This window comes from Thrips palmi, unplaced genomic scaffold, assembly GCF_012932325.1.
Source record: "Thrips palmi isolate BJ-2018 unplaced genomic scaffold, TpBJ-2018v1 HiC_scaffold_2, whole genome shotgun sequence".
Taxonomy (NCBI): domain Eukaryota; kingdom Metazoa; phylum Arthropoda; class Insecta; order Thysanoptera; family Thripidae; genus Thrips; species Thrips palmi.
In genome coordinates, this window is record NW_023144629.1 from 556720 (window position 1) to 686698 (window position 129979).

Below are 129979 nucleotides of genomic sequence, written 5' to 3' on the forward strand. Positions count from 1 at the left end.
TGGGCCGCCCTTGGGCCCGCCCGGACGCGCCGTCCCCCGCGGGGCCCACCAATGGCAAGAGGGGCCCACCAGTGGGCCCACCGCCCCGGACCGGGCCACCCCGCGGGCACGCCGCGCCCCGCCGCGCCCTCTGCGGTGTCAAGTGGTACATTTCAATAAGGCCGGTCCGGTCCGATCGGCCCCGGGCTGCCCCAGGCTCCCGCGGCGGCCAGTGCCTGCGGGAGTGCGGGGGAAGGGGGAAGGGCTAGACTGGCTTATTGTCCTGGATCGAGTTACCGCCTCCTGACCTACATTCCAGGATGCCAGTTGCCAGTGCAGGGATGGACGCACGCGCCTGCCGCCGCCACCCCCAGTGCACCCCTCTTCGGTTTCGGACTCGGCCAGCTTGTCGCAGAGCGGTCGTCCAAAGAGTTGGCAAAAACGCGGTACTAGCGGCAGCCCGCGCCGTGGCGTGCCGTGCCGCTGTCGTGTCGCCTCCCTTCCGCTGCGCTGCGCTGCCTGCCTCATCGCCGAGCTTGTCGTCTTCATCGTCCCGGCGCCAAAAGATTAGCCGATTCGAACCATTAATCAGCCCGTGCCGCCAGGTAGCGGCAGCGGCGGCTACCCCTTCCTGCTGGCACTGCTGCGGTAGGTCGCCGCGCTGCCACCGCGCCGCCGCGCCGCGCGCCCTTTACCCAGCCAGGCCGGAAGGCCGCTCGATTCGCCACACGACGCGCCACTCGACTAGAGCCCCTTTCGTCAGTGCAATTTCTCTTCCCGCCTTCCGCCAGGCACGGCGCGGCGGGCCCTGCCAGCCCCGCCGCCACCACGACGACAACAAGCTAATTTAATTTGTGTTTGTTTTTGAGGGGGCCCGCCAGCCCGCCAGGCCGCCCGCGTGTGCGCCCCGCCCCCCCCCGCCCGCCCCGCCCCGCCCCGCCCTTGCCGGCCTTGCCTCGGGTGCACCACACTCGGCAGCCCTTTGTCTCTCCCTTCAGCCTCATTGCGTTGATGCGGTCCTCGTCGTCTTCGTTGGCGGCGCCGTGCCGTGTCACTTGAGTGCAGTGCTTGCCGGCGTGTGTGAGTGTGTGTGTGGGGGGGGGGGCGTGTGTGGCTACTGTGTGGTCCCAGGTGCCGAACCTGCCCGATTTAGCCCCTTAGTCCCTTCGAGGCCGCGAGGTTCACTTTGGGTACTCATGGGTACTCCTCGTGGAGGTCCGGTTAGGTTCGCGACTAACGTCCGATCCCATTGCGCAGTGTATGGCTCGGTTTGACTCCTATCAATGCCTAGGTTAGGTTAGACCAATGTCCGGGCCTCTCAACAGTTTCCCATACACTCGTGCTGTAAATCAGTGTGCTTGGTGCTGCACTGGTTGGGTGTTAGGTCAGGCCCTTATCGTGCCGGGCATCGGCTGCACTATACTGTCTCCGCGTAATCCGGTCCTGCGCGCTCGTTCCGAACCGACGCACTCCGTCTCTCTCGCACTCACGGGGCGTCTCGCAGGGCACAGTGGGCCAGAAGACCGGTGGAGGCGGCCAAAACTCGAGACGCGTTTTGAGCTCCAGAGTCGCTAAATGGGACTCGAACCGAACGTGTGACCCCACCAATGGGTTGCTCTCCGGACGAGGAATCCCTTGGTGGGGTCACACGCTCGATTCGAGTCCTGTTTAGCGACTCTGGAGCTCAAAGCGCGTCTCGAGTTTTGGCCACCCCCACCGGTCTTCTGGCCCACTGTGCAGGGGTGCGAGAGAGACGGGGCGACGAGAGGTCGGCGCGGATTCAGACCGCAGGCTCCCCGAAATAAATTTCCGGGGGGCGGGAACAAGACCCACAGGCCAACGGGCCAACGGGTACGGAGAGGCGCTATCGAGACTATCGAATCGAACATCGCCACTTGGGGGCCATCGACGACGTGTCGATAAAAAAGAACAACAGCAGAAAAACGATCGACAAACACCGGAAGCGGCCATGCGGCCTGGCGTTGCGCACACTGCTGAGCACTTACACGAAGGACGAAGGGCCTCCAGATTACTTGAAAGGGTCACAGGCTACCGTACCGACCGTACCGCACGGCCAATGCACGACGCCCAGCGCTCGGCCCGTGTGAAGGGCGGAGGGGCGGTGAGATGGGAGGATATGGGAACCTGGGAAAGTCTGAGAGGCAGACAGCAACACCGTGAGAAGGGGTGGCTGCTGGCAGTGCCGGCGCCAAGGCCAAGGACCCCAGCGCCACCGCGACCCGGATCGACGGACAGCGAACCGATACAACCGGGTTTCGCGTTGAGTAGGGTCAGGGTTGCCTGCGAACGAAACTTTTCTCAGGCCAGACAGCGCAGCGCGGCGCACAGTAAGGTGAAAGGCTGCACCAACATAATATGGTAGAGATTTTCTCCATAATACCAACGAAATTCGTCAAAATCTCTAGTGAATTCTGAATGGTATGTTACAGTCAGCGGCACCACCGTAATATGGAACATTTTCACCATAATATGGAGAATCTTTACTGAACAACATTTAGAGTGCGCGAGGAAAGGTCGTAGAGCCCGTTCTCGAATCGGAATCGGACACACTGCTGATTCTAGGAGCCGTTTCTGTCGCTCTGCGTCTCTTTCCGTGCGAGAGACAGTGCGACTCTCGGAACGAGTCCGCTTCTTTCTGCTCCGCGGCTCCGCTCCGGTCACGCAGGGCCCGCGAGGCCGACCGTCGCCAAACCCCCAATTTGGGGCAAAGTGCAGAAAAACGCTGCTAACCGGCGGCCGTTCGTCATCTGGAGAGCCGCACGTGCAGAATGCCGAGAAAGACGTGGCGTTCTCCGGGGAGATGAAGCAGGCCGTGACCTAACCTAACCTAACCTAACCCGGCAGGGTCGCTAATCGCTTCAACCACTGTTTGCTTTTGGCGGCGCCACAGGTGCTGCAGGGGGGAAAAGGGGGGGGGGGGCACAGTGGGCCAGAAGACCGGCGGAGGCGGCCAAAACTCTCGACGCGTTTTGAGCTCCAGAGTCGCTAAATGAGACTCGAACTGAACGTGTGACCCCACCAATGGATTCCTCGTTCGAAGAGCAATCCATTGGTGGGGTCACACGTCCGGTTCGAGTCCCATTTAGCGACTCTGGAGCTCAAAACGCGTCGAGAGTTTTGGCCGCCTCCGCCGGTCTTCTGGCCCACTGTGGGAGGGGGGGCTCTCGGTAAAACAAATAATAGACCTACTTATCGATGAGCTCGTCGAGCCCATCGGGGCCCCCGGACCGACTCATTACCCGGCTAAACACCTTCGGGGTGCCGAAGTCCACACCACTGCAGGATGGGGGCGTGGCCATGGCCGTGGCCCGGAAGTACAGTCGCGCACTCGACCGCTGTCGGAATAAACAGTGTATAGGCTTGGCAGTGTTACACTATGTGGTGATTACGAAAGAGGCTATAAGGGAAGACATAGCTGTACTGTGTGGGTTTTGCATTGACATTCCACTGGCAGAATTGAAAAGCATACGCCTTTCTTCTAGCCTCGTGGTTGCTACTCCCGCCCGCTCTTTCTCCCGCCTACCTAAATGCATATGGGAGAATTTCCTTAGTTCGCTTCTCTGCAAGTGCGAGAGAGACTGCTCACTGCCAGTGTGTGTGTGTGCGTTGTGTGCGTGCGTCGCGCCGCCCTGGTTATCCTTTCCACACCGCCTTGCTCTTGCTGCCGCGCTGCCCCAATTTGCGCGCCACCTGATTGTGTGTTTAGCGATTCTGCCGACACTATTTTCGCAGAAATGAAAGGGAAGCGCCGTAAATTGCGCTCCGGCGTCTCTAGGAGGGCGTGGCGAGGCGTGGCGTGACGAGGCGTGGCGTGGCGTGGCGGCCGATCGAAAGCCGAACGCCGCACGGTCGCACCTAATCGGACGGTTACTCCCCCCGAAATTGCTCAATCGCCAGCCGGACCGGGACGGGGCGCCATCAGGCAGCCAGTGTGCAAAGGCAAGCAAGGCACCCCGGGAAACTCTAGCCTTTTCGCACAACACGACCCACGCGACGCCTATGTCCCTCTCTCTCTCTCTCTCTCTCTCTCTCTCTCTCTCTCTCTCTCTCACACACACACACACACACACACACACACACACCTGTAGCCCTATGGAGCGCCCCCGTGAGAGCGAGAGAGACAGAGCGACGGAAGCATCACACCGTCCGGAGTCACCCTTGCTGGCGAAACCGGGCCTCATCGAGTGGAAACGGATTCAGTGTCCGCGAAAGGTTATGGCGCCACACCACGCGTCGTCCTAACACGCTTTCAGAAGTGTATAGTGTTGTCGGGTGGCAAAACAACGCAAAAAATCCACCCGACAAGTTCTTTCTTCTGTTTTCATCATTGTTTCGACCTACCTGGAGTTGTCTACGACGTCCAAACTCTGTCGGTATTGGCAGCACATTGCGAGGTTAGGTTACGTTCCTGAATCCCTGAATTTGGAGTTGCTCGGTCCGGTCCCCTGGGGTCGAGCGGAGCGCGGCGGAGCGTTCCCATGGCTCTTGCAGTGGAATGCAGAGGCCAAGGCCGGCCCCCCTGCGCCACGCCGATTCAGCGTCAATCACCAAACACTGCGAGGCTCTGAAAAGGCGGCAGCGATGCTCATAACGAGATAGGGGCGCGGCTCTGTCTCTCTCGCACTCACGGCGCGTCCTCACGGGGGGTGCGAGAGAGACAGCGCGACGGGGGCAGTACATAACTAACAGGCGTTACCGGATTCCTTTCACGGGGCGAGAAAATTGAAATTCATTTGGCCAGGGCGGTCGGGGGGGGGGGGGGGGGGGGGGGCGGCCAGCCCGGCCGGCTACCTGGCTGACCGCAAGCCGCTCCCTCTCTGACCGCCCCGCCCCGCCCCGCCCCGCCCCGCCCGCCCCGCCCCGCCCCGCCCCGCCCCGCCCCGCCCCGCCCGCCCCGCCCGCCCCGCCCGACTGCAGGGTGCTGCAGGGACTCAGCCCGGCGCCAATGCGGTCCGCGCGGCCAAATCACCATCATTTGAGGCGCGTGTGTACAAACGCCGTAAACGTGCAGGACCGAGTTCCTCAACAATGAGCCGTCGATGTCGATACACTATAGAGGAGCCATCGGCGATTATTTTATTTACGGCCTCGGCTACACTGCCAAAATCACCTCAAACTTTCTAAACTTTTGTCGTATTATTCACCCATTTTCTCATGTGAAGAGCGTAAACCGGCGTAAACTGTTCACCTCGCACACGCGAAACGCAACGCCGCCGACCGGAAACAAGCGAAATGACTCAAGGGGTGAATGGGGCCGGTTTCACGCCTTCCTACCCGGAGGCGCGGTGGGTGGTTCGAGGTGGCGGTGGGAACAAATCAACGTGTGAAATTGCCTCGCAGTGCCTCGCAGCCGGTAAGGTCCCCGCCTCGGTCTAGGCCTCGGCCCTCGGCCTCTGCGCCGCGATATGTGTGCCGGATCAAGGAAGCGGCGGGAAATTGGTCTGGCTTGCCTGGGCAGGGCGCCGGGGGCGGATCTCGTCCGGGTCGCAGACAGTCCCAGAGGCACCCCTTCCGGGGGCAGCCTACCTCCGGATGCGTTTGGCAACCCCTGCCACGTACAAAATGGTACGAAGGCAGTTACTTCGCAGTCGATACTAACCGTCCCCAGCATAAGGATTTGGTTGTAGGTTAGGTTAGGTTGAGTTGAGGCTCGGCTCGAACTGAAGAACTACACTCTAAATATGGAGTGCCCAGAAACTGGGCGCCTTTGTAGCCTGCCCCACTTTGGGGTGCCAAATGTCGCCCAGTTTCTGGGCACCTTTGTTGCCAAGTCTCGGGGTGGACAAACCATTAAGGACCCTGCCTTCACCCATGGCTCAGCAGCACCCAAGGTGTCAAAGCTGCCTAGAATCTGGACACCTTAGTCGCCAGCACCCAAGGTGTCAAAGCTTCCTAGAATCTGGACACCTTAGTCGCCCAGGAACTAGACACCTGTGCATACTCTACCATAGGAGAGGGCCAGTTACTGTATGATTTGTGCACCCGGAGACTAGGCGACAAAGGTGCCCAGAAACTGGGCGACATTGGGCACCCCGAAAAGTGCGGCGGGCGACAAAGGCGCCCAGTTTCTGGGCACTCCACGTTTAGAGTGTACGTACACCCCATTTTTGAAGTTGGACAGAAGCTGCAGTGAGAATCGAAAGTATTGGAGAGGCAAGCAGCGGGGATAGGATCAGAGGATCGATGCAGCAGCCAGATGGCCGAGAGAGGTAAAGGGGTAGCAGAGGCAGGGCGAGGCGGCCAAAGGGCGGCCGCGGCGGCCGAGGGCACGGAGGTGCCAAGGACCGCCCATAAGACGTGTCATCGTTTTTTTGTCTCGCACTGCCACGGCTGCTTTTTTACCAGGGTAAAATAGGGTTATTATTTCTCGACCCCGCGCCATTAGTGACAGCCAGGCAGGCTTTCGTCACGCGCAGTTGTATGGTCCATTCAGTGAATCCTGTCCTCGCGGCGACCCTTTGCTATGCAGGCCTTTTCTTGGTGCCATCATGAGTGTGGCAAACAGCCTCGAAACAACGAGCAAAACAAAAGATCGAACCCTTATAACGCACCGGAACAGCACTCGGACAATGAGGCCCCCAGTGGGGCTGTGGCTGTTTAACTTCCCTTTGAGCGCGGCGAGGACAGGGTTCACTGAATGCACCATACGTTGTACAGTGTGGTGCCTGCGGGGCGGATGACGTCACGCCGGCGGCGACTTGCCGATCTCACCAGAGGTGGCAGCAGTGAAACAAAAGACAGTCGGTCCACACAACAAACAGACGACAAACATGCACAAAATGGCCTCTTTAACGGTCATTTGTGCGCGTTTGTCGTCTGTTTGTTGTGGACCGACTGTCTTTTGTTTCACTGCTGTCGGTGAAATCGGCCATTCAAACAGCAAAGTGGTGCACGGGTGCGGCGCCTGGAGATGGCGTTTTCCAAATTTCGTCCGCGCTTCCACCGCCTTCCCGATGCTCATTACGACATCAAACCGGCGGGCAACCCTTCACAAGGCCGTGACGGCCGGCCGACGGCCAGCACGCCCCTCCGACACCTAACTGACAGGGGTGCCAACGGGCTGATGTCTTGCCCAACTCCGCGCGCCGTGACACGTTCTTCTGTTTTTTGTTTTTCGGAACGTTGCCGTCCTGTAATCAGAAAGCGCGCCGCAGACGATTCTGTTTCCGGGGCAACGGCAAGTGTGGTGGTAGCGGCACCGCGGCGTATAGCGGTTCCGTGGAGGTGTTATGTGGGCGGGTGGTCCCAGCCCCAGCATTTCCCGGGCAGTCTTCCAGGCGGTTGCGTTGCTTTTGTTTTCGTTTGACATTTGCAATCGGCCAGTCGTCGACCTTGCCGGCCGCCGGAAAGCGCGCGTCCGAGGCGACGACGGCGGCGGCGACCGGCCGGTTTCGAGTTGCAGGTCCCGAAATGCCGTCAAAAGGGACGCAGAACGGCCGCGACACTGCGAATGAACTCCAAGTCCATCGGCCCTTTTTTCTGCCTCGATTCACTTTCGCCTTCACGGTGGGCAGGCATCCATGTTCGCTACCGTTGTGCGCCTGTGTGTGTGTGTGTGTGTGTGTGTGTGTGTGTGTGTGTGTGTGTTGTGTGTGTTGTGTGTGTGTGTGTGTGTGTGTGTGTGTGTGTGTGTGTGTGCGTGCGACGCCTCGCCAGATTGGTATCGGTAGCTGTTTTGGGCCGTGTCAGAGCGAGCCGCGTCGCATGCTTTGGGGCGTCTCGGCGTGCGTGCGCGGCGTGCGGACACGCCAAGGGACACGCATAGCGTCGAGGGCTCCGGTGACGCCACGCCCTGTACGGCCACTTGGTGGTCACGCCACGCCCAAGGCCAAGACGTCGTCGCTTAGCACGTTGCGCGTGCAAATAAAAATCAAATCGGCGGGGTAAAAACAAAGGAGACAACAAAGTCCTGCATCGGTGGAGGAGGAGGAGGAAGGGGTGGACCCGCAGGGCGGCCGGTTACCGCATTGGCTTACGTGCGTGCGGGAGTTGTCACTCGCTTTGTGTGTGTGTGTGTGTGTGTGTGTGTGTGAGTGAGTGTGAGTGAGTGAATGTGCGAAAGACTTTTCGGGGGTTTGGGCGAGGACCCGCGAAACCCGAACCCGAGCCTCCCGGGTGGCAGCGCGGTGAGGGTTTGCGAACCTTCGCGCCGCTACTGCCCGGCCGCTGGCCGCTGCTTCGCGAAAATTACGTCCTCCCCCCCCCCCTCGCGTGAGTCATCACCCTGCCCTGCCCATCATCTTCGCAGCATCATTTGAAAAGCGCCACGAGCAGTCAAATGGGCCAGAGAGAGAAAGACGCGCGCTGCAGCCCTTCGAGCGGCCCCCCCTCCCCCTCCCCCTTCGAGTCGCGTGCCGTGGGGGTGGGGCGGCGGGGGGCGGCGCGCCTACCAACTGTCCATGCGTGATGAGGGCGGGGGGGGGGCACAGATGGCGCATCCCGCTCTTCCTCTCTTCCACCTCCTTCCGATTCGAAGTGGCTGATCCGGCCCGGCCTGTGCCCGCCACAGTGTGCCCGGCCCACGTGTGCGTTGTCGAGTGTCGAGGCTGTGAGGCCCCGTCCCGGCCCCGTGGCCGCCAAGTCAGCCGAGCCGCCTTTTGTCTGCCAAACAGAGAGGCGCCCAGAGGGGCTCCACTCGGACATCAGCCAAAAGTTGGTTTCTTGACTGAGACAGCGGGTTACTTGCAGCATGGGAAGTTACGTAAATGTTTCAAGTAAATTTTCTTCCTGCGGGAAATTGTCTTGGTTCAATTAACACCTTAGCATTTCCGAGTGAAATGGATCCCCGTGAGGCCTTTCGAACGACGCACGCGCCGACTCTCTGAACGACACCCACACTCTGAGACTGCCCCCTCTTGGTCATCTCCCTACACCGTGGTCATCCCACATCGCGTCAGGCCAGCCAAGCAGGGCAGCCAACCCACCGGACGACGGCGGATCCGGAACAATTGTCTCGACGGTTAAGGAGCATCGCAAGTCGGAGGGGTGGACCGGACCGCTCGAACAACGTACTTGATGTTTCTTCAATAAGGCGAGGCCGGGCCGCCCGCCCCGCCCAAGTAGCAGGCAGGGCGGGGCGGGGCGGGGCGGGGCGGGCGGGGCGGGGCGGGGCGGGGCGGCGGGCGGGCGGGGGTGCGGGGGCGGTCGGGTGGCTCTGTCTACCACCTGTGCGGCCGAGGCGAGCCCTGGCTGCCCTGGCTGGGCACACGTGCAGCGGCCAGCACGTCAGTTGGCCCGCCGACTGCACCCCCCCCCTCCCCCCCGAGGGCGCGCGCGCGAGCCACCCCCACGGCGCAGCCAGCGAGCGCAGGCGCAAGCGCTCGACGAGGACTGCCCCAACAAGCTCGGACGCGTCCCAATCTTCGAATCTAATCCCATAACTTACGCAGATGAGGCGTGGTGACGTCGTGGTCCCCGAGGCCGGGCCGGGCCGGGCTGGGGCCACCGGCAGTGGCAGGGACACGCGCCCCGCACGAGGCGCCAGGCACAGCCACCACGCCGCGTGGAAGTGAAGGTCCTGGGTTCAATTACCATCTCGCAAAAAAAATAATTTAAAAACATTATTTTGAGAATGTGAGACGACTTTTGACTTTTTTTCCTAGTCGTTTTCCGCCGGCCGAGCCGGTGGTTGCCACCTCCACCACCTCGTGCCACGTAAATTTTTGAACGCGGCCCTCCCCTCCCCAACGGAGGGCCCTCCCTTATCACAGATGAATAGCAATGGGCTTCGGAGGGCCTAATTTGGTCGTTGCACAAAGCCGGCGGCCACGGTCAGCCCTTCGTGCCCGGCAGTGTGCCCTGCAGTGCCCCCGCAGCGCCCCCGCAGCCCTTTGCTAGTTAGTGGCTACTGCCCGGGGCCGACAGGCCGACGGGCCGACACAGGACCTTGACAGGGCCTGTCAGCGCCCGCACTAATCACCAATCAATCCCGGATCGATCACAAAGGGCTAACGGTAAGGGCTGGAAGGGCTGCACGCCCCATGGGGCCCTGCGGCCCTGCGGCCCTGCACGCCCTAGACACCAACAACGGCATTTGCATGGACCAAGCCAACGAGGTGTGAAGAAGCCCCGGTCGGGGCGGGGCGGGGGAGGGGCGGGCCCGGGGGGCGGGGGGTGTGCACTCGGCCGGAGACTGACTCGCCGTATGAAACTGGAGACTGCATTCGGAGCGGGACCCTGTACAAATTGGCCGGCTGCTACACTGCCCCGCAAGTCGCGTTGCTGATTGCAATTGCAATGCCGTCTTTCGATTTAATTTTCTAATTTTGTTTTGGGAGCGTTGACTTAACAGCTAGCGATGTTACTTTCCATTCGGCTGGTATAAGCACATATGAGTACCGGAAAATTACAAACCCGGTGGCTGCCTCCTAAGCAACTTCTCTCGTCCGAGGGGTGAATCACTAGTGTACTCATGTGTACAAATTACAAATTTTCCCGTACTCAGTGTACTCACAAGTTTTAACTGGGCGAAATTCACTAGGTTTTCGACCGATCTGGCGTTGAGTGCCGTTAAAAACGCTAAATGAAGCCTCAAAATGTTTACAAATGTGAAATTTATGAGAAAAGCAAGGTGTACTCACCCGTACTCGTGTACTCATGTGTACACCAGAACGCAGAGTGATTCACCCCTCGCTCTCGTCACAGACCCCAAAACCCTCAACATTTTAAAATTTTAACTGCAACAATGTCACGCATTTTGAATGGTTAGTCCAGAAAACGGCCCTGTTTCCTGACAGACTGCGCAGCCAGTGCACCACCAGGGCCCCACGGCAGTGCAGGGCCAGCCCCGGCCGCAGGGCCCCGGCCGGCATAACCCAATCCCTAAATGACGCTGCCTGCCGCTGGCCCCGTCTACAGTTTCGTTTTTGGCGGATGGCTGGATCGGCTAAGACTCAGACGGGCGAGGTAAGGCCCTGGGCCCCCTGGCCCTCCCCCCTCTTTTCATGGAACCCGTGAGGCGGCCGGATTGAGGCTTATTCAAATATCACCGCTAATATCCCGGCCGGAGACAAAAAGACCCCCCCCCCCTCCTCGCTCCTGCCCGCCCGGCGCGACAAACCCCGCGTGTATCCTGCTTACGTTGGCCCAGCATTCATTCACACATTAACAAAAACAAAACCGGCGCTTTTCGGTATTCGAACCCGGGTCCGGATGTTGCCTCGCTGTAGCTGGCCCGGGCCACAGGTAGCCCTGCAGTCCGGCCGCCGGGACTCAATGACTTGATCGGGTTGGGCCGGCCGCGGCGTGGCTTGCTTGGCTAGCCATAAATATTTCCAATATTGCGAGGCGGGTCCATCCCGCCCCTCGGGGAGCCGTTCCGCCCCGCCCCGCCCCCGCCCCGCCCCGCCCCGCCCCGCCCCGCCCCGCCCGCCCGCCCCGCCAGCCGGGCCGGGCCGGCCAGGCCACCCACTGCATCGGACTCGCATGCACGCAGGGATGCATATCGGAGCAGCCCCGGGCACCACGGGCACCAGGGTGCCGACAGTGCCAAGGGTGCCCTGCACGATAAACCATGCGTCACCATACGGGGCCTCTGCAGGGCGTGCGGGGCGGTGGACCACGTCATGCTGGCCCTGCTGGCCTAGTCCCCCGACCCAGTGAACCCATGCAGCCCCGACTAGGGCCGAATATAATCACGGTCAAGGGGTTGGGGACGCGGTGGGCGACCACCTCGACGGCGACATGGAAAGCACTTGGAGAACAGTGGACTCGAACCCACAACGCGCGCGCCAAGTTAGGTTATGTTAGGTTAGGTTGGTGTTCCCGGTGTCCCCGCGGCCGCACGCGTCCGCCCTCCACGTCAGCCTGCGAGCCCCACACCGTCAGCGCGGCGGGGTGCTCCCTCCATCCCGGACAAATTGCCGGTGGATACGGAAGTAATCTTTTTGCAAGACCAAGAGAATTAAATCCCGCAGGGCGTCCTTCTCTCTCGCTCTTGGCCGCGTGGCTCCCAGGCCCCTTTGTCGGCCTCCCTGGGGGATCCGGGACCATCCAGGGCCATCCAGGACCCGTGTGGGGGATCCGTTCCGTGCCGCCAAAACGCCACTACACCGCCGACTTGTTGAACCGGCCGCCTAGACAAATGCGGTGCGGTAGTGGACTTGCAGTCAAACGGTGCTTCGGCAGGGCCAGGCAGTGCAGGGCTGCCAACCGCGCGGCTGGCTCCGAACAGTGCGGTCGTCCATCACTCCGTCTCTCTCGCGCCCCAACGGAACGCCCCACGAGTGCGAGAGAGACAGAGAGACGGGCTTCTGGCTGCAAAGGGGCGCGCCGCCGCACCCCCAGCCGGGGCCACCAGGGGGCCCCGCGGGGGGCATTTGTTTAATGCGGGCCGACCAACCGGCCGGCCGGCGGGCTGTGGGGCTGTGGGGTCGCGGGGGGCACCAAGAGAAACGAGGAAGTGATAAGTGCCAAAGCCAGCCCGCCGGCATTTCGGAAAATATGTCGTGTTTTTTCAACGGCGGAGAGCGAGCGGGTTGAAAGAAGGAACCGCCGCCAACCCTACGACAACAAAGTCCTGCAGCGATCCTTCCCCCTCGGACTCGAAGACGCGGGACGCGCTGTTGGCACCGCGAGGGACAACATGACTTGGTGGGGCACACGCCTTTTGTCGAGTGTGTGTGAGTGTGTGCGTGCGTGTGTGTGTGTGCGCGCCCCGCCGCTGGGGCTGCGCAGGGGCTTAGCCACGCCTGAGTGCGTGTGGACCCCCCTGTAGGCCCCGAAGGTGGACCAAAAGTGGCCGCGCCGCGCCGCGCCGCCACCCACGGGCCGCCCGGCCGCTCTATGGCCAGGGCGGGTCAGGGCGGCACACACACACACACACACACACATACTTATTCAAGGAGAATTTCACGGGGCGCTGTGGGTGCCGAATCGCAGTGTTGGGATTCCAACAAAGCGCTTTTCGCCCGTGAGAATAGAAGGAAAAACACACCTCGGGCTGATCGTCCAAATGAATGTTGCAAGAGCAGAGAATCGAACCAGATCCGCAGCAGCGGCGGCACCCCAAGCGACACACCTCATGGTTTTCGGTCGTCAATTGTTTGTCAGTTTCCAACTTCTTGAACAGTGTGCTGCGGCCGCCACCCTGCCACCGATGTGATCCCATTACCGGCAGTGAGTCTGGGTGTCCACCATTGTCGGCGCCTGTGTGTTTGCCCGGGACAGATCAGCAGATAAACATATCGTTTGCTGCCGTGGCGGGACGCTCCTCCTTCAGATTAAGCGGCCAGACTTTTGGTATTGTGGACGACGTTTTGTCATTTGACGGCTGTGTGTCCACTCTGAAAAAGAAAGAGTCAAATGGGGATTGGTGAGTTTTAATTTTGAACAGTTTCTTTTGTCCGTGTCGCCTGTCGAAACACGAATGCAGGAAAAGGATTGCGAATAATAGGAAGAACGTCCCGAGGAAGTTGTAGTAATTGATTCGGCAAGGAAAGCCGAAAACGAACCGCCAATTGGGAGAGAAATGACAGTCCGACTGTTGAATGGCTTCCGTGCCAGACGTCCTGATGGTCTCGCGTGGACGAAGTCGACGACGTCCCACAGTGGGCCAGAAGACCGGTGGAGGCGGCCAAAACTCTAGACGCGTTTTGAGCTCCAGAGTCGCTAAACAGGCTTCGAACCGAACGTTCGGAGAGCAATCCATTGGTGGGGTCACACGTTCGGTTCGAGTCCCATTTGGCGACTCTGGAGCTCAAAACGCGTCTAGAGTTATGGCCGCCTCCACCGGTCTTCTGGCCCACTGTGCGTCCCAGCCCGTGCGAGGGGGCGTGCCGCATAGTGCCGCGAGAATCCCAACGAAGAAACGAAATCCGGAAGGCAAATGCCCGCTTTCGAGATGATGTCGGAATATTTTGCCAATGCAAAATGCTACGATGCAACTTTGGGAAGAAGCAAGGGAAGAAGCGTAACAACTTCTGGAAAGATCAGTTGATCCACGAAGCGGAAGAAGGGGTTAAGTCGAGTTGAATCCGTGCACTTCTGAAAGGCCTGAACCTTGCAGGTGGAAGTACAGGTGGGGAATGCCATCTACAAATAGATGCAAGAGGATGGGACTTGTCTCACCACACTTATTTTTGGACCAAATTTTCGCTCACGTTTACTTGACAGACTGATAAGAGGTCACTGAATCAACTCGACTTAACCCCTTCTTCCGCTTCGTGGATCAGTTGATGAAAGCATTCGTCCGTCGGCACGATGACACAGTGGACAGTTCTGGATCACTTCAGTGACGGAAAAAAAACATAATGAGGAATGGTGGGGCTGGCGGCGCAACCAGACGCGACTAATATGTGGCTTCCGTGGCCGCTCTAGCGTGATGGGCACGTGTGCTGTTGTAGCCTCCATAAAGCACGTGTCATTTGTACCTGTTGTTGTTGTTGCTGTTGTTGCTGCGCGTTTTTGTTTTAATTCCCCCGCCGGTGATTTACTCCGCGCGATACATATGGGAAGATGATTTGGGAAGTGGCGGATTCGGCACGGTGTGGCATATCGCCCATATAGGGCCAATTAATTTACGCGATTTAGGGCGTGCCGGGCCGCCCCCGGTTTTTGTCTCATTTGGAGGCGGCGGCACCGCCTTGGCACCGCCCCCGGGCTGGCTGGGGGCCGTCCGCAAAGCGGCTCAAACAAAGGCAAGAAGGCGGAAAATGTCCCAAATGTCGCGTCGTGTCTGCACTTTCGTGGCGCCGACGGCTTTGACCTCGTCTGCTCGATGTGCTCCGATAAACAGCGGCCAGACGGCGAGGAGCTGACGAACCGACGGGCGCACGGACGGACGGACGGACAGACAGACGCGAGCGCCATGCAGCAGGTCTGCGATACGGTTAGAAGGCGGTGCCTTTGAGGCGGCCTTGCCTGGCCTTGCCCTCCGCGGCTCTCTGGCCGGTAGCCTTTGCTCCCTGGACCTGCCTGCCCTGCCCTGCCCTGCCCTGCCCTGCCCTGCCCTGCCCTGCCCTGCCCTGCCCTGCCCTGCCCTGCCCTGCCCTGCCCTGCCCTGGCCCTGCCCTGCCCTGCCCTGCCCTGCCCTGCTGCCCTGCCCTGCCTGCCTGCCCTGCCCTGCCCTGCCCTGGCCCTGCCTGCCTGCCCTGCCCTGCCCTGCCCTGCCCTGCCCTGCCCTGCCCTGCTGCCCTGCCCTGCCCTGCCCTGCCCTGCCCTGCCCTGCCCTGCCCTGCCCTGCCCTGCCCTGCCCTGCCCTGCCCTGCCCTGCCCTGCCCTGCCCTGCCCTGCCCTGCCCTGCCATGCCCTGCCATGCGTGCCCCGCCGGCCCGCCCCCGCGGCTACCTGTGCAAGCCGTGCGACCCAGCCCAGACTCCACTAAGGTCCAGAGGTTCAAAGGTCCAGAATGGCTTCCCTGGGGCACCCTGCCTGGCCTGCGGGGCCCCGGCGAGGGCACAGGGCACCTCGCCGACCGGGGGCTCCACCCACACTCTCACACCCACACACACGCAACCTGCAGCCGAAACTTTCGACTAAAATCGGACGTTTAGGATGCCTCTCTGATGCCTCTCTGATGCCTCTCTGATGCCTCTCTGATGCCTCTCTGCCTCTCTGATGCCTCTTGGCGTCCTGAGACGCGATTTCGGACCTCTGTGATGCCTGACTAACGACCTGTGACTCGATTTTAAATCTCTGCGATAATGCCATTTTACCAGGGCCCACGATTTCGTTGATAGTTTCCCACCGTGGGTTGCTTATCATTTCAGGTGTTTTGTAGGTGGCCAGTGCACCCTTAAAAACCACCAGTTGCACTTTCGTGCTCTTCCATCACGCGCAGAAACAGCTGAAAAACTTCTACTTCGCGCTGCTGCAGTGCTGTATCTCCCGGCGTAGCGACGCGTTCCCGAGAACATTATCAGACACAACAAAACAAGGAGCTAAATGATCCCAAATGACCCATCCTCCCTTCGCTCTTCTGTGCTCTGCTGTTCTGCAGTTGTTGAGCGACTCCGAAGAGTTGTTTAGTCTCTCTCGCACTCACGGGGCGTTCGTAACACATGAAACGACTTTTCGGAGTCCGACTGCTGGGCGGTGAGATTGATGGCGTTGCCGAAATTCCTGGCCAAAGATACTACGCCATAAAGTTGCGGCCCGCGCGAGGCGAGGCGAAGGTGTGAGCACCTCACCGCCCATTTCCTATCGCCCCTTTTTCTTCGATTGGTCGTAAACCACGGACCCTTTATCTATCGCTGAAATTAGTCGTGCTGCTTCTCGCGGCGATAGAGTCATCAATGATCCACGCCGCCCACCCCTTTCGGCCAAATCGGCCTTCTTTACGGCGCAGTCCAAGAGGGGGGAGGCTTGCAGACCCATAATCCTGGAAATTTATTTGGAAGGCACGGCAACAGTAAAGGTTTTCGTAAACTCCCGCGCGGGGGCAAAATTACCCCCTCCCTTTTAACCACTCGGTCCATGCCGGTCCATGCACTTTTGGAGAAGGCCGACTTTTCCCCGTTTCAAGAGGGAAAGGGAGATTTGGCGGGTGTGTGTGTGTGTGCACCTGTGAGTGAGTGGGAGCTCGAGCGCGAGTGAGTGTGTGCGCGTGAGCTGTTACACCGTGTCGGACCCGACCGTGTGTGGTGCCGGAAACGCACTACCACACCCACACCCGCACGCTCCCCCAACGCAACACGCCCCCAACGCACGCACACACACGTGCTCACACACACACACACACTCACACACACACCCACACACTGAGATGGACGTGACACGGCCTTGTCAGTCGGAGCGGGCCGAGCGCGCACCGTACCGATTCGGGGGCTGTGTTTACATTCAATCACCTTGTCTGGCGGCGCTGCCCAGGCTCTGGCCAGGCGCTGCCCGGTCGGGCCCTAAGTGTAGCTTATTCACAGCCCCGGCCACGTATTCACACGACGGATCACGGATCCTGGCCGGAAAGGGCCGCCCCACTGTCTGAGAATGTGTCAAGTGGCGCCTGCGCTGTAATTGAATCAGAGGAGACTTAAACGCACGTCGGGGGCCGAGTGCCCGAAACAGTGAAACACCCCCGCTAGACGGAGCCTCCACGGTCACAGCTTGTGAGCTCCTGATAGCGTGGTTGTTCAGCAGCCGCTGATAGCACACTGAACCACCCCAAAGAACACGAAACACTCACAAAGAAGTCAAAGGACGTCAAAATAATGTCAAAATTAAGCTTTTCTTTGGTCGAAATTTTGACTAAAATTTGTCATAATGACGTCAAAATGACGTCACTGTGAGTGTTTCGTGTTCTTTGGGACGAGCCGTGGTAGGTCAGGGGGCCTTATGATGCGCAGCAGCAGGCCTGCACACGAGCTTTGTGCCGGAAATAGGAAGGGAGTTTAATTTGTTGAAGGCGCTGTTCGTTCCGTTAGGCGTTACGCTACCTGCCGCCCCACCCTCGGTAACTCATCCAGAGCCAAATTGGCGGCCGGAATCAACGCGCCCTAAATCATTCCTCCTCCCAATCACACACTCACTATATCTCCGGGGAGACAGTTATACGCCTCAATGAGCGAGGAGCAACACACTGCTGCGCCAGCAGCGCCAGCAGAGCCGGCCCGGGCCTAACCTTCAAATACAACACGGCGCCGGAAAGCGCGCCAAAAAGGTACCGCCACTTTTGACCCAATTCTCGCTGCAACGGATCAAGAGGGCAAGCACCCACACCGTAATCAGTTTTTTTTTTAAACCGGAACCAACTGCACGGCAAACACGTCTAACGGTGACGGTGCCCGCATTTTTGCGGGGTCCTTTGTGGGTTTTCAGTTTGCTCGATCATCATCCACCCCCACACAAACGAATACAACAACCTGAGAGGTTTGAAAAAAAAAAACGTGCGGCCGGCGCGCGCGCGCCCAGTGTGTCCGAAAGACAAAGAAGAATGTATCAACTAGGGGTGTGTAAAATCATTCGGCTCATCACAAAGAAATAAAACACGGACAGCCTGAGCTTTGGGGCTTTGGCACATGGGCCATAAACAGGAATGGCGCCAACACGCCTCAACACCCTCCCAGCCTGTCCCAGCCTCACACCTGAAGCGTGAGCCAAAAGTGTGACCCGGTGCGTGCTTTATGGCCGAGGCAGACACGTGCCGTCTCTCTCGCACTCGAGGCGCGTCCCGAGGGGGTGCGACAGAGACGGAGTGACTGTTGCCGTCCCGCATTACGGCCGATCAGCGCCACCTAATGAGGCACCGCCCCCTCTAACGCGCAGCGCGCGCCTTACTTCGCGTCAAAACCACCGCCTTCCAGGAAAGCGCGCGCGGCTCTACCTGCGGCGCCGGACTGCGGCGCTGCACAACGGCGTCGGACGCGTGGCGGTTTCAAGGCAAAACGCTAAAACAAACAAGGCGGAGCGGGCTAACGAGGGGCGCCGAGTCTCTCTGTCTCTCTCGGGACGCCCCACGGGTGCGAGAGAGACAGAGCGAGCTGCTGGGACACCGGTGGTTTACGGCAGGGTGCCTCTATTGGCCCATCACGAGGTACTCACGGACCAATCGGCCAATCAGACGGCGCTGGCCTGGACTCATGTTCATCTTTCCAGTTCCAGCGTCCCCCCTTCGGTCGAGCGTCTCCTATTGACAGACTGCTAGGTTAGGTTGCCTGCCGCCCCACTGGCGTGGCGGGCAGCGGGCTCGCGTGTGCCCTGTCGTCCCACTTCATTCACGCGGAGCCCTGGCTGAGCATGGCGCACAGTGGGCCAGAAGACCGGTGGAGGCGGACAAATCTTTAGACGCGCTTTGAGCTCCAGAGTCGCTAAAACATACCTTGAAACGAACGTGTGACCCCACCAATGGATTCCTCGTTCGGAGAGCGATCCATTGGTGGGGTCACCCATTCGGTTCGAGTCCCATTTAGCGACTCTGGAGCTCAAAACGCGTCTGGAGTTTTGTCCGCCTCCACCGGTCTTCTGGCCCACTGTGCGGAGCCATCCTTCGGGATGCCTAATCGTCGCCACGAGGTGTCTGGATGTGTCGCCCCAGCGGCCCAGCGGCCCGCCCTATTGGCCCCACGGGCGTGGCCCCGAGCGGACACGAAAGACACGAAAGACACGAAACCCAAACCAGACCGCCGCGCTGCCGCCGTCGCCGCGTCCCGCCCGTCCGGCGGTGTCAAGCCGCTTTGTGTGTCGCGGATCACACCGCGTCGCGCCCTCCCCCTTTTGTGTCGCCGATTCATAGACCCTAATTATGTTTTAATAAAACGGGGGCCCGGCCTGCTGGGCGTGGCGCGACTCGTTAGCCGCCTTTGGTTCGTGTCACGCGAAACGGAACGCGTCGCCGCCACACAGTGGGCCAGAAGGCCGGTGGAGGCGGCCAAAACTCTAGACGCGTTTTGAGCTCCAGAGTCGCCAACCAGGACTCGAACCGAGCGTGTGACCCCACCAATGGATTGCTCTCCGAACGAGGAATCCATTGGTGGGGTCACACGTTCCGTTCGAGTCCTGTTTAGCGACTGGCCGCCTCCACCGGTCTTCTGGCCCACTGTGCGCCAGTAGCGCCTCCGAGGGCGGGGCGGGCGGAGGGGAGGTTAGGCCAACGCGCTCCGGGTTAGGTCAGGTTAGGCGGAAGGGACTTCGCGCCACTCACCACCCCTTCGTCGTGCTGAGGCGCTCCGGAACACTGGCACGCACCCCTTCACCTGTTGCGCCCTCCGACATAACTCATTTTTTTCCCGCGCGCCCCCGACCGCGCGGCGTTCTGGTTGCCTCGGTGACACGGCACCTGCCGACGACAACCACACCGCGCTTGTCCTGCCGCAGGCTCGAGTACAGCAGCGCAACGTCGGCTGAGTCCAGACCGCGTCGCTGTCTCTCTCGCACCCCTACGGCCCGCCCCGTCGTCGCGAGAGAGACAGAGTGACGAAAGCAGTGTTCTGAACCATCCCCCCCGAGACCAGCCTAGAGACCAGCAAGCGCCTCCTGCACATATTTTGTCCGCTGTCACAGCACGGTCTAATAAAAGGGGAGCGTTCGAGGCGTCGCGTCGCGTCGCCGGCGCCCCGCCCACCTCGGGCACCCCAAGCCGTGGGCCACTGCTTCGTCGCTCTGTCTCTCTCGCACCCCTACGGACCGCCCCATGAGTGCGAGAGAGACAGAGCGACGAGAGCAGTGCTCGGAATCAGACGGCTGCGGCGGCCCTCGGACGCGGCCCGGAGATGTCCCCGCGCAGATAGGGGGCAGCCACTGCAGCAGGCCGACGGTAGGTGGCCGATAGGCTGCGGATTGGTGGCGCCTGCCGGTGCTGTGTCCCACACAGTGTCCCCGCCAGACGACCGAGCCGCCCCCGCCAGCCCCTTCGCCCCTTTTGGGTGTCGCCAGCCGTGTAATGCGGCCCGATAGGAGTCATAAAAATTTGGAACAAATAAAGGGTCGGCTTCTGATGCGGGGGACTGGAGGACAGGGGACACGACATGGTGGGGACACGCGGGCAGAGAGGGTCGTCGTCGGGGCCGGTCGGGGGCCTCACCGGCACCCCGCGGCGGGGGTGTCCTCGCCGGGGCATCTTCGCGACCCTTTCGCAAAAGACACACACACACACACACACACACACACACACTCACACACACACTCACACATACATACACACATACATACATACATACATACATACATACACACACACACACATTACACACGGGCGTAGTACAGGGCCGCGCCCGCCGCGCCACGAATCGTGCGTCGGTGCGGATGAGAATTGTGCACACAATTGCCCCGGGCGAGGCAGCAGAAAAGGCCGCCAATAATTATCCACTTTGGGCTTTTGTTCGACTCGGCGGCCGAAGCGGTGCGGCCGAGGCGGCCACTGCGGCGGCAAAGTCCCGGCCGTCCGCTCGCCGTCCGCTCACCGTCCGGGACGTCAGCCCGGATCGGCTTATTCGGCTCGTAGGGGGTTACCCTGGACGCTCTGGAAGGGGTGCGGGGGCGGGGGGCGGTCTGGCTTCTTGCACAGGTGGCTCGGCGCTCTGGGGCTTTGCCTGCTTTGCCCGGCGATCTTGCCTGATCACCCAGAACAGAATCGCACTACCGTCTGACTGACTGTCGGTGGCACGTGGCCCCTGGAAAAGTGTGCGTGTGTGCGTGTGAGGGGGGGGCGTCTTTGCTATGCGTCCGGGTGCCCTTGATGATGATGGCCTCGGCTTGCTGGCTCTGCGCGCTCTGCGCGGCCCGCAGAGGGGGTTGGCGGCGGCCCCGGCGGGCTGGTGGCTGCGGGCTGGGGGCGGGTCTGCGATGGGCTTGCGAGTGATACCTTTGGTCCCCCTGTTGGCACCGCCCGGCCCGGCCCCAGCCACGCTTAGCCCCCGCCAAAGCCTACGAGTATTCACGAATCCAGACTTCCAGACAGGCAGGCCTCTGCCCGCATGATAGACACACGGCCTGTCATTAAGGCATCTTTCGCCAACCCCGCCTCGTCCAGCCCGCCGCCCTGACCACCCCTTGCGCTGCCCCTTTCTCGCAGACGCGCTGCCACCCGACTTTTCGAGTTGAAGTCATTAATTTCGGGGGAAGGGAAGGACAACCCGCGGAGCGGCCGGCCAGTTTGCAGAAGAAGATTGCACTGTTCCCGCCCAAAAATGCCCACGATGCGCAGTGCCGAAAGGGTTGCCAACCCCAGCCTGCCTGCCAGGCAATCGCTGGGCTTTGCTATTGAGGGGTTGCCTAGCAGACAGGCTGAAGTTGGCAGTCTGAGCTTCGTCGGTTGTCTGTTTCGTGCCCTCTGTGCCGTACATTCGAACCCTTTGCCAACAAGTTTTAGTTTTGTAATTACCGGAGGGGAAGATGCATCCCGCGCGAACAAAAGACACGTTCCGCCCACTTTTCTTCTTCTCCTCCTTCTTCTTCTTTCTGGCCGTTCTCCGTACGCAGTGTCCCGCCCCACCCATTCGTCCAGAAGCCTGCAATTCGCCTGATTGACAGCGGATCAGCCCCACTGGAGCCGCTGGAACCGTACGCGTTTGGCCGGCCGGCCAGGCGCCTGGGCCGTACCGCGGCTGGGCCCTGCCCGCCCTGCCTGACTATGGCCTCTGACACCCTGGGCCTGGGCACGGCTAAAAAGAATGCGCCAAACCGGGTGGGGCTTCAAATTATTTTGTTTAAAAAATTTGTTTTGTACTTGTGATTTTGTGTAGTTTTGTTTTATGCATGCGACAGCCGTGTATGATGTAAACGTGTGCATTGCATTTCTTTCATAAATTTCGAATTTTCTTTCTCTTTTTGCCGTTTATTATCTGGTGCTTATACTAGCTTGGAAACTTCAAAACGGTTTAACTCTGAAAAATTTTCGTATTTGGCATTTTTTGGCATTTTTTTTTTTCAAATCTCTTTTGACTCTTTAATAGGTTCGGGTGGTGGTGAAACAAAGCACAAAGGGTTAGGTATAATTGTGTCTTTTATTTCATACTGACTAAAAACCTGGTGGTCAACATTGCCAAGGGCATCGATAAAATTAATAAATATTCAAAATAACTCTGACACACTATATAATACACAAGGCTAGGCGATACAAAGACGCTTGGACCAATAACACAAGACGAAATGGACAGAATATCAAGAATTATTTAGCTAAGCGTATTTCGCATCTCCATTCAGCACAATCTCACAACCCCTCATAAGGACACGGTAATTATCACAGACTGGTAAAAGAAAAGTTCATCCACTTTGTCAATTAGTTTTCAAATGAAAATCGACTTCAGTACACTAACAAAACAGGAGCACTTGAGCAAATTGGTAAAACTTAATACCCTCCTACGTAATACGGCACAATCGCCCCAACAACACTAAAACAACAGTCTCACTCTCTCTTTTTATGGAACACAAAAAAATGGAAGACTAACAAAGTTACTGGCTTCCCGCACTGGGAAAATAAAAAATCGCCACTCACGTTCACTGCGAAAAAAAGCGCTAAAACAAGGCACCACTCTAAATTTTCACTGTTTCACACACTGGCACAGGGTTCCAGGACGATGGCGCGGGCGGCGTCGCGGAGGCGTCGCGGAGGCCTCAGTGCAGCAGGTCGACGAGGGCGTTGATGTACGTCTGGGCCATCTGCAGCGTCTCGTACTTGGACAGCTGGCGGTCGCTGCCCAGCGAGGGGAGGTGCGTCCGCAGGCGGTCGAAGGCCGTGTTGAGGTTGAGCATGCGACGCCGCTCGCGGGCGTTGGCGGCGAGGCGCCGCTTCTTCACGACCACGGGGCTCAGCGCCTTGCCGCCCTGGCGCCGCTTGGCGACCTCGCTCTTGTCGTCCTCCTCGTCCTCGTCGTCGTCGTCCTCGTCGTCGAGCGCCATGGCGGCGTCCTGGCGCGGCTGCTGCACCTGCTCGTGGAAGGCGGCGAGGTGCTGGAGGTGGCGCTGCTGCACGGTGTGCTGCACGGTGTGCTGCACGGCGTCCCTGGGGTTGGGGCTCAGGGACCGGTCGCTGAGGCCGGGCGAGTGGCAGCCGTCCGAGCCGATGGGCTGCAGGGCCTGCATGCCCTGCACGGTGTGGCCGGGCACGGACTCCATGACGTGCATGTCCGTCATGCCGGGCAGCCCCCAGGACTGCAGGCTGGGCGGCGGCGACGGCGGCAGCACGCCCTGGTGGTGGTGAAGGTGGTGGTGATGGTGGTAGGACGACGTGGACGGGCCGACGCCGCCGAGCGGCCCAGCCAGGTACAAGTAGGTGGCCATGGTGGGGGAGCAGCTCGCGAACGCACGCACGCACGGCCTGCAGCACGCTGCTCGGAGCGACACGGAGCGACACGGACACAAGGGCGGTGGAGGCGGGCGAGGCTGGGCGGGGCGCTCTGACCGGGACGGCGGTCGCAACAGATCTGAGGGCTGGGGCACGCACCCACCTGTTTTATCACGTCGGCTCCGGCAGAGCCCGCAGAGCCGCCCTGCGTCCCCTCCGCCCCGCCCTGCGCCCTCGGGGACGGGGAGGGGCGGGGCGGCTGGGGTGCTCCACACGTGCTGTGGGGCGGGGTGGGGCGGGGTAGGGAGCGGTAATCGGGCCGGAGGTGGAGGTGGGGGACATCCCTTGATCCCTACCCTCTAAGACTGGGACGTGATCTCGATGCCGCGTTCAGAGACGTTTAACACATGCGACAGTCAAATTACATCTCTGGCATCGATATTCAAGTACATTATTGACAACTCTTTTCTTCCAGATACCAAGGTGCAGCCAAGGATGCTTTAGGTCCGACCTGGGGCCCAACCATGGCCCAACCCAAACTCGGTTTGGCCCCAGAGCTTAGTTGAACTCTAGTCGGGGTTAGGTTTGATTGGGGTTCACGCTGGGCCTCAGATCATTGGCCTCCAAACGAGACGGGGCTCATGTCGTGTACGCCCTTGCAACCCCTTTGCGCCAGCCTTTCACGTTCGACGGTGTACCGCCCGGCACTCTGGCTTATCGGGCCGGCTTATCTCACGGCTGCTTCACGCTCCAGTTGGAAAATCGAGGGCTGGGACGTAGCGCCGTGGGGTAGGCAACCCAACAAACACCCCCTTAATAAGTGGCGTACGTTGGGTTGCATATCCCCCCGGCGCACTACGCAGGCCGACCAGTAAATGACAAACGAGTTAATTAGGGATTTTTTTTAGAGTCCTTCTGAATTATTTTTATACTATTTTTATATTTATATGAATATGTCCGCTTGATTCCACCTCGTCGTTTCTTTTAAAATATTCAGTTGGTTTCGATGGAATAATTTTATGTGGTCATGTTGGCAGCAGTGGCACTATTGGCAGGGCAGCAGCACAGCAGACGACGAGACCGCTTCCTCGTTTACAGAGGTGGTTATGTTCATGTGTAGATTTGTTGTTTGTTCACCTCTGTGAGTATGTTGCGGCAAGGAACAACTTTCCTAAAGAAATCTGTCGTTGCCACTGGCATCGACTTGATTCCGCAACAAAATGCCATCTGCATCCAGCAAGCGAGGGGCTTGCGACCGAGAAAGCCAGCGTACTCAGGCATTGCAAAGACAAAGCTGTTTCGCATTCCCAAAGTTCCTGTTTATCCACCAGATGAAAAAGCTGAGATAGTAAGGCTTGGTAATCAGTACCGCACGTTTATGAAGTCTATACGGTAAGTAAATGTTATTATAATTTTTTTTAAAGTGTCAATGTTTAAAGCGGTGATGCATTTCCATACCAAGGCTGGTATTGTATATCTGTTGTCATTTTTTCACTCTTTTACTTCTTTAGCAACCACTTTAAGTTAGAAAACCAAACCCACGCAGCAGGAAGTGCTGAGGCTGCACAAGGAATAGAGGCAGAGGAGGCTGAATGGCAGGAAAGTCTGCTTCGACTAAAACAATGGAATGAGGAAGTTGCTCTTAAACGGAATGAAAGATTACTGTCTGAGCAGGCAGCCAAGAAGTTAGAAATTGAGACGAGGATACAGGAAGAAGCAGAAAGACAAGCACAACGTTTGAAAGAAATCGATGAAATTATCCGCAAAGAGAAGGTAGGTTATCTGTGCATTATAATACCTAGTAAATTGAAGCATGATGATAGTTTATTATTGATGTGTCTTTTCTATCACTTTCAGGAATTGTCAAAATCCTACATCACTCCTGAGAATATTGACCAAGCCATTGCTAAGGCTCTTGATGATAAACTAGATTATAACTATGCAATCGACGTGCGAGGAAACAAGTATGTTGGACGTTTTGTCAATGACTCTGGTGAGGAAGAATTACCACAATCAGAAGAAACGGATGAAACTTCCCTGCCTCCTCTCTTCCAATCTTCCCCAATTTCATCTGGTGCAAGCAAGTAGATAATTGTTTTGTGAATTAGTCACCATTGAGCTGTTTAAAACTCTTTCATCAATGGGAGAAAGGCTTTTAACTATTTACTAGCCTGCTGCAGTGATGTCTAGAGTCTACATAGAGGGAGTAAGAAATGTATGTTCACTCTATATAACATGTCTCTTTATGTTCTGTTAAATAAATGTAAGACCTTCTTTTTAGCTCTTATTTATTCTTCAAGCTTCGTACCCTAAATACTGTGTAAGTTTTGTGACATTGAAAGTTTTAACATTTACATAACATCCAATAAAAAATTGAGAGATAACAAATGATACTTGAAAAATGCTATTTCATATTTCAATATAACATAATGGGTTACAAATTAAAAGCACAGCCAAATTTTAGAATGCCAGCAAGAGATAGCTCCTGTGTTTTATTGATGACCTTTTTTTCAAGGCAGGAACAATACTTCTTCTATAGAAAATTATTGATTTGCATTGTTAACTGTTTTATTACATAAGGAATGTCATGGAAAATATGTTCCACAAACTATATACATGAATGTGATAAATGAAACAAAAAAAAAACAATCCACCTTCAGATTATCTGGACAAAAAACTGACAGAATATAGTAGAGAATGGACGCTACTTTTTCTCTTCCTTTTGCAATGCTGTTTTCTCCTGCTCTTCTTTAAATTCTTTACGGGCAGCACGATTTGATTCAAGGAGGTCCATTAATTTTGCATGAATTATGTCGTTCTGCTCCTCCAGCACATCGAGAGCAGAGTTGAGCTGATCCATTTGGCTGTTGAGTGCCTCGAACTCTGCAAACACGAGACCAATCATAAAAGAAATGAGCTGTTGACAGTTTCAAGCAATTTTTAATAAAGTGTTTAGAAAACAAAAAGACAACTGATTTCTGATTTGAGACTCGTGTCAACCACAAGTGAGCTAAAGGTTATGATGAAGTGAGAACAATGCCTAACAGCCACTAAGAAGAAGTTGTAGTGCTTGCATGTAGATATTAAGAATGACGTCATTAAGGTAACACAAAATTACGAGCACAATTTGGAAGAAAGACAAGCAAAAAGCAAAGCACCTTCCCTAGTGCTGTAGAAGCCCCATTCCCAAACACCAAGCAGAGCTTGTCACACGAAACACACCTTCTGGTGAAACATCGTCATCGTCTGGGTCGTCCGTTAATTCATGCTCCTGCCCATTTTCATCGCCATTCGCTGAGTCGCCGTTAAGATTTAAATCATCTACAGCTTTCGTCATGTTGTGACTGCCTTTCTCGTCGTCTGCCATCAGTGCCGCTCATGTGACAGTGTGGTAGTTCCTACGGTGGCCACCACGGTGAGGGCAGCGCCACTATGTGAAGGGGGAAGGGGGAGGGGAAGGAAAGAGAGAGAGGGCTGCCTTTGTGACAGTGCCGTAGACCAGCAATGTTTTGGTTTTTCAGTTGCTTGTTTTGCTTAAATTTTTAAGTTGGCGAGTTTTGATTCCTCTCGCAGACATGCATTCGGCCTTTTAGCATTTATTCTATGTAACCTTTTCCCCTTTGGTGGACACCATGTCAACTAATTCAACTCAAGCAATGTCGTCTGGAGATGAGGCCTTTGACTTCTTGTTCAAAATTGTCCTAATTGGTGACTGTGGTACTGGGAAAACTTGTATAGTGCAGAGGTTTAAATCTGGTACATTCGTCGAGAGACATGGTAACACGATCGGTGTGGACTTTTCCATGAAAACTGTCGTCGTTGATGGGAAAAGGGTTAAGGTTAGTTATTGACGTAGGTTAGGTCTCCTAAGAATGTTTTTAACCATGTATTATTATGTTCCATTTTTCTGTGTTGTAAACATTTTTATATGGTATCTTACTATTATTGCTGGCATGAATTGAAATGATATACATTGATTTTTGTGTTTGATAATAGCTTCAAATCTGGGACACCGCAGGACAGGAAAGATTCCGAACCATTACTCAAAGTTATTACAGGTCAGCGAATGGCATCATCATAGGCAAGTATCTAGATTCTTTAAAGTCTTTGTCAGTTTTACCATTATCTTGAATTTGTCAATACTCCCTAGTTGTCTTTGATATTGCAAACTATAAAATACAGAGCCATAAGACTTGTCTTGGTCTTGGTTTTGATGAGAGTAATGCTTCCTAACTTAACTGTTAGTAAGTTAATTGACCTCCATCAATTTGGATACAGGAAGGAACATGGCTTAATAAATAAGTTGACTGTCTCATTTTTCCATGTGCAGTTTATGACGTTACCAAGAGATCATCATTTCTCAGCCTCGAGAGGTGGATAGAAGAAGTTCGCCGGTACACAGCATCTAATGTCATGCTGGTTTTGATTGGTAAGTAAACATGTTTAGGAACATTGAATTGAACTTGATTGTAATAAGATACATTGACCTCAGTAGCTGAAATTTATTCATGTGTTTCCTTTGATTTCAGGGAACAAGTGCGATGCAGAGTCAAGTCGGGAGGTTACATTCAATGAAGCTACTGCTATGAGTGAATACTTACCTGAAATCATGCTTGTTCTTGAAACATCAGCAAAGGAGAACACAAATGTTGAAGATGCTTTTATGTTCTTGGCCACAGAGCTTAAGGTAATGAAAAGGATTTTTTGTTGTTGTTGTAAACTTTTGCAATTTGTTTGTAAAAGAAATGTAGCTCGTATAGCTTAGTTTTAACTTGCAAATCTTTTTTCAGCGGAGGCATGATTGCAGTGCTTTTGGAGATTCATCTGACTCTGGAACCGTCCAGTTAGGTGAAGGGAAATCAGTTCGTAGCTGTGGTGGATGCTCTTCGTAAGAAGAACTTCCACTGTACAAAATTGGGCTGTTACTGCTAACTGAGATCTGTAGTTAATTTTTCTATAATTGTTATATTGGAAGAATAGTGATCTATTATAATTTTGACATTTATAAAAGATTTGAACTTTGAGGCTCATCATTAAAAACTTAGGTTGCTCTAGCATAATAAGAATCTTCAATGAAGAACATATTTGTATATGAATCTGTATCTGAGCTTGATTGAAACCATTGAAAGTATGTGCAGTGTTAAGAAGGCCATTGGTAAACCCTGTCAATGATTTTTGTTAATGAAATTTTTAGTGCAGTGCTCTAATACATTGTGGGTGCAGCACTGTGTCAGGATATTTAAGATGCACTCTCTTTTTTAGTAGCATAATGCTGTCTTCAGTGCTTCAATTAATGTCTTGTACTGCTGCTTGGTCACTGCTTTGTTTTTCCTCATGTTTCATTATGGACTAAGTTTTAATGATTTTTTGTTGTTGTTAGCTATGATTAGCTATGTGTTCTTGCCACATGAAATTGTTACCTTCACTTGTGTTTATGCTTTGTTGTTACTGTATTTATATGCATATAACCAATTCTTGTGTTTTGCTTTTGACTATCCAAAATTCTCTGTGTTATATGCAAATAAATACAGTAGTTTGTTGCCTTTTGTTGTAGTTGAATCTTAATGTATTAAATTCCTTAAGAGTTAGGAGTATGTTTAGAACAGCAGAGTTGATATACCTGCAGACATCTTTGAAGTATTATTAGAAAGATACAGGCAAGATTGTCCTTAGAGTAATCTTGCTTAGGTAAGTCTATTTGTCTTCAAGATTCAGTTTCAACTATGTACTGTATAGCTGCCTGAATTAACTCCTATCTTGACAATGATTGAACCAATGCTTTTAATTTAATAGATTTATATTTTGCATTTTGAACTTTTTTTGTTCAAGGAAGTTTGTAGCTAACTACTCTTAAGCTGATAGGCATTGTCTGTTAGGTTGTGAGACAGTTGTTGGACGGTTTGTTTACTGAGCTTTTACACATTGGGACCATTCCTAAAAGTGGAAAAATAATGGACAATACAGGAATCGTTCTAATTTATTGTTCCATTAGGAAAAGAAAAGGGTAATTTTGTTCTTCCAATTTGATGAAATGTTACTTATCACAAGTTGTTAGCAGGTGATGATATTTGCTTTGGGCACATTTTCTTCTAGTATGCATCCTAGTTTTGCATATGCACGGTACAGATTTTACTCACACAATTGTTTGCACCAGATGCAAAAGTAATATGTTTATTGTGCTATGCTCCTTAATTTAGCATTTATGTTTTAATCTCCTCTCCTCAACTCTCCCATTACTGTATCAGATTTGCATAGTTTTGTGCCATATTGCAAGGCAGAGCTATTACCTTTGTGCTCCTATGTTCAGGTGCAGTGTTTTTGGAATGGAAGGGTCTGTAGAGTCACACCTGATCAGCTCAACTTATTGAATCGCCTGTCTCAAATTGTTTGCCATCTGTTCAAGAAGCTTCAATTTTTAATTGTAAACAAATTCAGATTCCTCAGTGACTTAAAATGAAAACCTTGTAAAAATGTAGTAATATGAATTTTGAAATGTGTCATTTCGTTGATTATTATTGGTTACTAGATCATGCTCATGTATATGGTTTCTGAAAATTTATTGAGAGACAAGCATAGAGTGTATCTTGTCTTTTCAAAAATCATATGATTTTGTATATATTTGAAAACTTAACTATTATCATAAACCGCATTATGAGTAGAAACTGAACCTCAGTCCCAAATGTTTTTTGCTAGGGACTAACACTAATTTCGTCCAGTAATAGTATATTTGTTGTTGGTAAACCAAACAACTTACTGTGATGTTTTTAAATAATTATTTAATATTTATTAAATGGTGTTTGTCCACATTGTTGGTTTTTGCATTAGCTGTAGAATTTGTGTTATGAAGTTGCCTTTTTTTTTCTTTGTATAGGTAGTATGCTATGAATTTTTTAAATGTTTACATGTAACATATCCCACCAACTCCTCTGATGTGATAAAATTCAATGCATGATCCATGACAAACTGATAGCTTCATTTAAGTGGTGTTTTGTAATGTTGATTTTTCTTTGATAGTTATAGAGAGTCTCTGAAACTTGGTCTTTTAATTAACACGCAGAGACAGAGCAAGGCCCCACACCACTCACTAACTCGCCTGCCCAGTGTCCACTTGTGTTGTTTTACTTTATTTTTTATTGTTCATTGAAGATTTGACGACTTGGTCGATCCTGCATTTTAACATCCCGTTTAGAAGCCACAATAAAAATTTTGAAACACGATTTTTATTTGTTTGTTTCCACTCCACCCGCCCCAAGACCCTTCCGTGGGTCTCTGTCGCACCAACACACAGTGGGCCAGAAGACCAGTGGAGGCGGCCAAAACTCTAAACGCGTTTTGAGCTCCAGAGTCGCTAACAGGACTCGAAGCGGGCGTGTGACCCCACCAATGGATTCCTCGTTCGGAGAGCAATCCATTGGTGGGGTCACACGTTCGGTTCGAGTCTCATTTAGCGACTCTGGAGCTCAAAACGCATCTAGAGTTTTGGCCGCCTCCACTGGTCTTCTGACCCACTGTGCTCCACAGGACGCCCCATGAGTGCGAGAGAGACAGCGACGAGCCTGCGACCTGGAATAAGCCGTCATAGTCACATCGGGAATCTGCATACAGCCCGCGCGCCACGCGGAGGGAGGCCGGGGCCGCGCCGGGCCGCGCCGGGGCCGCCGCGCCGCGCATTCAGAACCCTGCCAGAGCCGACAATGGCCGCGGCTTGGGCCGCAGCACCGCAGCGGCAGCAGAAAAGCAGAAACAAATCCGTTTTGAAAGTCAATACTCCTCACCTTTGTTTCGCGTCGGCCGGGGCGGCCGGGGCCTCGGGGGCCCACAATGGCCCCCGGTCTACGTACACCCGGGACTACCCGGGACGGGACGGGCGGCGCCGAGGACCGCGTCGACGAGGAGAGGACCACGCGGGGGAAGGGGGAGGGGGGCGGGGAGGAAGAGGCAGGATGGGGCAGAAAAAGGGAAGAACAGGTAGCGTCCAGAACCGGCAGGTTGCAAGTCGCTGGTAACGGGTATCACCGCCAGGGTGGTGGGGGCGTGGCGGGGCGTGGTCGGAACCGCGTGCGACAGGTGGGGCCGGTGGGGCGGTTGGGGAGGAGAGAGGGGGGGGAGGGGGCTGCCCTGGACGCACTCCTGACCCGCTGCCCAACAGAGCGACCAGGCAGCAAAGCAGCCGGCCAGCAGTCCAGTCACATGTGTCCGAGGTCCTGAAACGTGTCGTGGCGGGCCGGCCAGCGCAGCGCAGTGCAGTGCCGCGGGGTAGTGCCGTAGCTCGTGTCTCCCTTCGTCGGCTCGAACATTGAATCGCGCTGCTTGCCAACAACCAGTGTGTCGTCTGTCAGTGCCGCCGGTGGCAGTGCATGGCAGTGCGCTGGGGCGTCGCCAACACCGCCACCGCCGCCAACGAGTGCATCATTGTGCCGCCGGCTGGCCGGTAGCTGCAGTCTGCAGTCACTCCACCGACAACTACCCTCGGCCGCCAGTTCCAGACCCCCTGCGCGGCGCGCTGCGAGGCGCGGGCTGTGGCCCCTGGACTTCCCTGGGGACTTCACTGCGGACTGCCCTGGACTTCCCTGGACTTCCCTGGACTTCCCTCCGCCTCGCGCGGCCAGGTCGGTGCATCGCGAGGCGTCGCAGGGATGTTATCGGGTCCCGTCGCCGTGACTGCGACACGGCTCGGGCTCCAGGCGGTGCATTAAAAACAATTCTCACGGGGACGCGCCAGAAGACTCATTCCGAGAGTCCTTGACGTCGCTCTGTCTCTCTCGCTCCCGAACGGGGCGCCCTGTGTGCCTGTGTGTGAGGGAGACGGCTCGACGAAAACGACTCCCGGAATGAGTCTGTGCAGTGCCACCCGTATGCACGCGGCCCTCCTTGTTGGATGTGGAGTAACGAGGCCTCCCGTGCCAATTACATGCAATTGTATGCGCCAACTTTCGCACTTTGTTCCCCGTCGGTGCGGCGGGGCGGGGCGGGGCGGGGCCCGCAAGGCACGTTCTACGAACGAGGCACCACCGCCGACGTCTCGTAGCCCCACCCCGCCCTAGAGAACACTGTCTCCTAGATTTACTTTTTTCTCCGCGCGTCTGAAAGTTTTCGCGTGTCGCCTCGAAACGAAGGGTATTCATGAGCCGCACCAATGTGTCGATCTGTGTGTCAATCGAATGTGTGTCAAAGCCATCCAATGTGTGTTGCCGTCGGTGCGAATCCCCCCTGTGCGTGTGAGTGCGTGACTGCGTGTGTATGTGTGTGTGTGAGTGTTTGAAGGGACATTCCGCGCGCATCGCCGTGTTTTCGACTGACTGAGACTGAACTGGGTGTCCAGCAGTCCGGCCCGACGAACTGTCATTATCAAACAAGTCCAGGCGGCAGATGAAACCAGTCATGTAACTGGACTGGACAGCGCGCCGGACAGACGGGCGTACAAACAGACGGACAGACAGACAGACGCTCGGAGATTCCCCGCGCCAAACCGGTGACCCAGACATATTATTCGTGTAAGCTCGTCCCCCGCGGTCCCCCGGCTACCTCGGCCCGGTCCGCGCGGACCGTTCGCGAATGTGAATACGAATATGAGTGCCGGGTTGTCCGCTCCCGATTGGCGGCTCGGCGAGTCGAAGCCAAAGCGAGGTGCAGAGAAGGCAAATGATATAATGAGTCGAAATGACGACGAGCCGGCCGGCCGGACGACTTTTTCGTCACTGCGCGTCTCTCTCGCACTCGCGGGGCACGGCCGGGCACGGCGTGTCGGTGCGAGAGAGACAGAGCGACGCTGGGTGAGTCTGCTGGTCCGGCCGGTGGTGGGATTAAAGGTTGCGCCGGTTTCGCGCGTCTCTGCGTGTCTCCGTCATGCCAGCGCCACACCCCGAGCGCCGTTTTGCCGTTTTCGACGCGCTGCTTCGCCTGCTTCGCTGCTTGCCCGTCCCGATTGGCCTGGTCAACCACCTCGAAAAGTTTCCAGCTAGTGTCGCCGCGCTGGCATGCGTCCACGTCGCGTGACGGAGGGAGTGCGACCGGCATGGCGGCCGATGGCGGCGCGGGCAGCGAGCTCTAGGCTGGTCTAGGCCATCCACGCGCTCCAAGCGCTCCAGGGCGACGTCTGGCCGCCTGAGCAAACACACTCATCAACCCCCGAGGGCGCGTCGCGTGGCTCGACGCACGTGCGCCAGTGCAGCAGCGTGCTGCCCATCAGATGAGCACGGCTGGAAGTCGCAGACTCACGCCGATAATGAGTTCCATCTCTGAGTTACCTCTGAGGATGCACTGGGAGGACCCCGCCGGTCGCCTGATTCCGAGCTGAGATCGGTTTCCGTCGCCCCATCCCTCTCGCACTGATGGGGCGATACTTAAGGATGAGACTTCGGTCTGCCGCCGTCGCCCCTCGGCCCCTGGCTGCCTACGTCCGCGGCGTAGCACAGTGGCCAGAAGACCGGTGGAGGCGGCCAAAACTCTAGACGCGTTTTGAGCTCCAGAGTCGCTAAACAGGACTCGAACCGAACGTGTGACCCCACCAATGGATTCCTCGTTCGGAGAGCAATCCGTTGGTGGGGTCACACGTTCGGTTCGAGTCCCATTTCAGCGACTCTGGAGTTCAAAACGCGTCTAAAGTTTTGGCCGCCTCCACCGGTCTTCTGGCCCACTGTGCGTAGGCGTAGCGGCGCGGCGGCGGCGTCGCCCGCGGAAGCGTCCGTCGCGACGCCACCGCCGCGCATACCGATGAGGCCGAGTGTGTGAGTGTCATGACAGGCCGCCGCTACTGTCATACTAGCACATCTCGCCTGTCTGGAAAATCGGCTAAATTAGCATCTCGTCTGTGGGGGCGTGACGTTGGTGGCGGTGGCGGCGCAGGGCAGGGGAGCAAGGCCGTCTATCCGGTTAGCGCACCGGGAAGGGGGGGGGGGGCTGCCGGCGGATCGGCTGCAGTGAGGGCAACGGCAGCGAGATCAGGATCAGGATGAGGGCCTGTTGACCCAGACGAGCAGGCAGGCAGCCAGGCAGGCAGGCAGGCAGGCAGGCAGGCAGGCAGGCAGGCAGGCAGGCAGCCAGGCAGGCAGCCAGGCAGGCAGCCAGGCAGGCAGCCAGGCAGGCAGGCAGGCAGCCAGGCAGGCAGGCAGGCAGGCAGCCGCGCGGCGTCGCGTCACCGGGCCAAAGGCGGCCAAAGGCAGCAAAGGCATCCGATGGAAGAAGGAAGCAGAGGCTTGCCGAAGAATTTCAGTGCGCCGCGCTGCCAAAGACCGTCCCGTTTCAGGATCAGTCGTAAACCGGAGGGGGCGGGGGTTGCGGCGCCCCCATGGCTGCAACCGCCGCTTGATCGGCTGTCTCTCTCGCACCCCTGCGGTACGCGCCGCGAGTGCGAGAGAGACAGGCAACGCACAGTGGGCCAGAAGCCGGTGGAGGCGGTCAAAACTCTAAACGCGTTTTGAGCTCCAGAGTCGCTAAACGGGGCTCGAACCGAACGTGTGACCCCACCTATGGATTGCTCTCCGAACGGGGAATCCATTGGTGGGGTCACACGTTCGGTTCGAGTCCCATTTAGCGACTCTGGAGCTCAAAACGCGGACAGAGTTTTGGCCGCCTCCACCGGTCTTCTGGCCCACTGTGCAACGCCCATTGATGCGCGGACGGGAGCCGCGGTGTAAAGTCCCCGCCGGCCTGATGATGGTGTTTGAGCCAGCCAGCACAGCCGACCAAGTCTGCAGTCCGCGCTTGCGGCAAGGCGGCAAGATCTGCCCTAGCCACCTGCCTAGCGTCGCTCTGTCTCCCTCGCACCGCCAAGGGACGCGCCGTGAGTGCGACAGAGACGGCGACTATTCGGAATGGGACCGCCGGGCCTCTCCGCACGCGACGGCCGCGACAGCGGGCGCACGTCTCACGATGCAAACCCTGCAAAAGGAGAGGAGAGAAGTCATCGGAAATTTTTCACTCCCTTCCGCAAAAAAATCATACTTTTTGTTCCCGTTTCCGGGATCAAACCCAGGTGCAGCGCAGCTGGCCCGGCAGTGCGGCCAGGACGACGGCGTGCTGCTGCTGCTGGAGCTGGAACTCATCGGCAGTCGGGGCAGTGTGTTGCATCCATATTGATAGTGGACTGCTCTTCCGAATCCCCGTTCCCTTTCCGTTACAGCACCGCCCCGCCCGGCCTAGCCACCTGCCGGGCCCTCGGCCGGGCCGCAGACTCATTCCGAGCGTCGCTTTCGTCGCTCTGTCTCTCTCGCACTCGCGGGCCGCTCCGTCGGGGTGCGAGACAGACAGAGCGACGTAAACGACCTTCGGAATCAGACTGCAGCCTGCATGCAGGTCCGCTGGAGGCGTGGAAGCCGACACACTTCCGGGCTTCAAGTCTCCGGCGGGCCGCCTGGAGGGTAGGCAGACCCGCCGCGGCCGCGCTCGACGGGACGGCCCGCCCTGCACGGCGCTCTGCGACTATCGCTGTTGCTATCGCTGTAGCTATCGCTGTAGCTATCGCTGTAGCTATCGCTGTTGCTATCGCTGTAGCTATCGCTGTAGCTATCGCTGTAGCTATCGCTGTAGCTATCGCTGTAGCTATCGCTGTAGCTATCGCTATTGATATCGCTGTTGCTATCGCTAGTGCTATCGCTGTTGCTATCGCTGTTGCTATCGCTATTGCTATCGCTATTGCTATGGCTATTGCTATCGCCATCGCTATCGCCATCGCTATTGCTATTGCTGTTGACGGCTGGGCCACGGATCGTCTGCCTTTCGGGCACGACCCGCCACGAGAGGTGTGAAACGAGGAACTGTTCCGTGCTGTGCTGGCCGTGCTGGTCCTCGTTTCAGACGGCGCACTTTTGGTGGGTCACCGCCAGGGCCAGGACTCCGCCAGGACCACGCCGCGGCTGTCAAGCGGCAGCGGCACCCGGCGCCCGCGCGCCGTCCGGCCAACCTGCGCCGCCGCGCGCCGCGCCGACATCAAGACCAGTTTCAAGGCTGATTCAGACCTTGGCCTTGTAATTGGGTCACAAACCTCTGCAGAGCCCTGGGCCCGGCTGGCCTGGGCGCCCTGGCCTGGCCGGGCTGGACGCCCTGCCGGCCGGTCCAGTTGGGAGTGGACCGAGTGGACCGAGTGGACGGAGACGCGGCGGAACGGGTTCGGAGGAGGAACAACCTGGACTGGCAAATACCTAAAAAAAGAAGAACAGGAAGGCGCGCCTGCCTGCCGGCCGGGCCGGCCGAGCGTGCCTACGTGCGTGCGTGCATGCATGCGGGTGTGCACCGCCGTGGGGGGATTCCCGGGTTCGACTCCCGGCGCCGGCCGATTGGGCACACGGGTATAGTTTCTTCCGGTGTCGCCGCCAAAAGCGACGACGACGGCGACGCGCATCCTAGTTGGCGACAATGCGGCGCTGGCTCGGCTCGCTGTCCCGCTCCCTGCCTGCGTCTGGCCGTGCCGCCGCTGCGCCGGTAGGCCAGTCGCCGCCTAGCTGCGCCGCGACCTGCTTCGACACGCGGGGAATGTCGCCGGTATGGCTCGGGGGGCCGATCTGCGCGGCGCGGCGCGGTGCGGCCCGGGCCATCGAAAGGCCGAGACAATGGGCACGGCCGGCACGGCCGGCGCAGGGCCTCGACGGCGACGTGCCGCGTGACACGTGACGACGGCGACGTGACCGTCACGCCGGCCAGTGTGCCAGCCGGCCAGGGCGAATGGAAAGCCAGCTCCTTTTGGCAGGATCGCTTTTTCATATTTGGTGGCCCTGCCGCCCGCACCCCGACCCCTGCAGTCGTTAATTCAACACCTTCCCTCTCTCCCTCGCACACTCTCTCACCTCAGCCTGCGGGGTTATAGGGCAGTATATTATCTTTACGGCGGCTCGTATAGTCCGGATGAAGCATTAGTCTGCAGTAAATTGAAACAATAACCGTCGGCGAGTGTGTTTTGTGTTTTGAGCGGTCGGGCTTGATTTACTCCGCCTCCGTCGTGGGTGGGGCATTGTTCCAGTGGCCTGCATGCTGGACCCCCCGGTCGCCGGTCCAAAGCGGGGGGACAAGTGCAAGGGGGGCCGGGGGGGCACTGTAGGAAACGTCAACCGACATGACGCGGAGGGACACGTCAAGGCTATACGCACTACTACTCCACTTCGGCACCCCGCCCCGCCCCGCCCCGCCCCCTGGGGGACACTCCCGACACTCCCGTTACCCGTGTCGCAGAAATCCCTCCCCCCTCCCCTTCCCGCCCCACGCATCCCTGGTCCCGATCCTGCTGGCCCCCCAGCTGCAGCCCGCAGTCCCAAAGTTATGTGATAGAGCATTAGGGTAGGTTAGGTCGCTGCCGCGCCTTCGCGCCAGCAGTCACGACAACTGACTTTTATTTATTTTCTAATATTTTTTTTACTTTTTACTTTTTTTGCAGAAACCGGCAGCTGAATATTTCCCGACCAGTCCGAGGAGGCGGGGACGCCGGCACCGCTCCATGGATTGCCAGAGAGTGACGCCCGCCAATTGAGGTGAGCTGCTTTGAGCCCCGCCTGCTGTCACCGATGAATCAGTGCATCGGGTGTCGATACCCGGGTTCAATACCCGCCATTTCCATTCATTTTATTTCAACTTGTTGTTGTTGTGGGTGCTGGTGTTGTTGTCGTTGGGGTAGTGCATAAGGCAAGGTGCTCTTCGTGCGCGTGACTGCCGGTACAGGTGGTTGGAGCTGCTTCCGAACAAGCTTATCTGTCTGGGAATGAATGTCGGGGGGAGGGGGGAGGGGGAAGGGCGCCTCGAGGTGCACGCGCCGCGCGGGACAGCTCAGGACACGGTATCGCAAGGCGTAAGTGCAAAGTACTGGACGGGGGAGAAAAAAAAAATTCAGAAACGGTATTCGAACCCACGTTATTCGCAAAGCAAATGTGTTTTTGATTATATTTTTTTCTCTAATCCGCTCGACGTACATTAATGAGGCGTGTGACGCAGTCCGCGCACGGCCAGCTCGGCCAGGCCCTCCATCACGATGTACTAGTGTGTCACCAGCGCCAGCCGCGCCAGCCAGCGTCGCCTAGGAATTAGTCCAGCTGCTGCCAGCCAGCCAGGGGGTCACACACAGTCACACAGTCGCAGTCACACGGCGGGGCTGCCAAGCACTGCCAAGCCAACAACGAGACGGACCACACGCGCTCGCACACACGTACAAGCGGGCGCTCTCTCACACACACGCACGCACATACACACACACACACACACACACACCAATACACACACACTAACACACACACACACACACACACACACACACACACACACTAACACGCGCGCGCATGCTATAACCTACAAACGAAGGCGCGCGACGACTGCGACGCTACCGTAGCGGGATACAGATACTTACAAACGAGGGACGAAAACGGCGGCGCCGCCGTGTGACTGTGTGACCGTCTCATCGCGTCTCATCGCGTCGCAGCGCTGCGCGGGACCGGCCCGTTTCTGGAACTCGACTTTTATGCGTTGATATTAATATTGGAGCGAAAAGGCTCGGCGTCGCGGCGGCTCCTGGCAACGACACCCCGTCACGGCCACAACCGTTATCATCGCCGACGTCGGGGAGCAAACTCGCCTTCGGCCGCGGATTCGGCGCGTCGTCGCCGGACTCTGGGTCTCGGTCTTGACCTCGCGGACAAGCGCGGACAAGCCCCCGCGCGTGGCGACGCGAGGCGACGGGTCGTTTCTTTGATAGCACACCGGCGAACACGGGAAGGCTTCTGTGGGCTCGGCGGGGCTCGGCGGCAAGACGCTTGGGGCCCGTGACGGATGGCCCAGGCGGCAGCTCAGCCGCGCAGCCAGTCGCCGTCCTGGAGTACAGTCGGAAGCTTGACATCTCACAGGTGTGCATTGCGAGGAACGCACGTGGAACGCCCGTGGAACGCCCGAGGAACGCCCGTGGAACGCCCACCGATCGCCTGTGGAACGCCCCACTCGGCGCGCTGATATGTCCACGGATGCGGCCCGACCGGTTCAGATCCTCCACCGACTGTGCGGCCCGATGGCGTGCAATGCCAGTGCAGTGGTGCTAGATGGACTGCCCTGTCCGCGCGGCCCGGGGCCTGGCCCTGCCGCAGGCCTGTGGTACCTGCAATAAGTTATCTCGCACCACTAGGTCCACGACGTACTCGCTGGCCGCGCACGCGACACGCCGCGACCCCCACCCCCTGGACCCTGGACGACGGAGTGCCCACTGTCCACGGCGAGGCGCGGCCGCCTGCGAGGTAGGCCGCGGCCGAGGGAGCGGCGCGCCGGAGCTGGGCGGGCGGCCTACCCCGGCGTTGGCAGGCGCCTCGCCCGTCAGGCCCGTCAGCCACAGACCACAGGGCGATTGAGGAGGCCGACGAATGGCGGCAGGGCGCGCGAGCCGCGGCCACGCCCCCGCCCCCACCCCCGCCCCCACCTCGCCGACGACGCGACGACGACGCGCAGCACGCGAACGCGACGCCCGCGCCCGCCGTTCCCACTTCCCTTATGGCCGCGAATTCCTCGCCGACGACGACGCGATGGCGGTGACCGCGGAGACCACACCGAAACAAACTCACTGCCGATGCCGAGCGTGCGGCGACATTGTAAGAAACGCGTGTCTTCACAGTCGGCCTCGGTCGCGAGGAGCGCATTTCGAATGCCGGATTGGAGTGTGAATCAGTAATGAATGTAACGGTTGCCCTGCCCGACGGCCTGCTCGATGGCCAGCCCCACGGCCAGCCCAGTGGCCTGACAGGCTGGCCTGCAGACTGATGCCAGTCGCTCTGTCTCTCTCGCACCTGTACGGGACGCCCCATGTGTGCGAGAGAGACGGAGCGACGCTAGGAAACTCGGAGTCGGTCTGCCGACGGGCGCGACGGGCCGGCCTGCTGTCCGGCACACCGGAAGGACGACGCGGACGCCGGGCCCTCGGACAGTGGGCGCGCGGACAGAGGCGGGAAGGGCCCCCGCGCCCCAGGGCTCGCCGCCACAGTGGCGTAGCCGCGTAGCTGCAGACTGATTCAGAGAGTCGCCTAGTCTCTCTCGCACTCATGGGGCGTCCCGTGCAGGTGCGAGGGAGACAGAGTGACGCAAACGGCTCACTGAATCAGTCTGCTGCGTAGCTGCGCGGGAACCGCCGCGGAGAGTTACATCGGCGTGCTGCCGCGCCGCCGCAGCGGTGCCCCTCTGGCCGCTGGCTCGCCGCCAGGCCAAACCCTGGAACTGGACAGTGGACGCGCGACGCGCGCGCACCCACGGGGCACAGTGGGCCAGAAGATCGGCGCAGCCGGCCAAAACTCTAGACGCGTTTTGAGCTCCAGAGTCGCTAAAAAGGACTCGAACCGAACGTGTGACCCCACCAATGGATTCCTCGTTCGGAGAGCAATCCATTGGTGGGGTCACACGTTCAGTTCGAGCCCCATTTAGCGACTTTAGAGCTCAAAACGCGTCTAGAGTTTTGTCCGCCGCGCTGGCCTTCTGGCCCACTGTGCGGGGCTTGGCTTTGGGCTTGCCCGGCCCGTCCCGGCCCGCGCCGTCCCGCAGGCCTCCGAGCCCTGTCGCCCTGTCGGCATCGGCGACGCTGTTAGCTGCTGGCCTCCGTGCGCCAAATCCCGCCGGGAAAACACGGCGGCTTGCGAACCAAACGTCGAGACGAGGATCGAGAAACGAGGTGCGACCGATCGGCGGGGCAATTTGTCCAACCATGACGCCCCCCTCGGCGGCCCTCGGCGGCCCTCGGCCCTCGCAGTCCGGGGAGTCCGGGCAGCCCGGGAGTCGGGTCAGGTTTGCGCGCGTTCTGCATTTCATTTCGCCCGCCGGTCCGGTTGACGGCCTCGCCGGCCGCCCTGGCGGGGCTGGCAACCCGTCCAGGCACCCGGCCAATGCCCGCCAATGTCAATGTCTCTGTCGATGCCTCCGCCGTGAACTTGACGCCTGAGTCCCGGCGTCCAGGACGTCCGGGCCCTTGGACTTGGCGACGATTAGGCGGCCACGATAAATGGGTCAGCCTGTGCATAGCGCCTCGCCCCTAACGATCCCGCGCCAAACAACAACAACAACAACAACAACAAGCAGCAACAATAGCAACAACAACAATGCCGCGTGCGTCACTAAGTACCCGTACCAGTACCCGCCACACAGCCTCCAGCGCGGTGGCGCGCGCGCGGTGCGGCCCGGGAGGGAAGCCGACGGCAACAGCCGGCCGGCTCGGCTACACCGCCAACAGTTTGCCCGCAAGTTTACGGCGTGACGGAGCGACGCGACGCGACGCGACGCGAGGATTAGTAATTTTACGATAACGGAGTTCGAGACAGAGAGAGAAAGAGCAAGGGGACATGTCGATAAAGTAAACTGTACGCCATTCTGGAGGAGATTCGAGGTAGTAACCGAGTAAGCCTGCCTGCCCTGGCTGCCCCTCCCTGCCGGTGCCGGAACAGGGCTGTAAAACGAAGGAGTGCATTCAATCGGCGGGCGGGGTGTCGCGTAGCGGGCCGGAGCGATGTAGTCTTGTTTACAGCCCTGATAAAAATTAACTTTTCGGCGAGTCTTGAAGTTGGAGCGAGAGGTTCGAGGGAGCTGTCCGAACGAAACTAAATAGTTCGGCTGGCCCGATTAATCACAGCCGTGTGCCGTGTCTGCCGTTCCAGAGCCCCCGGGCCCAGCATGCCCCGGACGTGGCTGGGAGGTCCTCGCCTCGGCTCGCCGCTGCTGCCGCTGCTGCTGCTCGGCGCGCTCGCGGCGTGCGTCGGCGACGGACTCCCCCCGGACGGCGCGCCCAGCCCGAGGACCGGCACGCCCAGCGCGGCCGCGGACGGCGCGCCCCGCTCCCGCCAGAAGCGCCTGCTGTGGGTCACCAACGACGGGCGCCTCGCCCTGCCGCCCGGCACGGCGCTCACCATCACCCCCACCATCAGCATGCCCTTCGTGCGCTACCCGCCCGACGGCTTCCTCTCCAACATGTCCATCAGCTTGCCCTTCACGAGTAAGCGCCGCCCCTCGCACAGTGGGCCAGAAGACCGGTGGAGGCGGCCAAAACTCTAGACGCGTTTTGAGCTCCAGAGTCGCTGAATGGGACTCGAACCCAACGTGTGACCCCACCAATGGATTGCTCTCCGAACGAGGAATCCATTGGTGGGGTCACACGTTCGGTTCGAGGCCTGTTTAGCGACTCTGGAGCTCAAAACGCGTCTAGAGTTTTGGCCGCCTCCACCGGTCTTCTGGCCCACTGTGGCTCGCACTTACAGAGGGAAAGAGTCAAACGGGCCACCACGACTGAGCCATTCTTGTACACGCCAGCCGGCACGAGATTTTCGGGCTGTGTTAACGTGGCGCATTGGTTCTTTTCCAGTCGTGTTCGACAAGCTGGGCCTGACGGACAACGAGAACCCCTACGGCGTGCTGCCGGCCATCCTGGGGCGGTCGCTGTCCCGGACGGCGGGGGAGGCGGTGGCGGACTACATCGGGGAGCTGCTGTCGCACCGGAGGAGGACGAGGGAGGCGGGCACGCCGCTGCCCATCCCGACGCGGCCCTCCGGCGTCAACCTGCACGGCGGCGAAAGGTGCGGGTTCGAGTCCCCACTCCGGGGCACAGTGGGCCAGAAGACCGGTGAAGGCGGCCAAAACTCTAGACGCGTTCTGAGCTCCAGAGTCGCTAAATGGGCCTCGAACCGAACGTGTGACCCCACCAATGGATTGCTCTCCGAACGAGGAATCCATTGGTGGGGTCACACGTTCGATTCGAGTCCTGCTTAGCGACTCTGGAGCTCAAAACGCGTGTAGAGTTTTGGCCGCCTCCGCCGGTCTTCTGGCCCACTGTGCGGGGTTTGGTTTTGGTTCGACTGCTGACGCTGCCGTGTCCGCAGGGCGCTGCTGTACACCATCGTCGAGGACCTGCTGGACAACTTCGGCATGGACGGCAAGGCGTGCCTGCTCAGGGCCATCTGCGAGGTCCACGGCCGCTCCGCCGAGTCCATGCGCAGCCTGGGCGTCATCGGGGAGATGCTCCAGCTGTTCCTCACGTACGTCAAACGCCAAAACGACCCATTTCTTCGACAAAACAAAGACCCCTTTGAAAAACGCAGCCGATTGATGCCGATTTTGCGATGCTCCTTGTAGGGCGAGCAAGTCGCCGTACTCGGGCCAGATCTCCGAGTACGTCGAGGCGGAGCGGGCGGGCGCGGGGGACGGCGAGTGCTGGCCCTACTTCCGGGACTGCCCCAAGTCTATCTTCCTGCCGCCGAGGAAGAGCATGTATGCCCCACCGTAAGTACTACTGCAACCGCGCGGATTTGTCGTTCCGACGCTGCGGACGGATTCCCGGGTCTCTCTCGCACCTGCGCGGGACGCCCCATGAGTGCGACAGCGCGACGAAAACGACTCTCGGAATCAGTCTGCTATATGGCTTTATGGGTCAGCCGGCGAGCCGAGGCGCGCGTCGGGTTGCCTAGCCTGCACTCGGTGGGCGGGGGCGCCGCTCGGACAGCTCGGAGCAGCGCGTCAGTGGGCAGCGTGGCACAGTGGGCCAGAAGACCGGTGGAGGCGGCCAAAACTCGAAATGCGTTTTGAGCTCCAGAGTCGCTAAATGGGACTCGAACCGAACATGTGACCCCACCAATAGATTGCTCTCCGAAAGAGGAATCCATTGGTGGGGTCACACGTTCGATTCGAGTCCCATTTAGCGACTCAGGAGCTCAAAACGCGTCTAGAGTTTTGGCCGCCTCCACCGGTCTTCTGGCCCACTGTGCGTGGAAGAGGGAAGGCACCTGACGGGGCCGTTTGTGTGTTGCAGGGACGACCCCGCCGCCACCCCCTCGGCCGAAGAGCGGACCCAGCCGGGCGCGGAGGCCACGGAGGCCCTGCTGCACGGGAACGTCGTCATGTGATCGACGCTCTGCTCCGCTCCGCGGGACGGGCCTCGCGCCTCGCACCGCCCCCGCGGACCCCTCCGGGACGCGCCTAGTCCCTAGTCCACGGACGATAGTCTAGTCAGCAGTCTGCACTAGAGAGCCTTTCTAGTGCCCCCCCCCCCTTTTTCCAGTCGCGAAGGTCAAGACGAGTCGCGGTCCAGCCCCAACCGCCCCTCCGTACTTCCCTGAAAGACATCCGACGACCCCCTGGCCTCTGGCAAGGCCTCTGGCCACCGACCCGCCCCCGACTGCTTTTTCTCTGTAGCGTAGTTGTTGTGAACGCAGCGCGTCACCCCAGGCGAGACCATTAGGCTAGATCGAGCGTCATCGTCATTGTCATTGCGAGGTTCTGTTTGCAGCCACAGCCATGATAGCCATGCGGTGCTGCGAGGAACAGTCAGGCTGCAATCGGCCTCTTTCTCCAGCATCCCTCTTAGCTTTATCTCCCGCTCCGGCGGCCAATCATGTTGTATATTTTCTTAGGTAAACTATTTATGTAATTTTTAAAAAAGATCAGTTTGTGTGGAAGGCATATTTTTTAAGCAATAAAAATACGACTGATGTGACACTTGTTTTACTTTTTTTAAATGCCTCTTAACTGGTAAAGCAAAGATGTGCTGGCACAATGTCGTAGACAATTTACAGATTTTTTTTTTAAATTAAAAGATAATCTATTGAGGAACAAAACTGGAATGATAAAGGATTGGAAAATTATCAAATTGATACAAATTAACATAGCACTGGACTATTAGGGGGCAAATTTCTCACTCTCAATTCTACCAATTGTGATACATTCAGCCAACAAAATGTAAATACAGAACACAATCCTTGCTTAGTTGACTGCACTAAGCAAAAGTTTCCATGAAGCATATGTGAGGCAAAATGGGGTTGAATGAACTAAATGAAATGAACTTTATGACTAGAAATACAAAATGTACAAATTTTAAGAGATAAAATTGTCATTTCAAGCTGAATAGATGCTGATTGGCAAGTCTATAAATTTAATTGTCCAATATGGAGTCATACATCTTTCAAAATTTTACTAGAGATGAAAGTTAGACCATATGGGTCATATCACAATGCAGGCAAGCCCCTTAGTGGTTCCAGCGTCTCAGCAACATTCGGTAATAACGCATAACAGTTGGACTGTTGGATATCCCAACAGCACTTAAAAGTAGCACATAGCCCAACATAAGGGTGAGAAGTTTGTGTTTACTGAACCAGCCCATCATTGAATCATCAGCATTTTTTCGGCTGTTGACAGAATAGAACAAGAAAATTAGTCCATTGAATTATGTGAAGTAAAGACTTCTAAACAAAATCTGCCTTACCAGGTCATAGGGTGAGGATTTCTTCCATCAACCATTAAATACCTAATTTTTACTAAGTCACTGTTTTTAACCAAAATATATTTTTGTGGCACAGGTCCAAATTGACTATCTTCTGCGGCTTTGCTTGTGACTGCATCTGAGAAGGGACAGCAAGATCAGTCAGGTGATACCTAACAAAGTACAGTGCATCAGTGAAATTTAATTCAATGAGAGCAGCATACCTTGTTTTTCATAGATGACATCAGGATGTTCAACTATTTCACAGAGGACCATACAACTTAATCCACTGCCAATGAGAGAACCACCCCAGCCACTGCCACTTTGACTGTAGAGGAGGGCTGTATTATAGTCGCTAGCAAGGTAAGAGCCAGTACCATAAATATCACGCTGAATCAAAAGAGATATGGGATAAGTTAAATTAATTATTTTTTTAATGGAAAGAGAAATAGCTTTGTCAACTAAAAATAGGTTTAACTCTTACTTTGGACAAGGTAGAAAGAAGACCGTGGCATAGGATGGAATAGAAGTTCTCTAATCGGGATCCATGGTATCCCCAAAATGTTTTATGGCCTTTGGACAGTTCAAGAAATCTTTTGTTTTTTTCATTAGTGCTTTTGTGGTCGACAGCAAAAATAAAATGAGGTCTTGTGACTTTCCCTCCTGGCGCTTTTGAAATAACCTCATCAATCTGTAAATATTAAGCATATTAAATATATTCAAGATGCTAGTAGATAAATGTAAATTTGACACAACTATACATACCTCTTCTTTGGACAAGGTCCTGAATCCAGGATCATCTTGAATGATGAGAGCCCAATAAAGTAATTCAATAAGGGATTCCCGATTCCTTGAATCCACTGTCGGATTCTCCAGAAGAGAGAGTAAGGTGGGAAAGGCTACCATCTGAGTCATGACGTCTCGCTGCAACAAAAACCAGCCATCACACTGCCGACAAACACCACCACACAAGGAAGCACAAAAGACGAGAGAGTAAACATATACGTACAAGTCTATCAATTTCTTTGACATCGCCACAGACAAAGTGTGGGGGGAACGGCCTCAGAATTGTATCGTACTTGTAGCTCTGGGCGGCAGCCACAAACAGGCTCCATCGAACGTCAGCCGCGTGCATGTCGCTGCGAATGCATTTGCAGAGTGCCTGTCTCTTCTCTTGCAGCGACACTGTGGGAAGCGAGTCCCCGTCCATGGTGGCCTCGGTGCAGTGTCACTCCACTGTGTCGGCGGCCGAGTGGCAGTCAGTCGGCATACAGAGTTGCGGGTTATGGGCGGCACCAACTTTCACGCGCAAGCACCCACTGTTCAGCGACAGAGTAGACCGCCAGGACAGCATTCAGAATCGCAGTCAGTCAATCATTTTTGGGACGTTCCATGGGATCGGAAAACGCAGAACGGGGGTTTGTTGACAAGTTACTTGTGATGTTTCGTTTCGGGCTGTCGGCGCAGACTTGTCCGAAAGTAGTCCTAGAAACGCCACCCTGAACAAAAACAAGAGATTTTTGTTTTGTTTTTGTGATTTGAGAGTTTAGTTGTGATTTCTTTTAAAAACTACAGACGGGAGCTCGCCCAGCCTCGTTTACCACATAAATTTCCAACCGGAGCAAATAAATACAAGGCAACTCCGAGGGCGAAGCTGGGCGCAGCTCTAGCAGACAAAAGGGAAGGCGAAGCAGACAGTTTTCTGGAGCTGAGCGGAGGTTAGGCTTCGCTACTACAAACGGCTGCTCGAGCTAATCACAGCATGTCAGTTGCTTCAATGGTCGAGCGCGGCCTCAGATAGAGACCTTCTAATTTTAATCGGCTGTCGATCAGCCGTAATGCCTTTCTATACCCTACACTGTTTCCGAAAACACGCACTACTTGCTGCGGCGGCGCTATCCGCCGGTGCCCGGATGCGGGAAGGCACTAGAAACAAAAGACGACCGCCAATTGTAGTCGACCTGGGGGCAGTCCAGTTAGCCAGCGCAGGGCGAGTCCCGTAGCCAAACAGGCCCTCATGCGGCCGTGTGCCGTGTGCGCGGCTCCCCCGGGCCGTGTGTTGTCGTCAAGAAGATCTCAGCTGGCCCTCGCCGAAACAGCCCCATCCTTTTCGTCCTTGCACCCAAATATCCGAAAAGAAAGAGCCCCTCATCAATGGAAATGGTTTGGGGAACGCACTGGTCGCGTGAAATCGACATGCGAAACCCCGGTGATGCTCTCTAGCTCACTATACGGTCTAAACTAGGTTATATATTCGTCACGGACTGTCGTTTTTAAGTTGACGTTTTCTCGTCTGTTCCTTTCGAGAGGCCTAGCTCTGGTCGGTGACTTTTCTAGTGTGCCCTCCCGAAAGTCCAAGCGAGTTCTGCCCTCTTAGCGTATAAATTCTGGGCTTAAATCTCAAAGTGCTCGAAGTGCGACCCGTCCAGCCTGCGAGAATGCTGTGTATTTGTAAATCGTCTATTGTCATCATTCATGCGTCAAAGATTATGAATGATCGGGGAGCATATCACCGTGGTCCAACGTATTCTTACAGTATTCTGAAGTACTAGAAGATAATGGCTGTTCTCAGATAGCAGTGATATAACCTAAGTGTAGCAGACGGCTTCCCCCTCCTCTTTCTGTAACCCCCTCCCCCTTCTCCTCCCTCCCCTCCCCCCTCCCCGTGTGTTTCTCTCTCTTTCCCTGGCCTCATGATTCAAAAGACCATGGATGTAAACAGTGCGGCGAGGGCTTTCAAGCCAGTAGCATCTAGCTGGTCTCTAGTCATGGCTCGTGTTCCACATGTCGATGTTTATGTGGAGCAGGCCACGCTCTATGATGGAGCGGCAGAAGTTATTGCTTCTATCAGGCCAAGCTGGAAGCTGAGTGAAGTAAAGTACAAGGTGAGGCGCTCTTCAATTTTTCAGAAATCAACGTTTGAATTTATCATAGGGTTTGCAATTCTTTTACCAAATTTTATTTACTATAGTCAACAGCAAATTATTTTATTTTGTTCTAATATCAAATTTTATTTTGATTTATTATCCAAACAAAAGAGAGACTTCCCTGTAAGAGGGGCGTATACCTATCCCTCTTGACTATTATTATCTCAGAATAAAAGAATTGTTGGTTCTGACATCTCTCTTCTCACAGATGGCTTAAAAATGTGTGAAAGTTGTAATATGATAAGAACATTGACTTTCTTGGGTGTTGCTGACTGATAATCTCACAGAAGCATTGCCCCATGACATGGGCTATCAGTGGGTTCGCTGGCACGGTTACTGGCCCTTTCTCACATCAAGTCCTGTTATTCTTTATTCTTGCATGTTTTTTTTCTCAATCGCCCAGCCTCAGTTCGGGAAGTTATCTCTGCAGCCAATCTTTTGCCTTGTCAGCAAGACTGGCAGTTTCTGTTGTTTTAGTTTAAGTAATAAATGTGCGAAGATGAGCCTAGCTCCAAGACGCGCGCACAGTGGAGGTCGAGCATTGAACTGGCCGATGCGAGGGAAGTCCAGATCCGCGACGGGTTGCCTCGCACGCCCCTGGGGAAGTCCATGGGGATGTTGCCCGCTCCACTTAGTTTGATCGCCGTGTAGATGTGGCAGAGAGCCAACTAAAACCAGTGCTCCCTCCCTCTCCGTCTCTCCAAATCTGTCTCTCTTTCTAAGAAGAAAAACTGATTTCCTGTTGTTATCAGTCGGCTACCTTTGCTCTGCGCTGCAGCGCGCTGCCCGTCAAAGTCCCAGCTGTCAAGAGTCCTTGGCCCGGTGGTGGCAGTGGGTCTGGGACACTGGGACAGGACAGATGGCTTGCGGAAGCGATTAAAGAGGGAGTGAGAGGGAGACACTCGCTGGGAACGGTCGCCTCGTCTCCTGGGGTTTTACAGTGCACCGTAGTGTACAGTGCGGTCGGCTCTCCTTGTTTTCGTTTTCCATTCTAGTGACACGATTCCACCGTGTCCGTGGCTTCGGCTGCTTCGGCTTGCAGTGGCGTGTCGGACAGGTCGCGCGCCACCTGTTGTCCTTGGCGTTCCCGCCTGCTCCTGCCTCTGCCTCCCGCGGCTCGGCGTGGCGTGGCATAACGTGACGTGACGTTTGTCGGAACGTGCCTGACGTGTGTCAAATGGCGACAGAAAAAAGGAGGGGCGGGGGTCCTCCAAATCTCTTCCAAACGAGGGGCATCCGGGGGGTCCTAGATCATGCAGCAATTTAATAATGCGATCATTGGTCTCCCCCTCACACCTACATTTTTGATTTGACCCGAATACTCGACCCTCGAGGACAGGATGGCCTGCTCGCGTCGTTCTTGACGGCCTTTCGAATCGTGTCACACCCGCCTCTGTGGTAAACAGGACGCCCAAATGTTTCAATAAATTTTTGTTTTTATTTCTTTCCAGCTCTTTACGGATGGCATCACAAACAAGCTGGTGCACTGCTCGGTGCCAGACGACGTGCTGCTCATTCGGATCTACGGCCACAACACGGACCTCCTCATCGACAGGCAGGCAGAGGTACATAAAAAAAAAAATTAAAAAAAAACACCAGAGGAAATTATTCTTTTTTTTATCACCAATGATTCCTATTTTGGTTTTCACTGACAATGTAGGTGCGCAACATCAAGTTGCTGCAGCGCGCAGGATTCGCGCCCCAGCTGTACGCCACGTTCAACAACGGCCTGGCGTACGAGTTCGCCCCGGGGTGCACCCTGGACGCCGCCCTGGTCCGCGACCCCGTAGTGTACCCGCTGGTGGCGCGCCGCGTGGCCCAGCTCCACGCGCAGAACGTCGACGACCTGCTGCAGGACCCGGGGCAGCAGCAGCCCCGACCCATCCTGTGGGACATCATGAACAAGTACATCACCCTGCTCAAGGGTGCCTTTACGGACCCGGACAAAAAAGCCAGGTCTGTGCATACGGCCCTAGTATCTAGTTTTCTTTTTTGCTGTTTTATGTCTTTTTCATAATTTCTCTCTGTTCTAATTTGCAGGTTTGAGAAAAAATTTGGTGGGGTGCAATGCCTTCAAACGGAGATGGAAGATTTACAACAACACCTGTCAAACCTAGGCAGTCCAGTTGTCATGTGTCACAATGATTTGCTGCTGGCAAACGTCATACTGGACCCAAGTCGTGACAAAGTTACATTCATCGACTATGAGTATGCTGGGCTGAATTACCAGGCATTTGATATTGGTAATCACTTTGCTGAATTTGCAGGTATGTAGTTGTTGTGCTGTTGAAGAACAGAAATGGATTTTTCTATGACTGTTGTTTCTTTATAATTTTGAAAACTGTATTCTTTTCTTGTTGATAGGAGTTGCCACAGTTGACTACTCTTTGTATCCTGACAAAGAACTCCAATTCAAGTGGCTAGATATTTATTTGAGGGAATTTAATAGGCTTAAGGCAGGATCTGAAACGCCAAAAGATGTTCTTCCAAAAGATGTTGAAGACCTGTATGTTCAAGTTAACAAATTTTCCTTAGCAGCTCATTTAATGTGGGCCTTATGGGCTATAGTGCAGTCAGAGCATTCATCAATTGAGTTCAATTTCTTTGAGTGAGTGATTTCCTTTTGATGCTTTCTGTTGATTTCAACTATTGCGTTAATTTTATTTTATATCATAAATACTTATGTTTTAATTTCCCTTCATACAATTTGTCCCAGGTATGCATCAATACGATTGGAGGAGTACTTTAGCAAGAAGAGCTTGTTCCTTTCTCTTCAAACAAGCAGTTGATGCCTGAGATGGTGTCTGTGGCCAGTCAATTTTAAGGGCGCTGTACACCATAAAATTGAAAATCTCTTCTGTTTTCCTCAACAGCTGGGCATTTTTCGCTGAAGCAATTTGTTTATCAAAATTCCAGTTTGTATTACCTGCCCACAATTTTTAGTATGTTTCTGTTATCTTTCTTTTAGTCAAAACAAACTTGCATTCCTATTTAGTATAGTATTCTTATTCTTGTAAGGGTAACCAGAGTAACTTTTATAAACAGAAAAAAATGTGAAGGCATTCCAAAGAGTCTCTTAATGTTCTTTTATACAAAGTTTTTCTTGTTATACAAGTCTTATCAGTGAACTAAAACCATCTGAATGTGTCAAGTTCACTTCAATGACTTTTCTTTGATTGCATTTTTTTATGCATCTTTATATTACATTCCAAAAAAAGCTTTACTCTATTACTTGGCAATCAATTTTGTGACTGACTGAAATGTAATGGCAGTGCATGGCAGTGGAGCAGTGCTCTCTAAAACATTTAAAAAATGTATGTTTTTGTGTTGTTGATGTGTTGCCAATTTTTAACCATACAATTTTACCCAAAATGACTTGTGTGTTCTGCCATTTGCTTCCATATATTTTGTTCTCCATTTTACTATATGTTTCACTTGGCAGTGGCACATTAATCAGTACCAGTCAACCATTAAAACGATTCTTAAGGTGTCGTTGAGTTAAATCTATGATTTAGTTTCACAACACCAACATGTTTTTCAGTAGAATCACTTGTGGGCATCGCAGTTAATTTAGATATAAAATGGTCATTCTAGAAGTGATTCTTTGTGTTCTGGGTATTCCTCAATTTACTTTTAACCATCTCAAAACATGAAAAGTTCCCTCGTCCTTCTCTTTCTCTCTCTTCCCCTTCCATATATTTGTGCATCTTTATCTGCTCCCTCCCATTCCTCAAACATCTATTGATGTTAGCATTAATTTATTCATGGAGAGTCATGTATTGTGAATTCAAAATTTGCACTGTTGCTGCCAGTTGGTGTGTATGGACTAACTCATTCTTATTCCTTGATGTGCAGTGAAATGACAAGAGTAGCTTTGTAATGTGAATCTCTTTATGACGTCAAACTCATATCATTTTTATAATCGACTTTTACTGAAATTTTGTAGATTTATGTAAATGTTTTATGTGGCCAAAAACATTTACTCATTATGTTTTATTTTATTCTACAAAACACCTGCTGAAATTATGTGAAGCACAGCATTCACCTCGTAGATAAGCAAAACTGTAGAGATGCCTATTTCCAAGTTAGCTTGGTGTCAAAGTGTCAACTTATAGTGTGCAGAGCATACTAGAACCAGTGAAGAAAAACCTCTGTGATAAATTTTCATACTTCATTACCTTGGTGCAAGTTTGATTTTCTTTGACTTAGTCATGTATTTGCCTCACAAAATAGTCTACTGTATTTTTAGGTTGAGTAGCTATGAGTATTATCAAAGAAATATAGAATGAAATCTGAAATAAAAATGTTGATCTTTCAATGGTCTCTTTGTACTCCGATTCAAACAGAGATGGAAATTCGCTCCAGGTGTTTTTGAAAAGACCGCGGTCCTCTGCGTTCCGCCACAAGCTATTCTACCAACTCTGCAATTTAAAATACAGCTTTTCTTCCTTCTCCTTTCAAAAGTTTGAAACAAAGACATATTCCTGATTTGCTGTGCTATATACCAACAGTACTATTAAATATTAAGAATCTGTCCACGGCAATCATTTTCCAGTAAAAGTGCAACAAGAACTACTATGGGTACTTGGTATAACTTTGACGTGTTGGTATCCGTGGCTGTTGTCTGCTGGGCTTCGGGTGTCTTCTGCTAGGCCGGTTTGCCGGTTCGAAGCTATTTTGAACAGTGATTGAGTGCTTTTTATGGCGCTTGATGACTTAGCTTCGAGTTCTGGAATCGGTCTTGTACTGACAGTCAGCTATGGCAGTATTGGGCAAGCTAATGGTTGCGGGGCTGGGAGGCCTGGGTGGTCTTACAGGGGTTCTGTACGCCTCCACAGTGTTGTCAGACACTAAAACAGTCGTCCAGGCGTCTCAGAAGATATCTAACTTGAAAAATAAGCGTTTCGAAACCGACTACAATGGTTCATACGAGCCTGCTATCACAAAGTGGGATTTCAACTGGGACAGGTGATTGGAATGCTTCTAGACTCACTGTTGTAAACAAACTAGATGTTTGATGTGTTTGTTGCGTTTGCATGCGAACTGGCTGTTTTCTTCAGGAGAGACCCATCTTCCATGGTTTCCCCATCAAAAGGGGGTGAAGATGATATTCGGCACAAAAGAGATTTGACAATTGTTGAACCGAAGGCTGTGCGGCACCTTCTTTTGATTCGGCATGGACAGTACAACATTGATGGCAATACAGACAAAGAAATGGTCCTCACTAAAAAAGGTAGATATATCTTACTGCTTCGTTTGTTTTCTCTGTGAAACCTTGATTTTGAGCTTGTGACATTGAATTTTTATTTCGTTGTAGGTGTTGAGCAAGCAAAACTGACGGGCAAGAGGCTTGTAACATTGAATTTTCCTTACACTAAAATGATGAGGTCTACAATGACAAGGGCACAACAGACAGCTGACCACATTCTTAGTCAGATGAAGCCTGGTGCATTTCCAATCAGTGATGACAAAATGTTGGAAGAGGGGGCACCATATCCTCCTGAGCCCTCTGTTTATGGTTACGACCCATTAGACTATGTAAGAGTCCTTCATTTTATTCTTCTATTTTTCCTTTTGTGAGCTACTCTTATTTTATTCTAGCATTTAAATTTTCATTAATTTTTTTTAGGAATTCTTTCAAGATGGTTCTCGTATTGAAGCTGCTTTCAGGAATCATGTTTACCGTGCAGACTTTAGACAGCTTCAAGACTCCTATGACATAATTGTGTGTCATGGAAATGTTATCCGTTACTTTGTCTGCAGGTGAAGTAAAATTATGCATGTAATCTTACCAAGTGGCAAAGCAGAATGAAACCTAGTTAACTGTGCGTTTCTGTCTGCAGGGCGCTCCAGCTGCCACCTGAGGCATGGTTGCGTATGGATCTTCGCCATGGCAGTATTACATGGCTATCGGTTTGGCCAAACGGATTAGTAAGTCTTAGATGTTTAGGTGACAGCGGTCACTTTCCTCCAGATCTCCTTACATAGGTCGCAATTCGTGAGGTTTGCATTGCTCAAAATGGTGTGTAAGTTGAAAGAAAGAAAATGTGTCCTTCTCTTCATTACTATGTTTGTCATGATCCCGGGACTTTACGGGTGACTTTAAAAGACTGTTAATAAATCTGCTGATGAACTACTACTCTGTTTTACGCGTACGTGTTGAATAATTGGCCCTTTTCCCGAAGCGTGCGGACACCCCGCCTGAGTGCGAAAGTGGCTGCGCGACGAAAACGACTCTCTGAATCAATCTCATGGGCGCCCCGGGCGGCCCCCTGATGGAGCTAGGGAGAATTGGGGATTTTCGTTATCCTTAGGAATTCCTTAGGGACATTGTCTTGGCTGTGATCAGGATTGTCCTATTTTGTTTCAAAGTAGATTTCCTAGGGATAATCCCCGGATATCCCTAGGGATAATCCCCGGATGTCCCCAGGGACAATCCGTAAAAATGCATGGGGATCAAAGGAGGACACGAACCGTCCAGCACCGTTGTCAGTCCTGCACCATCTTCTGATTGAATCTCACGATTAGTTCAACAAGCAAGTGCCAGGTGGGTACTGGCGACTCCACCTCAAAAATTCAACTGCAGACCTGACGAACCTCGGAGATGTCCTATGGGACTTCTAAACTCGATGGAGCAGCCCACCTTTACCCTATGTGAACAGCAATCGTAGCGACACGCGAGAGGGAAATTAAATTGGTCTTTTAGGGCCGATAATGCGATATATTCGAGCAACAGAAAATTTACCACGTCTCGCTCACATTGTTCTTTTAGTATGTGCCAAGTTTGGACTTAAAGTTCTACTGCCCTTGACCATAGGAGCACTTTGATGGCAAGACTGAACATAGGCGACACTAACGCCATCTACTGGGAAGTCTGACACTAGGGATACTTCCAGGGAGAATCCCTAAGGATAATCTATCCCTAGGGATAATCTCTAGGGATAATCCCCCTGGGGATTATCCTAGATTATCCCTAGGGATTCTCCCTGGAAGCATCCCGTAAGGACGTTAAAGGATAGCAAGGATATCCTACGGACCAACACGGACAATGCCTACTTCTCCCTTGCTCCATCAGGTTATCTTTTATGATTCTCCATCGAAATCCCGCCCTTAAGGATTTTCATAAATCCTTAAAGATTTGTCCGCAGGGACAAAAAAAAAGGTCCTCGAGTTTCCATTAGGACAACTTTCTTAGTTCTCCTCTGGGGAGTCTTCTCAATATCCTTTAGGAGTTTAAAACATTTATCCCCTAGGATTTCTCCATATGGAATAAAATGGATCGTCGATAGAATTATCCCTAGGTCGAATTTGAAGACTCCCTAATGAAAAGGACTCCCAACTGACTTTTCCTCAGGATTCCTTTTGGTATTAATCCTAAAAGACCGTAATGGACTGAGCAAGGATCGGTAATTTCTCGATTCCTAGGGACATCCCCAGGGACGAATGTCAGAGTAGATGTGAAATGGGCGTAGGATTCATTGTACAGTGGTCGGGGCGCTACCTTTTTGATTTCAAACTAGCAAACATCGAAAAACACACTCGGGGATTTTCTAAGGACAGCTAGGATTCCGTAAGGACCGTTTCGGACTATCCCCATTTCTCCCCTGCTCCATCAGGCATCGATTCCTCGTTCGGAGAGCAATCCATTGGTGGGGTCACACGTTCGGTTCGAGTCCCATTTAGTGACTCTGGAGCTCAAAACGCGTCCGGGGTTTTGGCCGCCTCCACCGGCTTCTGGCCCACTGTGGGCCGCCTTCGTCGCTCTGTCTCTCTCGCACCTATACGGGACGCCCCACGAGTGCGAGAGAGACAGAGCGACGAAGGCGGTCCTCGGAATCAGTCGACTGGGCTTTGTCGCGCTGTCTCTCTCGCACTAACCTAACCAGGACGGCCCGTGAGAGAGACAGCGCGACGAGAGCACCGGTCGGGGCGGGGACTTCCCTCTCGCCGCGTGGAGTCTGGAGGCGCTTGCGCGTGCTTGCGGTGTTGCAGCTGCCCGCCGGGGTACGTCCTGCTCCCGCTGGAGGCCAAGCACGACGTGGCGGCGCTGGAGACGTGGGCGGGCCGCGTCTGGCTCGGCGCCCTGGACCTCATCAGGAGCGTCATCGTCCGGAACCCAGGGCTGTCGTGGGGCGCGTTCCCCGAGGACAAGACTGAAGGTACTTGTGTGGTTAACGACTCGATTTCTTTTTGGTGCCGTGCGAGCTGTTTTTCTTGATTTCAAATCGCCTGCGGCTGTCCAGGATACCCCGCAGCGCACATCCTGGGCGAAGGGGGGTTCCTCCGCATCCTGTACACGTCCGACGACCACCGTCGCAAGGGGCTGGGCGGGCTGGTGACGCGCGCCGCCTGCAGGGCCCTGGCGGAGCGCGGCAAGGACCTCCACGCCAACATCGTGTTTCCCAACCCCGCCTCCGAGGCCACCTTCAGGAAGCTCGGCTTCAAGCGGATCTGCGAGTGCACCTTCGTCGTCTACAACCCCTCGCGGCCCGACCACCCACCGGCAGACGCGCCCGTTGTAAAGTTTTAGAGAGTTTGCGAAATGCCCCACTTGACTGACCTCATTAATTTCAGATTAGAGTAAAAACTATTAGTTTTCTCGTTTTTAAATATTTAAAAAATGTCATTGGAAATCTGGTGGTTACAACACCGCCCGACCCAAACCCCTCTCTGGTCCGTCCATGCCAACCTGTCGAAAAAAAGAGAAAATTTATTTTTAAAAATGCATTCTACCTACCAAAAACTTTCGTGATTTATTGTCCATGAGGCTATATGTCCGAGCATGAATCACGTAACGGACTTGCTTCCGTCGCAATGACGAGGCCAGCCAGATTTGGCAGGGAAAACAACACGTGGCTATCTCCTCGTTTCGCGTGCACAGCACGCATATCAGACATGAGCCAGAAGTCAGAAACTAGACTTGCGCGCGCGGCACTGCTCTATCAGTGCTTGAGGGGCCTTATCCAACCATCGCCAGTCCGTGATCAGGCTTTCTGGCCGCTCGCAACCCGTTCCCTCACTATCTTATCTGAGGCGAGGCTGCCAGATCTGGGCCTCGAGTGGTCGGTCTATTCTTGAAGCATCGCGTCACGGTGCACTGGTGCACTCTTCCCCGGGCGAATCCGCGACAGCGCGCGGGGTTTAACGGATCACCGGTCTATCCTCGAGTATCCGGTCGGAACCGCTTCGAGTCCGACAGCTTAACTAGCTTAACCGCCTGACGCCTGCGATGAGGAGGCTAGGCAACCCGTCGCACTTCTCCGTCTCGCTAGGAAGCGGATGCCTACCCTCCAGGCGCGAGACCACTTCTGCCAACTCTACGCGAACGCACTGCCAACCGACGCACTTCCTAGATAGAGAAATTAAACAGAGGCTCGCTAATCCGAAATGTGTGGTGCGGGACTAGGCTTGTTGCTAGATTTGACTCCGTGCCAGCGTTCGCGTTCGCACAGTACAAACTCAATTTGAGAGGGGAGGGGGAGGGGAGGGGGAGGGGAGGGGCGGAAGGCGTTCGAACCATCAAACAACAAACACGCAATGGCGGGCACTGATCAAAAAATCCACGATGCGAATGAAACGGAGCCTCCTGTCAAGAAACACAAAGTAGGCGGTGACGCCGAGCCGCAGGCGAACGGCGACGACCTGACGGATTTGTCCGCTTTTCGCGCGGACCGCATCCTGAGTTGTGACAGCCGGAACAAAACAATCGTCGCTGTCGGGTCGTTTGGAGCCGCCGACCCCGGCCAGCGTGCTCTCGTCATCTTGGAGAAGAAGCCCTTCGACGCGGACGGCTTCGACAAGTTGTGCACTGTGGAAAGTTCCCTCAAGAAGGTTTTCCGCAACGATGTCTATGGCAACTATGACTGCTTCATCGAACGCGAGCTGAACGGTGAGACACCCGGCTTGAGGAAGTGAGGTTAAGGGCCCCATTTTCCGCGCTCCTCTATCTGTTCTTAAACTAATTCTGCTATTTTATTTGTTTCTGATTGCATTCATGACAGCTGTGAAGGCTACGGTCATTCACCCGGCATCTGACAAGCATATTCAAAAGTACGAAACTCAGTTGATTCACATAGTCGAAGAAACACCTGAAGTGTACAAATCTGTAACGCTTCCTTATTTGGAGAACGAACAGCTCAACCTGCAGGTGTGTATGGATTGGATAATTTGAGCTCAGGACCATGACCTGTTGACTTAATTAGGCTCATTGCTTTCTTTCAGTGGGTTTACAACATTTTGGAACACAAATCTGAGGTTGAACGAATTGTCTTTGAAGATGAGGATCCCTCTGTTGGATTCGTTCTCCTACCAGACCTCAAGTGGGACGGAAAAGATTTAAAAAGTCTCTATCTTTTGGCGATTGTACGTCAAACGGGCATCAAGTCGCTTAGAGATCTCACCGCAGACCATTTGCCTCTTCTTCAGAATATTTTGACAAAGTGCACTGTATGTACAGTATGCCTATTCATCTTAGTCTTTTTTTAACCTTTACAAGATAAGTTATGACACCTAAAAATCAATTATATTTTTTCAGAACATCATAAATGAGCGTTATGGCTTGCCTACATCCAGGATTCGAGCTTTCTTTCACTACCAACCAACATTTTATCATCTCCACATCCATTTCACCTATTTGCAATATGATGCTCCAGGTTTGTTGCACAATATCTTATCTTATCCTATGTTTTACTCTTGTGTAGATACAGTTCACAATTTTAATTATTTTGACTATTTTTGTCTAAGGAATCCACACGGAGCGGGCTCACTTGCTGACCTCAGTAATCAACAATATTCAGTTGGTTCCAAATTATTATCAAACCATTACGTTACCTTTCACTGTCAGGCAGTCTGACAAGCTTTTCACAGTTTTGAACAAGAAAGGTGATAAAATGTTACAATTTATTATTAAAGGGATCATTTTATTCAAATTTTTGTTAGTTTGTTACTACAGTGGTGTTTTATTTTTTTCCAGGTATTCTTGCTTAAATGGATTTGAATGCCTGTGTCCTGATAGAAGTCCGGCCTCTTGTCCAATCTTGCTGTGTATTTCTATCAGTACCATTTCCTCAAGCATGTGTCAGGCTAGTGGTGCATCCCGATGAGTTAACTGTTACTTGGCTGCTCGGTTCTCAAAAATTACAGAGCCACACAATATCTCTTCCGCAAAATGTTCCTATCAAGTTTGAACCTTGTCAATTGTCTTCGCTTCTCCAGGAAGAGAAGCATGTGTCATTTCGAGTTCAAACATCTCCCAGGGACCTAACAGGATCATTTTCTGTGCAACTATTGGAGTGTGAGAAGGGTGTGTCTCAGTTTGTTGAAAGTGCACCAAACATTCCTTCGTCTGAACCCTGCTCCATTCAATGTTTGTGTTGTGGTCAAAGCATTGTGTCAGAAGAAACCATTACTTTTGAGAGGGTCCTTCCCCTTCCCTCTTGCTCTTACGACGCAAGTGACTTTTTCTGCCACAGCCATGGAGACTCGAGTATTAATATAAACCCTAGAAAATTAGATTGTTTTTACTCGACAAGTGGTTTTCATATCCATCCATCTCATGTTGAATGCAAAGAAGACACTATCCGTTGCAGATGCTGCCTAGCGTGGATAGGTTCAAAGAGTGATGCGAGAGTCTGTCTATGGCATTCAACTGTGAATGTGACACCTGTCTCTGTCACTAGATCTCAAGTTACCAAGATAAACCCAGCTCTGGAGTTTATTTTTATTGTTGATAAAACTATTAGACAATGTCCTAGTGTATTATGTCGTTTAATGCTTTATGTAAAAGTTAGCAGTGTTGTCTCTCACTATCTTCTGATTCATGTTATGGACCGTCAGTTGACCCTTCTTACTGTTTTGAACAATAAATCTGCAGAGGTTGCATCACACAAAGCAATCAAAGTTTCATTTCACTTAGAAAAAGAATCGAATATGTTAGTTTCTTCTTGGCAAAATGATTCACTTGTGAGCTGCATTGAGGTTTCCCTTCCTGTGTTTGTACAAGGGCTGAAACTTCTTTCAAAAACTTCACAATATATTCCTTCTTCTTACAGGAAAGCTCAGGATGAGTTTTTATTTGCATATTTGAGCCCTGATTTTATTGATTGACTACCAATGTTTCTGGACAACTAATTTGTGAACTCCAGGATGAAGCCTAGCATTATTAAAGAATGATCCCTCATGTTCTTTGGAAGTTCCCTCTTTTATTTCCCCCACCAACGCAACCCGCACGTTGAAATGACGCGCCACTCAATCCTACCAACCCCAAATGGCCTTGTGTCGTTGAGTTGGCAATGCTGATTGGGGTGAATAGTCAAAATTATTTGCACGTGTCGGCGTGCGTGTAAACAGACTTCAAAAACACTGACAACACGTCAATAATTTTGGTTTCCGTATTTCTAGAGTCTTAAGGAAGCGCCATTATGACTTTCCTTAAAACATGGGAAGAATTTGAACGGGCGGCGGAACGTCTTTATTTGCAAGACCCTATGAAGGTATATTGAAAACATATGTACATTCTCGTGGACGCCTTAACCCTCAAATTGATTTAGTTATTTTTCGCGATTGCTCTCTAAGTTTTAATTAATCGAGGTTCCTAGAGCAACGAAAATTCATAAGTTAACAAATCTCGTATAGCAACTTGTGAATGTTATTTATAAGCCCTCTACTTGGCTCAGTTTCTAATGACGTATGTCACGACTACCTTTCATTTTATTAACATTAGCTTGTCAAAACGTTACATTTTGTATCTTTTCAAAAAATATATTCTGAAAATTCACTTTTCTTTTACAGAGTCGATTTACCATGAAGTATATTCATAGCAAGCAGGTCTTATGTTTAAAAATGACAGATAACAAAGTGGTATGTATTTTTATCACGTTTTTGTTAATTATTATTGTACTTTGTAGTCTCACATTGGTTTAATCGTTTTCATGTGTTTTCCGTATTTTCAGTGTTTGCAGTTTAAAACTGACCTATTACAAGACGCTAAAAAAGTAGAAAAGTTTACAAACAACCTTATGAGACATATGGCTTCATAAAACACGACTTTCTTTATTATATTATCACATCTTTGATGAATTGTGAAGCGTTCTGTTGCGTGGGGTATCTCATAAACACAAATTGAGAATGGAAACAAGGAAAAATTGCCTTTGTGTGTTTTGTAAATTTTCTATGTACTCCAGCGTTGAGACTGGTTGAATTTTGTATTTGAATGTTTGTTCCCAATATATTTCTGTATCATATCCATTAAAAGCTCTCATTGTTTATTTTCAACTGTGTGCCTCCTCTTTTAATCCAACCTTCCCAGCTCCTCTACTGCCAATCATACCCCCCAAAGTGCCAGGCCACAGATGCAGTGCAATGCAGCCCCCCAAGGTCTCCAAGGGGGCGTTGCGGCCTCGCAGCCACAGTTTGACCCGGAGGCCTCCGCCTGCGGTTGGCCTGGTCACTCTCACGCAAAGGGGAAGGCAGCGGCGTGGGGAAGTAGTAGTATCCCTCACCCCCTCAATAAAACCCAAGGACGGATCCAGAGACGGGTTCAGGGGGGGGGGCGATATCGCAAAAGTTGCCTACCTACAGGGGCTAAGTGAGACTTGTTGCCTACCTTTTGCCGCCTTCAGAAAGGGGGGGGGAGGGGCGACGCCCCATGCCCCCTCCTGGATCCGCATCTGCTAAAACCGCGTTTGATCACGGACATATGCGCGGGGGATAGCTAGTAACACATTACGCTACGCATCCCCCCACGGAAAACGGCTTTGAAGTCGGTCGGCAATGCCCTGGGACAGCTACCACGCAGGCACGCACCACGCCCACCACCTACCATTCAGGACTCTAGACTCTAGCTCCGATTGACTAAGCGACAGCCAATGAGCTGCAGCGGTGCCGTGCCCCGTCCACTCCGGCATGAACACTACTCATGGACTTTCCACCACAACAATTGAAAAGAATGGGTGAATTTTGAGTAATATGACAAGCGAAAAAGGGTGGGGGGGGGCACTTTTATGTCAGGCATACATAAAGATAACAGGATTTTAAAATTTGACTCAGGATTCCTAGTCAAATGTAAAATTGTTTCAAAAACGTTAAAAATGATGACATTTTATCAAGGATTACGGCATGCGGATTTAACGAAGATTACTGGTTGATTAGTACACAGGACTACCAGGGCGATGACCCCAAAGCCTAGCCAGCCAGTCTTAATGATTTGATTTTTTTGTTTTGGAGGGAGAGGGGAGTAGTGCCTTGCAATTTTGAATGGTCTGGGGGCGAAAAATGTTAACAAGAGTACTCTAGGAAGTGCAGCCAAAGCTGATCACTTCCCATTGCAACTCAATGCAAGTTCGTATGCTCAAGGCCTTCCCGCCCAGGCCCGTTAGTGTCTGTAAGGTTACTGCCCGCAAGAGAGAGAGAGAAAGAGAGGGGGCGGGGAGGGGGTGTGAAGGGGAGGCGCGGCGTGCTTGCTCGGATTACAATGTGTAATTAGTGAAGCGATGTTGTTGTGGGCTATAAGGAGGTGTGGATAGGGCGTAACCCCCAGTTCCGCGTTCCCACCCCGCACCACTCGCTGCTCGTCCCGTGGCGTACCCGTGCCCGTCCCGTGCCCGAGCTCGCGCCGCACCAGCCACGGCACCTGCCACCGCACCTGCCACCGCGCGACCACACAATCAAGACGTTCTCGACCACCAGGGCCGTCTGGGGGCATGCGCTGACTGCGGACGCCAAACATCCTTCCAAAACCGCCAAAGGGCCGCTAGCTTGCACCAACCGCCGCACCAACGCCAACATGGCCAACATGGAGCACGACGACGTGGTGGTCTCGGGCGTGGGGGGCCACTTCCCCGAGTGCGACGACCTGGATACGTTCAAGGAGGCCCTGATGACGGGGAGGGACGTGGTGACGGACAACGCGGAGCGCTGGAAGCCCGGCCGCCTGGGGATGATCAACAAGACGGGCAAGGTGTCCGGCATCAACAAGTTCGACGCCGTGTTCTTCGGCATGCACCGCAAGCTGACGGACGCCACCGACCCGCTGTCCAGGATCATCATGGAGCGCGTGTTCGAGGCCATCGTCGACGCCGGCTTCAACCCGCTGGAGCTCCGCGGCACCCGCACGGCCGTGTTCATCGGCTCGGCGCTCAGCGAGTCCGAGAACATCTTCATCCAGACCACGGCCGAGGACGGCTTCGGCATCATGGGGCACAACCGCTCCATGATGGCCAACAGGGTCTCGTACTACTTCGACTTTAAGGGTGAGTCCCAGCGGACAGCGGCTCGGCCTTGGCGGCGTGGCACAGTGGGCCAGAAGACCGGTGGAGGCTGCCAAAATTCCAGACGCGTTTCGAGCTCCAGAGCCGCTAAATGGGGCTCGACACGAACGTGTGACCCCACCAATGGATTGCTCTCCGTACGAGGAATCCATTGGTGGGGTCACACGTTCGGTTCGAGTCCCAGTTAGCGACTCTGGAGCTCAAAACGCGTCTAGAGTTTTGGCCGCCCCCATCGGTCTTCTGGCCCACTGTGCGTGGCGTGGCGCGTGGCATGACTGGGCTCGCTGGCTTGCAGGTCCCAGCTACGCGCTGGACACGAGCTTCTGCAGCGGGCTGAGCGCGCTGGAGATAGCCAAGAGGGCCATCGACTGCGGCGAGATCGACTTCGCCATCGTGGGCACCGCCACCCTGTCCTTCCACGCCGAGATCACGCAGCACTTCCACGACCTCGGCATGACCAGCCCGGACGGCGTCACCAGACCCTTCAGCAAAGACGGTCCGTTCCCATTTTTAATTTTTATCCGAGTTTTCGAATTGGGACGTTGCTTTCTAACGGGGGCTGTTTGTTGGTGTGCAGCCAACGGCTACGTGCGCTCCGAGGCCGCCATCTGCATGCTGGTGCAGCGGCGCAGCAGCGCGCGCCGCTTCTACGCCTCGGTGGAGCACGTCAAGGTCAAGAAGTTCGGCTTCCAGCACAACGCGCCGCTGCTCAAGCTGGACGTCCGCCACCACGCGCAGCACCTGGCCGAGTTCTACGACGAGCTGCAGGAGCTGACGGGCATCCGGGCCGACGACATCGACTACCTCGAGGCCGAGGGCGACGCGTTCAAGGTAACGCCCCGAGTGCGACCTGAGACTGGGCGAAGGGAGACTGGGAGACTGTGACGTCACTCTGGCCGTCCCCCGCAGCCGCACGAGGAGCAAGAGGTGGCGGCCCTGGACGCGGCGGTGTGCTCGCGGCGGTCGCAGCCGCTGCGCATCGGCAGCACCAAGGGGCAGTTCGGCAACGCCGAGGCGTCGTCGGGGCTGGTGGCGCTCTGCAAGGTGCTGGTGGCCATGGAGGGCGGCATCATCCCCGCCACGGTGAACGTCACCCCGGCCACCGTCAACCCCGCCCTGCGCGCCATCGTGGAGGGCCGCATGCAGGTGGTGACGGAGAACACGGCGCTCTGCGCGCCGGGGAAGCGCGCCACCGTCGCCATCAACAACTTCGGCGTGGCCAACCAGTACGCGCACGCCGTGTTCCGCGCCAACCCCAAGGCCAAGCCCGTGGTCGTCGACGCGCAGCCCGAGAGGCTGGCCGTCGGCACGCAGGGCGAGGCGGTCATCCTCGAGCCCATACCCAAGATGGTGTTCGTCTCCGCGCGCAACGACGACGCCATGACCAAGGCCCTGGAGAAGGTAGGCTCAAAGAACACTAAAACGCACAGTGGGTCAGAAGACCGGTGGAGGCGGCCAAAACTCTAGACTCGTTTTGAGCTCCAGAGACGCTAAATGGGACTCGAACCAAAAAGGTGACCCCACCAATGGGTTCCTCGTTCGAAGAGCAATCCATTGGTGGGGTCACACGTTCGGTTCGAGTCCCATGGAGCTCAAAACGCGTCTAGAGTTTTGGCCGCCTCCACCGGTCTTCTGGCCCACTGTGAAACGCCGCCGCGGCCGGTACTTGAACCCACGGTTGACACCGCGGTGGCCTGTTGCAGCTGCACAGCTACAAGACCTACGACCCCGAGTACGCGCGCCTGGTGCATGACGTCTTCACCATCCACACCTTCGGGCACCTGCAGCGCGCCTACACCTTCCTGCCCAAGACGGAGGCCCTCCCTCACGAAGTCGCGGTAGGTTTTCGTTCACAGACTTCCGCAACGTTTCCCACCCATTCTCCACGGAAAGAATTCGATTTTTAAGTCAGTTTCCCGTTCGCAAAACGCCTGCAACGCCGGCCTAGAACAGCGCCTGTAGTCGCCGCGCCGCCCGCAGCGCGCCAGCGCGCCGGAGCGCCCGCGGACGGCGGGGTAGGCCGGCCCGCAACGCACGCCGGTGCAACGGCGCTGCCTACCGGCAACGGCGCTCTCTCTGCCGGAGTCATTCCTGCACGACTAAAACATACCAAGTGTTTTGAGCATGTGTATATGTAGGCTCAAAATGCTTTGTTATCACACGATACTTCTCGTTCTAAGGCCGAAAAAAAAATTGAGTGTGTGCGTGTCCGCAGCCCCACGGCGGCGCCAAGCGGCCCATCTGGTTCATCTACTCGGGCATGGGCAGCCAGTGGCCGGGCATGGCCAGGCACTTGTTGAGGGTGCCGGTGTTCCGCGCCGCCGTGCAGCGCTGCCACGACGCGCTCAAGCCGCACGGCGTGGACCTGCTGCACATCATCACCACCGAGGACAAGACCATCTACGACAACATCCTGCACTCGTTCGTGGGCATCGCCGCCGTGCAGGTGGGCCTGACGGACGTGCTCAAGTCCCTGGGCATCGAGCCGGACGGCATCATCGGCCACTCGGTGGGGGAGCTGGGGTGCGGCTACGCCGACGGCTGCTTCACGGCGGAGCAGATGGTGCTGGCGGCGCACGCGCGCGGCAGGGCCTCCATCGAGACGGAGCTCATCAGGGGCACCATGGCGGCGGTGGGGCTCGGCTACAGCGAGGTGAGTGTGCCGCGTCGCGCCACTGTGCCCTCTCTCTCTCTCTCTCTCTCTCTCTCTCTCTCTCTCTCTCTCTCTCTCTCTCTCTCTCTCTCTCCTCTCCCCCCCCTCGCGGTGGCCGTCAAGGATTTTTGCCGCCGCAGGTGAAGCCCATGCTGCCCGAGACCATCGAGGTGGCCTGCCGCAACTCCAAGACCAGCTGCACCATCTCCGGCCCCGCCGAGGACATGGCGCGCTTCGTGGGGCAGCTCAAGGACAAGGGCGTGTTCGCGCGCGCCGTCAACGTGTCCAACATCGCGTACCACAGCCGCTACATCGCGCCGGCCGGGCCCAAGCTGCTCACGCTGCTCAAGGACGTCCTGCCCGACCCCAAGCCGCGGTCCGCACGCTGGGTAAGGCACGAACCCAACCCCCGCACAGTGGGCCAGAAGACCGGTGGAGCGGCCAAAACTCTAGACGCGTTTTGAGCTCCAGAGTCGCTAAATGGGACTCGAATCGAACGTGTGACCCCACCAATGGATTCCTCGTTCGGAGAGCAATCCATTGGTGGGGTCACACGTTCGGTTCGAGGCCCATTTAGAGACTCTAGAGCTCAAAACGCGTCTAGAGTTTTGGCCGCTCCACCGGTCTTCTGGCCCACTGTGCCCCGCCCCCGAAACAAACACTGGGCGCGTTTTAAATACACTCTCGGCGCGCAGATATCGACCAGCGTTCTGGAGGAGCGCTGGGAGGAGCCCCTGGCGAAGACCTCTTCCGCCGAGTACCACACCAACAACCTGCTGAGCCCCGTGTTCTTCGAGGAGGGCTCCAAAAGGATCCCCAAAGACGCCATCTGCATCGAGATCGCGCCCCACGGCCTGCTGCAGGCCATCGTGCGCCGCTCCCTGGACTCCGGCGTCACCAACGTGCCGCTCACGCGGCGCGACGCCCCCGACGGCGCCCTGTTCCTGCTCGAGGCCATCGGAAAGTGAGTGCCCAGTCCGTCGGCCGCCCCTCCGGGCCTCCGGCACTGCACTGGCGGTAATGCTGACGGTTTTGCACCAGGTTGTACCTGGCCGGGCTGAACCCGATGATCCAGAACCTGTACGAGCACGTCGAGTGCCCCGTGGCGCGCGGCACCGGGACGCTGAGCGGCCTGGTGCACTGGGACCACACCGAGTCGTGGTACACGGGCCGGCACTGCCAGCAGGTGAGTGGTCCAGTCTGTCCTGCCGAGCGATGCCCAAGAGCTGTGACGCGCTGACGCGCCTCGTCTTCCAGGACACCTTCGTCCCGGGTGAGCGCCACTTCGACGTGCGCTCCATCTACCCGGCCTTCGAGCCGTACCGCCACTGCGAGTGGCAGGGCCGCTCCATCATCACCCCCGGCATCTGCTTGGTGAGCGCACGGTCCCGGGTGGACGCCCCCCTTCCCCGAGTGACTTTCCTCACGATTATTTCATCACGCAGGACAAGGTGCGCGAGATGATCTACGCGATCCACGACGACGAGCCCGTGCCCATCGTGTTCGAGAACGTGCAGTTCCATCACTGCGTGGACCTGCCGGTGATCGGTCAGTGCCTGGGTTCCATTCTCCGTGCAGGCTCCGTTTCGTTGCCGTCCCTAACCGCGCGTTCTCGCCGCTTGCATTGCAGATGAGTCCCTGGTGTACGTGATGTACCAGCGCGGCAGCGGCCACTTCGAGGTCTCGGAGAACATGCGCGTGCTGGCGTGCGGACGCGCCTACCTCCCCATGGACGGCGTCAAGGGCCTCGCCAAGATGTGGAACTCGGAGGCGCCGACCGGCATCTCGGAGGTCCGCGGCGAGCAGCGCGCCTCCTACAACCAGGAGGAGGTGTACGACGAGCTGGAGCGGCGCGGCGTGCGCATCGGCGGCAAGCTCAAGGCCATCAGGCAGGTCGTCATCTCCCCCTCAGGTGAGACGGGCGGGACGGCCGGACCCCTGCAAAGCCAGTCCACCACTCCTGGCTGAGTGTCTCCTTCGCGTTGCAGAGGTGCAGGGCCGCGTGACCAACCTGGACAGCCCGCTGTTCCTGCTGGACACGCTGCTGCAGCTGTTCTCCGTGCTGGAGTCCGAGACCACGTCCGAGCTGCGCGTGCCCTGCCGCATCCAGCGCATCCTGCTGGACCCTGACCGGCGCCTGCTGTGCGAGCCCGCGCCCGCGCCCTTCGAGGTCGTCGACGCGGACGGCCAGGCGCAGGAGGCCGCCGTCGTCCAGAACACGCCCCTCTTGGAGGAGCTGGCGTTCCGGCTGCACCGCGCCAGCGAGGTGCTGCGGTGCGCCAACGTGGAGCTGCGCGGCGTCGTCACCAAGCCCTTCTCCCCCAGCGGCGACAAGACCGCCAACAAGCTGGCCCTCGACATGGAGCAGTTCCTCGTGCACGGCGACAGCCCCGCGACGTTCCAGGTGCGTGGCGCTGAGCTACGAGCACTTGGTGTCCTTACAGCGTGCTGACCGCCGACCTCTCCCCCACAGCGCGCCGACGAACTGGTGTCCGCGGCCATCCAGCTGGCCGGGCAGCAGATGGCGCTGCAGCCGCTGTGCCGCCAGGGCAGCGAGGTGCTGGTGGGCGTGATGGGGGCCGTGCTGGAGGACAAGGCCTTCTTCGGCCTGCTGCAGGCCGTGGCCCGGCGCATGGGCAACGTCCTTGTGCGCGCCGTGAGCCGCGAGGAGGTGCCCGACTGCGACCTGGTGGTGGTGAGCACCGCGGACGTCCCGCAGGCCGTGTCGCTGCTCGCGCCGCAAGCCGTGCTCCTGGCGCACCTGCCCCTGCACCCGACCCGACCCTCCGCCAGCGGCGTGCAGGTGCTGATGCAGCAGGCCTTCGACAACCACCGCTTGGCCGTCTTCAAGAAGGTGGGTATGCCGGAGAATTCTATTGAACTTCCGTGATTTGGAAAGGGATGTTCCCTGAAATGAATTGTGTGCTTTGCAGGCGCAGCTGCTGCCCCAGTCGGCCACCCTCCCCTGCCAGGTGGTGGAGGTGGACTCCGGCAGCGCCATCTCCGGGCTGGCCGTGGCCCCCGTCGGGGAGTCGTTCTTCGTGTGGCGCGCGCTCCCGGAGAAAGGCATCCCCGCCCTGCTCAACGAGGTCCGCAAGCTGCCCGGCTCGCACCGCGTCAGGTACGCCACCACACCAACGCAAAAGGCGCGCCCACTGGGTCGGTGTTTGAACCCACGACTGTGTGCAGATGCGTGTTCCTGCTGGACGCCACGGCGCCCAAGTTCTCGGCCACGCATCCGTTCTACGCCGCGCAGATGCGGCTGGGGCTCGCCGTCAACGTCCTGCAGCACGGCGCCTGGGGCAACCTGTACCTGCGGCCGCAGAGGGTGGCCGACCTGGCGCAGCCCAACAAGACCCTGCACGTGAACCGGTACGATCACGGGGGGACTTCCCTTGGCGCATTTACCGTGGGGCAAGGCCACAGGAAAAATAATCGTCCTTAACAATTCCTCAACCAGGTTGGCCAACGTGCCGGGTCTGCACTTCGAGTTCCTGGGCTTGAACGGCTCGCTACAGGAGCCTAGCAATCTGGAGGTGCGCGACGGCTACATCCTGGACATCAAGTGGCCCGCGCCCCTGAAGCAGCCCCGCGGCATCGGCCTGCTGGACTACGCGGCCGTGCGCCGCGACGACGCCGCCCCCGTGATGGGCCTCATGGACGCGGCCGGCCTCAACGTGGACCCCGTGCTGCAGTGGGACGTCCCCGCGGCCTGGAGCTTGGAGGACGCCGCCACCGTGCCCTACGCTTACGCCATGGTGAGCAACTTAGTCTCTCGAGGTACTAGTTGTTGAGATTCAATGAAAGTTGTCGTAAGTTGTAAACACTGCCCTCCCTCGACCTAGGCGTACTTCGCCCTGGTCCACACGGCCGGCGTCCAGGCCGGCGAGAGTGTGCTGATCCACGACGGCTGGTCCGCGGTGGGCCAGGCCGCCCTCGACGTGGCCCTGGCGGCGTGCTGCCCCCTGTTCACCACCTGCCGCTCCGAGGAGGAGCGCCTCCTCATCCAGCAGCGCTTCCCGCAGGTACCAGTGCAGCGAGCGACCTCTGGAAGACTTGAAGCAAGACCTCACACTGACAGTCCCACGCCATGCTCTGCAGATCCCAGCGGACCGCATCCTGGACCTGCAGGGCGAGCAGTTCGAGCGCGACTTGGCCAAAATGTTGGTGGGTGACCGACAGCGGAAGGGTGTCCGCGTGGTCCTCAGCAACCTGAGCGGCGAGGGGCTGTGCGCCACGCTCCGCTCCCTGGGCATGTACGGCCGCGTCGTGCAGCTCAACGGTTCGGACCAGGCGCAGGGCGTGCACATCGGTACGTCCCCGCCGCCACCCAGGCCAACGTCCTCCCGGTGCCTCCCGGACAACCCGACGCTGACGCTGCGTTTCGTTTGCAGGCATGAACTTGTTCATCAAGAGCACCTCTTTCTACGGGCTGCACCCCAACTGCCTTATGAACCAGAAGCAGGACGTGCGCGCGGCCGTGCACGCCATGGTGCAGCGGGGCCTCGACGACGGCGTGGTCCGCCCCCTGGACCGCACCGTGCTGCCCGCCTCGCACGCCCAGAAGGCCGTCAGGTAGGTCCGCCCCAGTCCGCCCCGCCGCGACCAGCTAGTTGACCGACGGGGACGTAACTCGGGTGTGTGCCTGCAGCTACCTCAACGGTGACTCGACGGGCAAGGTGATCCTGGAGCTCAAGACCGCGAAGACACCCACCGCCGCGGACGCCGTCGGACAGCGCTTCCATTGCGACGAGAAGGCCTCCTACCTGGTGGTCGGTCAGTACCCGACGGAGGCTCAAAATAAAAAAGATGCTTTCCGCCCCGTGAACCACAGACCGCAGTCCAGGCGACCTCGGCGTCAACGGGTCATCGCTTTGTTCCAGGCGGCTGCCGGTCGCACGCGCTGCACACCGTGGAGTGGCTGCTGTCGCGCGGCGCCCGCAGCGTGCTGCTGGGCGGCATGCCAGACAACGCCCTCTCGCAGGTCAGTGACCACGGCAACGCGGCGCAACGCGGCGCCACGCCACCGCGGCACCACCACGTCAATGACCGCCATCTGACTTTTTAATTGTTTCCGAGCGGGCCGCGCGTTGTGGACGTAGTGCCTAATCCGCTGCCCTTCGGCCTTCGGGCCCTCGGCCTTCGCCTCCAGGTCACGCTCCGCCGGCTGGCGCTGATGCGCGCGCGCTGGGGCGCGCACGTGACCACGGTGCCGGGCGTGCGCGCCGACACGGCCCAGGGCGCCGCCACGCTGGTGTCCAGGGCCAACAACATGGCGCCGCTCGCCGCCGCCTTCGTGCTGCCCTCGGCGTCCGTGCGCCAGGTGGACTCGGTGCAGGCCCTCGACGGCGTGCTCCGCGGCCCCGGCCTGTGCCGCGAGGCCGTCCTGCTCGTGGCCGTGGAGCTGTCCGCGCCGTCGGGGCCCGTGGCCGCGGCGTGCGCCGCCCGTCGACGTGCCGGGGGCCGCGCCACCGCGGTCGGCATCAACGTGGCCGCGCCGCACCTCCGCGTGCTGGCCATGGACAGTGCCATGGCCGACCCGCAGCCCGTGGTGCACGCCAACCTGCTGCCCGAGGACCAGCACCAGGCCTGTGAGTGTTCCGTCTCTCTCGCACCCCCACGGGACGCCCCATGGGTGCGACAGAGACAGAGCGACGAATTCTTCGGAAGCAGTCTGCAGCCGCGCTGGTAGGCAGTCCGCTCGCGCCGGCGTGCGTTGCGGGCTTGCCCATCCCGCCGTCCGTGGGCGCTGGGCGCTTGGCTGGACGCTCCGTGGGTCTCCGCCTCCGCGCCAGCGCGGCTCCGCGGCTCGCCTCCGAGTCACCCCCCGCCGGCCGCCTACGCCTCCGGTCGTTGCCGCTTGCGCCGCTGTCGCTCGCTGCGTTACGGAACTCGGCGCTGCAGCGCTGCGCGGGCTGCGCGGCGGAGAGAGGCGGCCCGGTGAAAGTGCCGGTCGCGCGTCCGTAACACGCTTTCCCTTTTGGCCGCAGCCCTCAAGGAGCGCCTGAGAGAGCTGCTGCCGCTGTCCCGCGACGCGCTCGTGTCGCTGGGCAAGTCCGCGCTGGCCATGGCGGCGCTGGGCGGCGCGCCCTGCTCGTCCATGCTGCCGTCGTGCTTCGGCGGCGCCAAGGCCAAGTCCAAGGAGGTGCCGCCGGTCTTCCTGGTGGCGGGGCTGGGCGGCGAACCCGCCGAGGAGATGCGCCCCCTGGCCCGCGGCATCCTGGCCAACGCCGTGCTGCTCATCCCCGGCGTCGCCAAGCAGGGTCAGGATCCTCCTCTTTACCAGACTCATTCCCTCGACGTTTGATGCCGTGTCTGAGCTCACTCGCTTGCAGGCATCAGCACCCTGGCCGCGGGGCTGGTCGACGAGGTGCTGTCGCGGCAGCCGGTGGGGCCCTACACGCTGGTGGCGCGCGGCTGGTCGGGCTGCGTGGCCCTGGAGGCGGCCCGCCTGCTGGAGCAGACCCGCGGCGAGCACGTGGCCGTCCTGCTGCTGGACTGCGCCGTGGAGGAGCTCCAGAACGCCGTGTGGCGGCTGGGCCAGGGCGGCGCGCTGCAGGCCTGGCTGCTGTGCAGTCTGCTGCACCTGCGGCCGATGGTGAGTACGTCGGCGACCTCGAGGCCACGACGCCAGCCCGGTGGCTAACCCCCTTCCCTCCGCGCAGGACTACGACGCGCTGGAGGCCCTGCAGACGTGGCCCGAGCGGCTGCAGCACGCGCTCAGCCTGGGCGACGCCGAGGTCGCCAAGCACCGCCTCGAGCTGAGCGCCGGGCTGGACCTGGTGTACGCGCGGCTGTGCGCCCTGGCGGAGTACCGCGCCGACTTCAAGCTCCACAAGACCGTCATCACGCTCATCAGGCCGGCCGGCGCCGAGGCCGACAACTTCTGCGGCCTGGACCAGGTACTTGTCTGCAGTGCTTCGTCGCCCTGTCTCTCTCGCACCCCCACTAACGCCGCCCTCTGCCGCAGGTGAGCACGCAGGAGGTGCAGGTCGCCGTGCTGGACAGCACCCTGGGCTCGGCGCGCTTCTGGGAGGAGGCGGCGCGCGTCGTCAGCCAGGGCGTCTACGTCGGCACCAAGCCCATGCACTCGTTGCTCGTGGGCATCTGCAACGCCAGCGACACCCTGTGGCAGCGCCTCAGATAGACGCGGGGAGCTGCAGGCACTCCTGGGGTCGACGGCGGCGGCCCCGGCGGCCTGGCCGAGGCCATGAGCGTGCCCTCATGGTATGGGCGAGGCGGCGGCACGGCGGCGGCACGGCGGGGCGCTCTTCTGCGCGGACTCGTGAGAAAGGAGGCGCTCACGCCATGCTCGCGCCGTGTCGGACCTTTCCGCTTGAATATGCAGCAGCGTACGCACTCTTACCGTCTCCGACGGGCCGCCCGGCCGACGGGTATCCCAACAGCTACAGCCCCGCCAGCCCCGCCAGCCCGCCCATTTGAATTTGAGCCTCGCCGCTTCACCTAGATTTGGGGGGTCATTCATCTCATCGGCCGGGCCGACTCGACGGGCGACTTTCGAGACTGCGCTCGGGACCGCGCGAACCAAACTCACTTGTGGCAGTTGATTGCTTTTGGACCGAAGGGTCGGCTCATCCGCACTTCCCCGCCCGTTGGACTTTGCAGCCTGCAGGGCACACTGCAGTTTCCGTCGCTCGAGCGCAAGGTTCACAATAAAGTACAGTCTGATTCACAATTATTAGCCAGGCCGCGAGGAATTTCCCCAACTCCCTTCGCTTCAGAGCAAAGTGCGTAGTACATTTACGCGTACATACAGTCTTTCCGTATTTACTGTCTTGCCCGGTGATCGCACCTGCCGCAGTAACAGCGGTAATTTCATGTACGGTTTTCGTTTTGTTTTGCACTGTCTTGTTTAGAGGGATCCTTCTATGTACACGCTCCGGTCCAAAACAACTCACCGCATCCTTTCCGCCACAACAGCCTTGTGTCCTTTATTTTCTTTTCAACCACGGAAAATTGCCTGCAGAAGGGTTGAATTGTTTATGTTTGTAGTCCAATTACTCATAGTTTGTGAATGTAGAATGAATCAACTGATGAAGTGCGTGCAAATTTTTGTCTCTACAATAAAAACCTTGAAAATGAAACTTATCTTTTTTAAACCATGCCAGCTGCGTGGACCCTTCCCCTCCATCCATTAGAAACAAACAACTCGGGCCTATTTGGAAGGAGAAGCCTCTCACAGCAGCCAATAGGCTACCCAGCCGAATACTCTGTAAAACAAAATCCTTCTGGCATTCACGGCAGTCATGGGATTACACGTTATTTAATCTTAATGATCATTAAAGTTTAACTTCTGCATCCATTAGAAGGGCAATCACGAGTCAATTTAACAATAGTCTCATCATGGTGTGACTAACAGCAAGAACCAGGTGACCGACGTCCAAGTCAAAAATTTAAACTTGCCGCGTCGCGGCGCTCCCGGAACCTGTCGCTGGCATCCGGTCCCTCTCCCTCGCGTCGCTCCGGCGCCTTCGAAACCTGTTACGGATGACGGGAGCGAACCAACAGAAATGTGGCAGGCGGTGGTCGCCGCTCGGGGGTTTGGTCGCCAATGTATTGTTATGCCGTCTTAAACTTGAACTTTTTGGACCTAAAGAAACGAAACCTGCGAGTTTGGAACCGTGTAAACCGGCCGAGCCGTCAATGAAAACCTCACTGAGGCCGAAATCGAGTCTTCGACGGCTCCTGTTTTAATATGTGAAGCAGCTGTGTGTAGATAGTCGGCGCACATCGAGTCTGCTTTAACTTTCTCCTGGAGGTTTGTTGTGTAGGTAACCAATTCTCGTTGAGGGAGAGAGAGGAATACACGACGAAATATGTTGACGAGACGCGCGACGGGAGTGTGAAGGTATAAGCGATAATTCTTTTTTAGTGTGGCTCTGTCAGAGTCGTAGTTAGCGGCCTGCCCAGTCGGTAGTAGACGCTTCTCTTGGCAATAATTACCGTCTGCATGTATCGTTGGCGTTTTGGCGTTTTGTATTTGAATTTTACTTTTCGTTGCGTATCAAATTTGTGAGTAGCACTTCTTTAAAGCTGATTTTATCTGTCTACTCTTGAAGTAATCGAAAAAGTATCTAGAAGAGAGTCTGTTTTTGGGTGTTCTTGGTTATGATAATTATGCACCAAAGTTTTGAAATAAACTCATTTAGTTCCCTTTAGTTTAGTCCCTTTTTTTCTTTTTTCGGTCTGAAATATTGTGTCTTTGTTTCTCTCTGAATGTACCTCATTATACAAGCTTTCCTGCTTTCCCGAAATAAAATCAAATTTTCTTCCTTTTTTGTCTGCTAGAATGGAACCCTTTGAAGGGCAAGCAGAGGATGGAGGAATTATTGGGAAGCAAGAACTCATCGAAAATACATCAAATGGAGTCTTAAATGATAGTATTGACGATCCCATTCACAATGATGATACTCTTCCATTAGATCCCAATCAACTTGATGATGAGTCCGTTATCCCAGCTGATTTTCAGAATGGAGAATCATCAGGGGAAACGGGGGCTCCTGCTCTTGATGGAATTGGTAAATCCAGGATTCATTCTTTGTCATGTTAAATTTACTGAAACTTGAAAGGTATATAATAATTTGTAATTACAGATAACGATTTACCCGGAAGTCCGACAACTGGAGCTGAAGCTCCAGGATTAAATTTATGGTCTAATGTTAAATGTGTATTTTGTGACACATTATTAGCTACAAATGACCAACCCAGATTATTAGAATGTCTACACACCTGTTGCAGCTCATGTGTTAGTTCTAAACTAAATGAGCCCAATCAGGATACTGGAGATGTTGTTGGTAGGTCTCTCATGGCACTCAGCTCCCATCATTTTTTTTGTTTTTCCTATTGATTTTGACGCTACCTTGCTCTTAATGTTTCAGTGGAAGTCAACAGTTTGTCTTGCCCCTCCTGCTCAGTTGTTAGCACTGTCAGTAGTATTATTGACAATCAATTTTTGTTGGAATTGTGTATGGAACATGATTTAGGTTCCCTTCCTGACCTGAACAAATCTCTGTCAGACTTAAAATGTTCGAGTGACAGTGCTCCAGCTACAAGCTGGTGTGTGGATTGTGCAGAATTTATTTGTGATGACTGTGTTCAGGTACTTTCTTTTTCATTCTTGTTCATTTAATTTCTCACACTTTAAGACACCTCATCGATCATGTCTAATTTTGGTTTCCAGGCGCATCAAAGGCTTAAAATTACGAAAGAACATACAATTAAACCTAAAGAAGAGGGAGACTTGGAAAACCATACATCCTCCAACACAGTAACTTCAAAGAATTTCTTCTGCAATATTCACCCTCAGGTACTTGATGGAACTCATCTGTCATTCTTCATCTTCTTATTTTTGTTTTATCAGCAATACATCAAAACTGCTTATTTGTGATTTCAGGAACACTTAACTTTATTCTGTGAAACTTGTGATCGATTAACATGCAGAGATTGTCAGTTAACTGAACATCGAGATCATAAATACAAGTTCAGTCATGAGATTGCCTCTGAATCTAGAGGCATGATCAATAACCTGTTGTCAGAAGTAACGTAAGTGTTCAAATTAATTTGCGGATTATGATCATTTTTTTGTCTGTACATTAAAATTGTCATTGTGTCATCTTCAGCTACAAGAGAGTTCTCTTAAAAAGTGCAACTAAGGTAATAGAAGACAGACAGGTACTAATAGTGAAGAAAAAGAAAGAACTATTACAAGAAGTAACACAAATGGTTTATCGGTAAGGGTTGTAATTTGCTTGAAATCGTTTCCTGCCTCCCTTTTCTATAGCTATGAATACTATAAAAGAAAATATGTTTCAGTCTAACCAGCGCTATCAACCAAAGGGGAAAACAGTTAGTTGTTCGTTTAAATGAAGTTTGTGATGCAAAGCAGAAAACTTTATCAGAAAAGAAACAGGCTCTGGAACAGCTTTCCCTTGTCACTGACCACTGTATAGATTTTGTAACAAATGCTGTTAACAAAGGCAGTGACATGGCCCTGCTCTTTACTAAAAGGCAAATCACTCAACACCTTCAGAGAATCAAGAGCAAGAGAGCTGATATTCCTAATCCAGAAATCCCTGTTAGAATACACTTAGCAACTGACAAAGTTCCAGACTTGATAAGAGGTAATGACTTCTAGCACTTCATTTTTAAATTAATTTGTTCATTTCTAATTAAAATGCACACCTATATGTGACACTGTTTGGTTTTTAAAATGAATTGTGCCTGGTGTTATTTTGCAGTGCTCTCTTCCATTGGGAACATTGTTGTGGACGGTCGAGTGTACCCATCTCAACACAACAACACTAGTAATACTCAACAGCAGCAAGGATCTAACAGTACTGGGGGGTCCACCGCAACGGCGCCTGCTCCTGCTCCTCTTAGTCAACCCCACCATCAGGCACCCCCTATTCATTCGCAACCACCTGCCAATCAAGCTGCATATTCTTCTGTGCAGACGTATTTTCCCCCGGGCTCCTCCCTGGTAAGCCTTGCTCAAATGGTCACTGGCTGCTTTTCCGGACTGTCTACATGTAAAAATGTTTTGCTCACCAAATAATTGATTTCTACAGCGGCAGTCAACATCTATGGGACCTGCGGGGCCTCAGAGGGCCGCCACCCCGCCGCAACCGCAACACCTTCAGAACTTGCAGGCCTTACCAGCGCAGGTAGCAAGGAACTTGAACATGCTTCGACATTCTCCTCAGCATCCTCCAGGTCTTGGGCTCATGCGGACCCACCACCAACAGGTTTGTGTCATGAGTTGTTGAGATTGAGGTAAGCGCAAGTTGAGTGATGGCCTAACTTGCAAGTCCGACTCTCTTCTGTGTTTCAGGTGACCTCTTCTACCCACCCTATAGCGGACGGTCGCAATGTAACCCTGCAGGCCATGCTGAACCCCAGAGCGGCTCCTCAGCATGGTGGGCCAACTCCTCCACTGGCGCCAGGGCCTCCGCATCAGGCGCAAGGGCGGGCTTCCATCCCAGTCGGTCCAATGGGGCATCAGCATCCTTCCGCAATGTCCCATTCAGTGCAGCGTCGCTACCAGGACCCAATGGTGGCGCAGCAGCAGGCGCAGGCGCAGGCGCAGGTGGCAGCAGCGCAGGCGGCAGCGGCAGCGCAGCATCATCACTATCAGAGGGAATACATGCGGCAGCAGCAGCAGCAGCACAGTATGGTGGGTGTCGAGGATGATCAAAACTATTCAGTGGAACTGAACGTTTGCTTATGGTGATTTAACGCTTGGTGTGTTTGCAGCATCAATATGGAACTTACCATCCTGGCCAGGGGACAGCTGGCTCGGCAATGTGGCAAGCTCAAACGGCTCAGCGTGGGGGAGCAACCCAGCAGAGCGGGCAGGCTCAGCACCCCCAGGCCCAGGCGCAGGCCCAGGCGCAAGCTCAGGCCCAGGCACAGGCCCAGGCCCAGGCTCAAGCGCAGGCCCAGGCAGCATTGCATCAATGGCATATTCCTCAGCACGGAGTCAGTCAGCTCGGCAATCCTGGCCGCTCTGGGCAAGCCCAGAACCACCAGGACAACAACTCTTACAAAATTACCCTCAAGACACAGGTGAGAATGTCAGGATAGGAGCCTGATTGGCTCAAGTTTAAATATTTGTTGAATGTTTTTTTAATGGGTGTTTCTGTGTTGTTTGTAGGTGTCCCCACTGCAGCAGCAGCCGCAGGCATCTTCGCCAGGCGCACAAGGAGCCTCGATCAGCGTTGGCCCAGTGCCTGGGGCCATCCCCATTAATAAGCAGACTACTGCTGTAAGTTTAAAAGAGTGTCGGTGTTACAGGAAAAGTGGTCCTACAGCATACATTAAATTAATTTCTTTCCTGTGTGTTTTTAGAGCTTGAGTAGGGAGGATGCTCGTTCTGCTTCTCGAACAAACGATCGCAGCTCTAACTCAAGTGTGAGTTCTAATAACAGCAATGGAGAGCGCAGTATTAGTAGACAATCCTCAACTAGCTATATGGTGACTTCATCAGCACCTAAAACTCCCAGTCCCAGTTTGAACAAACCAGAAGATGCTGAACGAACCGAACAAAGTCTTGATAAGTTTTGTGAGGTAGGCATTCGATTAAATTGCTCTATTTAAGTCTTGACCAGGTCCTTTTTCAAAGGATTACCATCATTCTCAATGAGTGTTGTATTTCACATTTTAGGAATCTGTCAATGATCTCATGGCAACAATTGCCAAACTAGATAGTAATGGCATCATGGTTATCCCAGAACCCCAGCCGCCTCCTCAAACTCCATTGGCCCAAGCTGGAGACAGTCCTCAGGTCGACTCATCCACAGGTGATTCTAGGCAGCAAGGTATGACTGTCCACAGTGCTCTCACTGTGGTTCAGACTATACCTTTGACATTACGGTCATTATGTTATACTGATACGTTTCCTATGTTTCATATTCATTGGTGTAGTAGCGGAAAAACAAGATGAAGTTGAACCTCCTAAAGATGATCCTAATGAGGATTGGTGTGCAGTGTGTATGGATGGTGGGGAACTAGTGTGTTGTGATAAATGTCCTAAGGTTTTCCATATGCACTGCCATATACCAACACTAGAAGCTCTTCCTGAGTAAGCAAATTTCCTTGAATTTTGGTAAACAATTTTATTGAAATCGTGTCTTAACCCATCGACTGCATATTTATTTATTTATTCCAGAGATACATGGCAATGTCTTCTATGCACGGAAATTAATGAAGTAGTAAGTCACATTGTAGACGAAGACAAAACACAGTCAGCTTTAAGCCCTCATGAGTTGAAACTGGCTAGACGTCTTGTTCTTGAATTGTACTGCCAGTATGAACCAAGTTTACCATTCCGAGAAAATATTGGCTCAGAAGTAAGACCAAATTTGGTTGTTGTGCTAATGGGCCCTTAATAATTGCAGTGTAACTCCAAATTTTTGCTAACCTATGTTCCTATGTCTTTTAGGACACTGTGTCATTGGAAACAGTCAGAAAAAAGCTTTCACCAGACAATCCAGAACATTATTCTGCCTTATCAAAAGTTATTCAGGACATCAGACTGATATTTAAAAATGCCTATGCATACAACACAGTAAGCTTTTTTTAAGCAACTCAAATTAAATATTTTTAACTTTCTAATGACAGTACAGCTTGAACTAACCTTTCATTTTCTTTACAGAGTGACAGCCAAGTTTATGGTGATGCCAAAACATTAGAAGAGTTCTTTGAACATCTATTGCTAAAATGGTTACCTAATTTTAATTTTCCTAAGGCTAAATGTGAGTCTGATGATGATTCCATGGAAGGAGAACCAGGTACTGATAATGGAGACATTGCACCACCTGCAAAGCGTATCAAGAGGGGCATAGCAGAATGATGTCACGCTTCTGGGAATGTGTTGGCTGAGTCTGTCAACACATTTCCAGCTGGTGACAATTACTACATAAAAATTGCCACGGTTGTTACGTTTTTTCAAGAGGGAATCGAGAAAGAAATAATTTGAGCTGTGCAATGCCTGATGTATATAAGTGTGAGCTTAGTTTAGGTGTCTAGCCAGTTGAAAATATTAAATTGCAGCCACTAATCTAACAAATATGGGTATGAGATGACAATGAATCAAAGGAGTGTCTCATCCGTATTCTACACATGGCTATATGTTTTCTTTTAATCCAATTTATTTAGCCAGATAAATTGCACTTATCTCACATTATTTTGTTGAAATATTTAAGTTTGTTTTGGGTGTAAGCACCCTTTAAAATTGCGTGTTTGTACTACAGTTTTAATTACTGTATATTAGCATTTTCATTTAAACAGGAGAATGAAGTAAAATTTTTATGAATAATTTTTAACTTTGTCTTTTGTTTTATGAAAATGTCACATCCTCCTATTCAATTTTTATTGCTGACGAACTTGTGACCTGCTAGATTAGTTAATTTTTTGTTAGTACTCTGCCCTCCCTCAAACAGATAGCCCTTCCTATCTTTTGAAGTTTTGGTGTGGAGGGTGTTTGGACAAAGGATGTTTGGTCTCTTGCTTAAAGGGGTTTTGAGCTTGAGAAATGCTGTGATAATTCAGATTCATACCATAGATGTGCTCCACATGTTTGTGCAGATCTTACATCACCCTAAATCTATTAAAACTTCATAAACCTATTTTTGTTTCTTGTATCAATGTCTTTCCCCTGTGGGTGGGCAATTGTCACTGTGAACTATTTTCTTGACGGGTTCTATTTGACATGCATAGTCTGTAGTGGGAGTGGGGGCTGCCATCAATGAGTGCTTAAAGCTTACATAGTTGTACACTGTAGGAATTAAAATCAATTGTGAGTCTCATGGATATGTTACCATTTACTTGAACTAGTAATACGGACTGGAAGTCAAATGGTAATAACTTGAGAGTATTACTTTTGGTATTATTATTATTTCATTGATGTGGTAATGTGGGTTAATATTGATATGGAAATACTGCTGAGCTCACTTTCATTCTTTATTTCTCTGACCACATCTTCCATGTTGAAGTATTAATGTACCACTGTAACAAATATTCCTTGTCTTGTCTTATTCTCTATCCTTTGTCCCCTTGATGATGCATGCTGCATTGTCAGCAAATGAACTAGTGTTTTTGTATTATTTCTGTATGTAAATTATGTACATATGCTATAGTTGCTTTTATGTAATGTGACTGCTTTTGAAAAAAATTGTGCTATAGTTTGCTAGAATCTTCCCCCTTTTTTTCATCTTAAGTTTTTGCATTGGTACATTGTAAAGGAAAACAGTTGCAATGGTGCTAGAAATTCTTGTGAAGATTTTTGTTTGTTTTTTTCTTTACCAACAATGTGTATGATTTGTAAAATTGTATGTATAAAGCGCTCTTTAAGGTTGTGGTGAACAAAATGGAATCACAGTATTGTCATATCATAGTACTGCTAGGTAGGAATTGAAATTGACAAGTTTTGTTATTTATATTTTTTTTTTAATCCTCTAAACCTGTTGATTGGTTTAATTTTCTCAATGCTTTTACCCTGCCTGGTAAGAGTCTTCACTTTTTCTGTTGAATACTTTTAACTGTGGAGCCCATTTTGATTTTGTTATTTTGTTGATAGTGTGATGTACTGGTACTTAGCTTCATTAATGTACATAGTTTGGTTTTTAGAGCATTATTCCTAATGTCTTTACTTGTTATGTTAAGACTTCTTCTGTATTTTTCTCCTGATAAGAAGAAGTGTGTTATGTTATCATGTTTCAAGATGAATAATCATCAGGTATCATCATAGGTACTCAGTTCATACCTGCTAAAGAACTTCCAACAAATTGTTAACTCTCCAGTTTTCATCTTCTAAAGTAATTGAAAGATCTGTAAAATTTACGCAAGCTGGTTGAAGTGTAAGATCTTGTGCCAAACAAGTACCGCTCTAATTTTGAAGATATTTCAAAATACGCTTCTGATAATTTTAAATCTTTAAGACTGAAATATATATCTTAACCTCTCCTATGTTTCAGTCTTTTTTTTTACTGTTCAACATCCCTTTTTGTTCCTTCTCATCACAAGAAATGGGAATCTAAGGATACACAAGGGGGCAGACAGTGAAGATACGGCCTGACTTAAACTAAAACGGAGTATTGCAGTGAAATACTAATGGAGAATGGCCCGAGTTTCGAGGGATTTGGACCATTTTTTTGGGGGAAGCCCCTGACCAACACCAACAAGGGAAACTGTGGTGGAAAAAAATAGAGAAACTGGGGGGGGGGGAGGGGGGATGGGGGATCACCCTTTACCCCCGCCCCCATCGTCTGCACCCGGCGGAGAGTGAGTGTGTGTCAGTGCCAGAGTCTCTTATGTCCTTGCTACCGACTGCATCGCCTCACTATGCCAGAGAACCCGCAAGCCCCGGCAGTGAACGGTGACCGGCAAGCAGGCGAAGCAGCGGGAAGCGCCAGCGCCGTGAACGCGAACGGGAACGGGGAGATTCTCGACCAAGTCCGGAGGCAAGAGGACCTCACTTTGACAGATCACGTCAACAGGAGGTTATTGACGTCTTTCCTCAGTCGCATCAACAGCAGTGCGGTCGACGTGCAAGAGCCTTCCGCCAACGTCCCCAACGGGAACGACTCCGCGAACGACGACAGTGACGATTTTGCGGCCTAACGCTCATCTACTCGTCGGGGGAGGTGCTGAGACGCGACCCTAACCTCACAATCCGTGGCCCGACTGCAACATCATGACGACTATCTCCATTCGCATTCGACTTACGATTGCGGACAGTTTGATTGACTATTGCATTTTAAGGGTTTTGAGTTTTGTTGACCGTGTATTTCGCATTATGAGACTGACGATCGAACCGTCCTGGTCCTCCTTGTTGTTTTAGTTTTTTTTTCAGCGCTGTAATGTTGGGAGTCCTGATTGGATAACAACAGGTTTTTCCCGCCCACAGTATTAGTTTCGAAGTTTTCTCAAAGATTTGTGGCCCTGTTTTGTTCTGTTTGTGAAACCACTTGATTGTTTCTCATTGGAGGACTGTTCTTATCGTACTTTATATTGTACGTGTTAATTTCAAATTATATGTGAAGTATATGTAGGTTTAATAGTTAAAAGAATACGTTAAGTACTGTTGCGGCTCCTACCTAACCTTAAGCCTGTTACTCGAATGAAGTAATTCCATTCGCTGCGACAATGGCATACACTACAGATGATCTGTTTAGAGACAACCTTTTGGGTGACCCAAACGACTTAGACAATTTGGTAGAGTTCAGAGACGATGCCAATAACTCAGATGCAGAGGCAGGTGGCGATAATGAAAGAGGTAATTAATACTTTTAAGAATTTTTTCTATTAACTTAGTTCCTTAAATTTTGGTTATTTTATTCAATTTACCTGCCATCTCTCATTTTCCACTTACCTGCAGGTGGAGAGGGCGATGATAAAGATGATGAAGATCAGGAGGACAAAAAGGACGGTGATAAGAAGCCAGAACAGAAGATTGTCCGAATCAAACGTCCTCAACCAAAACTGGATGCAGAGAGGTAAATTATTAGTGGCTGAATTCTTTGAATATTTGCTCTAAGTGGAATTCATCTTGTTTGCATTTTAATTAAATGTCTATTCTCTCACTTAATTTTCAGGTTGAAGGGACCACGAGGTTTAAAAGAGTTGCGAAAGTGTATGTCAGATGTCAAGTTTCGCGGTAAAGGACATGAAGCTGAAGACCTACAGCGAATCATGGCACGCATGGAGCATTGGTCTCATCGTCTATTTCCCAAATTTCAGTTTGATGATTTTATTGAGAAAGTTGAAAAGCTGGGGACTAAAAAAGTGGTTCAGGTGAGGTGACAGTTAAATCTTTATTAGCCTATGTATCTTGATTTTATTTTACTCATCTGTTTTCCCCTTACATTTTAGAATTACGTCAAGAGAATGAGAATGGGAATACTGGATGATGATGATGATGAAAACCGTCCACCAAAGTCTGATGATGAGGAGGCTGTAGATAACCCTGATCCTGCTGCCAATGAAACTATGGGAGAGTTTGATCGCCTCTTAGCTGAGCAAGTGTCACTGCACCAGAACAATAGTCTAAACTCTACTCGCACACCTGGTGCTGCCACTCCAAGAACACCTACCTTTCCACGGCCTGGTCAGGGTGCATCCTCAACTCCTGAGCCTGTGAGTGTAAACTTCATCTGCTCTAAGGTGGAATCTCCGTGTGACTTGGAGCTCTATATCGCTGTGTATTTTCTTGACAGACCCTGACTCCAGAACAGCGCGCTAGGATGGAAGCAAATCGACTGGCTGCTTTAGAACGGAGGCGTGTTCGTATGGAGGCTGCAGCTGCAGCCGCTGCTGCTACAGCAGCTGAAGTAGCTGATGCAGCTGAAGCAGCTGACGCCGCCGCAGCAGCAGAGGCAGCGGAGCAACTGTCCTCCACAACCTCTACAACCAGCAATTCTATTCCAGTTCAAGAAGCAGGGAGTGAAGCTCCAAGAGAGGTTGCTGGCTCAACTGAAGATTTTAATGACAGCAGTGACTAGTCTCTAACAAGTACTCTTAATCACTTAAGCTTTCTATTACGATACCAACTTTTCCTACAAAGTCAACTTGATCTTCTGCTGTGATCTATGCCATCTGTGCTATTGTGAATTTGGGTTATTGCACCATATTCCTTTCATATTTTTTTATTTTTAATTCAGAAAAAAAAATTGGGTCTGTTTCAACATTTACTTAATTAAACTTTTAAATTTTGATTGTGTTAATAATTTACCATAGTTTTCCTTCCATTTTTTTTTTAAGAAGCAAACACTTTTAACGGCGAGTCCAAAGAAAGGCCAGGAACGCTACCCGTTATTGTAGAAACGCCGAAGTGATTGTGAGAGGAGTAGCCTGCCTTTCAGGCGGCTGGGTCTGCATTACACCTGGGCCAGACGGCTGCCCTCAGACACACCAGAGGCTACATACTCCGGGTGCTTCGGCCTGCTGGGGCCTACCGGAGCCAGGCACCAAATGAGATGCAAGCGGACGGCAGGGGCCACGGGGCGGGCCCGCTTCATAATTTATCAAATTAGTGTCGGAAACTTTTTTCTTTCCGGCGAGGCAGCGTGTAACTGGGTGGGATTATTTGCGCGACTTTACTCGTCGCTCTGTCGGAACGGCCGAGCCCGGAACGGAGCGGAGCGCGGCCACTTCTAGTGGCGTGGCGGGTGGCGAGCTCTGATGCACAGGACAGTGCTGTTGAGAAGCACTCACGCCCCGACAACGACCTGAAGCTTTTAGCAAAAATTATCATGCTGTGGCTGGCGTGCCCTGCCCGGCCCTGCCCGGCATGTGGGTGGTGGGGGGTGGCAGCCCTGGCCGAGCTGGCAGCCCCGACGTGGTGGAACGAGTGGGGCTCGGCTCGGCCCCCGGACCAAGGCCACCGAGGCCCCCTCGGAGAAGGGAGAGGACCCTGTTCCCGTTTGTCTACATTACTAATTTTGTCGACTCGCGAGCTGATCAACACGGCCCGTTTTCCCGTCCCGAGGAGCAGCGCGGATAATTGGCCGGAGAGGCGGAGCAGAGATGGTGGGAGAGAGAGGGAGGATGTTTCCGAATGCAGACCGCAGTGTTTTACGCCAATTAGGGTTGGCCAATCCAAGCATCAAGAAGTGTGCTCGGAATGGTCGGGGATGAGGGAGAGGGGGTGGGGGAATTTCCGAACCACCTTGGTTCAAACGCGCGCGCTTCGGCCGCGGCGCCGCGCGGTGCTGGCTGAGGCTGAGGGAGCCCCTGCGAGAGTTGGGGTAGGCAACCCGCCGACAGCCGCGCTCGACAGAACTGCCTACCGTCGCGTTGACAGGCGCGCAGGCGCTTTGGGGCTGGCTCCGCTGCACAGTGGACCGGAAGACCGGTGGAGGCGGCCATAATTCTGGACGCGTTTTGAGCTCCAGAGTCGCTAAATGGGACTCGAACCTAGCGAGTGACCCCACCAGAGGATTCCTCGTTCGGAGAGCAGTGCATTGGTGGGGGTCACACGTTCGGTTCGAGTGCCATTTAGCGACTCTAGAGCTCAAAACGCGTCTAGAGTTTTGGCCGCCTCCACCGGTCTTCTGGCCCACTGTGCGCTGGCTTTTGCTCGAAGATGCGATGCTAGAACTTGAAGCGGAAGTGTTTCCCGCCGCGCCTCACGGAAAAGAAAAGCCAACAAAAAACAGCCCCCCGCCTTCGACTCGGCCCCTTTGATTCTGCGTGAAAGTACACTTGAGCAAACTTTTTCCCTCCATCTTCCGCGGGGCTGTGCGGATACAACCGATTTACCGATAAATCCAACCCATTCTTTTTTCGTTTCCCCTCCTAGATTGTCTCCCAGGGGAGGGTGTTTCCCGGGCCGCGTCCTCGGGGAGGCCCGGGATCGTAGGCCGATGAGGCAAGGCTGGCAAGCCTGGCGAGGCGGGGCACAGTGGGCCAGAAGGCCGATGGAGGCGGCCAAAACTCCAGACGCGTTTTGAGCTCCAGAGTCGCTAAATGGGCCTCGAACCGAACGTGTGACCCCACCAATGGATTGCTCTCCGATCGAGGAATCCATTGGTGGGGTCACACGTTCGGTTCGAACCCTATTTAGCGACTCTGGAGCTCAAAACGCGTCTCGAGTTTTGGCCGCCTCCGCCGGTCTTCTGGCCCACTGTGCGGGGGACTGCCTCACTGCGCCGCGCCGCCGCGCCACGCTTTGCTCGTCCTAACGAACACGACTGCACGATTGACTAGGCCGGGCTGAGTCTGCAAAAAGGCACGGTGTGACAAGGGGGAAAATGGAGGGGGGGGAGGGGGTAAGCCCCTCACCTGCAAAGCCCTTTCTTTCCTCGACGCCGAGAGGACCAGGAGGACCAAGAGGGAGAGTCAACATGCCAACGAAGAGGTAAAGAAGGAAGCGGGGCGCAGGCCGGGCAGGCCGGCACTGCCGGCAGGACGAATCAGCCCCGTATCAACTGTTTGTCTCGACTAGGCCTCTGCTGCACGGCAAAAAAAGAGAAAAAAAACACAGCCTCGAACCAGAGGGGGTGCACACTAAATGTTTTTGTACAAATTTTGTACGAGACATCACAGTTTTTGGTGCACGCGAACTTTTCGTACAAATTTGTATGAAATTTTGCACATAAAGGGGAAATTTGTGCAGTTTTTCGTACAAAAATTGTACGAAAAGTTCGTGTGCACACAGGGTTGCCAGCGACTCACTATTGTCACTATTTTTCACTATTTCCAAAGTGCCTTCACTATTTCCACTATTCTGGAAATTTTGTCACTTTTGTCACTTTTTTGGAGCTCGCGGAGGGTATCATGTCCATTTTACTTCGTTATAAGCGTAAATTTGCCTTTGGTTCAAAACACTGTTCAAATCACCCGCCGCCGGTTTCGTGAAGTCTATCGAGGTATCGAACCGCGCGGCAGCGCTGTGTCGGAAGGCGGTGACTGTTGTCGAGGGGTCCTATGCAAATGATCTTATCTGGGCGTTCGCCCCAAGAGAATCTTATCCTTAAGGCAGGCGCATTTCACTCAGTTCGATCGTTCTGGACGGAAACGAGAGTAAGCGGAATACATTTCTACTTGCACTTTTAGTTGTTTAGATCTTTCATCTTAGGGTTTAAGTGAATTCTATCACAAATCATATTGATTTGCAGCCAAATCAAATGACAAATGAGTAAAATTTGTCTGCGTTTAAGATAATATTCTCTTGGGGGGAACGCCCAGATAAGATCTTTTGAATATGACCCCGCGTTGTGGTTGTGTCACGTCGCGCGGTCAGGCGAGTGAATTAGGAGGCGGCCGGCTTCTATTGCGGGCGAGATAGACCAGTCTATCTAATCAGATTTATTTGTATTTTTTAAGAATTTGGTTCAGTTTTATGTTTTAAGTAGAGATGTATCCTAACACCGTTTTGTTTTTAAAGCTTTTGCTTTCATGCTTCTCTTTTTGTTCTTTCGAGTTTAAAAGTTCCCGTTAACTTTACAGAACCATTCCATTGCCTCTGTTTCACGCGCCTTTTCCCGGTTTTATGGTCCTTACACCCACATACTATGTATTTGAGCTCCAATTAAGTGCCAAAAGCGATAATTTTCTACAGATCATAGCAAAATTTAGTCTAAAAAGGTCACTTTATTGTCACTATTTAGCAAAAAGACGTCACTTTTTTGTCACTATTTTCAAAGGTGCTAAGTCACTTTTCTACTATTTTCAACAGTCCTGGGCGCTGGCAACCCTGTGTGCACAAAAAACTGTGACGTCTCGTACAAAATTGTACATAACATTTAGTGTCCGCTTTTGCCGCGCGACCGAGGAGTGAATCACAAGTGTACTCATGTGTACAAATTTGCCCGTACTCAGTGAACTCACAAGTTTAAAGAGGGCGAAATTCACTAGTTTTTTTGACCGATTTGGTGTCGAGTGCCGTTTAAAACGCTAAATTAAGCCTTAAAATGTGTTCAAATGTGAAACTTATGAGAAAAGCAAGGTGTACTCACCCTTACTCATGTACTCATACACCAGAACGCAGAGTGATTCACCCCTCGCGCGCGACGCTGGAAAACTGAGGGACGATGGGGGTTTGCATGGAGTAGATGCAGAACCGGAAGTACCGGCCGGAAGTACTCCATCGCACTGGAAAGCCTTCCGCCCCTTCTTTATTTTCTGCTGAGGGGTCGCGAGGGCTTCCAGGTAGGGCTGATGGGCACGGCGCGGAAATTGGGCGCTTTATGGCCGGCCCGGGGAAGGAGAGGGGGGAGGGGAGAAGACGAGGAAGGAGGGCCAAGCGTTGCTGCCATTTCACGCACTTCTCCTCTCAATTAGTGGGAAATGGAGCCGGTGCATGAATTTTGCAGCGCTGACTCAGCCGGAAAAGGGGAAGGCGAAGGCAACGGCGAAGGCACGGCCAAGGAGCGCGGATTTCTTCGCCTCCTCCTTCGAGTCCCTCGCCGTGCCCTCGCGGCCCTGGCGGCATCTACCCCTTCTTCTTCTACTCGGAACACCCCGTCGAGGTGATGTATAGTGATACGATCTAACCTCCCCCCTCCCTCTCCCGCCTCCCCCCCCTCCCCTCCCGACCCGGGGGCAGGTAGGCACCGCCCCGCCACGCATGCAGAAAATGAATTAGTGCAGCCATCTAGCAGAAGCGCGACCCCCGCTGCGCCCGGCTGGCGGGGCTGGGGGTGGCTCGCGCCCCGCCTGGCTCACTGCAGTGGGAATTTCATTAAAAATAATGAAAGAAAGACGACGAAAAAAAAAGAGAGAGATGAGAAATCACGATTTTATCTAACGTTTGAGTATTTGGATAACAGGAGACGGCTGCTGGAAAGTTTCGTTGTTATTTTTCCCCCCTGCTGCATGATGTTCCGTTTTTTTGGGGGGCGTTTTTGCTGAATCCCGCTTCATGCCTGCAACGTGAACGAACGCAAGCTCGGCGCCACGGCTGCGGCTTCTTTCGCCGGCCGTTGTATTTTTGTTATTGTTGTTGTCGTCGTCGTGGTCGGGGCGCTGCTGGTTTTTGCGCCGCTTTCTTGAGACTTTTTGAGCTGCGTGCGAATGAGCGCAGGGAGGGGGTGCGGCGCCCTGCTGGCCCTGCTGGCTGGCCCTGCCGGCTGGCCCTGCCGGCCCGCGGCCTCGTGGCAGGCCGCAGCTAACCACTAACCAGTACTACAGCCGGAGGCTCTGCCGGCCGGCGGCGTGGCGTGGCGTGGCGCGGCGGGACACCCCCTGTTGTGCACGCACGGGGTCGCCAACCCCAAGTACAAGAGGGACTCCGGCACTCGTCACCAGACCTGGATGGCCGGGAGGGCTGCCCGGAGGGCGCGAAGGGCGCTCTCACCTGCCGAGGGGGCGTTGCAGGCCTGGCTGGCTGTCGGCTGCGCCGGCTGGGCTATTCTGCATGGAGATGGGCCGACCCTGTTTACAGGAGGTCGTACAGTCCCACATGCGCCTATGAACGGCCCTATTGCGGTCCGAGCGCAGTGTCGAAATTGGAGTGGGACTTTGAAACAGTGTTTGTGCAGGCGGAGAGAGCGCAGGGGTAGAGGGTGCCAGCGGGGTGGGCAGGCCAGGGCAGGCGGTGGGTGGCTGGGTCGTGCACTTGACACCAAGTGGTCGGTGGGACCACGGAGGGGCCTCGGTCGGGCCGGGCCCTGCGCCCTGCCTGCGCCCTGCGCCCACACCGTGGGGGCCAAGAGCAGCCAAGAGGTGACAGGAGAACACCACACGAGTTTCTTTTGCTTATGGAGTGCGTGGCGAGGCAGGGCGAGGCAGGGCGAGGCAGGGCGAGGCAGGGCGAGGCAGGGCGAGGCAGGCCCGGCCCGAGCCAAGAGGGATGTGCTGAAGCTGAAGGGATCAAAGGCAAGGAGAGCCCTGCTTTCACGTGCTTTTTCCACCCCTCCCCACTCCCCCTCCCCCTCCCCCTTCCCCTGTTCGGAACAGGCCTCCTACTTGCCAGTGTCCGCGTTTGCATTTCCAGACGATCATGTTTCGGGGCTGCGTTGCGTACATTTGCCTGATGTGTCAAACGCTTAGCTCAAGTCGGAAAAGGTTTTCTTAAAATACACTGCAAAGCCAACTGAATATGCTTCAGTTCACATTCGTGAGTGCCTGCTTGCAAGTTCCCCGGGACTCAAGCCGCAACCTTCCGGGTGTTGCACAGTGGGCCAGAAGACCGGCGCCGGCGGCCAAAACTCTAGACGCGTTTTGAGCTCCAGAGTCGCTAAATGAGACTCGAACCGAACGTGTGACCCCACCAATGGATTCCTCGTCCGGAGAGCAATCCATTGGTGGGGTCACACGTTCGGCTCGAATCCCATTTAGCGACTCTGGAGCTCAAAACGCATCTGGAATTTCGGCCGCCTCCACCGGCCCTCTGGCCCACTGTGCGTTGGCGTGGTGCTCGCGGCCGGCGCCCGGTTCGGTTGTTGTAGCGCCCTGCGTGTGACAACCCCTTTTTTCCGCCCCCCTCACGGCCCGGCAGTAAGTACACGGAGGGGGGGGGGGGATGCAGCCAGGCCGGCACTTAGGCCGTCCCGGCCAACAGCCCGGCGCTGCCGGCCCACAGTGCACCGTTCAATCAACAGGATCGCGTGGACCATAATCATGAGGCGCTACCCCCCGCCCTATCTTTGACGACAGTGTCCACCACTGTCACCGGCCCCCGCCCCGCCCGGCCCCGCCCCCTAACTGCACGCCGGCGGGCCGGGCGGGCCGGGCGGGCCCATACTTACGGCGTAACGGTTATGAAGCTAGCGATAAGGGCCAAGTGGGGTAGGGCCGAGGGCTGCCCTGTGTTCCCTTTCGTCGCGAAGGGAAAGGCAAGGGCTGGCCGCGCGGGCCGCACGTCTCCGGGGGACGAAAAAACACTTGTTTCCGCGTTCATTTGCAACACGGGGCTGCTAGTCTGCCACTGCGCGCCGCCAGTAGTGAAATAACTCGCCTCGGCCACGCCATGAAAAATTTCGAGAACGTCGGTGGGTGTCGCAGCTCGGGTTTTATTCTTCGACGTTTCAACGTTTCAATGCACAGGGTTTTTGGCGACGCCGCGTCTCTTTCTAAAAACATTGTGAAGATTTTTGTTTCGCTGGACAGTCGACACTTGTGAGCAGAGCAGCCTGCCTAAAATACGCCGCGCGGAGGTCTCTCTTTTTCCCAGTGTGGCTGGCCTAGGATGGGATACTGCGCTCAGCCCGGTGGGCCTGCCTGCCAGGCACTGCCCGGGCGTGGTAGGGCGTGGCGAGGCGGGGCGGGGCGGGGCGTGGCGGAATGGCTACTCAGTTACTTCCCCGTTGTTCCCGGGTTATTGTTGTTGTCTGGGGCGTCACCATTAGCAGTATGGCGTGGGCGTCTCCGAAGAGCCCTATGGCCCCGCCCCGCCCCGCCCCGCCCCGCCCCGCCCCGCCCCGATGACGCTGGCCCCGGCGACAGCACCGCGCACCTCGCAGCAGCCTCGCAGCTCCCCGCAGCAGCCTCGGCCCGGAATCAAAAAAGTTTGCCTTGTAATGGTGCGGATAATAGTGGCTGGTAATGACACTGTACAACGGGCGATGATTGTTGCCGTTTCTTGCCGCACTGTCTTGCTTATCTCGCACACACACTCGCACGCACACACGCACACAGCCGCGCGAGGCACGCACACGGACACGCCGACACACGCACACCGGCTCACTTCGGCACTGTCTTTTGATGCCCCTACAGTGGCTGCATCTGCATCATTTGCATCGGGTGCTGTTGTGGCTGCATCTGCATCTGCATGTGTGCCTGCCTCTCTTGCTGCTGCTGTTGTTGCTGCATCTGTTCTTGTTGTTGTTGCAGCAGCGCTGGGTCCTGCGCTAGCGGGTCGTCCGCCTCCCCTCTGTAACAACAACAACAACACCGGTCATGTCACTGCCAGAAAAAAGTGCGATAATCGTGTTATGGAAATACGGTAGTGGTCATTTTTTTTGGACGCTGCGAAAATGAAAGGAAAAAGAGAGAAAGAGCACCCTGAGCAAAAAATGTCCGTCACGTTTTGCGCGTGGGCCACCGTGTGGGCGTCAGGCGAATAGAGCCTCCAGCCGCTTGCAAGCGTGGACCAAAAACATGAACTCGGTCCGCACTTGGATTAGCAGTGTGCCACGCTTCGCTACGTGCGTATAAGGCTTCGGCGACGATGACGCGGTCAGGGTGGAAAAGGGGCGGGGAGGGGGACGGTGTTGCACAGTGTGCCAGAGGACCGCGAAGGCGGCCAAACTTCTCGATGCGTTTTGAGCTCCAGAGTCGCTAGATACACACTTAATTTCTTACGAAGAAAGGCTGTGCAGCCATATTATGGTGCGAAAATTGTTTGTAATACAGAGAAAATACGTCAATTTCTTCGTAACTTACAAAGAATTTGGCTTCGTAGGTTACGTAGCGAGCGCAGCAGCCATAATACGAAGGTTTTGCACCATAATACGAAGATTTGTCACCATAATACAAAGACTCGCCTTCGTAAGACATTAAGCGTGTAGGACTCAAACCATGCGTATGAGCCCACCAATGGATTCCTCGTTCGGAGAGCAATCCATTGGTGGGGTCACACGCTCGGTTCGAGTCCCATTTAGCGACTCTGGAGCTCGAAACGCGTCTGGAGTTCTGGCCCACTGTGTGTTGGTGGCTGCGCACTGTACGTAGTATACGTAGTGACGTGGCTGCATCCCAACTCCATCTCCAGCAGTGCATTCCAGTCCCTGCCAGTCCCTGCCAGTCCCTTCCGCCCCGCGCGCGGCACCCGCATTCTCATTCAAAACGTGTACCCAATCTGGGCGGAAGGAACAAGGCCTGCACGTGTGGTGCACGCGGAAAGGAGAGAGCGAGAGAGAAAAAGCACGAAAAACAATGCCTCGGGTTAAAACGAGGTCGCGCGCCATTTTGCGGCGCCCGCGTTGGCGGCGGAGGCCGGCGCCTGCAGGCTGGTTCCGGAAGTCGTTCACGTCGCTCTGTCTCTCTCGCACCAGCTCGGGACGCCTGATGGGTGCGAAAGAGACGGGGCGACGACTCTCGGAATGAGTCTGCTGGTTGCGTACTCACGAAGGACTGTACTCCTTCCAGCCGCCGGGCGGTGGCTTGGGCTTGGTGAAGCAGTGGCACGCGTAGCCGATGCACACCCCGGCGCAGCCGTACGCGCCGCAGTCCTTGACGCGCTTGCGGCAGTCCATCTCGCAGTTGATGGCGTCGCACACCACGATGGCCGAGTCCGAGGCTGCAACAACGCAGTGTCAGGACGAGGTGGCCGTCGACCGCCATGTGTTCACCGGGACGAGGTGGCCGTCGACCGCCAAGTGTTCAACGGGACGAGGTGGCCGTCGACCGCCAAGTATTCAACGGGACGAGGTGGCCGTCGACCGCCAAGTATTCACCGGGACGAGGTGGCCGTCGACCGCCATGGGTCCACCGGGACGAGGTGGCCGTCAAGGCAGAGTGAGTGCTCACCGGGCGGTGCGTCGCCGTCCTGCTGGCCGAGCACGTGGGACGGCCTGGCGGGGCTGGTGTGCGGCAGCGGGTCCAGCCCCAGCAGCAGCACGCACAACAACAAGGCCCTGCCCATGCTGGAGGCTGTGCCTGCGCCCTGGCCTGCGCCCTGGCCAGCCACGTCACCCGGCTCGCTGCGACGTGCACGTCGCGCCGAGGCGCACCGCGGGCAGTGGCGAGGGCCCCGGCCTATCGCACAATGGCCACGGCATGCTTCACCGCCGCGCGGCCAGGGCGGCTGCGACCGCCAGGACCGCCAGGACGCCGACGTCACTTGCCCGTAGTCGAACCCGCGTCCGTCGCGCGACCGGCCGCAGCCAGCCTGGGACAGCGCCGCCGCGCTCCGTGCAGCCGACGAAACCCTGACGGCGTCCCACAAACGAAGCCGCGGAGCCGAGAATGAGGAAGGCCAGGAATCGAGTCTCCAAGTTAAGCTACTTTGCATGTCATTTACGGAATGTGGCTCCACCCGCCGGGCTCCACAAAATGAGGTTTGGTTGTAAGCCGGCGGCAGGTGACTCCAACTCGATTCAAGTTCGTTTTGAAAATACAAGCCGGCTGGCCGGCCTCTCAACTAGATCCCAATTTGTTTCGAAAATACGGGCTGGATCCCCGTTCTCTGTCCACCGCCGGTGTAGCGTTACATCTTAACGCCGTTTCGTCGCGCGCTACTCGGTGTACTCGGCTTTCCCAGGTTCTCCGGGCGGCTCGTGTATTATTCACCGGGGCACGCCCCCGACCTGTCTGTCTGTCTGTCTGTCTGTCTGTCTGTCTGTCCGCGCTCTACTTTTCCCGCCCTGTCCGTCCGCCCGGCGCTCGCTCCGCCCACCGCACACGCCTGTCGGATGGGCTGCCGATGTGTCCGGCGCGCCTCGCCTCGACCCGCATTCGCCCGGGCAAGGCACGGTGCATGCATGCAGATGCAGTGCTGGAGGGGCTCCAGGGTTCCAGGGCTCCAGAACTTCAGTGCTCCAGAACTTCAGGGCTCCAGAACTTCAGTGCTCCAGAACTTCAGTGCTCCAGAACTTCAGTGCTCCAGAACTTCAGGGCTCCAGAACTTCAGTGCTCCAGAACTTCAGTGCTCCAGAACTTCAGTGCTCCAGAACTTCAGGGCTCCAGAACTTCAGTGCTCCAGAACTTCAGTGCTCCAGAACTTCAGTGATCCAGAACTTCAGTGCTCCAGAACTTCAGTGCTCCAGAACTTCAATGCTTCAGAACTTCAGTGCTTTAGAACTTTAGTGCTCCAGAACTTCAGTGCTTCAGAACTTCAGTGCTCCAGAACTTCAGTGCTCTAGAGCTTCAGTGCTCCAGAACTTCAGTGCATCAGAACTTCAGTGCTCCAGAACTACAGGGCTCCTGAACTTCAGGGTCCCTGGGCTCCAGGACTCCAGGGCTGCACCGCGCGGGCGGCCATCTTGGCGGCGCGGACCATCACGACCATCACCAACCTGGCCAATCTGTTTGGAGCGGCCCGGGCCATCTCCACAGCAAAAACACTGATGAGTCGCCTCGGCGCCTCTCTCCCTCGTCAGAGGGAGGGGAGGGGAGGGAGGGGTAGCTTCCCTCCTAAAAGCCCCCGGCCCGCACACTCAGGGCACGACGGCCACGGCGGACGGGGCCGACTGGGGCTCACGGGGTAAAGAGAGCAAAATTACGAAGCGAGATAAAATCTCACACGAAAACTTAGTGACGGCGTTGTCCGGGGGCATGAAGGTCGTACCGGGCCGCGGAGGCCAAAAAAAGGCCAAAAAGCTTTTAAAAGCAAGACATTTGCCTCGAAAATACGCTGGGAGAGCAGGTAAACAGGGTCCCGGGTAACGCGGTACACACTCCACCCCGCGGCGGGGGAGGCGGCCGCGCGGCGACCAAGTGCATCATCCTGGACGCCCAATACGTGTGGCGCGCAATGTGCACATTTTTCTATTTTTTTTTTCTGGCCGGGCGAGCGGCACAATTAGACGGGGCTGCACTGCGGCGGAGCCAGGCGGAGCGAGGGGCCTTCTTCTTCATCGTCCTCTTCATCATCATCGTCGTCGTCTGCCCAGGCCGCAACGCGTTCGGGCTGCTCGAATTATTGTTTTGAGTGTTTATGCGAGGTGTCCGAGTGGCAGTCGAACACGCCCCTTTGCCGCGCCAGCGCGCCAGCCTTCCACCGCCGTTGTGTGAGTGTGTGTGTGTGTGTGTGTGTGTGTGTTTGTGGTCGAAGGGGGTTCGCAGCAGTGGGGGGTAGTCACCACCAGAACGCGGCCCAACTGCTCAAAATGTTCTTGATGGAGTAGGTGGAAGAGGGATGGACAGAGTGTGCGTGTGTGTGTGTGAGAGTGAGGGGGAGTGTGTGTGTGTTAGTGTGTGTGTGTGTAGGTGTTAGTGTTCCACGGGGCTTGAAGGAGCGATTCGAAGAGTGCGGGAAACGAAGCGGAGGCAGGGAATTTTCGGGGGTAGGGGGAGGGGGGCGTGCAGAGGGTGGAAAATATCTCCCAGGACAAGTTTCAGGACTTATTGCGAACATAATTTCCCGTGACAATGGCTGCCTGCTTGGGCTGGATGGGGCTGCGGGGGCCCCGCTTCCCCGCCCCTCGCAACTCTCGCCACTACTTGCGCCCCGTCGGGGGCCCCGTCGGCCCCGTCCGGGCCACGGTGCCCCACGGTGCCACGCTCTGCCCGCACGGTTCACGGTTCGGCCTTCGGTGCCTTCGGGCCGTGAGCAATTGGCCCAGACGGAAGGGAAAATTCCAGGTTAGCTGGCGTCTAGCGTCGGCTGGCGCTGGTTTGGGGTCGAACGCGTTTAGTTAGTGAACCTCGTGACAGCAGGGGGGATTGCGAACGGGGGAGGGGGGGAGGGGAAGGGGAAGTCCCAGATCACGCCCACACTGCAGGCAGACCCTGCGGGATCGGGGCGGCGAATCAGCGCCGGTTTGGCCGGACGGCCCCTAGGACGGCCCGACGCAAGGAAACGCCGTGAACTCGGAAAGCAGCGACGATTGGTACCCTTACCCCACAAAGGAGGCAACAAAAAAGCACGTCAAAACAACAAGATTTATTCGTAAAATGGAATTCTTGCGCGCTGCGCCGCCGGTGCCGCGCTGGCCGGCCTGCAGACTGATTCCGAGAGCCGTTTTCGTCGCTCTGTCTCTCTCGCACTCACGGGGCGTCCCGTATAGGTGCGAGAGAGACAGAGCGACGAAAGCGACTCTCGGAATCGGTCTGCAGTGCCAGCCCCGCCCGCTCATTTGCATTCACCGTATTGAATCGTTTCACACTTTTATCTGGAATCTGGGCGGAGGAGAACCGCGGACGGTCGGGCCACGCAGCCACGCGCGCGTCCGAGCCGAGCCGAGCCGAGCCGAGCCGAGCCGGGGGCCAAAACCTCGCCGAAAGCGGGAAGGCAGGGAAGGCCTTGGCAGATAATAAGACGACGATAACCCCGGCAGCGATGATTGTTTAGCTCCCTATATCATTTTCACCGGTAATTCCGATAGTTTACGACTGCCAACGGCTCCCAGATCCCAGCCATGCTGAATGGAGGCCACGATCGAAGCTCCAAGCTCGGAGCGAGAGGGAACTAAAGAGGGCGGCGAAGGGAATAGATTGACCATCGGTGGCGGGGCGGGGCGGGGCGGGGCGGGCTGCCACTGATAGCGGAATGGAAGAAAAGCACCTTCGACTTATTGAAAGTTTATCTCTTGGCGCGCCGCTAGCAGCCGCCCAGCTCCAGCGTCCAGCTAACCCACACTCGCGCACGCACACACACACACACACACGCCACATGCTCACACACAAACACGCGCGCATTGCACGGCGTTTCAAGTGACAGTTGTTCCAGCGAGGCGCGCGTGTACTTCGCCGTGTTTCTCTCCGTTTTCTCTCTCTCTCTCGCTCACTCCTTCTGTTCCCCGGCGGGCTTTGCCGTCATTGACAAAGCCCAAGGTCGGTCGTCCGGGTCGTCCCCTTGCCCTGCATGATGTTATCTTCCCTGGACCTCATCCCTTGGAAGGAATCCCTCTCTCTCTTTTGTCTCTCTTTTGTTCCAACCGACACTCCGGCCTCTCGAACGGCTGAGCCGAACGACATTCGCCCTGGGTGTTGCCGCGCACAGTGGGCCAGAAGACCGGTGGAGGCGGCCGAAACTCTAGACGTGTTTTTGAGCTCCAGAGTAGCTAAGCAGGACTCGAACCGAACGTGTGACCCCACCAATGGATTCCTCGTTCGAAGAGCAATCCATTGGTGGGGTCACACGTTCGGTTCGAGTCCCGTTTAGTGACTCTGGAGCTCAAAACGCGTCTGGAGTTTTGGCCGCCTCCACCGGTCTTCTGGCCCACTGTGCCGCGGTGGGTCTCGCCTCTCTTTTTATTCAATACCCTCTCCCTCCCCCTCCCCCTGCCTCACACACGCGGCGCGGCGCCCTCCATCCCTTGTTCGGGCGCCTATTGACAAATGGCAGCCCTCCCCCACCCCCTCCCCCTTCGCTTAGCCACCAACGCTCAGAGTCGTTGATGCGGAAACGAAGGTCTTGAGAAATGGCTTACACCTGGTTGATAGGCCACCCGTCAGCCGCGCCGCCGCGCCTCCCCGGCAGGCCGCCTCCGAGCAGCGCAGGCCTCGCCGTCTCTCTCGCACTCGAGGGGCTGCCCGCTGGGGTGCGAGAGAGACAGCCTGCCGTTCGGAACGAGCGCGCCGCACAGCGCGAGGCGCGAAGCAGAGCAAGCAGAGTGTAAGGGAACACGAGGCAAACCCATTCACTCCATCACCTGTGGTGTGGAGGGCTGGCGCTGTGCCGCCGCCCGGGCCGCCCGGGCCGCACAGTGGGCCAGAAGACCGGTGGAGGCGGCCGAAACTCTGGACGCGTTTTGAGCTCCAGAGTCGCTAAATGGGACTCGAACCGAACGTGTGACCCCACTAATGGATTGCTCTCCGGACGAGGAATCCATTGGTGGGGTCACACGTTCAGTTCGAGTCCTGTTTAGCGACTCTGGAGCTCAAAACGCGTCTGGAGTTTTGGCCGCCTCCCCCGGTCTTCTGGCCCACTGTGGGCCGCGCGCCCTCAAGGTGATGTCGAGGACAAGGTGGAGGCCGAGCTGGAGCCGGGGGACGCGGTGACATCAACACCTCCCCGATAACGCAGTGGCCAGCGCGCGGGCCCGGGTTCGACTACTGCCGGCGTCTCAGGTTCCCAGCCGGTGTTTTTCCGTTCCCGCTCTCGCCGTGCTGTACGTACACTTGAAATCCACCGACCGCCGGCACGCCACGCCGGGGATGCACTTTATGGACTCTCTGCAGCAGCAGCAGCGGCGGCAAACAAAACGAAAATCTATAAAACATTCGCTAGCCGACCTCTGGCGATGCCGCGGTGCCGACCGAGCGCGCGGCCTCCATAACACGCACGCGAAATCCATAAAGCTTAATTTAAACGGATTTATTGCGTTTAGCGCGCGCTCGCTGGCTAGCGTTAGCCGGCGTTAGCCAGCGTTAGCGTTGGCGACGTCCAGGACGTCCAGCCGAGTGTAAATAAAGCAAAGTGGGTTCACGGGGGGACGGCGGCGTGGCGGAGCAGATCGACTTTATACGATCAGGAGCAGATAAGCGGGGCCGCCTGTATTTATGTAGCGCTATGAGTAACACAGTGTGCTATCCCGGCCGGCTTGCTGCGTTGCCGCGTACGCATGGGCGGAGCGGAGCGTAGCCTAGCCGGCGTAGCGAGCGTAGCGAAGCGCGGAGCGCACAGTGGGCCAGAAGGCCGGTGGAGGCGGCCAAAACTCCGGACGCGTTTTGAGCTCCAGGGTCACTAAATGGAACTCGAGCCGAACGTGTGACCCCACCAATGGATTCCTTGTTCGGTGGGGTCACACGTTCGGTTCGAGTCCCATTTAGCGACTCTGCAGCTCAAAACGCGTCAACAGTTTTGTCCGCCTCCACCGGTCTTCTGGCCCACTGCGGAGCGGACCACGCGACGGGGCTGTATCCCAAACAGGGATGGAAGGAAGAGAGTTCTTGACGGAAACGTGCTCTTGAATAGAGGAATGGGTACAGGGGAAGGGGGTTCTTGTCAAAACCACCAAAAATCACACCAGCAGCAACAACAAAAATTTCGATCTCGGTGGCACTCTCCATTCTCAAGTTTTCGCGGGGCGCTGTTTGGAGGCAGCAAACCGTGGCGGACTGTCATGGAGTTGGTGCTGGCTGGCTGGCTGGCTGCCTGCCTGCCTGCCTCGTTGTCTTGTTGCCCTGACTTGCCACGTCGACGCGAAAGAAGCAGCGCACATTCACGCCAACTTCGCGGCGGCGCGGCGGCGCGGTGGCGACTAGCAGTGTGCTGTCCGCGGCCACGCCGCGCCGGTCCACGCCCTGTGACTTTCCAGCACGTCTCGCGGGGCACAGCAGACTGATTCCGAGAGTCGTTCTCGTCGCTCTGTCTCTCTCGCACTCATGGGGCGGGCCGCATGGGCGCGAGAGAGGCACCGCGACGAACTCGGAGTGAGTCTTTGGCGCGGGGCGCGCGGGCCGGCGGTGTTGTTCCGGGGTTAGCTTTGGTTAACTTGGTCGAATTAATACCCGGCTTTATCATCAAGTGGCGGCGCGGCTGAAAGGATGAAAGCCTGAAAGGCCGGACATCAGCATATGAATGGCGGCGCGGCGCGGCGAGGGGCGCACAGTGGGCCAGAAGACCGGTGGAGGCGGTCAAAACTCCAGACGCGTTTTGAGCTCCAGAGTCGCTAAATAGGCCTCGAACCGAACGTGTGACCCCACCAATGGATTCCCCGTTCCGAGAGCAATCCATCGGTGGGGTCACACGTTCGGTTCGAGTCCTGTTTAGCGACTCTGGAGCTCAAAACGCGTCTAGAGTTTTGGCCGCCTCCACCGGTCTTCTGGCCCACTGTGGGGCGGCCGCCTCCCTTTTCACGTATTTGTCCTCAATGGGCCTGAAAACGAGCGGCGCAAAAGCCATTCTGACGTCACGACGACCCGGCGGGCAAGCAGCGCCAGCAGCGCAAGCAGCGAGGCGTGTTTTCCCGCGCAATGCGAATGTGAATGTGACGCCGCATTCTGCGCGCCTTTTCTAAACTCCGGCCGTGTCTCTCTCTAGCGCCTGCACGGGACGCCCCGTGAGTGCGACAGAGACGGAGTGAGCCTGCACAGCCTCCTCGCCACCTCGTCCACCGGAAACGCAATCCGACCGAAGAATGCGCCGCGGCGGTGCGGCCGAAGCCGAGGCTCGGAAATGCCGAGACGAGTCCGCCAGACACCGCTTCACAGTGGGCCAGCCAGAGGACCGGTGGAGGCGGCCGAAACTCCGGACGCGTTTTGAGCTCCAGAGTCGCTAAAAAGGACTCGAACCGAACGGGTGACCCCACCAATGGATTGCTGTCGGAACGAGGAATCCATTGGTGGGGTCACACGCTCGGTTCGAGTCCCGTTCAGCGACTCTGGAGCTCAAAACGCTTCTGGAGTTTCGGCCGCCGTCGCCGGTCTTCTGACCCACTGTACGCTTGGCGCGTCTGGCGCCCGCCGACTGCAGGGTAGGCAACCCTCCACTCCCTACGCACGCCGGCTCGGCAGGGCTGCCAGCCCACCCGGCTGACTCTCCGCTTCGCCGCCGGGCGCTGCAAGTCTCTCACGTTGCGCGGGTACTACGATCCAACGTAGGCATGCCATGAATTCAGACCCTGTTTAGAACGCAACGTGGCTGCACTGTGTAGGTTAAATACCTTGGTTTGACTACTCTAAAGAGTTTGCGAAACGTGTCCAGAGTTGCGCGCCACAAACTATTGTTCTACTGGTCCGCTGCAGTCGCAAGCGGGCAGGCCCTGTTGTATTCCTGTAACCGAGACGGCCACTGGCCTCTACACCGAGCAAATCCCGCTGCAAATTCAATCTCCCAACTTTTCCCCGGCCCGTGCGTTTTCCTCGAAACTCCGCCGGTTCGCGCGCGGCTGCGTGGTTGCGCCATTTGACAACTAGAGCGCGCTGCCGACGCCGCACAGTGGGCCAGAAGACCAGTGGAGGCGGACAAAACTCTGGACGCGTTTTGAGCTCCAGAGTCGCTAAGCAGGCCTCGAAACGCACGTGTGACCCCACCAATGGATTGCTCTCCGAACGAGGAATCCATTGGTGGGGTCACACGTTCGATTCGAGTCCCATTTAGCGACTCTGGAGCTCAAAACGCGTCTAGAGTTTTGTCCGCCTCCACCGGTCTTCTGGCCCACTGTGCGCTGCCGACGCCGCCTGCTGTTGTTCCGGCGTTCCGGTTATCGGCAGACGAAGCCGCACTTCGCCTCGCCTTGCCGCCTCGCGCCCTATCGCGACTTTGACGCGCTCTGTCGGGAAAGCTGGAAAGGAGCAATCCATCAGGAAAAGGAGCGGGAATAAATCACATTCCTATGACACGCCGTCGCAAACTCTTTCGGGGCGAGTGAGCGAGCGAGTGAGGAGGGAGATACGGCCCGCCTTTCTCTTAAAATGTTTGCGAACGGCATGGCGGAGCGCGGCGGCGCACGCAAACAAGGCGAAACAGTTCCAAGGTGAGACGCGGACTCTGCGGCCGGCCGCGCTGCTCTGTCTCTCTCGCACCGGGAGGGACAGAGAGAGAGAGAGAGAGAGAGAGAGAGAGAGAGAGAGAGAGAGAGAGAGAGAGAGAGAGAGAGAGAGAGAGGCAGGCCGCTGGGCCGGCCATCCCTTTCGATTCCCTTCAGTTCATAACTTGTTGATTCGGTCCGAAAGTACACACGGGATTGGAGGGCGAACAGGAGGCGGGCGACCGCAGCGACCTCTGGCTCGCCTCTGGCGTCCGCAGAGCCAACTACGCGTTGCGTCTCCGTCGTCTCCGTTCACTTCACCGCCCTGCTACAGTTTATTGAAGTCGGCCTGCCTGCCTGCCTGCCTGCCGGCCCTGCCACACGACTCGGGACCGGTTCGCCCCCCTCCCCCCCCCTCCCCCGAGGTGGTCACACGCAGCGTTAGCGCGAGAAAAGGGCCGGGGAGCGATCCGGACAGGTCCACGCGTCCGATGCTGCAGGGTACTCCTCCAAAAAGAAGTACCCGAAAGCCTCGGGGGAAGGGGGTCGGGGGCTCGGGGGCGGACAACAAAGGGAAGGACGGCTGCAAACAAACAAAACGCGGCAAAGTGATAAAATTGCTAATTGTGTGTGGGTTAGGCGGCGGGGACACAGGCCGTGAGGAACGTGCCCCTTTGTGGTCATTTGCTGGTCACGCTCGCGAAAACTTACCAATTATTTTAGGCCTCACAAAGAGAAGTGGCTAGTCATAAAGGAGTATTTATTTTGAGCGTGGTAAGATGACAAATAAAATTCTACTTCGTCATCTACGAACTATTTTTTCGTAGATACTAAACAGTTTGTACCTTGCAAAGGTGCTCAAAATAGTACTTCTTTAGGCCTCAAAGGTGCTGTGCACCCTGAAAAGTGGGTTCTTGTCGTCAGAGTCACTCTTATCACTAGCACCAAATAATCTTGAGCTCAGCGAATATCCATTGTGGCAATGAAATACTCTTGCTGCCGGCCAGAGTATCTCTACGGGCAAGATGACCCTTTTCAGGGTGTGGCGGTCGGTTCGCCGCGGCGTTTCGTGCGCGCTGCGCTACGCCCCGCTCGCTGCGCCTTCTTCGGCAGCCGCCGAACGACTTCGGGTCACCTCGGGACGTGACCTCGGGAACACACGCTGGGTGGCCCGGCGGCCGACAGCTGAGGATGTTTGCCGAGCACCGAATAAAACATCCATAATGGAGAGGATTAGCACGTTACCAGCGGCACGATCCCGCCTCTCATTTTCCTAACTGTTTCTCTTTCTTTTCTCCGCGCAAAACTTGCGGTGTATCCGAATTGCCGCCCGTCCTTCCAGCCTCGCGCCGATTTGGCGTAAGTACTGGAAGAAACAATGCGGACTGCAACTCATTTTCGAGCATTCTTGGGCAGAATAATTGCAGTGTGGGGGCGAGATGATTTGTCGTGCATACGTCCGTGTGCGTGCGTGTGTGTGGTAAACCTGTGTGTCTGTGAGCGTCTGCGCGAGTGTGTGTGTGTGCCCGTGAGAAAGATCTGTGCCCCGGCATTAACAGCCGCCTGCAAATTGAGTTTAAGTAAAACCACACAGGAGACGCCGCGACGCCCCAGGGGCGCGCGCGCGCGCGCGCGCACACACACACACACACACACACACACACACACACACACACACACACACACACACACACACACACACACACACACACACACACACACTCGTCCGCACGCGAGTAACGTTCTGGGAACAGGCGAATTATATTAGACATTTGCTGCAGAGAGCTGCTGCAAAAGCCTCATCAGGCAGGATGGATACTTCGCCGTGGCGAGCCGGCCGATTGCGAACAATGCTTTCGTCGCTCTGTCTCTCTCGCACTCCAACGGAACACCCCATGAGTGCGCGAGGGACAGAGACGAAAGCACTGTTCGGTGGTGGTGGTGGCCGCTCTGCTCGGCCGGCGGACGGTCTGTGCAAAACTATGGACCATATTGACTGCAGCGCTCATTCGCTGTGAGATGAAGTGTGTGTGAGGAAGGGAGAAGGGGGGGGGGGGAGGGAGGGTGCAAGAGTGAGAGAGGAGGGTGCGAGAGAGATCAAGCAGATGAGCAATACAGAAGAGCGGTGTATAGTGCGGGCATTCGATCCATGTTGTGTTCCTGCACTCTCACGCTCTCTCCGGACACATACACACGCACGTACACACACACACACACACACAAGGGAGCGCAAAATTATAAACCAGAGAAAGACGAGGGTCTTTAGAAGGTTCAACACACACACACACACACACACACACACACACACACACACACAGACACTCGCTTCGCACACACAAGCACGGACAAGGTACGCGCAAACACACACACACACGCACACACACCACAGAAGCGCTGGCCTTGCCCGCTTTGCAGCATTGCACCTGCCGTCTGGTGTGCCAAGCAGGTTGCACACGGAAGGAGAAAATCGAGAGAGGGAGAGAGAGGGAGAGAGAGGGAGAGAGAGACAGGGAGGGAGGGGGAAGAGAATAATTGAGGAGCAGGGAAGAAAGGACCGAGAGCGAGCGAGAGAGAGAGAGAGAGAGAGAGAGAGAGAGAGAGAGAGAGAGACGCAGATAGATGGAGAAGGGTCCGGCAGCTGTCCTCACAGTGTGGTCCAGCCGCTCTGGGAATGGAAGCGTTCGACGTCGGGCCGCGCGAAACCCACACCGCCGCACAGTGGGCCAGGGGACCGGTGTGGCGGCGGCCAAATCTCCAGACGCGTTTAGAGCTTCAGAGTCGCTAAACAGAACTCGAATCGATCGTGTGACCCCACCAATGGATTGCTCTCCGGACGAGGAATCCATTGGTGGGGTCAAACGTTCGGTTCGAGTCTCATGTAGCGACTCTGGAGCTCATAAACCGTCCGGGATTTTGGCCGCCTCCACCGGTCTTCTGGCCCACTGTGCGCCGCACGCCGCCGCCACTGGCCGCCACACCGCTACCCTGCGCCAAGCCCTGCGCCCAAACGAAAACAATCTTTATTTATTGTTTAAGTTGGCGGTCCTGGCCGACCGGGCTGGCCGTCATTATTGGCAGGTTGGTGAGCCCCGCGTTTGACACGCCGTGAGGCCGCGGGGGCCGCGGGGGCCGCCGCGACGCCGGCGGGGTGGGCCCCGTTCTCGGAAGGCCTGGAAGCCCGGGAGGGAAGGCACCTCCACTGCGAAAAAATAAGCAACGGTGAAAATGCGGCGCGAAGTGTCGGCCGCCGCGGTGGTCCTGGCGGCCTCGACGGCGTGCTCCGGGAAGGCCTCCACTGCACCGCGCTACACCGCGACGTCGAGGCTTTGTTGCCGCTCCAAAGTGCATTCCGAGCGAGCAGGCCGACCGAAAGGCTTGGCTCTGGCTTCGCCGCTTCGCGCAGCAGCCGGGCGGGCCGCCCGCAAACCTCATGAAAAATCAAGTTTTTTTTTTTGTTCACGGTTTGTTATTGTTGTGTTTTGATTAGGTTTGTCGTGTAGGCTCGCGCGGCTCGCACACAAAGACCGCACTGGGGCGCGTGCGTGCGCGCTGACACACACACACACACACACACACACACACACACAGAGAGAGAGAGAGAGAGAGAGAGAGAGAGAGAGAGAGAGAGAGAGAGAGAGAGAGAGAGAGAGAGAGAGAGAGAGACACACACACACACACACACACACGACGGTGGCGCACCCTGGCGGCGGACAGCCCCTCCAATTTGGAGCCATCAGGCGTCCGAACAAAACACAGCGATGCGATGGGATGGGGTAGTTAGGTACGCGAATGAAGAATAAAGGGGGCGCTCGCGTTACCCGCCGTGATGAAAATGACCGAAACGGAGCGAAAAAAAAGAAGACGAAATGAAGCTGAGCGAAAATGAAACCGTTTTACGGGAGGTTGACGCGGTTGTCGGCGGCCTAGTACGCTCTCTGCGCGCGGCCTACGCGTGTCATAGACTTTGCTTATAGTGCTGGAACGGAGCGCGGCGCGGCGCGTCAGTAAAGGAATTAGTCGCCGAGCACACGCCGTCTTACGGCGCTCTGTCTCTCTCGCACCCCCACGCAACACGCGCAACGCCCCACGAGTGCGACGGAGCACAGTGGGCCAGAAGACCGGTGGAGGCGGCCGAAACTCTAGACGCGTTTTGAGCTCCAGAGTCGCTAAATGGGACTCGAATCGAACGTGTGACCCCACCAATGGGTTCCTCGTTCGGAGAGCAATCCATTGGTGGGGTCACACGTTCGGTTCGAGTCCTGTTTAGCGACTCTGGAGCTCAAAACGCGTCTAGAGTTTTGGCCGCCTCCACGGTCTTCTGGCCCACTGTGTGGAGATGGAGCGGCGAGCGCTCCTCAATACGCTGCGCAAAGCCGGACCGTGCTGCAAGCGTGGCTGCAGAGATGCCCGACTCGGTTTCGCCTTCAGCCCTCGTACCTCAGCCTTGGAGCGGAGCGGCGCAGCGAGGCGCATTATGGTGTGTAATAAGGCACGGCGACGGTTGCCGCCCCGCCCCGCCCCGCCCCCCCCCGCCCCGCCCCGCCCCGCCCCGCCCCGCCGCGCATCGAGGCGGCCCGGTTGGCAGCGCTCTAACACCGATACCATTTGCTCGGCTATTTGCCGTGAGTGGCCGCGTCGCCAGCCGCCCATATGTAACCAAGGCGTCGCCCGGCCGCGGCGGCACAGCGTCGCGGCGTCCACGTTGGCCAACACCGCGGCGCCGCGCTGCCGCCGCGCTGCCCACGCGCACTCCAACCGGTACGGGTAGCCGGCGGGCCGGGCGGCGGGGCGGCGGGGCGGGTAGGGGTGCCAACCTCGGCGCGCGCGCCGCGCCAAACCCACGCAGAACCGTCACAGGACGGCCGTGACGACGCCGCGTTCTACTTTGCACCGGTATGGCGCGGCGCGGCACTGCCAGGGCGTGGTCCCGCCGCGACGCGCCGCGCTGCTGCTCCTCGACGCCATCAAGAGCAGCGGCAACCACTCGCACTTACAGCGCCGCGGCAAAGGCGTCGCGGCGGACGCACCACGACACTGCTACACCGCCGCGGTGAGGACGCCGCCGTCGTCGCGTCGTCCTGTTTTATCGGTCCGGCCGGGAAATGAAAATGAAGCACCCTTCGGAAAGAAAATGATCGACGCCGGAATGGTTTATGGTCACGTTAATACGCGCCGGCCTACGGGCCTACGGGGCTAAGCAGTGCTGTCGTCGCCGTGCCACACAGTGGGCCAGAAGACCGTTGGAGGCGGCCAAAACTCTAGACGGGTTTTGAGCTCCAGAGCCGCTAAATGGGACTTGAACCGAACGTGTGACCCTACCAATGGATTGCTCACTGAATGAGGAATCCATTGGTGGGGTCACACGCTCGGTTCGAGTCCCATTTAGCGACTCTGGAGCTCAAAACGCGTCTGGAGTTTTGACCGCCTCCACCGGTCGTCTGGCCCACTGCGCGCCGGCCGGCCGGAGCCCCTGACGGAGGCGGGGTAGGCCGACCCGCAGCACTCGCAGGCTCGACGGGACTGCATCTCGCCCATTACCATTACCACTACGGGCTAGACCACACATGATCGTACGTATGCCATTTCGGGCCCGACACAAGCTCGCCTGCACTGCAAAACAAGACGTGGCCGTCCTTACTAGGGTGACACGTTACCGGCGGAGACGAACCTCAAGCGGCTCGAAGCTCCCACTCGCAGTGTATGACCAGTCAGGGAGCCGCGCGCCCCGCCAACGCGGAGAACTAGCGGACTACGGCGCCGTGGTCATAAAATCCGACGCAAATATTGACTGCGTCGCGCTGCTGCGCTGCTGCGCCGCTGATCTGATCCCCCGAGTGACAAGCTTGGAGCATGGGCCGCGCGGCGGCGCTGGCGTCGCGCTGAGCTTGTCGCGGGGGATGCGTGACACGGCGCCGCGGCCGGATTAGACGGGGTGTCGCTCCGTCTCTCTCGCACTCGCGGGGCGTGCCGCAGCGGTGCGAGAGAGACGGAGCGATCTTTCGGAAACGGGCGGCATTGTACAGTGGGCCAGAAGACCGGTGGAGGCGGACAAACTCTAGACGCGGTTAGAGCTCCAGAGTCGCTAAATGGGACTCGAACCGAACGTGTGACCCCACCAATGGATTGCTCTCCGAAAGAGGAATCCATTGGTGGGGTCACACGTTCGGTTCGAGGCCCATCCAGCGAGTCTGGAGCTCAAAACGCGTCTAGGGTTTTGGCTGCCTCCGCCGGTCTTCTGGCCCACTGTGCAGTGTGTATTCCGGAAAATAAAGTGGACCCCACCCCTCGGCTGGCAACCGCCGCCACAGCGCGGCCCATGGCGCGGCGTATCTCACGGATTCCGCCTTGGACATGCAAACACATAAATTCGCGGCTCACATCGGCTTTGGCCCGAGCCATATCAACACACTGGACGACTGGGTATGAAGATTTTAGCGCTCGCCGGCCGGCCTATCCGCGCCGTCTAGCCGGGCGCCTCGTGGCTTTTTCCTCGTCGCCGAGAGCGTCGCCGACGCCGTGGTCGCGGACGACGCGACGCAGCGCCAGCAAGCGCCACTACTGAATAATAAAAGAAAAAGGAGCGCAAAAAATGAAACAGCGACTGGTTTGCGAATCCGGTGCACTTGTGCGCGCTCCGCGCGCTACGCACTTCGTCGACGGGCTGCCTCCGCACAGTGGGCCAGAAGACCGGTGGAGGCGGCCAAAACTCCAGACGCGTTTTGAGCTTCAGAGTCGCTAAACAGGACTCGAACCGAACGTGTGACCCCACCAATGGATTCCTCGTTCAAAGGGCAATCCATTGGTGGGGTCACACGTTCGGTTCGACTCCCATTTAGCGACTCTGGAGCTCATAACGAGTCCGGGGTTTTGACCGCCTCCACCGGTCTTCTGGGCCACTGTGCTCCGTTGCGGCGGCGGCGGCGCCAGCTCCAAGTGCCGGCCAACGGGGTGCGCTGCCAGTGTGCTGGCTGTGCAGGCGGTGCTGGGGGCGCGGACTTAAACGCGGAGTGCGTCGTAAACGCAGTGCTCGGCCAGGGAAGCCCTGCCGTGATTTCGGGACGCGCCCTGCTGTCTGGGGGTGGATCCAGGAGTGGGAGGCCATGATGGGGGTGCTCGTTGCGAAAACCCCCGTCGGAAGGGCACCGTGTGCTTGATTCGAGTCCCACTTCAGCAGGAATAGAGTGAGATCGAGAGTCGTGGCCGACCAGAGTAATGTCCGCCTCTGTCCCACACTGCGTGGCCGCGCGTCGCCTAGAGGTCAGAGCAGCCAGTTGTCCACAAATCATACGCCTTGTTGATATTGTTGTTGTTATTGTTATTGATGTCAGCAGCGAGCGCACGCCTCTGTCTTCAGCGCCAGCTGACCAACGGAGGCACCGGACCGAGGAGACCGCGACGGAGGCCGAGATGGACTTGCGGCGCACTTTTACATTGTCTTGCCACTTGCAGCCGCTTTCCCCTGGCAGGGCCCTGGCAGCCCGGCGGTTCGTCGCTCTGTCTCTCTCGCACCCCTGCGCAACGGCCCCGCGAGTGCGAGAGAGACAGAGGAGGGACTCGGCCTGCCGGCAGGACAGCGCGTTATTCGCTGTCGGAGTGGTCGCCGGCCATCAAGGGACACCGCGCTAAGAGCGGCGCTCTCTCTCGCACTGCCGGCACCGGCCGGGATGGCGCAGCGCGCTGTCTCTCTCGCACTCGCAGCGCGGCCCGGCCAGGCCCTGCCAGGCCCGGCCTTGGCGTGTAGTCCCGAGTCGCGTGGCAGGGCGTTGCGGCTCGGGCGTGGCGGGGCGTGGCGGGGCGTGGCGGGGCGTGGCGGGGCGTGGCGGGGCGTGGCGGGGCGTGGCGGGGCGTGGCGGGGCGTGGCGGGCAGGTGCGTCCGCCGCGAGATGGGCCCCGCCCCTCCGGACGCCCCTCCAGGACGCTGCGGTCCAGGACGCCCTCTCGGAGACAAAGCGGGGGGCGGCCCGTAAGCGGGGAAGGCCACGCACAGTGGGCCAGACGACCGGCGCCGGCGGGCAAAGCTCTAGACGCGTTTTGAGCTCCAGAGTCGCTAAATGAGACTCGAACCGAGCGTGTGACCCCACCAATGGATTGCTCTCCGAACGAGGAATCCATTGGTGGGGGTCACACTTCGGTTTGAGGCCTGTTTAGCGACTATGTAGCTCAAAACGCGTCTAGAGTTTTGTCCCGCCTCCACCGGTCTTCTGGCCCACTGTGCCACGGACTCTCGGCACCGTTCTGCTGTCCTGCCGCCGGCGAACGGGGTCACGTGCCGCGAGATTGGTGCGGCCCGGACGGCCCGTATCGGCAGAGGATCATTGCCGGTCCAGCCTCATGCTCGCGTTGCCAGGACTGTCTCGGTTGTCAGTGTAGGGCGTCGCGTCGGGGAGGGTGCGTGCGTGCGAGCATTCCGTCCGCAACCCCGGCGGCACGGCACGCCACGGCACGCCACTGCCAACCTAGGTCCAGCCCGGCAGAGCAAGAGCACCGAGGACGTGGCCGGGGTACTGACCCGCCGCAACGCGCGTCTCGGTGTGCGTGAGCGTGGCGTGGCGAGGCGGAGTGAGGCGCAGGCAGGTGCACCCTGGACCGTCCAAGGCCCCCCCCCTCTCCGTCCGGCCCGCGGTCCGGCCGGACCGGGCTGGACCAGATACAGCAGGTACCCCCACTCATCACCCGGCCGCGCCGCGCCGGCCGCGCTCGCTACAGTGTAGTTTAATGATTAGAAGTATCGTAATTACAAATGCGCTCAGCCCGCGGGCTGGTTCCGAAGGGAGCCTCGCCCCGCCGTCTCTCTCGCACCCCCGCGGGCCGCCCCGCGTGAGTGCGAGAGAGACAGAGCGACGGAGGCTCGCTTCGGAGTCAGCCCGATGCGCCGCGGCGCGATCAAACCGCGCGGCCTGGCGATGTTTTCCAGGCAGCGCGCCCAGGACGTCCAGGTGCAGGTCGCGGAGGACGCGATTTTGCAGTGGCCACACCGGCGGCACTGAGCCAGCGGCGCGCGTCTTGAGAAACAAAAACAAAAAAAAAAGTCCAGCTGGCTAAAATCAGCGAGGCAAAATTTTGCGACTCTGCTGCCTGCCTCCTACATGTAGTACACCACGACGGCGGCACCATCCCATCCCGAGCTGTCTCCTTTGCCTGATAGAGACCGCCGCCGCCTCCCTGCTCCTCCTCCTCAGCCCCGCCGGCCCCGCCCGTCTTGCGTTAGGTCAGGATCAGCATCAAGATCAGGATCACGACATCTTCCGACGTCAGTCTCCTGCTGCCAAGATCCGATGCGACGGGAAATGGAAACGCCGAGATTTTCATCTCGGAGGGAGTGAGAGGGAGAGAGAGAGAGAGAGAGAGAGAGAGAGAGAGAGAGAGAGAGAGAGAGAGAGAGAGAGAGAGAGAGAGACAGACAGACAGACAGACAGACAGACAGAGAGAGCGGGAGAGAGAGAGAGGGAGGGAGAGAGAGGGAGGGAGGGAGAGAGGGAGAGAGAGAGAGAGAGAGGGAGAGAGGGAGAGAGAGAGAGAGAGAGAGAGAGAGAGAGAGAGAGAGAGAGGGAGAGAGAGAGAGGGAGAGGGGGGCGGAAAGCAAGGCTGGAGGTGGCTGCCGCGAGGCTAGAGGTTCGCGCTCGGAATTTAGGGCCAGCAGGTTGTCCTCCCTGGCCGTTCGGCCGTCCGGTCACCGCTCAAGTCCGTCGATCCACTCCACTGGCTGGTTCTCCAAATCTCTTCCAGGCCGTGCGGCGCCGTGCGGGCCATCCACGGCGGCCTTGCACCATTAACAGTGCTGGAAATCCTGGAATATCCGCCTCCAGCCCCGGCGGCCCCGGCGGCCCCGGCCCCCAATTTATCTTACCGCCTATAGCAGCTGCGAGGGCTTTTTTCCCCCTGCAGGCTCATTCCGCGACGGCGGGGCCACGTCGCTCTGTCTCTCTCGCACCCCAGCGCAACGCCCCACGCGTGCGAGAGAGACAGAGCGACCGCCGTTCCGGAGTCGGGGTGCAGCGCGCGCGGTGCCCAGCCAATCAGAGGGCGCCCTTCGTTATCACGAGTGACTGAACTTGAACACGGCGTGGCGTGGCAGGGAGCACTGGGCATCACGATGGGGGGGTTTGCCGCCGGGTTTAAATCTCTCGTGCCCCTTACAGTGGCCTCGCAGTGGCCTTACAGTGAGCTTTACTCGCGGCTTTGCCGCAATAAGAGTGCGTGAAGGTCCTCGCCCTCGTGTGTCCTCTTTCTTTTGTGAATGACGAAACCACCGCGGCGGCCGGCCACCATCGAAACCACAAACGAACCTAACAACAACAACAACAACAACAACAACAACAACAACAACAAAACAACAACGAAGATTGGAATCGTCCTGGAAACGCCACTCGGCCATCCTAGCAGCCCGTTGTTGTTGTTGTTGCCCGTTGTTGCCGGACTTGGGGGATTTATGACACGGCTAGGTTTGAGGCCCTTCTATGTTTTTCGAGGCGCGAACCCACACCGGTCGCCCCGGCCGCGTAGTTTTTGAATAATCATCGTTCCCCACAGTGGCGTCGCAGCCGCCGGCGTGACAATTTCGTAACTCCTCGCACCCGAGAGGCAGGCCGTCGAAGGTGGAGCAGGTGGAGTGGGGCCGGCCGCGCGCCGGCCGAGCTGGACAGGAGGAAAGGAAAGACTTTCGGTTTCGGCGTGGTGGCCGCGGGGTGGATTCGGCAACCGTGGCGTAATAACGCCCGTGTGTTTGGCTGTGCCTGCGGACTCATTCCGAGAGTCGTTTTCGTCGCTGTGTCTCTCTCGCACCCGTTCGGGTCGCCCCATGAGTGCGAGAGAGACAGTGCCGGGTGGGACGCGGGACGGCCCCGGGTCGCAGGGTGCAACCTGGCGCTGGGCTCGGACAGGGCGGCGGGGCTTCTCGGCAGGCCGTATGAGGCCCGCTGATTAAGAAGAAGCCCTACACGCTTTGCGTCTCGCAAGGCTCGCCAGGCCCGCCGGGCTCGCAGGGGGAGCCGAGCCGGGACGTCTGAAGCAAACGTAACCCCCCGGGGACCGGCCGGAAATCGCGTCGGGGCCACACAGTGGGCCAGAAGACCGGTCGAGGCGGCCAAAACTCCAGACGCGTTTTGAGCTCCAGAGACGCTAAACAGGACTCGAAGCGAGCGTGTGACCCCATCGATGGATTCCTCGTTCGGAAAGCAATCCATTGGTGGGGTCACACGTTCGATTCGAGTCCCGTTTAGCGACTCTGGAGCTCAAAACGCGTCGAGAGTTTTGGCCGCCTCCACCGGTCCTCTGGCCCACTGTGGGCTGCTTCCAAATCGCGCGGGAAAATGATGGGGCGGGCGGTGTGAGAGGGCGGCGACTCGACGGTGGCGCGCTCTAGCGCTGCGGGCGGCGAGGCGGCGGCGAGGCGGCAGCGAGCGGGCGAGCGCAGTGACAAAACGAACCCAACTTTTCACGGTATTTTCAAGAATGCCGCGTTCATCTCCAGCCGGCTTCGGATTTCTTGCTGTTCCGCTGGTTTCTCTGTGATACGTACTCACTCCCCACTTTTTTCTCGCCTTCCATACATTTGCTGCTCCACTTAGAGCCAATTGCGGGTACACGTCATAGCACGGCAGCCAGGCCAGCCAGCGACCGCGCAGCCACGCGAGGCATCTCGCTCGCGCTCCGCCATTCACAAACACTGCGCCAGTACGCGGCCGGACTTCCATTCAACCACATTCCCGTCATTGTCCTCAGGTTGTCAGCACTGCGGACCGATTCCGCACAGTGTCTCGCCGCTCTGTCTCTCTCGCGCCCCGCCGGCAGCGCCGCCAGCGCCCCGGGACCGCGCGAGTGCGAGAGCGACACACAGTGGGCCAGAAGACCGGTGGAAGCGGCCGAAACTCTAGACGCGTTTTGAGCTCCAGAGTCGCTAAATGGGACTCGAATCGAACGTGTGACCCAATGGGTTCCTCGTTCGGAGAGCAATCCATTGGTGGGGTCACACGTGCGTGTCGAGGCCTGCTTAGCGACTCTGGAGCTCAAAACGCGTCTAGAGTTTTGTCCACCTCCACTGGTCTTCTGGCCCACTGTGCGACAGAGCGACAACGGCGAGCCGCAGTACGTCTCGCCCCGAACTCGGAACGCCCTGCGTTGCAGCGCTTTGCAGAGCGAGCCGACCGGGCCGGCATAGTTTCGTCGCTCTGTCTCCCTCGCGCTCACGGGGCGCCCCGTAGTGATGCGAGAGAGACAGAGCGACGATCAGAGGCGGCCGCGGCCCTGCCACCACGATGGGCCCGGCCCGCCCAGCCCTCGCCTTGACAAGACTTCCATTGTGGCCGACGCACAAACAATGACATGCACACGGCGTCGCCGCGTCGCCGCGCCGCCCGGCGCCGCCTGACCTTTCCGCTCCGTCCGGCCGTCGGACTGCGACACTGCGAAGGACAAAGGGCGCGCATTGCGCCATCGGTTTCATCCGGGATGATCCGAAACGCCCGGCAACAACAACAACAACAAGAGCGGGATGAACGGCGAGACTCCGCGCCGCCGGATGGCGGGGTGCAACGCGAGCATGGTGTATTTCCGGCGCGCGACGGCTGCCGTCCGCCACCGCCGCCGCCGTCCGTCCGGCCAGTGACGCATTTCGGATCCTTCCTCTGTGCGAATGCGCGAATGCAGCGAGGCTGGGGCTGACGGGGCTGACGGGGCCGCCGGCCCGGACGGGGTCTATTTAGAAGGACAGCCACATAAATAGCCTGCGAGTGGCTGCGCTGGCTTGGCCAGGCTCCGCTTGCCGCCATCTTGACTCGCCGCGCCACAGAACGGCGGCCACGGCGGCCGGGCGGCAGGGCGGGCGGCAGGGCGCTGCGAGGTGCTCCGCGGCACGGCACGGCACGGCACGGCATGGCATGGCACGGCATGGCATGGCACGGCACGACTCGGCACGCACGGCACGGCGGCAGGGCCACGACCGCAAGGAAGTCGAGGTGGGCCGCGGCCTCAAGGGCCTGAATGCGCTGCCGGCGAACCGAGGCTTGAATGACGCGTGCATTGCCCCTGCAGGCCGACGGTGCTCTGTCTCTCTCGCACCCCTACGGCATAACGCCCTCCTGGGTGCGAGAGAGGCAGAGCGACGAGGAGCACCGTCTCGGAATCGCACTGTCGGGGCCGCATTCAACAACCAGGAGGCCCCACAGTGATTGTGGCTCCGCTGGATCATGAATGAAATATACAGATCGACGCGTTTTCCTCATCATCATCATCCCCCCGTCTGCTGTTGGAGGTGATGGTGACAGGTCTCAGCATATCATCTAGCCATCCACCGCCACAGAGTCTATTTGTGACGCGGCCACATATGTGGCGATGCAACCCGGGTCCGCAACCCCACCATGACCCAAGCAGAAGCGTGGACATCCGGTATGAGAAATCAGGTGGGCGGAGCGAGAGGTTGAACTAACCTCACTTTTGAGCGTGTCCGGCTTTTCCCCTCTGTCCCCGCACCGACGGCGAGCACGGGAGGGCGGATCATTGGCAGGGTTGGATTCGTTTGGCCGACTGGCCGGGCGGGCGGGGCGGGCGCGCCGAACCGGGCCGAACCGGGCGGGCGGGATTTCGTTCCGCGGCCGGTAAATCACGGTGTTTTAGTGACGCGCCGGGCCGGTAGATGGCGCTGGCTGCACTGGCTGCGCCGCGGCGGTGTGGCGGCCGCGCTACCGGCCGGCCAGCCAGCCCATGGCAGCCCATGGCAGGCAGGGCAGCACACCGCATTCCGAAAGTCGGGATTAACAACCATCATTTTGAGCCTAATTACCGGCATCAAAACGGCCGGGGCCGCGCCGGCCCGCCGCCCCGCGCAACGACGTTTTATTGCGCTCGATTCACTTACGGCGTTGTGTTCCTTTTGCCTCGATTATACGCGCCGGCCGGCCGAATAGAGCCGCGCGGCGGCGACTCAGTCTCCGCCGCTACCGGACTCACGCAACGCGCACAGTGGGCCAGAAGACTGGTGCAGACGGCCAAAACTCCAGACGCGTTTTGAGCTCCAGAGTCGCTAATGAGACTCGAACTGAGCGTGTGACCCCATCAATAGATTGCTCTCCGAACGGGGAATCCATTGGTGGGGTCGCACGTTCGGTTCGAGGCCTGTTTAGCGACTCAGAGCTCAAAACGCGTCTAGAGTTTTGGCCGCCTCCACCGGTCTTCTGGCCCACTGTGACGCGACGCCACCGCGACGACGCCGGGGCTGCCACAAAGAAAGGGAACGGAAAAAGGGAGGGACTTGTCTTTTTTCGAACCGCCAACCACCACCGACAGACAGCAGCAGGACCCGTTGGAGGATGCTTTTTACACGGGCTTTCCTCGGAACAGATTTCTCGACGGTCGTATACTGCTACAGTTTTCTTCGTGTACACAACACAGCCCGGGTCAGAGAAATGAAAGGGAGCATAGGCCGTTGTTTCGCGGCGCACAAGGTCCAAGTCGAGGGTATATAGCGTTTTGAGATGACGCGTCCTGGTCTCAAATACACATTTATTTGAAAGTAAACAAAAAGCGAAGAGCAAATTTTGTCCGTTTTCTGCACGCGCAGCAGGACCCGCTGCGATCGGGAAGAAGGGTCGTAGATTCCCTCGGCGGGCACTTTGAGGCGCGTGGTGCTGGGTGTGCGGGGCGAAGGGCGGCGCAGGGCGCGCGCCATCCCTACTCTGTTTCCCCGCCCAGCTTCATTTTTTAGGCATGGCCCAAATTCAATGGCAAAGCCAAAGGTGCCGGGTCGGGCCGCTCGCAGAGCCCCGGAGCCCCCTTCCTCCGATACAAAGCGGTCTCTGCGCGGGACGGAACGGGAACGCACCACCGCACAGTGGGCCAGAAGACCGGTGGAGGCGGCCAAAACTCTAGACGCGTTTTGAGCTCCAAAATCGCTAAACAGGCTTCGAACCGAACGTGTGACCCCACCAATGGATGCCTCGTTCGGAGAGCAATCCATTGGTGGGGTCACACGTTCGGTTCGAGTCCCATTTAGCGACTCTGGAGCTCAAAACGCGTCTAGAGTTTTGGCCGCCTCCACCGGTCTTCTGGCCCACTGTGCACCGCCGCCCTTGCCTTGTGCGCCTACGAATATCGCCGCTGCACCGCCTCCTAACCGCAACCTCACCGCCCCCTGCTGGCGCGGGGGGGGGGGGGACATAATTCGCGGCCGGATTTACCGCAGCAGCCTTGCAACTTCCAAAGTAAGGCGGAAAAAAACAAAAGTGCCCTGTGCAATAATGACTATAAGGAAGGATTGGAGCGTAGGCGTCAAGGGTCAGGAGAAGAAAGAAAGTGGGCATTTTTCCGTGGCCGCGGGAAGGGGGAATTCGAAAAGGCCGCGGTCGGACTGCACGGAAACGGAGTTGTTGAGCCGTTCCCCTACCCCGGTCTCCGGGCGATTTTGAAATCTGAAAGTGTGGCAATCCTGGGCCGGGGGCCACGCCTTCCGCCTGGGCACGGCACGGCACGGAGGGCGCCAGGTGCAACGAAGTGCCCCGGCACCCAGGACGCGCCAATCCCCCGCCCACGCCACGCCCCCACGCCACGCCACGCCCGCCACGCCACGCCCACGCCACGCCACGCCACGCCACCCCACCCCCCCCACGCCACGCCACGCCGCGCCACGCCACGCCACGCCACGCCACGCCACGCCTCGCCACGCCGCTCCCCCTTTCTCTTTCGTTTCCGCTTTCGAGGCGTATCTTTGTGGTCCGCGCGCGCGGAATCGGTCGGGTACTCTGTAAAAGTGCGGGCTGCATTCTGGTGGAGGGGGTGGGGGCGGCAAGGACGTGATGACAGTGCATCGTGAAACCCCTGCGTTCCCCGCGCGCTGCCCCTTGCTCCGTCTCTCTCGCACTCGTGGGGCATGGCGTGGAGGTGCGAGAGAGACGGGGTATCACCGCGCGGTCCCTGTCCGCCGGCCAGCTCGGCCATCACCGCGCCGACCCCGCCGGCCGAGCGGCCACGGCGCAGGCACGGCACAGCCCTGGGCACCTGATCTGACACCCGCAAACGCCCCCCCCCCCCCCCCCCCCCGTGTCGCCTCCCTTCGTTTTGCTGTGACAGCCCACCTTCCGCTCTCTGTCGAACCGGCCATTAGGCACCCCTCTCCCTTCCACCCCTCACGCCCTTGGGAGTGGCAGCGTGGCAGCAGCAGCAGCGCGGCGGGACAGCCAGCGCCAAAGCCAGGTCAGCCGCCGGATCGCCTGTAAACGCGCACCCCGTCCCGAAGGCCGAAACCCGAAGGGGGGTGGGGGACGCTGACGTGGCAGTAGCAACAATTGCTACGGACCGGGGGCGAAGCGGGGCGAAGCGGCGAGACGCAGTCCAGTACCTTTCGCTATATACCTGCCAATGCGACCGTGCTCCTCCGCATTGGCTGGAGGAAGGGGGTGGGGGTGGCGGCAGGGTCCGATCTGGATCGGCTGGATTGAATTTAGTGGCCCGCGTGGACTCGCAAACTTGCCCCTTTCTCCCCCCCGCTCCCCCCTCGAAGTCCCCACGGACTACCCTTCGCAGGTTGAGCCGCACCCCGGACGTCCCTGGCATGCCCGTCGAGGCCACGAGACACTCCACTGCGGGGAAGATCGCGATCAACGCGTTGCACGCCGTCACGATGCACGGATGCTTTCGGGTCGTACCAAAAAAAACAACGTATTCTTCATTTTTATCTTGTTTTGGTTTTATTTTTCAGAAAAAAAGTCTTGGTCCAAGAAATTTTGTAAAAAAACACGAGTAAACGAATTTTTGAATCTAGAAATTTTTTGTTAAAAAAGTAAGAAAGGTTTCTCTGAAAATCCAAGAAGAATTTCCGTCCCAAAATCAACTCTACGGATGTAAATCATCGTAAAAATTGGGGTTGTAATTTTTGTCTAAGAATGACATGCATTATCGGGCACAAGAATTAGAGAAACAAATCCTTCCCCCAGCAGACTGATTTCCCGAGAGTCGTTTTGTCGCTCTGTGTGAGTGTTTGTGTGTGTGTGTGAGTGCGCGCGTGTGCGCGTGTGCGCCTCTCTCTCTCTCTCCCTCTCTCTCTCTCTCTCTCCTCTCTCTCTCTCTCCCTCTCTCTCTCTCTCTCTCCCTCTCTCTCTCTCTCTCTCTCTCCTCTCTCTCTCTCTCTCTCTCTCTCTCTCTCCCTCTCTCTCTCTCTCTCTCCCCCCCCCTCTCTCTCTCTCTCTCTCTCTCTCTCTCTCTCTCTCTCTCGTACTTGTCCGACCTCCTGTGTACAGGCGCGAGGGAGACAGAGCCAACGACTCTCGGAGTCGGTCTGCAGTCAAGGCCGCTATGAAGAGCACCGAGCATCCGAGGCGCCCTCTCCTCCGCCGAGCTGTAATATTTCACGGCGTGAACGAGGTGCAACCATCCTGCGGCGTGTCGAGGCTCGCCGGGTCATGCCCCCACCGCCCTGCCACCCTGCCGCCCCGCGTGGTGCGTAGGGAACTCTGGCTTACTTTACCCGACATCTTGATAGAGTAGCCGATAATCTCGGGGCATTTTTCACCGCTCCGATTGTGAGTCCGCTCCACACGCAGACAGGCGCGGCGCGGCCGTGGCGCTGCGCGGCGGCAGATTCGATTCGATCTCTCGATATGCCATCGCTGGCCATCGCCGCCTCGGCCGGTGGGGGCGAGGCGGCCCGAACCGGGGAGGCCAATTACGAGTCGAGAAACGAAAATAGTTCACACATTTCTCCAGCGCACCGCTAAACGTTCACAGCTTCGAGGTAATCGGCTCTGTTTTTATAGGGCAACGGGAGGCGAGGGCCGGGGAGGTAATAGGTGTCTTTTGGGGGAGTAAATCCTCTGCTCCTAGAGTCCCGGGCGCGGACCAGCCGGACAGCCGGCGCTGAGGAAGCACCGTCCACTTCTACTGATCAGAAGCCGCAAGCCACGCCCGGCGAGCAGAATGCTTCTCGCCATTAGAGTCGCCGTCCATCTGAAAGAAAATCGGCGCGAGCACCGTAGTGTTAAATGCACCCAGAAAAACACTGGTGTGTGTGAGTGTGAGTGTGAGTGTGTGTGTGTGTGTGTGTGTAGGTGTGTGTAGGTGTGTGTAGGTGTGTGTAGGTGTTTGTAGGTGTGTGTAGGTGTGAGTAGGTGTGTGTAGGTGTGTGTAGGTGTGTGTAGGTGTGTGTAGGTGTGTGTAGGTGTGTGTATGTGTGTGTATGTGTGTGTGTGTAGGTGTGAGTAGGTGTGTGTGTGTGTGTGTGTGTGTGTGTGTGTGTGTGTGTGTCACGTTGCTGGTGGTGGCTGGAAGCGCCCATTTCCGCGAGGCATCCGGCCGAGCCGCCACCGCACATCGCGCACACCTTGAGACGTCTTCATCTGTCCTTGTCTCACCTGTATTGGATTCGCGTCAAACACGCGAACACCCGCACCGCACATGCACAAAAAAAGCCACCAAAAAAAGCTGAATAAATCTAAGAAACAAACATTGCGGCCGCCAGAATCCGTACCCGATGTGGAACAGGGAGGGATGCCACCTCTGCGAATATACTCGACATATCATCATAAGGTAACGGTAATCTGAAAAGGGGGTCGCGGCCTGAAAAAAAATTCGAACTCTGTGATCCCTTTTTCCCTTTTGTGGATCTCCGTCGTCCGTTTCCTCCTCCAGCTCATCCCAAATTCCTGCTTCCAGCCAAGCCAGCCACCCCGTGGCTGATTGTCGTTTTTTCTAATAACACCCGCTTCCCTTGTGTTGATTGCCGCCCCCCTGGCGGGTTCCTGGGGCCCGGAGACCCGGAGGCGGGGAGGCCCGGGCGGGCCATCTCTGCCCGGAGTAATCCATCACATCTGTGTCTCCGCGACCGCGCCGCGCCGCACCAGTGTGCCGCCCGGAAGGCCGGAGCCGCCCGGACTTGCGCCCGCGCGCAGCCCGCGCTAACGTGTTTGTTCAACGACTATGACATTTCATTTCCTCGGCCGGATTTCCGGGAGAACCAATTCACTTGTATCCTGCGGACCCTGCGCCGCCCCGCGCGCCCCGCCTTGTGCTTCGCCAGCCTCGCCAGCCTCGCCGGCGCGCGCGTTTGTCGGCGGGTTGGGCCTTTCCTCCGCCTTCCAGCGAACGCCGCCAGGGCACAGTGGGCCAGAAGACCGGTGGAGGCGGCCAAGACTCTAGACGCGTTTTGAGCTCCAGAGTCGATAAATGGGACTCGAACCGAACGTGTGACCCCACCAATGGATTCCTTGTTCGGAGAGCAATCCATTGGTGGGGTCACACGTTCGGTTCGAGTCCCATTTAGCGACTCTGGAGCTCAAAACGCGTGTAGAGTTTTGGCCGCCTCCACCGGTCTTCTGGCCCACTGTGCAGGGGCACTGCCAGCGGCGCCCAATTCGATTCATCGACAGCGCGCGCGAAAAACCACACGCCTTCTAACGGAATTGACAATTTCGAAAAAAACAATCAATCGGAACGAAATTCAAACAAAGCGGAGCGTAGAGAAGCACACAGGGGCGCGCGGTGTCCCGCAGGACCAGTAGCCGGTTCCGTTGTCGAGTTCGTCACGTTTTGCCGCCGCCGAGGCAGCCCAGGCAGCCAGGGCGCGGGCCGCGCGTTACCGCATCCGGTTCCTAGCAGCCAATCAGGGCGCCGGGCGGCAGTGCAGGGCAGTGCAGGGTGCCGCCGCCACTTCCTCCGCGGGGCTCCGGGGAGAGAGAGTCGCCTCATTTCCTTTTGTGCCTCCACGCGTCATCTAGTACCCGTGTGTGTGTGTGTGTGTGTGTGTGTGTGTGTGTGTGTGTGTGTGTGTGTATGTTTGTATGTATGTGTGTGTGTGTGTGTGTGTGTGTGTGTGTGTGTGTGTGTGTGTGTGTAGTGTGCGTGCACCACTACCACCACGTACGGACCGAGAAACAATACAGCGATAATTAGCCCCAGCAGCCGAGCAGCCCGTTAGCCCATTTCCGTCTCTGTACAAGGTTTTAAAGGTGCAGCTTGAGATGCAGCGAGCGCATAATCAGTGAGAGCGGGAGGTTACTGCGGCGCTGGCCGTTCCAAATTTAAACGTGCAAAAAATTAAATTAATTTTAGCAAAATTAATTCGAATGAAATAAGTTTTTAGTTTGATGTGAGGAAACGTCAAAAAAGTGGCAACACTTTCCAGCGAGAATCACGGGGAAATAACTCCAGCCAAATTTGTACACCGAAATTCATCAAACTTGTATAATTCACCAAAATTCATTAAAATACATCGAAATTCGACTGAAATTCATCGACTTTCCAGTGAAATTCAACGACTTTCAAGTGACATTCATCAAACTTCGACTGAAATTAATCAAAATTCGACTAAAATTCACAGTGATTTCCCCCTGGCGAGAACTCCCCGCGAAAAAAACAAAAGAAAACGGCTTCTTTATTTATTCCGCTCGGTTGGCGATTTCATTCCCGGCGTGTGCTCGCTGCCGGACGCTGTCATCGCGCCGTCATTACTGTCGGCGCTCTCATCACTCTTATTACGACTATTTATTTATTTATTCCTCTGTGACATGTTCATTTTGCAGCGCGATGTCCCCCCCGGTGCGGCCGCAGTGGGGCTCATGAGGAGCGGGGCCGCCAACAGCGCCAACAGCGCCGGCAGCGCCAGCAGCAGCGCGCGCCGGAGAGTCGTTTTCAATTGCGAAATATTAATCTCGTGGTTCGTTTGATTCGACGGCGATTGATGGTGGAGGACTTCAAAGTTAAGGAGGACGGGATGGGCGAGTGGGGTGGGGAGTGGGGGTAAGCCGGCGCGCCACCACGCCGTGTGCCTCCACACCGTGTGCCACCACACCGTGTGCCACCACACCGTGTGCCACCACACCGTGCGCCACACACGGCTGCCGTGTTCATGAAGCAACGCACGCGTCGAACGACGACAAGGCTCGGTGACAGAAAACAACGGGACGCTGCACAAAGTACGTTCGCGTGAGCCACGGCGAGCTCTCTGCAGGCTTCAGGGCCTTCAGGGCCTTCAGGGTGCAGGTGGAGAGGAGCGCGAATCTCGCCACGACAAGGACGACGACCCCGATGGGAGATGCCGCGTTTCGTGCCGTGTCGAAGTTACGTACTCGGAGAGAGCTGGTGCGCTTTGGGCGATGCTGCGCCGAAAACGGCAACTTTTTGGTACAGTCGCGCGCGAGACGCTCGGTGGTCGCGCTTCTGCCCGCAAGTAGTGCGCGTGCCACTCCGCGCCACTCCGTGCACTCCGGGCCGCGGTGTGTCTTTGGCGGGACATTCAAATTAGAGCAAATCCCAATCAGGGTGGCCAACCGGGCTAACGAGCGCCGGGCAGCCCAAGCTGGCAGGCAGTAGGGACCCGCCAGAGTCGTTTTCGTCGCTCGCGGTCTCTCTCGCACTCAAGCGCGCTCCGCAGGAGGTGCGAGAGAGACGAAATCGGTCTGCTGGCCTGGACGGCGGGACGCCGCACACAAGTTGGAGAGAGAAAGAAAATAAAAGGAAGAGGCTGGAGGAAAAGTGCTGGTTCTGTGCCGGCTTCCTGTAGTACAATTTTGGCCGTGTCGAGGCCAGCGCCGCGGCACGGCCACGGCACCGCGGGTGCCGCCAGCACTGCCAATACTCGATTAAACGCGCGCCGTGTCAGAGATTTATCTGCAGGGCGGTGGTGGGGACGAGCAGGGCAGGTGCAGGCAAACCAAGCCAAGGCTTCCTGCGGCGCCATTCTAATCGTGGAGCCGCGAAAGCCTCGAAAGTCAGTGCACTCGCTCCGTGAGAGTGTGCGAGTGAGACAGTGTGGTAAGTGCGCGAGTGAGTGAGAAAAGAGTGAACGGGGCCGACATACCGTGGCCAATGCTGGTCATGGTTGCGATCGGTAATTATCTATGCGAAATGTCGGTCAGCGCATCAGGCGGCATCAGGCGGCTTCAGGCCACGCCGAGCCGTCGCAAGCCGAGGCAAGCCGAGCAAGCAAGGCGTCTGCAGCGGCATTAGCCACAGCCAATTGTGGGGTCTGCAGCGCCTGGCAGCGCCCTAGTTGTCCGCGATGGCACTCGGACGCAGCGGACTCGGCGAGCCGAGCGCCGCGCCACCACTGTACTAACGGTGTTGCGGTGCTCCGATGGATTACCGTGCGGACTGGAACCATTTCGAAGAGCGCAATCAGCGTGCAGCGGCGCCACCGCGCTGTGCGCGCTCCGCGCCACGCACCGCCGAGACCGCCGCGGCCAGCCGCCTCGTTGCAATGACACACACACTGCCCAGTTCTGTCGCGATGAAGTCGTTTTTGCGCGCGCACAGTAGTATGGGCGCGCCATGGTCACCCTCCGCCATGGTGTGCTTTCTACTCTGAGTGCGAAGTTATCCACCCCCGACAGTGGGTGCGGCCACCTTGCACCATGGTGGATCCCTGGACTGCGACTGCGAAGATCCACCCCGGTAGTAGTATGGGTGCTCCATGGTCACCCTCCGCCATGGTGTGTTTCTCAGACAGCAAAGTTATCCACCCCGACAGTAGTATGGGCACCTCATGGTCACCCTCCGCCATGGTGTGTTTACTCAGACAGCGAAGTTATCGAAGTTATCCACCCCGACAGTAGTATGGGCACCCCATGGTCACCCTCCGCCATGGTGTGTTTACTCAGACAGCGAAGTTATCGAAGTTATCCACCCCGACAGTAGTATGGGCACCTCATGGTCACCCTCCGCCATGGTGTGTTTACTCAGACAGCGAAGTTATCGAAGTTATCCACCCCGACAGTAGTATGGGCACCCCATGGTCACCCTCCGCCATGGTGGGTTACTCAGAGAGAGAAGTTATCCCCCCGACAGTAGTATGGGCGCCCCGGTCACCCTCCGCCATGGTGGGTTACTCAGACAGCGAAGTTATCCACCCCGACAGTAGTATGGGCACCCCGTGGTCACCCTACGCCACGCTGCGCCCCACTCGCCGCACTGCCATCACGACGACGGGGTCCTGAGTGCACACAGTGCGCACACGCCGCCGCGCGCCGCCGAGTCAAGTCTAGTCAAGTGAGGCAGCTGCCCGGTCTAGACTCAATGAATCAATCACGTCGAGTAAAGTTGCGCTCGAGTTTTTCCCTTTCCCAGGTGTTGCGCGACCGGCAGACTCATTCCGAGAGTCCTTTCCGTCGCCCTGTCTCCCTCGCGCCCATACCGGACACTGCATGAGTGCGAGGGAGACAGAGCGACGAAGACGACCTTCAGTCTGTTGGGCCCGTCGCGCCCCGCACCTGTCCCGCGGCGTGTCCCGCCGAGCGTCCCGCCGCCAGACGCGCTTAATTGGTTAATTAATTCACGACCGCCATTTTTGCAGTGACGGATGCGGCGGCGGACCCGACCCGTCCAAACTTTGTCCATGCAGGCCGACGACTCCGAACATCTCGCTCCGTCTCCGTCGCGCTCGCGGGGCGGCCTGAGCGACGGGGCGCGGCTCGGAGCCAGCCCGCAGCCAGCGCGCTCAAACTTGGGACGAGGCTGCAGTCGTCTGCGCCTGGCACCTCCTCCACCGCGGAGCACTGCTTCTCCTGCTTCGCCTCCTTTTTGCGTGCATTCCGAGGCGCGCGCCGCGTCAGCTTGCAGTGCAGTGGCGTAGCGCCGCGCGCGTCACCGGCAGTTCGACGTGCGCGCCGCGCGCCGACGCGACGCTCTCTCTATCGGGTTTCACGGTAACGCGGTGTTACGCGCGACCACGCGCGCACGCACACTGTAACACAAATACGCGCACGCATGCCGACACGCCGGGGGATTCTTACCGCAGAATCCACTGACTCTCGCGCCGCGCCGGCCCGAGAAGTCTCTCCTCGTCCTGCTGCTGCCAATGAAATCAATCAGTCTGCTTGCCAAGTCGCCGCGGGGAGGGGCGGCCGGCCCCGCCAGCCCCGCCAGCCCACCAGCCCCGCCAGCCCCGCCAGCCCCGCCAGCCCCGCCAGCCCCGCCAGCCCCGCCAGCCCCGCCAGCCCCGCCAGCCCCGCCAGCCCCGCCAGCCCCGCCAGCCCCGCCAGCCCCGCCAGCCCCGCCAGCCCCGCCAGCCCCACCGGCCTGCCAGCCCCGCCAGCCCCGCCAGCCCCGCCAGCCCCACCGGCCTGCCAGCCCCGCCAGCCCCGCCAGCCCCGCCAGCCCCACCGGCCTGCCAGCCCCGCCAGCCCCGCCAGCCCCGCCAGCCCCGCCAGCCCCGCCAGCCCCGCCAGCCCCGCCAGCCCCGCCAGCCCCGCCAGCCCCGCCAGCCCCGCCAGCCCCACCGGCCTGCCAGCCCCGCCAGCCCCGCCAGCCCCGCCAGCCCCACCGGCCTGCCAGCCCCGCCAGCCCCGCCAGCCCCGCCAGCCCCACCGGCCTGCCAGCCCCGCCAGCCCCGCCAGCCCCGCCAGCCCCGCCAGCCCCGCCAGCCCCGCCAGCCCCCCCAGCCCCGCCAGCCCCGCCAGCCCCCCCAGCCCCGCCAGCCCCGCCAGCCCCGCCAGCCCCGCCAGCCCCGCCAGCCCCGCCAGCCCCGCCAGCCCCGCCAGCCCCGCCAGCCCACGGCCTGCCAGCCCCCCCAGCCCCGCCAGCCCCGCCAGCCCCACCGGCCTGCCAGCCCCGCCAGCCCCGCCAGCCCCGCCAGCCCCACCGGCCTGCCAGCCCCGCCAGCCCCGCCAGCCCCGCCAGCCCCGCCAGCCCCGCCAGCCCCGCCAGCCCCGCCAGCCCCGCCAGCCCCGCCAGCCCCGCCAGCCCCGCCAGCCCCACCGGCCTGCCAGCCCCGCCAGCCCCGCCAGCCCCGCCAGCCCCACCGGCCTGCCAGCCCCGCCACCCCCGCCACCCCCGCCACCCCCACCGGCCTGCCGCCCCCCAGCCCCGCCAGCCCCGCCAGCCCCGCCAGCCCCGCCAGCCCCGCCAGCCCCGCCAGCCCCGCCAGCCCCCCAGCCCCGCCACCCCCCCACCCCCGCCAGCCCCGCCAGCCCCACCAGCCTACCAGGCTGCGCGTCCCCGCACTAGATGTCCGAAGGAAGTGCGCGCCGTGCCGCCATGCAAAACTAACGGAGTGCGGTCTGGCGGGGGCCCGGGCCCTCGCATCGCCTGCCTCCCCCCCACTAGTCCCCTGCAGCAGCCTGATTAGTGCCCCGTCCGCTCGCACTCGCGGGGCGTCCCGCAATCCGGAGGGGTGCGAGAGAGACGGAGCGTGGCGACGCGTGGACGGACGCTGGCCGCGGTCCACCGCGTCCCTGCCGAGCGAGTCGTTTCGCCGCGCTGTCTCCGTCGCACTCGCGGGGCTGTCCGTGACGGCGCGAGAGAGACAGCGACGAGCCGATCGGCTGAATCGCTCGGCTGGCGGCCTGACGCGGCCCCGATCCAAAAGGATGTGGCGATGGGTTATTGAATAGGGCGGCCCCGCGGCCTCGCTGCCACGCCGCTCGGATGTGGAAAGCCAAGGCGGAAGCGCGCTGGATTCCACGCCCGCTAGCTGCCGATGCCAGATTCCGCGCCTCGAAAAAAACAATCCGAGAAAATGTCGAGTTATTAATTTTACTCCAGACCAGGAGGGGGCTCTGCGCCGCACAGTGGGCTAGAAGACCGGTGGAGGCGGACAAAACCCCAGACGCGTTTTGAGCTCCAGAGTCGCTAAATGGGACTCGAACCCAGCGTGTGACCCCACCAATGGATTGCTCTTCGAACGAGGAATCCATTTGGGGGGGTCATACGTTTGGTTCGAGGCCTCTTTACGACTCTGGAGCTCAAAACGCGTCTAGAGTTTTGTCCGCCTCCACCGGCCTTCTGGCCCACTGTGCGCCGCTCTGCGCGCGGACGATTACAACCAAGTTGCAATACGTAGCTGCCCGGCGCCAGAGGGAGAGAGAGAGGGAAGGAGAGAGGGACGGAGTCCGGCGCAAGCTGTTCGCTTCGCCAGGAGGAAAAAGTAGTGTTGTCGAAGGTCCACAATAGCCGGACACTCACAAATTGCTCAACTTACTTTCCTCCACTCGGCCGTCCCCGCCGTGGGCTGCCGTGGGGTGCGGAGGGCTGCCGAGGGCCCCCTCAAGGGGACCTCGATAATGATCAGTGCTTTTTTCCCCACCGGCGGTACCGTCCCCGTGAAAGCAGAGGGTCTGGCGTAAGACTCGTTCACTTCGCGAACCTCTATCGTCCTCAAATGGGGCCTGAATGAAGCGCATGAGGCACAGTGGGCCCGAAGACCGGCGGAGGTGGCTGAAGCTCCGGACGCGTTTTGAGCTCCAGAGTCTCTAAACAGGCCTCGAACCGAACGTGTGACCCCACCAATGGATTCCTCGTTCCGACAGCAATCCAATGATGGGGTCACACGCTCGGGTTTGAGTCCCATTCTGCGACTCTGGAGCTCAAAACGCGCCTGGTGTTTTGGCCGCCTCCCCCGGTCTTCTGG

At 56.4% G+C, this 129979-nt stretch overlaps 15 protein-coding genes and 1 long non-coding RNA gene across 21 annotated transcripts; 12 read left to right on the forward strand and 4 right to left on the reverse strand.

The window, feature by feature from the left end:
• Positions 1-22983: 22983 nt before the first annotated feature.
• Positions 22984-23595, reverse strand: LOC117647110 (protein atonal-like; the record flags this gene model as incomplete). Its single annotated transcript, XM_034388635.1, has 1 exon — positions 22984-23595. A coding segment is annotated over one exon (612 nt), but the record flags the coding sequence as incomplete, so codon positions are not given.
• A 1103-nt stretch (positions 23596-24698) lies between these two features.
• LOC117647022 (probable 28S ribosomal protein S26, mitochondrial) lies at positions 24699-25932 on the forward strand. The gene is made up of 3 exons (XM_034388504.1): positions 24699-25045; positions 25165-25426; positions 25511-25932. The coding sequence occupies exons 1-3, from the start codon at positions 24801-24803 to the stop codon at positions 25739-25741; spliced, it is 738 nt and encodes a 245-aa protein (XP_034244395.1). The 5' UTR covers positions 24699-24800; the 3' UTR covers positions 25742-25932.
• Positions 25933-26111: 179 nt separating this feature from the next.
• On the reverse strand, positions 26112-27060 carry LOC117647025 (UPF0184 protein C9orf16 homolog). The gene is made up of 2 exons (XM_034388506.1): positions 26876-27060; positions 26112-26536 (listed from the first exon to the last, which is right to left on the reverse strand). Exons 1-2 carry the CDS (start codon positions 27018-27020, stop codon positions 26358-26360), a joined length of 324 nt encoding a protein of 107 aa, XP_034244397.1. The 5' UTR covers positions 27021-27060; the 3' UTR covers positions 26112-26357.
• A 40-nt stretch (positions 27061-27100) lies between these two features.
• LOC117647023 (ras-related protein Rab-43) lies at positions 27101-30870 on the forward strand. The gene is made up of 5 exons (XM_034388505.1): positions 27101-27492; positions 27650-27734; positions 27984-28082; positions 28183-28340; positions 28444-30870. Exons 1-5 carry the CDS (start codon positions 27286-27288, stop codon positions 28543-28545), a joined length of 651 nt encoding a protein of 216 aa, XP_034244396.1. The 5' UTR covers positions 27101-27285; the 3' UTR covers positions 28546-30870.
• Positions 30871-31816: 946 nt separating this feature from the next.
• Positions 31817-42282, forward strand: LOC117647026. The gene is made up of 3 exons (XR_004587821.1): positions 31817-32262; positions 38019-38112; positions 42244-42282. It is a non-coding gene; the product is annotated as an uncharacterized LOC117647026 (long non-coding RNA).
• A 121-nt stretch (positions 42283-42403) lies between these two features.
• LOC117647310 lies at positions 42404-45068 on the forward strand (the record flags this gene model as incomplete). The annotated part of the gene is made up of 5 exons (XM_034389017.1): positions 42404-42578; positions 42945-43155; positions 43459-43614; positions 43712-43858; positions 44385-45068. Coding segments are annotated over 5 exons (783 nt in total), but the record flags the coding sequence as incomplete, so codon positions are not given.
• Positions 45061-47590, reverse strand: LOC117646965 (protein mono-ADP-ribosyltransferase PARP16). Of its 2 annotated transcripts, XM_034388376.1 has the most exons (7): positions 47432-47590; positions 46840-47329; positions 46596-46754; positions 46315-46521; positions 46055-46220; positions 45834-45969; positions 45061-45756 (listed from the first exon to the last, which is right to left on the reverse strand). In XM_034388376.1, exons 2-7 carry the CDS (start codon positions 47038-47040, stop codon positions 45597-45599), a joined length of 1029 nt encoding a protein of 342 aa, XP_034244267.1. In that variant the 5' UTR covers positions 47041-47329; positions 47432-47590; the 3' UTR covers positions 45061-45596. The 2 variants fall into 2 exon arrangements, with proteins under 2 accessions (XP_034244267.1, XP_034244268.1); XM_034388377.1 differs by lacking the exon at positions 47432-47590 and having other exon boundaries at positions 46840-47340.
• A 218-nt stretch (positions 47591-47808) lies between these two features.
• LOC117646964 (ethanolamine kinase 1) lies at positions 47809-53075 on the forward strand. Of its 2 annotated transcripts, XM_034388375.1 has the most exons (7): positions 47809-47993; positions 48638-48715; positions 50209-50322; positions 50418-50713; positions 50798-51024; positions 51122-51365; positions 51474-53075. In XM_034388375.1, exons 1-7 carry the CDS (start codon positions 47985-47987, stop codon positions 51544-51546), a joined length of 1041 nt encoding a protein of 346 aa, XP_034244266.1. In that variant the 5' UTR covers positions 47809-47984; the 3' UTR covers positions 51547-53075. The 2 variants fall into 2 exon arrangements, with proteins under 2 accessions (XP_034244266.1, XP_034244265.1); XM_034388374.1 differs by having other exon boundaries at positions 47810-48715.
• Positions 53076-53358: 283 nt separating this feature from the next.
• LOC117646966 (serine/threonine-protein phosphatase PGAM5, mitochondrial-like) lies at positions 53359-54896 on the forward strand. The gene is made up of 5 exons (XM_034388378.1): positions 53359-53725; positions 53818-53990; positions 54075-54295; positions 54387-54520; positions 54601-54896. The coding sequence occupies exons 1-5, from the start codon at positions 53517-53519 to the stop codon at positions 54743-54745; spliced, it is 882 nt and encodes a 293-aa protein (XP_034244269.1). The 5' UTR covers positions 53359-53516; the 3' UTR covers positions 54746-54896.
• Positions 54897-55177: 281 nt separating this feature from the next.
• Positions 55178-58189, forward strand: LOC117647311. Its single transcript, XM_034389018.1, has 3 exons — positions 55178-55196; positions 56644-56916; positions 57001-58189. Exons 1-3 carry the CDS (start codon positions 55178-55180, stop codon positions 57285-57287), a joined length of 579 nt encoding a protein of 192 aa, XP_034244909.1. The 3' UTR covers positions 57288-58189.
• Positions 58190-58263: 74 nt separating this feature from the next.
• On the forward strand, positions 58264-60940 carry LOC117647155 (m7GpppX diphosphatase). The gene is made up of 6 exons (XM_034388724.1): positions 58264-58646; positions 58759-58904; positions 58979-59203; positions 59292-59409; positions 59501-59638; positions 59730-60940. The coding sequence occupies exons 1-6, from the start codon at positions 58295-58297 to the stop codon at positions 59741-59743; spliced, it is 993 nt and encodes a 330-aa protein (XP_034244615.1). The 5' UTR covers positions 58264-58294; the 3' UTR covers positions 59744-60940.
• A 119-nt stretch (positions 60941-61059) lies between these two features.
• On the forward strand, positions 61060-62029 carry LOC117647156 (signal recognition particle 9 kDa protein). Its single transcript, XM_034388725.1, has 3 exons — positions 61060-61248; positions 61547-61615; positions 61708-62029. The coding sequence occupies exons 1-3, from the start codon at positions 61177-61179 to the stop codon at positions 61792-61794; spliced, it is 228 nt and encodes a 75-aa protein (XP_034244616.1). The 5' UTR covers positions 61060-61176; the 3' UTR covers positions 61795-62029.
• A 1337-nt stretch (positions 62030-63366) lies between these two features.
• On the forward strand, positions 63367-73921 carry LOC117647484 (fatty acid synthase-like). The gene is made up of 27 exons (XM_034389239.1): positions 63367-64005; positions 64319-64519; positions 64601-64854; positions 64933-65424; positions 65727-65861; positions 66239-66676; positions 66817-67065; positions 67372-67640; positions 67718-67862; positions 67934-68050; positions 68122-68224; positions 68307-68588; positions 68665-69080; positions 69150-69530; positions 69610-69797; positions 69866-70048; positions 70137-70434; positions 70522-70701; positions 70778-70988; positions 71071-71251; positions 71328-71452; positions 71560-71660; positions 71829-72267; positions 72667-72939; positions 73012-73274; positions 73342-73578; positions 73647-73921. The coding sequence occupies exons 1-27, from the start codon at positions 63540-63542 to the stop codon at positions 73821-73823; spliced, it is 6804 nt and encodes a 2267-aa protein (XP_034245130.1). The 5' UTR covers positions 63367-63539; the 3' UTR covers positions 73824-73921.
• Positions 73922-75219: 1298 nt separating this feature from the next.
• On the forward strand, positions 75220-83161 carry LOC117647077 (E3 ubiquitin-protein ligase TRIM33). Of its 4 annotated transcripts, none has more exons than XM_034388583.1 (19): positions 75220-75545; positions 75986-76215; positions 76291-76491; positions 76576-76796; positions 76878-77003; positions 77091-77239; positions 77317-77427; positions 77510-77817; positions 77935-78176; positions 78265-78441; positions 78528-78869; positions 78950-79261; positions 79350-79460; positions 79544-79762; positions 79860-80013; positions 80120-80276; positions 80364-80544; positions 80637-80762; positions 80850-83161. In XM_034388583.1, the coding sequence occupies exons 2-19, from the start codon at positions 75987-75989 to the stop codon at positions 81045-81047; spliced, it is 3564 nt and encodes a 1187-aa protein (XP_034244474.1). In that variant the 5' UTR covers positions 75220-75545; position 75986; the 3' UTR covers positions 81048-83161. The 4 variants fall into 4 exon arrangements, with proteins under 4 accessions (XP_034244474.1, XP_034244472.1, XP_034244475.1 ...); XM_034388581.1 differs by having other exon boundaries at positions 75220-75464; XM_034388584.1 differs by having other exon boundaries at positions 75220-75464; positions 79860-79995.
• Positions 83162-83453: 292 nt separating this feature from the next.
• LOC117647220 (TIMELESS-interacting protein) lies at positions 83454-85870 on the forward strand. Its single transcript, XM_034388865.1, has 5 exons — positions 83454-84470; positions 84573-84690; positions 84790-84988; positions 85067-85330; positions 85411-85870. The coding sequence occupies exons 1-5, from the start codon at positions 84341-84343 to the stop codon at positions 85693-85695; spliced, it is 996 nt and encodes a 331-aa protein (XP_034244756.1). The 5' UTR covers positions 83454-84340; the 3' UTR covers positions 85696-85870.
• Positions 85871-93136: 7266 nt separating this feature from the next.
• LOC117647008 (probable global transcription activator SNF2L2) lies at positions 93137-95294 on the reverse strand. The gene is made up of 3 exons (XM_034388487.1): positions 95108-95294; positions 94706-94877; positions 93137-93509 (listed from the first exon to the last, which is right to left on the reverse strand). The coding sequence occupies exons 1-3, from the start codon at positions 95220-95222 to the stop codon at positions 93347-93349; spliced, it is 450 nt and encodes a 149-aa protein (XP_034244378.1). The 5' UTR covers positions 95223-95294; the 3' UTR covers positions 93137-93346.
• Positions 95295-129979: the final 34685 nt, after the last annotated feature.

Coding starts and splice junctions, on each gene's coding strand:
- LOC117647022 (XM_034388504.1), top strand. CDS start 24,801: ATGTTGCGGCAAGGAACAACTTTCCTAAAGAAATCTGTCGTTGCCACT. Junction 25,046..25,164: donor ACGTTTATGAAGTCTATACG/GTAAGTAAATGT, acceptor TTACTTCTTTAG/CAACCACTTTAAGTTAGAAA. Junction 25,427..25,510: donor AAATTATCCGCAAAGAGAAG/GTAGGTTATCTG, acceptor TATCACTTTCAG/GAATTGTCAAAATCCTACAT.
- LOC117647025 (XM_034388506.1), bottom strand. CDS start 27,020: ATGGCAGACGACGAGAAAGGCAGTCACAACATGACGAAAGCTGTAGAT. Junction 26,537..26,875: donor TGACGATGTTTCACCAGAAG/GTGTGTTTCGTG, acceptor TCGTGTTTGCAG/AGTTCGAGGCACTCAACAGC.
- LOC117647023 (XM_034388505.1), top strand. CDS start 27,286: ATGTCAACTAATTCAACTCAAGCAATGTCGTCTGGAGATGAGGCCTTT. Junction 28,083..28,182: donor TGTCATGCTGGTTTTGATTG/GTAAGTAAACAT, acceptor CTTTGATTTCAG/GGAACAAGTGCGATGCAGAG. Junction 28,341..28,443: donor TCTTGGCCACAGAGCTTAAG/GTAATGAAAAGG, acceptor ATCTTTTTTCAG/CGGAGGCATGATTGCAGTGC.
- LOC117646965 (XM_034388376.1), bottom strand. CDS start 47,040: ATGGACGGGGACTCGCTTCCCACAGTGTCGCTGCAAGAGAAGAGACAG. Junction 46,522..46,595: donor GGACCTTGTCCAAAGAAGAG/GTATGTATAGTT, acceptor TAATATTTACAG/ATTGATGAGGTTATTTCAAA. Junction 45,970..46,054: donor TGTCATCTATGAAAAACAAG/GTATGCTGCTCT, acceptor GTCCCTTCTCAG/ATGCAGTCACAAGCAAAGCC.
- LOC117646964 (XM_034388374.1), top strand. CDS start 48,524: ATGATTCAAAAGACCATGGATGTAAACAGTGCGGCGAGGGCTTTCAAG. Junction 48,716..50,208: donor TGAGTGAAGTAAAGTACAAG/GTGAGGCGCTCT, acceptor ATTTCTTTCCAG/CTCTTTACGGATGGCATCAC. Junction 51,366..51,473: donor ATTGAGTTCAATTTCTTTGA/GTGAGTGATTTC, acceptor AATTTGTCCCAG/GTATGCATCAATACGATTGG.
- LOC117646966 (XM_034388378.1), top strand. CDS start 53,517: ATGGCAGTATTGGGCAAGCTAATGGTTGCGGGGCTGGGAGGCCTGGGT. Junction 53,991..54,074: donor AATGGTCCTCACTAAAAAAG/GTAGATATATCT, acceptor ATTTCGTTGTAG/GTGTTGAGCAAGCAAAACTG. Junction 54,521..54,600: donor ATCCGTTACTTTGTCTGCAG/GTGAAGTAAAAT, acceptor TTCTGTCTGCAG/GGCGCTCCAGCTGCCACCTG.
- LOC117647311 (XM_034389018.1), top strand. Junction 56,917..57,000: donor CCCCGAGGACAAGACTGAAG/GTACTTGTGTGG, acceptor GCGGCTGTCCAG/GATACCCCGCAGCGCACATC.
- LOC117647155 (XM_034388724.1), top strand. CDS start 58,295: ATGGCGGGCACTGATCAAAAAATCCACGATGCGAATGAAACGGAGCCT. Junction 58,647..58,758: donor CATCGAACGCGAGCTGAACG/GTGAGACACCCG, acceptor CATTCATGACAG/CTGTGAAGGCTACGGTCATT. Junction 58,905..58,978: donor ACGAACAGCTCAACCTGCAG/GTGTGTATGGAT, acceptor GCTTTCTTTCAG/TGGGTTTACAACATTTTGGA.
- LOC117647156 (XM_034388725.1), top strand. CDS start 61,177: ATGACTTTCCTTAAAACATGGGAAGAATTTGAACGGGCGGCGGAACGT. Junction 61,249..61,546: donor ATTTGCAAGACCCTATGAAG/GTATATTGAAAA, acceptor TTTCTTTTACAG/AGTCGATTTACCATGAAGTA. Junction 61,616..61,707: donor AAATGACAGATAACAAAGTG/GTATGTATTTTT, acceptor CCGTATTTTCAG/TGTTTGCAGTTTAAAACTGA.
- LOC117647484 (XM_034389239.1), top strand. CDS start 63,540: ATGGCCAACATGGAGCACGACGACGTGGTGGTCTCGGGCGTGGGGGGC. Junction 67,863..67,933: donor CGGGCCGGCACTGCCAGCAG/GTGAGTGGTCCA, acceptor CTCGTCTTCCAG/GACACCTTCGTCCCGGGTGA. Junction 69,798..69,865: donor CCCGGCTCGCACCGCGTCAG/GTACGCCACCAC, acceptor GACTGTGTGCAG/ATGCGTGTTCCTGCTGGACG.
- LOC117647077 (XM_034388583.1), top strand. CDS start 75,987: ATGGAACCCTTTGAAGGGCAAGCAGAGGATGGAGGAATTATTGGGAAG. Junction 78,442..78,527: donor TGCGGACCCACCACCAACAG/GTTTGTGTCATG, acceptor TCTGTGTTTCAG/GTGACCTCTTCTACCCACCC. Junction 78,870..78,949: donor AGCAGCAGCAGCACAGTATG/GTGGGTGTCGAG, acceptor GTGTGTTTGCAG/CATCAATATGGAACTTACCA.
- LOC117647220 (XM_034388865.1), top strand. CDS start 84,341: ATGGCATACACTACAGATGATCTGTTTAGAGACAACCTTTTGGGTGAC. Junction 84,691..84,789: donor CCAAAACTGGATGCAGAGAG/GTAAATTATTAG, acceptor CTTAATTTTCAG/GTTGAAGGGACCACGAGGTT. Junction 84,989..85,066: donor GGACTAAAAAAGTGGTTCAG/GTGAGGTGACAG, acceptor CTTACATTTTAG/AATTACGTCAAGAGAATGAG.
- LOC117647008 (XM_034388487.1), bottom strand. CDS start 95,222: ATGGGCAGGGCCTTGTTGTTGTGCGTGCTGCTGCTGGGGCTGGACCCG. Junction 94,878..95,107: donor GGACGGCGACGCACCGCCCG/GTGAGCACTCAC, acceptor GCGTTGTTGCAG/CCTCGGACTCGGCCATCGTG. Junction 93,510..94,705: donor TGGAAGGAGTACAGTCCTTC/GTGAGTACGCAA, acceptor TTGTTGTTACAG/AGGGGAGGCGGACGACCCGC.